At 42.7% G+C, this 126,868-nt stretch overlaps 1 protein-coding gene across 2 annotated transcripts; it reads right to left on the minus strand.

The window, feature by feature from the left end:
- Window positions 1-7,472: 7,472 nt before the first annotated feature.
- On the minus strand, window positions 7,473-97,658 carry NIPAL2 (NIPA like domain containing 2). 2 transcript variants are annotated; one of them, XM_088844685.1, is made up of 11 exons: window positions 97,404-97,658; window positions 72,862-72,930; window positions 71,643-71,811; window positions 56,731-56,790; window positions 44,370-44,491; window positions 31,593-31,689; window positions 25,884-26,019; window positions 23,870-23,958; window positions 19,171-19,234; window positions 17,954-18,048; window positions 7,473-16,085 (listed from the first exon to the last, which is right to left on the minus strand). In XM_088844685.1, exons 1-11 carry the CDS (start codon window positions 97,536-97,538, stop codon window positions 15,973-15,975), a joined length of 1,149 nt encoding a protein of 382 aa, XP_088700811.1. In that variant the 5' UTR covers window positions 97,539-97,658; the 3' UTR covers window positions 7,473-15,972. The 2 variants fall into 2 exon arrangements, with proteins under 2 accessions (XP_088700811.1, XP_055287610.2); XM_055431635.2 differs by having other exon boundaries at window positions 71,643-71,814; window positions 97,404-97,656.
- Window positions 97,659-126,868: the final 29,210 nt, after the last annotated feature.

Here is a 126,868-nt window from a genome sequence, read left to right on the forward strand (position 1 = left end):
AGAGCTCAGGCTCCAGGGTACGTGGGTTCAGTAGTCTTGACGTACGGGTTTAGTTGCTCAGCAGCATGTGGAATCTTCTCGGACCAGGGATTGAATGTGTGTCCCCTGCACTGTCAGGCTGATTCTATCCACTGTGCCGCCAGGGAAGTCCTACTGGTGTTTGCCTAAGTTTTAGAGTGATTTGTTACACAGCATTAACGAACCAATACAGACAGGATTGGGCTTCCATTGTGGCTCAGCTGGTAAAGCGTCCGCCTGCAATGCAGGAGACCTGGGTTCAACCCCTGGGTTGGGAAGATCCCCCTGGAGAAGGGAAAGGCTACCCACTCCAGTATGCTGGCCTGGAGAGTTCCATGAACTGTATAGTCCATGGGGTCACAAAGAGTCAGACACAACTGAGTGACTTTCACTTTCAAGGACAGGACTCAAAGGGTAGGATTTCAGACATGAAGACCCTTTCTAGAACTGAGTTGCCTACTCCTGGAGCGAGGCTGTTGCCACGTGGCCTGGAAGCATTTTAAATTCGCCCTGCGGCCATGTGTGCCCCACATCGTCGCCCCGCCACCAGCCCTCCCCTTCAGAGCCTCGCTGTTGCCCTGGGGTCCCCCCGCCTGGGTGTCGCCAACATTCCTCAGCGGCTGCCCCAGCGCTCAGCACCACTGGCACGTCGGCTCTGCCTGCTGTCAGCCTTCTACCCCGGCCCCAGGCTGGCTGGTTTGGGCAAAAAACACAAGACAGCAGATGACTTTCCTCCTGAGTCCTTCAGCGTTTCCGTCATGGGCCACAACTGTTTTGGAATAAAGGGCTGAGATCAATGGGATTTTCTGCTTGGAATCTGGAGGCCAGGGCTGCAAATGCTGATACATTTTTAAACATCTTACGAGAGAAATGAGCTTATGTTGCTCCTGGAAGGTGGCTCCTGGGTCCTGTTCTCCCCTGTAGGTCCTTCTTGTTTCTTAGCTCCTACAACAGACCTGGTGGACCTTCAGTTTAATGTTTAATTTAGTGTTTAATCTGGGAGTCACATAATAGGTGCTTGGTCGCTTTTGACATAGCCCGAGACAAATTTGTCGGATCATCATACACACACTGGGTGTTCTCTTTGTGTGTCTGTGGTTTGCACATTATCCACGGATCCCGATGACAACCCTTTCCTGAGCAATTTTCAGGCTGGGCTGTTATCTTTGCGGCTCTGGTCTTATTGCCATTGTTTTCTTCTTTATTCCTCGGCCCTCATCTGAGATAAATCTTCAAGCTTTCCACCCCTCCCTGAGCTGGTTTATGACTCACCAAGTCCCATCGTTGGGAACAAACTGCCTGTCCCCACTCACCCGCCCCCACCCTCCGAGACCTAGCGCTCTCTCCAGCGATCACGGACCTTTACTGGAGCGATGGGTCAGGGTTTGGTCCTGGGTTGACGACATTATTAAAAACAGATTTAGTAATGTTCCAAGAAGTGAGTCCCCCTGTCCAGTAACGGTTCATCATAGTCATAAAGCTAAACGGGACGATTAGGGGTCAACTAATCTCTGCTTTTAAAAGGCATGACCACACCTACGTCATTCCAGAGAGAAGGCATTATCTTTTATTTGTTGTTAGTTTTTAAAGACCTCCAGAGAGAGCTCAGCCTCCTTCGGAAACCTCTCGGGTGATCCAATGTTCCCTAGGCCATGTTGAGCCGAGTGTGTGTGTGTGATGTGCTCGTGCCAGGGTTTTGGTGACCATTCTGTTCCTAGCACTCCCCCTCTGCCCCCTTCCGTAGGCACAGGGTCTTAGATGAGGTGGCCATGGAGCACAGAGAACAGAAAAGGTGGGAGCAGCTGGGTGTGTGAAAAGTCTTCAGAGTTTGGTGCCTGGATTCAATTCCACCTACCTCTGATTTGCTCTGTGACATAAGTAAGGCGAGGCTGGTTAGAATCCCTGAGCTTCAGCCCTGCCATCTGTGATGGGAGAGGAATCACAGGTCCTTTGCAAAGCTGTGAGGCTTGGAAGTAATATATACATCAAGTGCCTCATCCATAGTAGCTGCTTCATAAATGCCTGCTGGTATTGGGATAGAGACAAAAGATGCCTGGGCAAGGCAGTGGGGACATCTGGAATGTGTGGTCTGCATGGGCACACTTTAGGCACGGGGGAATCCTCCCCGGAGTCTCCATTGCTCATAGCATGGGGCTCCCCCCACCCCCCAGGTTAAATCCCGAGACCACCCACTGAGCGGGGTTGGGTGCTGGTCCCAGGGGCCATCCTGGCTGCTTCCAGCTGACCGGCCACGACAGCTGAGGCCCTGGTTGTGGAGGGCATGGGCACACATCTGTGGGTTCTTTAGGGGGTGATACACATTGCCTGACTTGATGAGAAGCAACCTGTCCCTGGCCTATTGGTTTCCATGGCAGCGCAGGGAAGAGCAGCCAAGCAACCAGGCGGTTATGCTTAAAAAAAAAGGTAGCACGATTTGGGATCCTAGTGACTGTCATAGCTCTGTGTGTGCAAAATACAAAGATTCATTTTTTTTTTCAAAGATTCATTTATGAAACAAATATTTATTCAGCATCTACCACGTACCAGGCACATGGGGTGTATCGGTGAGTACAACAGACATCCTGTTCCAGAGGCGCTCACCACGTGGCAGGTGGGGTGGAGAAGCAAACAATGAAGATTAGGTGTGATCAGCACATACATTGTACAGTGTTTTAGGAGGCGAGCCACGGTATGAAGAGAAAGAGGTCATGGGAACTATGAGAGCAGGGTGGAGGTGGGTGGGTTACAACGTGAAACATGGGGTCAGAGGAGGCCTCCTTGTGGAGGGAAGACTTGAGCAGGACTTAGGGAAGTTTCCGGAACTAGCCTGGCAGAGAGAGAACAGCATGTGCAAAGGCCCTGAGGCAAGAGTGTGCATGGTGTGTTCGAGGAGCAGGGAGGAGGCCGCGAGGCTGGGGAGATGAGAGAAGAAGGCAGGAGGGGCCCTCGGGACATCAGACCACATCTGGTCATCTGACTTGGGCTCTCCTATGGGCTTCCCTGGTGGCTCAGTTGGTAAAGAATCCACCTGCACTGTAGTAGATGAGGGTTCGATCCCTGGGTGGGGAAGATCGCCTGGAGAAGGGAATGGCAAACCATTCCAGTAGCCTTGCCTGGGAAATCCTATGGACAGAGGAGCCCGGTGGCCTGCAGTCCATGGGGTCACACGATTCGCGTACGACTTAGCGACTAAACCACCACCATCGCGTGACCAGTTACAAGTCTGTGGCGCTCATCCAGTGGGAGATGATGGTGGTGGCGTTGGAGACGAGTCCAGGGCAAGTCACGTTCCACAAAAAGCTGACGGTGAATAGCAGAAGTCAGATGAGCACAAAAATGACCGTGAGTCAAAGTGGAACAACCCAAATCGCACGCACACACACACGCACACACACGCACATGCACACACACACACACACACGCACACACACACACACAAAATGAAATGTAGAAGGGTGGGAAGGAGCACATTTTGCTGATGAAATCATTGAAGTCTTCAAGTGTTTAGGACGGGCTTTGGAGGATGGATAGATTCCAACCAGGAGCAGGGCTAGGAGGGCGATGAGGGCAGTGTGGCATCTGGGCAAAGCATGAGGGTGGGAAAGGTAGGGACAGAATCAGGCCTTTTCCATCTATCCCTCCTCTCAGGCTTCTCCCAGCCCACAGTGTGCACAAAGAGTGCAGAAAGAGTGGAGACAGCTGGGCCGGGCTGACTAGCGGGGAAGCTGGGGCGTGTGGTACTTCAGGTGGGAGGTCGGGGAGGACATGGCACAAAGTCTGCGGCTGGTGGTCCTGGGGAGATGGGGAAGGTGGGATGCTGGCTGTCAGCCAAGGTTGGAGTTAGAGACTGCCCTGAGGCCCAGCCAGGGGTGGGGAGCACAGAGGTACCACTAAAACGGGTAGTTGGCAAAAAACAGGAGAGGAAAGAGGCAATGGCTTTGCCTTTGAACACACTGAGAGCAAGATGTCACGAGGCAGCAGCCAGTCAGGAATTGAAATGCCAGTCAAGGAGTTGTGCCCACACTTGGCTCTTGGTTGCTTTGCACTAATCTGTTGGGGGCTCCCAGGGTCAGTGGAGAGCCTTCAGGTTCAGGATGGAAAAAGACAGGATCCAAATGAAACCAAGTGGCCAAGGTCAGGACTCCGGCAAATGCTGGGTAGCATCGCTGGCACCTTCACAACTGGACGTTGGATGCCACTCCTGCTGGTGGCAAAAAAAGACATTTTTAATGGGCTCTTGTTTAACAGAATGTTCTGGAGGCAGTGTCAACTGCCAGAGGTGTGGGACAGGGGGTCTTGCCTTTCAGCTTCCACGGTGGAATGGGGGAGGGGTCTGATCCCCAGCAAGATTCTCTCCATGGTCGATTCCCCAGTCTCAGGGCACAGGGTATGTTCTGGGAGCTGAAGGAGATGAAAGTCCCCGTGTTGGTTCACCAGGGCTGCTGTAACGAAGGACCGCAGGCCAGAGGCATACAACCAGAAATGCATCATCTCATAGTCCTGGAGTCTAGGAGTCTGAGGTCACGGCGTGGGGAGAGTTGGCTGCTTCTGAGGGCCCCGAGGAAGGCTCTGGTCTTCACGTCTCTCCCAGCTCCTGCTGGCTTCAGGCTTTCACTCCTAGGCATGTAGATGGCTATCTCCTCCCATCTGAGTCTTCAAGTCTTCCTCTGTGTGTCTTCCCTCTTTGTGTCTGAATTCCCTGTTTTTCTAAGGACACCAGTCATATCAGACCAGTGAAAGAAACGTGAAAGTTTAATCGCTCAGTCGCATCCAATTCTTTGGGACCCCATGGACTGTAGCCCATCAGGCTCCTCTGTCCATGGGATTTTCCAGGCAAGAGTACTGGAATGGACTGCCATTTCCTTCTCCAGGGGATCTTCCCCACGTAGGGATCAAACCTGGGTTTCCCACACTGTAGGCAGACACTTTACCGTCTGGGCCACCAGGGAAGTCTATATCAGATCAGGGCCCACCCTAATGACCTCATTTTTAACTTGACTGGCAACCCACTCCAGTGTTCTTGCCTGGAGAATCCCAGGGACAGTGGAGCCTGGTGGGCTGCCGTTTATGGGGTTGCACAGAGTCGGACATGACTGAAGTGACTTAGCAGCAGTAGCAGTAGCCTCTGTCCAGACCCTATTTCTGGGACTTCCCTGGTGGTCCAGGGGTTAAGACTCTGTGCTCCCAATGCAGGGGGCCTGGTTTCGATCCCTGGTCAGGGAACTAGATCCCTCATGCCACATCTAAGAGCGGGCACAGCCAAATAAATTAAAAAATAGACCCTATTTCTAAATACAGTTCCATTCTGAGGTAGTGGGGTATAGGACTCGAGTGTATTTTCCAGGGGTGACTAGTGTTAGTTGCTCAGTCCTGTCCGACTCTTTGCCACCCCATGGACTGTAGCCCGCCAGGCTTCTCTGTCCATGGGGATTCTCCAGGCAAGAATACTAGAGTGGGTTTCCATGCCCTCCTCCAGGGGATCTTCCCAGCCCAGGGATCGAACTCAGGTCTCCCGGTAGATTCCTTCCCATCTGAGCCACGGGGAATCCCTGGTGGGACGGTAGAAGGATTCAGCTCACGACAATAGGATGTTGGTTTAGCTTTTTGTAACTTCAATTCACTTCTCCAGAAGCAGATGATTTTCATCCTGATGTTTTTAGGAAGATAAATATGTAATTGTCAATTTTTAAATTATGGAAATGAAATAAATCTGCTCTGCTGTTTCAATCATTCACGAAAGTCGGTTAACAAGCTCAGGTTTGCCCGCAGCAATTTCTGTTGATAGGTTGGAGCACCAAGGTACTGCTTGCGGAAAGTCTCTGGCCGTGGGATAAATATTTTCCCGTGATTTTTATTGTGGTGGTGCAGAAATGAAGGAAGTGGAGCTGTTCTCGTTGCTTTTGGACTGAGAAAACACGTTCAGCATGTGGGCTGTGTCTCGGGGCCAAACACCAGTCTGCAGCAGAGACCCGTCACCCCGGCCCACCCGGGGCGGCCGCCTCGCCAGTCAGACCTTCTCCCCACACGTACTTGACGTCCCCGTGGTTTCCAGAAAGGACTCAAGTCACACATGTGTTAGACCCGACGTCTGGGTGCTTCTGCTCAGTCCGTCTGGAAAAGCTTCTCCCATCTTGTCACCTGAGGCTTTGCCATCCACTCCACTCTCTCTCAGGAGCATTTTCCTGAAGGAAGATATGAGGCCTTGGTGGTGGCAGGCCTCAAGTCCCCTCTTTCTGCCATCCCTTTAGTGTCCTTGCTGGTTAAGACAGTAAAGAATCCACCTGCAATTCAGGAGACTCGGGTTCAATCCCTGGAGAAGGGGAGACCCCCTGGAGAAGGGAACGGAGGCCCACCCTTGCCAGGAGAATCCCATGGACAGAGGAGCCTGGTGGGCTACAGACCATGGGGTGGCAAAGAGTCGGACACGATTGAGTGACTAACACGTTCACTTTCTCTGCCATCTGTTTACGTGTGTCACCTGCTTTTCCTTCCACATCTTCCCTCTAGGCCCTGCAGGCCAGGGAACACGAGCTCTGCTCTATAAACAGGAAAACGGGGTGTCAGAGGCAGGCAAGCACCCAGCAGCTTGTTGTTGTCCAGCCGCTCAGTCATGTCCTATTCTTTGCGACCCCATGGGCTGCAGCATGCCAGGCTCCCCTGTCCTTCACTGTCCTTCAGCAAGTTTGCTTAAACGCATGTCCACTGAGTTGGTGATGCCCTCCCACCACCTCGTCCCAGCAACCGGCATGCCTCTCAACATGGAGAGAAATGGGAGGTTTCGGACTTAAGCCAGCAGCGCCCCCCCAAAAAAACGAACCCACCTGCCACCAGAGGAAGGCGAATAGAAACACGGGAGGAAAGTTCTCCTCTTTGCAGTGCTTTCTGGAGGGGGCCGCCGGGCCCAGTGGTCCCAGCGGGCCTCCTGGCCCGGGGCCCAGAGCAGTGGTGCTGAGTAAACAGGAAACACCAGGAATCTGGTTTTATTTGGGGCAGTCTTTACTTTCCCTCCTTTCAGTGGAAAATGAGTCTGCATTCCACAGACTCCTGAGTGAACAGCAAATAGACGCGGAGGCCCGCCAAGGCTGCGGCCCCTCCGCGGTGGTTTGGGGCCGGTTCTCCCATGTGGGGAGACCTTGGCCAGGCGGGCGGGCGGGAAGCAGGTGGCTTGCTTTAGAGGAGACTGAGGCGGGCAGACGTTCGTGCTCTGCAGCCGCCTGCTTCCCGTCAGCCAGCCGCTGACAGGGGGTCAGCTCCGCTCCTGGTCCCACACCAGTCAACTGCGTGGGGGGCGAGGTGGGGACACCACGGGGAAAGGATGGCCATGGCCGCCTGGTCTGTAAGGACACCCACGCCTTCCTAGAGGCCGCAAACTCGGCCTAAGGATGCGGCCAGAGGCTGGGCCGGGGAGGGCTGGGGTGTGTGTGATGCGTGGCCGTGTTTGCCCTAAGGCCCACCTGCTCAGATCCGCGCGCCCTGGTGACAGAGTTGAGGGATGAGATAGTTACAGGGCTCTTCTGTGGTCAAGCGCCTCAGTCTTTTCCGGCCTGTGTGACTTCTCTCTACACCGAGAAGCCTCCACCTGCGCCCCCTCAGCTCCTTTCTTCTTCCCCTCTGTCACTCAGTAGACGCCTTGGCCATCCTTCAGTCACCATCTTTCAGGATTACTACACTTGAAAAAAGAACAACGTTATGATGGAGAAGACTCTTGAGAGTCCCTTGGACTGGAAGGAGATCCAGCCAGTCCATCCTAAAGGAAATCAGTCCTGAATATTCATTGGAAGGACCGATGCTGAAGCTAAAACTCCAATACTGTGGCCACCTGATGCGAAGAGCTGACTCATTGGAAAAGACCCTGATGCTGGGAAAGACTGAAGGCAGGAGGAGAAGGGGACGACAGAGGATGAGATGGCTGGATGGCATCACAGACGTGATGGACACGAGTTTGAGTGAACTCTGGGAGTTGGTGATGGACAGGGAGGCCTGGCGTGCTCCGGTTCATGGGGTTGCAAAGAGTCGGACACAACTGAGCGACTGAACTGAACTGAAGATGTCATCAAGCCTGGTCGTTTTCTTGGGCCCACCTTCTTCCACCTCCTGTTTGAAGACTGCCCTGCCTGCCATGGACTCCCGCTGAACAGGTCAGCATTGTCATTTGAATACTTGAAAGAGTGTCCTCTGGCTTTTCATGAAGTTCCTCTCCAGTGGCCTCGCCTTTTCCCTTTCTGTGCTGCAGCCGCCTCCAATGCGTGTCCAGAGGAAGCCCAACGAGCCCTGGGAAGTCAGGCTCTGGGAGCGGCCGGCACACGTGTTCTCTGCAGCCAGCTGTGAAGGGCTTGGCCGGTGTTGTAAGTTTGCCCATGAGCACAGGTGATGAGCCTCACACACCCGGGCCTTCCCGACACAGGTCTGGGCCTTGGCTCTCTCCTGGTCGGCCTCTCAGCCTCTGAGTCTTTCTTCTCTCGTCAGACCTGCTTGATTGCCCTTCCTCTGCGAACAGATTTGCCTCTTAGTTCTGTTACTCTCCCGATCCCTTCTCTGCTATAATTTTAATTTGCTAACAAGCATGGCTTGCTCATGGCCCTTAGCTGTCTTTTTACCTTTATACCTTTCGAGGAAGTCTTTCCTTTTTTTAAATGTATGTATTTTTCACTGAAGGATAACTGCTTCATGGTACTGTGTTGCTTTCTGCCATACTCTAGGAAGCCTTCCAGATTCAGCTCCCACTCCTAACTCCTCAGCTCTCTCTTCAGTGCAGCTTCTGGAGTGCCTGCTCTGGTTGGCCCAGTTCGCCCTCCTCTGGGTACAGCTTTCTTTGCCCCCAGGCCCTCTCAGTGGCCACTGTCCAGTCTACAGTCCCGATTCACTTGGTCATTTCTCATAAGACCAGAGTCAGTGAAAGTCGCTCAGTCGTGTCCAACTCTTTGCGACCCCATGGACTATACAGCCCATGGAATTCTCCAGGCCAGAATGCTAGAGTGGGCAGCCTTTCCCTACTCCAGGGGATCTTCCTAACTCAAGGATCGAACCCAGGTCTCCCGTATTGCAGGCGGATTCTTTACCAGCTGAGCCACAAGGGAATAAGACCTGGTGTACCACAATTATACCATCTGATATTGCTCACGAATGACTAAGAAAGATACGGGGAAGATGTCCTTAAATTCTGACAGGTGAGTTTTTGAAGAGACACCAGTGACGTCCACAGGTTCACCCCACACCTCTGGGAATGAAGTTTAATGCCATCGGGTATCTCCCAAATCAAGTCCAGGTTCTCAAGTCTCTGTCAGAACTGGCCACCAAAGGCTCTCTTAGCTGCCTTTTGAGTCCTGTGGAGCCACCTTCCTCTTCACGTGACCCACGTTCCAGACGTTTCCCATGATTGCTTTGAGTTAATCAGCTTCTTTTATAGGGCTTCTTGTAACGTCCACTTTCTGCCTGTGCGTCAAAAGCTAGGTCAATACCTTTGTTCCCTTCCTATGGCTGCTACAACAAACTGCCATGAACTTGACGGCTAAAAGCAACAGAAATTTCTTCTCTTGCAGTTCTGGAGGCCTGAGCTGAAATCAAGGTGTTGGCAGGGCTGTGCTCCCTCCAAAGACTTCAGGGGAGAACAATTCCTGGGTTTTTGGAGGCTCTATGCATTTCTCTGTCTCCATCTTCCTGTGGCCTTCTCTTCTGTGTGTTTGTGTCTTTTCTGTTTCTTTTGAGGATCTATGTCATTAGATTTAGGGACTATCCAGGAAATCCAGAATGACCGCATCTCAAGAGTAATTTAATTCCATCTGCAAAGGCTCCTTTTTCCAAATAAGGTCATATTCATAGGTTCTAGGAGTTAGGAGGTGGACATATTTCTTTAGGGTGTGGGGGCACCATTTAATCTACTATAGTCCCCTGTTCCCTTGAAGACTGTCGCCTAGCCATAAGTGACCCTTTTCGCTTCTGGGTTCCAAAGCCCTTTAATTCAAGAATCTTAAAGGCCCTTTGACACTCTACTATGCAATTTAGATACTTTGGTACTAGTGGTAAGAGTGTGGGTTGCAGAGTTGTCCTGGGTTCAAATCCCAGCTGGGCCACCTGCCAGCTGAATGGCTCTTGTCAAGTCATTTAACTTCCCCCAGCCAGGGCCAGGACACAGAGAGGCACCCGGGGCACACGGCCTGCACGTGCATTCAGCCCTCTCTCCTGGGCGGGAGATGCCCATAAGCCTCCTTACACATTGTGCCCAGGCGTCCCTCTTGTCTTCCCTTGCCCCTGCCCTGCCTCTTGCCCTGGTCTTTTAGTCTGTAAACTAGGGATAGTGACCTCCCTGAGAGAGAGACGGTAAGACCTAAATGAAGGGCCAAAGTCAAAGACTTACACAGTAAGGGCTCCAGAGATGACAGCTGTTCGTTCTCTGACCTAAGCTCCCCAAGTCCTCATGTCTAATTCGTTTTTGTTTCTAATAAACACATTACATTGAGAGGAGCATGTGATCAATTATGTGTGAGTACATTAATGCGGGTTTGCTGTCTGAGGCATGTAATTTGGGTTAGCGTCTATCACCAGGCAGACAAGTCAAGCTCCGAGGGCCTGGATCAAGACTTCTTGAACTGATTCATTTCCTTGTTCGTGTTCAGTGTTTAGCAGATTTAGGTGAGGTGCTCTGGACAGCGGGAATAGAGCCCAAAGCCTCAGAAAATCGCTGAGGCTGGTTTCCAAATTAGAGCCATGAAGGAAGAGGCTTCCAGAGTGGGATGCGTGTGCCCTGGGAGGATTAGCTCGTGTCTGGAGAGCAGTGGCTCAAACGTGCGAAGTGGCCTGGGTCCATGCGTGCCGGCTGGTCAGGGACGGATGGGCTCCTGCCCCGCTACACGCACTTGCCAGCTCCCTGGGAAGCAGATTCTTTCCTGGAACTCAAAGCCTATCTTGCATCTTGCCTGGAACCCCATGAAACTCTTGGCGGCATCTGCCCCAGCTGCGTGCCCCCCACGCCCCCGAAGCATCACATTTATTTGATATTGGGATTGATATTCATCTTTTTACATTGCGGTTGGGACTCATTAACTCTCAATAAGGACCAAAGTGGAAGGTGGAGTTTCCTCCTCTTCTAGGGAAAGAAAAAAGTTTCCTTGGACCGGCCACAGCTCCTGTAACTGACTTGGTCTGCTGGCATGAGACAGCATGTTGTGTGGCACCCTGAGGCTGGTGAGAAAGGGGACAGACTCAAGAATTCCTGGGTGGAAGGCTCTACCCTGTATTTACCACAATTACTAAAACACCACATTTAATAGCCCAAGACTGGTCTGTATTTGCATGGAAACCACATATATGTGGAATTCTATTTTATTTTTTTAACTTCAAGATGGCCATAATAGGAGCCAGACTGTTGATGAGTCTAACAATTAGAAGCAGCTTCTAAATTTCCCAACACAGTCATCTTGGGTTCAATTCTGAGATCTTGTTCTAAGAGTTCAAGCTGTGTGGTGTTTATCTAGCAACCTCGCTAAAGCACTCACATTGGTCGGTGCCAGACATGTGCATTCGGTTTGCTATCGCCCAGTTCAAGGACGGCTCTATAACCAGCCCTGGAATTTAAATCAAGCAGTCTGGAAGGGTGTTGGGAAGTTTCGTTTTAATAACTGGTTGTATTTATGTCCATAATATCACTATTAAATTGGCAAGTAGGAGGCAGCCTTCGGTGTGGGCGAGCCATCACCACCCCTGGATGATCTGTGTGCTTTGAAACAGGGAGTTTATAAAGAGGGTTCTTGGCTTCAGGAATTTGGCTCAATGGATTTATCCATCTGAGCCATGTCCACCACTGCACCTGCTTCTTCTGGAGCCAGACGTACACATTATCACCATCACTCATTCAATAGTACTGAAATGACATCAATCTACGAAATCTGTCTGTTTCCTTTCTTTCTCTGCCACAAAACAGAATCTCCAGGAGCTTGCGGGGATGGGTTGAGGGATTGAAAACTACATTCTCAAGTCACTGCTTGAGACATGTTTTTATTTTTTCAAGTGACTCTGGTGATGAAAGTAGTTCAGTCACAGGGCAAGCAGACATTTAAACTGAAAACAATCAGATGGTAAGGATCTCTGCTTTAATCCACGAGATGAGAGGTGACTGCTACTCGTTTATGAAGCAATTATCCACTGGGAGTGTGGGGCTGGAGAGGTTCGTCCACTACAGTTAGTGGTGCTCACAGAACCACTGCCTTCGAGAGAGAAAAACTCGGGCACCAGTGATGAACTCATTACTTCTGTTTGTATCTTACACAAGCAACAAGATCCTAATGTAAATATCAACACATGGCTAACACTCCCATTGTATCCAATTTGTTTTTCAAACTCTTGAATTCTCAAGGAGTAAGAAAGAAGCTACACAGCAAGGGCAGAGCAGTCTATACTAAGGGCTGGAAAACAATAGTGCATGAACTGGCCACCTGCTTTTGTCAATAAAGTTTTACTGACACCAGCCACACCCATTTGTTTATGTCTTGTCTAAGGCTGTTTCCGTGCTACTATGGGAGAGCTGAGTGGTTGCGACAGACACCGTATGGCCAACAAAACTCCCAAATATTTACTCTCTGTGTTGCTACAGGAAGAGTTCACAGACCCCTGGTCTAGACAGTCAGTTGAGCCAAGTGTTGGCTAAAGGTCCCCAACTCACAATGCCAAGAGAAGGACTGGATTGGCTTTGGTTGTTGTCACGCAGTGTGTAATTTAAAAAATCTTTACAAGCTGGTACAAGTAAAACTCCTATTCACCTTACTTTGGAGAAGCGATATGGAAAGTAAAATTAAGTCTGACTATATTTTATGCTTAACCTAACTATATTTTATATGTTACCTAAACTTCTACAGCATTTCTGGGTTGCCCAACTGTGCATAAGTCAATGTCATTTCTTACAACTTTTAAAAGATACAAATGTTGGCGACCACTAAGTATTGGCATTACGCTTGTCTCTGTGGAAAATTCTACAATGTGCAAAACCACGTGCTGTAGCTATAAATACAGTCCCACTTCAAGTCAAACTCTTCTAATTATTTTCCAAATCTTTGAAACCAGTCGTAAGAGTCACCAGAAAGCTGTAGTTTAAGACACCAGACACATTTCTTAGCTGAGACTTCCAATGCCGACATGCTGGACCAATTCAGTGAAGCATGCCATAAATTATATGACTATGTTATTTGAATTAATGGGACACTTTCTACAATGGCAGGAATTGTTACCAGGAGTTCAAAAGCCAGACATGGGCTCTCGGTTATTATTCATACTTCAGTGATAGATTTGAATCTCACCTTTTTGGCCAGGTTTGGTTGGTCTGGTCAGGAGTGCAGGTCATGACAGAGAACAAAGATTAAAGACCTAAAGCAGCTGAGACTACGGTTTCAATAGTCCCGAGTTAAACAACCAAACAAACGCAAGACCACTGTCTGAAACAGTATTGGACTGGTGTGTGACCTGAAGGTTTGGAAATGTCATTAAAGATGGGGCTTATTATTTGATGTTGCTTACAATGAAGGCGAGCTCTTTTCAGCTCATTTCAATATTCAGTTCAGTTCAGTCGCTCAGTCGTGTCCGACTCTCTGCGACCCCATGAATCACAGCACAGATATGATTATGGACTCTACCTGCAAATGTGTCTTAGTAGACCTGTGTCTATGGCAGCAGACGAGCCATTCAGGGTACAGAAGAACCTGGACTAGACTCAGGCTGGACCACCTGGCTGTGTGCTATGTCTGCAGACTGAAAACGGCTGAAATCCAGTTCTCTAATCATAATGTCTGTGGATTGAAAACGGCTGAAATCCAGTTCTCTAATCATAACAGTTCTTTTACCTAGAAGGATTTTATTTTAAAACTTGAAGTAATGACTTGAGGAAAAGATGGAGTGTTCGTGAAAATATCTCTAAAAATTTCAATATGATTTTTGAGACTTAATGTTGAAAATTAAAAACATTAAAAACCCACTTGATGAATTATAAGATCTAAACAAATAAAGGCATAGGATATGAAGTTTCTCTTAAGTTTCAAGTATATTAGGATCATATGCTGAAGAAAATATCACTGCTCTACACTCTTACTTTAAAAAATTGATACTGATTCATTTTTTGGTAGTAATTCTTAAGTTTTTCTATTCTTAAGCTTAAAAAGTTCACCAGCCAAGGTCTTCTGGTTTTGATATACCCCACCATCAAATGGGGTATAAACTGGATCTTGAATCTGTCATACAGAGTGAAGTAAGTCAGAAAAAGGAAAAGAAGTATTGTGTATTAATGCATATATGTGGAATCTAGAAAATGGTACTGCTACTGGCTAGTCACTTCAGTTGTGTCCGACTCTGTGCGACCCCATAGACGGCAGCCCACCAGGCTCCGCCATCCCTGGGATTCTCCAGGCAAGAACACTGGAGTGGGTTGCCATTTCCTTCTCCAATGTATTAAAGTGAAAAGTGAAAGTGAAGTTGCTCAGTTGTGTCTGACTAGTAGCGACCCCATGGACTGTAGCCCACCAGGCTACTCTGTACATGAGATTTTCTAGGCAAGAGTACTGGAGTGGCTTGCCATTGCCTTCTCTGAGAAAATGGTACAGATGAACCTATTTCCAGGATAGGAATAAAGATGCAGATGCAGAGAACAGACATATGGACACGGGGCAGGATGGAGGGGAAGAGAAAAGTGGGCTGAATTGGGAGGTCGGGATTGACACATATACACTACACCTTGTGTAAAATAGATAGCTAGCGTGAACATGCTATAAAGCACGGGAAGCTCAGCTTGGTGCTCCATGATGACCCAGAGGGGTGGGATGGGAGGGCAGGAGTGAGGCTCAGGAGGGAGGGGATATATGTATACATATAGTTTGTAAAGGTTCTGCCTGCAAAGCAGGAGACCCCGATTCGATTCCTGGGTTAGGAAGATCCACTGGAGAAGGGATAGGCTACCCATTCCAGTATTCTTGGGCTTCTCCTATGGCTCAGCTGGTAAAGAATCCGCGGGAGACCTGGGTTTGAGTCCTGGGTTGGGAAGATCCCCTGGAGAAGGGAAAGGCTACCCACTCCAGTATTCTTCGGCTTCCCCTATGGCTCAGCTGGTAAAGAATCTGCGGGAGACCTGGGTTTGAGTCCTGGGTTGGGAAGATCCCCTGGAGAAGGGAAAGGCTACCCACTCCAGTATCCTGGCCTGGAGAATTCCAAGGACTCCATAGTCCATGGGGTCACAGAGAGTTGGACACGACTGACCGACCTTCACTTTTATAGCTGATTCACTTCATGGTACAGCAGAAAAACACAACACTGTATAAAAAAGGAAAGATGAAATAAAAAAAGGAATACATGAAAGGAAAGATAAAAAGGAAAGAGTGACCTAAGTGCAGTCAAAACACAGATGCTTAATTATGAAAAAAAAAAAGACACCTTTACATCTCAAAGGATAAATATGATAGGGCTAGTTTTCAGAAAAGATGATTCACCACGCTCATTTGGCAACAGAAAGGTGAAATCTTTATGGGAAGGTTCCTAAAAGATGTCTAAGGAAAATGAATGCTTTCAAACTTTTGCTTTAGGGAGGAGGTTGTGGGACTAAAGTGTCTTTTTAAAGTAAAGCAAATGACCTTGCGAGCTGTATGGGAAAAGCAACCTACGCGTTCTACAGCCAAATTGTGAACGCACATTTTTGTGTGACAGTCCTGCCTAGGCAGCCAGACTCTAATTAAGATCTAGCCAGTTAGATGATCACCCGGGAGAGAGGTCCAGGGTCTGGGGAACACTTCAAATTACATTCCGTGAAAACCTTAGACTGTCAAAGCTCAGGAAGGCCCTGATCGTCCACAGACAAGGAGGTGGGGTCAGGCACTGAAAAGAAGGTGAGCAGGTCAGCATAAAATAGCTGCTGACGTAAACTGAACATGTGCAACTTTTTAAAAGGCGGTATTGAATAACAGGCCCACAGCCATCCCTCTCGGCGTCTCAGACCCCTTTCTTCTCTCCACGCGGGCTCTTTATGGAGTCACTTCCATCAGGTAGAGTTCCATAGGATAAGCCGCTTGAATCTGGCTGTATTTTATCCAACATTTGTTTCCCTGTGGAGATAATAATCACAGAGAATCTTTTGAGCTCTTGTAGAATAATAAGTCTTAATAATTTCTCCTCTATCTAGGCCACATTTTATTCCTTTTTAAAAAAGGACAGTGTGGTCGCCCTCTAAATAGATGAAATAAACGTCAGGGAAGAAAGGCCCACAGAGCTCCGTGCCCCTGATGTAAGATCGTGGCTGTCCGCATGCGCAAACCGCCTTTCCACCTGGGGAGCACATGCTGTCTCCATGACCGTGCTGGGGACAGAAATCAGGCTGGGTCTGTCAGGAGACCAACATGAAGCGTGTGCACATCTCCAAACGTCTCTCCCCTTGTTCTGTCTCCTGGTCCACGTTTAGTCTAATGCGTGTAACAACAGAGGAAAACAGCCTTCCAGAATGGCTTCTAAAGCTCTTACTGATTCTACATATAGAACTGTGTGAAATGAAAAAGAGTTAAAAGTAAACTTCATTTCCTACCAAAGAACCCCTAACCATAGAAGGCATCTCTAAGGCACACCCATGCTCAGTGGCTTCAGTTGTGTCTGACTCTTTGTGACCCCATGGACTGTAGCACACCAGGCTCCTCTGTCCATGGGGTTTTCCAGGCAAGGGTACTGGAGTGGGTTGCTATTTCCTTCTCCAGAGGATCTTCCCAACCCAGGGATCGAACCCGGGTCTCCCACATTGCAGGTAGACGCTTTACTGTCTGAGCCACCAGGGAAGCCTTCTAGAAGCCTATAGGTCACCCTAAACCCCTAGCAAAACCAGAGATTGTTGTCGGTGGTGAGCAGGGGAGGAGCCCGTTTCCTTTGATCTGGACATCGTTTCTGTTGGGTCTACATGAAACTGAAAGTGTTAGTCGCTCAGTTTTATCTGACTCTTTGTGACCCTATGCACTGTAGCCCACCTGTCCATGGGAGTGGAGGATCCTCTGTCCATGGGAGTCTCCAGGCAAGAATACTAGAGTGGGTTGCCATGCCCTCCTCCAGGGGACCTTCCCAACCGAGGGATCAAACCCAGGTCTCCTGCATTGCAGCTGGATTCTTTACCATCTGAGACACCAGGGAAGCCCAAGAATACTGGAGTGGGCAGCCTATCCATTCTCCAGGGGATCTTCCCAATCCAGGAATCAAACAGGGGTCTCCTGCATTGCAGGTGGATTTTTTTTACCAGATGAGCTACCATGGAAAACCCCCCCAGAGTGAGTAGCCTTTCTCGTCTCCAGAGGGTCTTCCCAACCCAGAGATCGAACCCAGGTCTCCTGAATTGCAGGCAGATTCTTTACCATCTGAGACACCAGGGAAGCCCCAAGTCTGCATCACGGAGGAGTTACTCTCAGTGGGAGTGGAAAGCTGGGATGACAATGCATGTTAAACCCCTCTGGATGAATGAGGTAAGGAACAGGGGAAGAAGCTCTTCATGTTCAGGTGACCAAGAAGAATGTCATTCTTGGACCCAGTAAAAGGGCCACCTCATGCTTCCCAAGGGATGATGTTCCTAAGCTTCTGGTCTTAGATGTAGAATCCCCCTCAAAGTGTCTCCAAGCCACAAGGGTCTGTTCCTGCCATTCCCACTCCTTTCCCTACCCTTCTCCAATTTAAAGAAATCTAAAATGGAAATTCTTACTAACACCCAAATCAAGAAAACAAGGTCGGTTCTCTTCTATCCCCAGTGTTCTGTGCAAAACCGATAATCAAATAAATGATTATTAATATTTACAATTAAACTATCACCTCTGCTTTCATCATTAAGTGTACATTTTCTGAGGGTAAGAATTATGTTTTATATTAATTTAACTCCAGAAACCATACCAGCAATAATTCATTTGTAGGATAAAATTTTCTATTATAAATTAAGGAATATACATCTTACCAGGAACATTTCCAAAATCAACGTAAGACTGTGGCAGATGATCCTTTTCTCTATTTCTTGTGACCAAAACCACACCAAGGAATGACAGAAAACACCTGTAAGAATAATGTTAATAAAGAACACAAGGTCACTGTATTAAATAACTGAACGCATGGTATTAAGTAACTGAGCTCCACTTCTACATGATGACATACATTCCATTAGTTTTGTTCTTTCTGTTTCTCATGGTAAGCTGCCAGAAATTGTCTTAATTGCTGCAGCCAATAATATTTGTCCCCAGAACCAAGACCTGGGCAGCTTCCAGTAAGTCTCTGCCCCAGGTTTTCACCATCTGGAGGTTAATTCAGGCTCTAAACCCTTTGGGTAGACACTAAGTCTCATTTTCTATCCATGCATGCTCAGACCCATTACTGGCATGCAACATGAGCAAAAAAATAATTTATTCTTTAATTTTCTAAGAAATTTCGTTGTCCTTGGCCATAAGCATAGTCATAGTTTCCAGACCCCAGAAGTTTAGCTTCGCCCAAAAATCTCACAAAAATGAATTTTCAAGATAGATAGCTTTCTATGTTGAAAATAGTCTGGGCTCAAGTTTGCATAACAATGGTTCTGCAGAATACCACATCAAGAAGCAACGAAGCATTCAGAGAGTTCCAGGTGGGAACCAATGGAAGAATCAATACATAGGTGATATTCTGTCAAGGTTCTACTCTATCTGCCAGAACACCAGCAGTGATTGTCCAGCAAATTCCTAGGCAGGGTTAAAGCTGGGCACCTAGACTCAGGAGAGGGATGGCATCAATCTGATGTTATTAGGTCTCGAGGCAGAGATCTGCCCCAGTCTCGGCTTTGCATCCTAGGTGATCCTAGAGGCATCTGTGGTTCCCCGATTGAGATCTAACCGAAGGGTTCCTAAGGCTGGGATAGGTCTGATTGAGTATAAAAAGGTGGAGTAGCTACAAGTGCCTTTGATTTACCTGGACTTCGGCTGGAACTGAAAGCTTCCAGTGTTTCAGATCCCTCACAGAGATATTTAAATCACAAAGACACTGAGCTCTGGATAGGGTGTTAAGTTGAAAAATATGCTTCTTTTAAGAGCTCGGGAAACTGATGTTTCTTATATTATTTTCCAATTTTCCTGCCTCAGGTCCAATGCCAAAAGTCTCACGTAAAAGTAATATGATTTCACATACCTTACCTCTGAGACATTTACTCACCCAAAAAGATATATAAATACAGTGAGAAAAGCTGCACCAAGGAACTCCTGATAAAATATGATACCTACAATAGTGACAGAAGATAAAATTAATTTCAGGGTAAGAATATTTACAATAGCTACATATTGTTTTTCAAATTACTCTATTATTTTTTTCAAAGTAAATAGTTACCCTTAAAATGCACATCCACTTGTTGCTGTTTAGTCGCTAAGTTGTGTCCTACTCTTTGCGACCCCATGGACTGTAGCCTGCCAGGCTCCTCTGTCCATAGAATTCTCCCAGGCAAGAATACTGGAGTGGGTTGCTATTTCCTTCTCTAGGGGACTTTCCTGACCCAGGGATCAAACCCACATCTCTTGCGTTGGCAGGTGGGTTCTTTACCACTGAGCTACCAGGGAAGCCCTAAAAAGGCACATTCAATAGCTTACTTTAAAAAATAGTTGCATGTGATACTAACATTTTCAATGACTCCAAAGAACACAGATTTGTAGACTTTACATAATGTAAGTATCATTATTATAAAATTGGCACCAGTAACATAGCTTTTGCCAACAGAAATTTTTTTATCCAGTCCAAGATTTGTCCCACTGGATCATGCAAGAAGAGTGACATTTCCCACCTCCAGTTGTTTAAGCCAGAGGTCAGCAAGCCTGACCGGAGTGTCTGGGTGGACGCTGGGCCTTTCACATAGCACCTGCACTTCAGGCCAGCTACTCCCCACGCTGTCGGCGGGTCTGGTCACAGGCTCACGTGTGCACTGGAGGATGCTAACGTGCTGCCTGAGCTCCATTCTTACTGCCAACCCCTCTCCCATCTCCCTCTGCTGGTCCTTCCTTCTGGGTGAAGGGAAATGTGCATCTGTCCTTCATGCCAATGAGCACTCCTTCTCTCCTTCTTAGTATCAATGATTCCCTTTTGGCCTCTGGTCCCAAAGCCTTCACAGACCTTTTTTTTTTTTTTTTTTTACTAAATAAGTTACCTTTTTTAAATTTTATGTATTTATTTATGGTTGCGTGTGGGCTTTCTCTAGTTGCAGTGCATGGGCTTCTCGCTCGGTGGCTTCTCTTGTCACCGGGCACAGGCTCTAGAGCATGTGGGCTCCAGGAGTTGGGGTGCCTGCGCTCAGCAGCTACGGCATGTGGGCCTTGTTGCCCTGTGGAATCTTCCCTGACCAGGGATCGAACCTGTGTCCTCTGGATTGGCAGGTGGATTCTTAATCACTAGTCCACTAGGGAAGTCCTAAATAAGTTATCTTTTAATCATCTACTACCTGGAATCACATTTGTGTGTGTGTGTGTGTGGTGTTAGCCTTGTCGACAAGGATTCACTGAGGGTCGTGAGTGCCGGCTGCTGCTTAGGTGCTGCCGTTTCCACGAAGACCAAGATGGGGGTTCCCCAGTCTGAAGTCTGTCTCCTCACTTCCTGCGGGAACAAGCCATGTCCCATTCTGGTGAATATTTGTTGAGTGAATAACGTTGCTGAAGCATTTTCCCTTGTGATTACACACGTCCTTGGAGTCATTCGAATGTTTGCTTGTTATTCTAAGCTCGTGCCCCATAATATTCATTTCTTGAAGGACATTTTAAATTGCTTCAAACGCTTTGCTTTTGTGATGTTAATAAACTTCTTTGCACATGTTTCTTCCCAGTATTTTAGGATTTTTTTTGTTGTCGCTTAAAGAGGAATTTCTGTCTTCAAGAGTAAAAGTTTTTCAAAAATTGTAGTAAAATACACATAATACACACAATAATAGTGGCTTCCCAGGTCGTGCAGTAGTAAAGAATCCACCTGCCAATGTAGGAGATGCAAAAGACGCAGGTTTGATCCCTGGGTCACGAAGATCCCTTGGAGAAGTAAATGGCCACCCACTCCAGTATTCTTGCTGGAAAACTCCATGGACAGAGAAGCCTGGCAGGGTAGAGTCCATGGAGTCGCAAAGAGTTGGACACGACTGAGCATGCAAGCATGCATGTATACATAAAATTTACCATCCTAAACATTTTAAAGTATACGTTCAGTTAAGTATACAGTCATCACTCAATATACACAAAATTTGGTTGTAGGACCCCCCAGTGGATACTAAAATCTGAGGATGCCCAAGTCCCTTATATAAAGTGGCACAATATTTGCATATAACTTATATACATCCTCCACAAATATTTTAAGTCATCTCTAGATTACTTATAATACCTAATACAATATAAATGCTATGTGAATAGCTGCTATCACTTGGCAAATTAAATTTTTGCTTTCTGGAATATTCTGGAATTTGGTGGGGAGGGGATATAGTCTATCTACTATTGGTGGTATCCATAGATGCAGAAATGTGGATATAGAGGGCCAACGGTATACACATTGGAGAGCAGCCAGTTTTCAGAACTTTTTTATCTTGTAAAACAAACTCTATACTCATTAAACAGATCCCCATTTCCACCATCCCCCAGCCCTCAGCAATCACCACTCAACTTTCCATTTCTATAAGTTTGACTACTCTGGATACCTCATATAAGTGGAATCATACAGCACTTGTCATTTTATGACTGGCTTGTTTCAGTTAGATAATGTCCTTCTCAAGGTTCACCTATATTGTAGCATGTATCAAAAGGTCCTTCCTTTTTGATGGCTGGATAATATTCCTCTGTATGTATATACCACATTTTCTATAGCCATTCATTTGTCAATTTAGGTTGCTTCTGCCATCTGGCTACTGTGAATAATGCTGTTATGAACCTCGGTGGACAAATATCTGCTTGAGTCCCTGCTTTCAGTTCTTCTGGACATACACCCAGAAGGAGCCTTGTTGGACCACGTGGTAATTCTGTATTTAATTTTTTGAGGAGCTGCCACAGTGTTTCCCATAGTGGCAACACCATGTTCCGTTCCTACTAACAGTGCACAAGGGTTCCAATTTCTTCATGTGCTTGCCAACACTTGCTATTTTATGTTTTTGTTTTGTTTTTGCTAGTAGCCATCCTAATGGATGTGTGGTGATTTGTGGTTTCCATTTGAATTTCCCTAATGATTAGGGATGTTGAGCATTTTTCCATGTACTTGTTGGCCAGTTGGACATCTCTGAAGAAATGTCTCAAGTCCTTTGCCCATTTTTTAATTGGGTTGTTTTTTGTTTTTGAGTTGCAGGATCAAAGAGGAGAGATGTTTTTAAGGCTCTTGATAAAACTATGAAACTCAATTCTAGGAAGGTGGTACCCTGGTACCTGACTCCACAAGAGTGCCTGCGACACTTTTAGCTGTGTCAGCACTGCTTATTGTAATAAAAAGAACAAAACAAAAGCTTTACTAATTTAGCAGACAAAATATGGCATCTCATTTTAATTTTAAGCTATACTTTGTGACGGGGGCAAAGAGGAGAAGTCAGTCAAGAAGCTTCACCTCCCTTCCATACTTCAGTAACATCAGATGAACTGTTATCACTCCTGGAAAGTTCCAGCTTCCCTGACTCATCGATTGTGTGAGTGTGTGCTAAGTACTCATCGGTGTGCTAAGTATTCAGATTCTGCCTGGTTGATCCTCTCACAAAACTTACCTTTCAGGGGAACTATATGTTTTACTCATCTTTAGCACAGTAATTTTAACTATTATGCTGTATGTCATGCCTCTAACTGTTTTTGGTCTTGCTTTTTTCCTTTATCAATAATTCTAGGGCACATAAATATACAGACTTTTGTTACTTTCTTTTGTCAAAAATGCAAACAAAATTAGATGTCTTCAGATATAATCTTTCTTTTTAAAAGTAAGGTTCAATGTGGGGAAATGAAAAGTTAATTAATTACATTTAAAAATTTCCCACTGGCAGGAACACTGTTTGCTATGAAATAAAAAGGACATATCCACTAGGTAAAAATAATCCCTCATTACCTCCAAACTCCATTAATTTTGCATGGGGAAATGAAGTCCCAATACAACCAGGTAGAAAATACAGCCAATAAGCTAAAGAACTAGGGTATACCAGTACCAAACTTAGGAGTGACATACCTGAATCTACTGTATTTTTGTTTGGACCAAGTTTTGGACTTATGTTTTTGTAATAGTATTGTGTCTGACATATTTAGACATCTCTATGGACATTCTTGTCCATAGAAAGAAAAGAACTGCAATAGTAGAAAACCAGAGGCCATAACTGCAAAGGCAGTAGTTCCTTTTCTCATCTGTCTGGCTTTCTGTACAACACTGGATTTACTTTAGGACCCCACTCTTTGATTCAGGTGTTGAGGGCCAGCAAGAGAAGAGTCATGGAACTGGGGACGTCTGACCCAGAGACAGGACACAAGAGGACCATTCCGCTGCTCTGATTATCAGAAGGACTGACAGAGAAGACTCCAGAAAGCAAGACTAAGATGAGCATCTTTAATTCAGAGGGATGCTAATTTCAGCCCCAGTACAAGGTCATACTTCTAATGATTAGAGCTCTCCAAATAATTCGAGTGATTCGAACTGGGACTGAGCTGCCTCCGGGGGCGGGGGGGCGCAGAGAGCTCTGGGGAACATTCACGCAAAGTAGGATAACCTCTCCTAGAGGATGCTGTGGAAGAAAGTTGGACACTGGGTGGTGGCTAGGAGGATTTGGGCTATTTATCCCTTCTAACCAAAGATTCTTTGATTTCCTTATTACTCTGAGCGAGACTTCATTTACCCTTGTTGTAGGGGCGGAGTCACCTAAGTGGAGAAAGCCCAAACTCACCGGCGATAATGGCACTGATGGTAAAGAAAATGTGGCTAACAGGCACCACCGTCGCTGTGCTGTAGAGTTTTGTGGCTTGATTCAGGAGCCTAGGGCAGAAGACACGTACTGAGCCTCTGTCTTTACCAGACGCTCAACAATAAGTTAACAGGAACAATGAGAAATGCGTGTTCTTTAGCTGCGACTACAAAGGGCAAGGAAGTGCAGCGAAAGGGCATTTCCAATCAGCAGTCATAGCTTACATGCATCTGATGTATGAGATCAGATGTCAGGTTTTACGGTCTGTTTAAACCAACAACAGTAACAATGAAAAGCAATTAATCATCTTTGGAGGCCACAGAAGTTTGAGTTGGAAGCGATTCAAGCTGCTGGACTGGTATCACACTGGGGCTGATTCATTAGGATAGACCCTAGAATCTGTTAAATATCATATCTGGGGAATGGCCTAGCTATCCCTTGACATGCCACGTGCCAAGAGAGAAGATGGAGAAGCAAAGGAATGTTTAAGGTTTCAAAAACAATGCTCAGCCCTCCAGCTGCAGAGCACATGTGGGAGCTTGGCTTCCCACTCTGGTTGCCAACAGGGTTCAGGTTCCCACAACGGCACGCTGTGCCCTTGCCAGGGACTAGAGCTTTTCCGAAGCAGTGCACCAGACTGGCATCACCTGGACACTCAAAACAGCACTAATGCTTTAGGTCGTATTCTAGAGCAATTGGGAGATAAAATTTGTGGGCAGAACCCAAGTGCTTCTTTGTGTATGTGTGTATACATGCATGCAGGAACACACACATATGCATGTATACAGGCATGTAAGTATATACATACACGAACAAACAAACCTCCTTGGGTGATATAATTGTAATGGGCAGGCAGGGCTGAGAACCACAGCTGCACAGTTCTACTGTGGTCACAGAGTAGAAAAAGTGTGGGGCCTGAAACTAGGGAGACAGGAACGTAGTTTACCTTCAGTTGTATCTGGCTTTTAAATTCATGAAGCAAGAGTTTCAAGCTAAGGATGCTAATCACTCAATTCTGAAAGCGATTATAACAGTACTGATTAATTCAGAAGAAGGGAGATGAAGCAAAATAGCAAGACGCAAGTATTAGAAACACACTTGATCTTATAAACAAACGAAAGAAACAATTTGTTTATGACACACAAAACAGTGACAGGACATTGGATTTCTCCAGTAACACACTCCTTGTAACAGGGCCCATAGTCAACCCGTAACAATTAGACTTGACTTCCAGCACCTAAGGCAGGAACCACTCTCTTCGAGGTCTGGGCTCTGATTTCCCGGCTGGTGCGCTTGCACAGCACTTTAGAGTAAACAAAAATCTTAGGGGGTAGACTCAGGAGACTGGAGCAGCTGAAGGCAAAATCACAATGTGAAATGGATGGGAAGTAATTGGAGCCGATGGAGGTGAGGGAAGAGAAGAGCAGAAATTAGAAATGTTCCATGTTGCCACTGTGAGGCCCCAAGAGAAACATAAAACAATCATTCTGCAATCCCATGGGTGCAAAGAAAATTCTGGCTAAAGATGCAAAGTTTTGGAGAAAGGATTTCCCTACTAGCCAAATGTCTGCTTTTGTCCATCTCTGGGCAATTAATGAGTATGAGCTAAGAGATGAAGGTGAAGGGTTCATGTATTTTCCATATTTAGAATGAAATCCTCGATGTGGACCTGCCCCTTTGATTTATTGCTAATGACAACCTGTGTACGATGGATATTAATTACAAGCAGAAGAGCATCAGGAAAGTATCAAAGTGCACTTAGCTGGATTATGGCCACACTTCAGAACTCACAAAATGTGGAGGCAATGCTTCGCAAAAACTTATTATTGGATGTGAAGGATAAAGCCAGGCATCTTGGCTGAGGATAAGCTTAGACCCCTCACCCTTAGAAATCAGTTGCAGCTAATTTTAATTATCATCTGAAGCCAATACGAATTACTGCTCAGAGAAGCACAGGAATGCTGCAAGATCAGTGAGTGTGCAGGAGCTAACTTACTTGACTTGGAAAACACAGGATGCTATCATGATGATACACATGATATAGAAGATGGGGTAAGTTAGTTGCATTTTATCCGTCACAGAAAAAGTGATCATGCCTGAGACGGCTTTTACAGAAATAACAGTCACCGAGGCTGAAAAAGAAAACACAAAACACAAATGAAATTCATAGTTGAGACAGAAGTGCAAATAAATATCTTACATTCACATGGTAGAGTAGTAAATACTCCTGGTATGCTTTAAGAATGAAGACTGCTATGAGAGGTGTAGGGAGGGACGAGACGCAGGCCAAGCAGTAGCCTTGTTGCTCAAGCTCCGCTGGGCTTTCCATTTGCTTAAATCAACGTGCTTCTTATCTTTGGAGCAAGATGCTTATTTTCCAGCTCTCACTGTTGAAAGGATGCTGCGGAGGTTATAATTACTAGTACATACAAAGGAGAAAAACAATGAAGGGAGGAGATAAGAAAAGGCAGACTGCCCATGTGACATTAATGGGAAAATAACCACTAAACTATACTGAAAAGACTTAAAGCCAAAGAGATGAGAAGAATGGAAAGTGAAAAGCAACTCACTCTGAGTTTATTAAGAGTTGTACTAAAGTCTACACGTGAGCCCTTTTATTAAACTTTCTCTTAATTTTTAATTGGAAGATAATTGCTTTACAATGTTGTATTGTATTCTACTGTACAGCAATGCTTGTTGAGCCCTTTTGTTAGTAAAGGCTTAGAAGTTTCACTAAAAATATTTTGTTGACAAAGACAGACACACAGTACAGCACAGAGCTGAGTATTCATTTCTCAGAGTCAACCAGAAGTCTAAGATTTACATAAGCAATGTCTATTTATTTTCTATGCTGAAGAGGAACCTATCTCTATGAGACCATAGGTTCCAAATATCAATAAAGAAAAAGTGACTTGATAAGGTGCTGTCAATATGATAGCAAGGAAGCATTTTCTGGAAACATAGTTTTTCTGCAGGAAGAAGAAAGTGTTCTCTTTTTTTCTTAGGTCCCTTGAAATTACTGTTACATATAATTCTATAATTCATTTGGAACCCACAGAAAGTTGAAAAATAATTTTTAACCTGATATCAAATATCTGTAAGTCAATGGCAATGTGATGAAGAAATACTACTTTTGATCTACTTGGTTATAATATATCTGAGCTTTATTCCTTTTAGCTCTTGAAAAGTATATGTGTGTGTGTGTCTGTGTCTGTGTGTCTGTGTGTAGTGTTGAAAATAACAGGTGATGGAGAAAAAGCCTAATTTTCCAAAAACTAAAAATATACTTTGACTTGAAGGGTACCAGGGCATACTTCCAAATCAGGCATTTTCTCTGTTAAAAGTCATAATTAACAGAAGAGACCAGGTGATAAATTCTAAAAATAAACCCTCTACCTAAACAAAGAGGCCCTTACAGCTGGGCCCATCTTCACCTTAAACATTTTTGACCCAATCATTTTACATATTTTCTATAGATTATGAAAATAGTCATACTTTAGCTAATCCAGAAATTTACAATATCTCTAGACATGTACGCCACTTGATGGTTTCAGTTTATAAGGTTAGCTCTTTTTTTTTTTTTTTTTTAAGGTTAGCTCTTGAGGGACCTAGATTTCCTCTTAAACACTAGGCTTGAAACTAGAGCGTGATGTGGTGAGGAGCTTGTGGTCCGAAGAGCCAGGTTTCCCAAACAGATCATTAACCGAGAAAGAGTTGAACACACTGTACCTTCCTCTCAGAACCTCAGAATTGTAAAGGCCACCTAATTCAATCACCATCTGATGTTAAATTATACTTGAATACAAAACGAAAACAAAACTAGAATTCTTTAGCAAAACCAACTATCAGTTGCCAGAGTTAATCATTATATTTTCAAAGCATGCACCATCACCACCTGATTAATCACTGTTTATTGTAACTCTCCAAGTTATTTCTAGGCTGGTGTTGAGTTCTAAATGAGAGAGGGGGGTTACTGGGGAGCATGGTTAATGAGGATGGGTGGGAATACCGAATTGTAATGCAGTATCATTCTAATGCTGTAGATATAAAAATAGAAAGTACTTACATATGCACAGAAAAAATAAAAATCGAAGAAACTACATCAAGATACTATCAGTGGTTATCTCTAGGCACTAGGATTATGAATAAACTTTAAACTCATTTTTTCAAACTATAAAAGTATACATGCTCATTCAAAAAAAAAATTGGATAACACAGAGAAGTCTAGGAAGAAAAAGAAAAATCACCCGCCATCTCAACAGTCATCTTCAAATCATTTTTAACATTTGAGACTTGTAGTTACTTTTCTATTGCTAAGCACAAATATATCATAACATGTGAATCACACAATATATACTACTTAGGAACCTGTTTTCCACTGCCATTAAGTATTTTCTATGCCAGTAAGTGTTCTTCTAAAACATGATTTTTATTGGCTGGAGAGTATGTCTTTGTATAAATGTATACTATATTTTAGTAATTCCATGTTCTTGGATATTTAGATTGTATCCATTTTTTTTTGGTATTAAAAATGAAGCTGTGATGAATATCCTTGAATACAAATCTTTGTATATCATTCTTCCTGTATCTGTAGGAAAACACTTAAAGGGCAACAATTACTGCTCTTCTGAAATCTACTGGCAAACTATCGTTTACAGGGGAACAGAAACACTTCCATCATGTCATGCTGCAGTGCTCAACCACATGGATCTTTATGTTTTACATGAAAACATTTTATCTTTTCTTGGTATCTTTCTCTGTTTTCTTAATTCTCAACAATAGATGCGCATTACTTCCATCATTACAACAGTACCATTTCTCGCCAGACATTATACCAAGCCATGTTTGAAAGTCATCCTTCTCAGTTGATTCCTAGTTTTTCACCAGAACTGACTCTTGGGCTTATTTACCTGTCCGTTGCTTTCCTATTTTCTATTTCATTATCTTTTGCCTTTACCTTTACTAACTGATCTTTTCTGCTGGCCTCAGCTTTATTTCGGGGCTTTCTCCCTGACTTCTTACTAATTTATTTATTTAATTATTGGCTGCGCTGGCTCTTCATTGCTGTTCTCAGGCGTTCTCTAGTTGTGGCCAATGGCAGCTACTGTAGTTGCATCATACTGCAGTGCCTTCTCTTGTTGTAGGGCTCTAGGCACGCGGGCTTCAGTAGTTGTACACGTGGGTTCAGCAGTTGTGACTTGATGGCTCTAGCGTGGGCTTAATATTTGTGGTTCACAGGTTTAGTTGCCCCACGACATGTGGGATCTTCCCCGACCAGGGATTGAACCAGTACTCCCTGCTTTGCAAGGAGAATTCCAAACCACTGGGCCACCAGGGAAGCCCTCCCCTGACTTCTTGAGTTGAGTGCTTAACTGACTTATATTTGAAGCAATGGATTTCCTTCTGAATACAGCATTAGTCATAAACTACAGGTTTAATATTGTTTTCATAATAATTTAAGAAATAAATGTTGTAATGAAATTGAGGTTTCTGCTTCAGCCCAGCTGCAGTTTAAGTGTAGTGGTTAACATTCCCAGGTGGTATGGCTTTACTGGTTTCTATTTTTGTTATTATTTTTGGTTTTTCTTTCACTGTGATCTGAAAATGTGGTCTGTACTATTTCAACTTCCTGGAATTTATCAAAAATTTCTTTGTGGCCAATTATAAGATCAGGTTTTGTAAATGTTACTCAGGCACTTGAAAAAAGGTGTATTCTCTGCTTTCTGGATTTAGAGTTCAACAATAGAACTGTCAGATCAAAATTAAGCATTCAGTTTCTCTAATTTCACATATTTTTCTGTCTACTTATTTCCATGAGCTAAGAGCAATATTCTACTTATATTTCTGTTAATGTTCTTTCTGAAATAGCTCCTGCCCAGTCCACTGAAGGTCTCAGTCCCCTAGGGCCTCCCCTCCTAAGTTCCAGTTCAACCTAGAGTGGGCTTCCCAGGCAGCTCAGACGGTAAAGATCCTCCTGCCATTCAGGAGACGTGGATTTGATCCCTGGGTTGGGAAGATCCCCTAGAGGAGGACATGGCAACCCACTCCAGTATTCTTGCCTGGAGAATCCCATGGACAGAGGAGCCTGGCGGGCTGCAGTCCACAGGGTCGCAAAGAGTCAGACACGACTGAGCACACATGCGCCGAGGGGTGCCTCCGGGATCCTCCCTTGCACTTAACGCTTCTGCCTTGATCTTCACTTACACGGTAATCTCAGAACGTCTGCTTTCTTTTACTTTCAATCTGAGTTACCTTGCTTTAGATGAAATTATACATGAAGTCAAAATATTTCACAACAAGCAAGGGCCAATCAGAAAGGATGCTATTTCAATAATCCTTGTGGAGCTGAACCAGAGCCAACGGGCTGAATCCAACTTTAGAATCTTTTTCAAAATCAATAGGGGAATTTTTCTGAAGTCCAATTTGGAAATCATTCTTTTTCACTTGGTAAACTTGGCCCATTTATCTTTATGAACAAAGCTGATAATGTATGGTCTTAATTCTGTTATCTTACTTTGTTTTTTCAAGAAAATTTAAGATTCCCTTTATTTTCAATATTTTCTGGGTAATGCACATCTTCTCAGTTTGCCTTTGTTCTCCCTGTCTGGTAATTTGGAAGAAAACAAAGTTTCTTTTCTGTTCTTTTGATCAACGGCATTCTTGAATGTGTTCTGGAGTAAATTTGTTTCTATAAGCAACTACCACAAATGCAAATCTTCCAATTCAAAGTCAGAGCAAACAACACAGGGTGGATGGGTCATCATACTGGCAAAGAAGAGGCAAAGGGAAGATTATAAATAAAAACCTTTAAATAGGGACTTTCCCAAATGATTAGTGAGATTTCCTAGTGTTGAGATATATATATATGAGACAGAAACAGAGAGACAGAGAGACAGACAGAGAGACGGAGGAGTGGGGAAGGAAAATAGGTTTTAAAATATACAGAGGGCTTACGTAGGCATCAGTTTTCAAATCTTATAAGGTATATCTGGAAAAAAGGAAATGGGTAGGTAAATGAGTGAGAGAAATGTTGTATATAAGAAAATCACTGACTTGCCTGGTGGTCCAGTGGTTAAGAATCTGCCTTCCGATGCAGGGGACATGGATTCGATTCCCCGGTTGGGGAATAAGATCCCACACACCATGGGGCAACTAAGCCCGTGTGCCTCAACTGCTGAGCTTGCAGGCATCAGCTAGACAACCCACATGTTCTGAGCCTGCATACCACAGTGAAAAATCCTGCATGTCTCAACTAAGCCCTGACGCAGCTAAAAATAAGTAAATAACAACAACAACAAAAAAGAAAATCATACTGCTCACATTTGTGTTTCATATTAGCCATGTTTTAAATTTTTCTTAAAAAATGTAAACAGGATAGGCTTTGATAGTTCATTTCTGATACAAAAGTTTCAATTGGGTTGATTCAGTTGTTTAATTATTTATTGTGAAAAACCCCTCAAACTGTCAGAGAGCAAAGAGAATTATCAAGAAGTAAAACTGCTTAAATATATATATAAAAAAACACATATCCATTGTAGCAATGGACATGCAAAGTATAATTAGCATAACAGAGTTTCTTTCTATAGGTCAGAATTGAAAAGTAGAAACAATGAGAAAAAACAGAATGCTCAAATATTTCTCCTTTAAACTCCTTTTGACTTAGCATGGTTAGATTAGAGAATTAGAAAATAAAACATATCCTTACCTAAGAGTGCCACCAGGGTTAGCAGAATCACAATGTGTTTCATTCCTTTTCTTTTATGGAAATACAGGAGAATGCAGAAAATTAATATTTCTAAAATCTAGAAAGGGAAATAGGAAAAGTAAAGTTTAAATTATTCTACACAAAGTCTTCAGAATGCCACACTTCTCTTTCTGATTTTGCAATGATTATCCTATGAGGGTTGAGGGTGACTAGAGTTCCCAAGGACAATTCTAAATATATGAGAACAACATAAGGAGCCGCAGCCATCCAGACTCAGAGTTCTACCACCACCTACAGGGCAATGACACCCAGCTCTAGATCTCTAGTTCTCCCTGCAACTCCAGTCTCATTTACCCAGGTGTCAGCCAGGCATTCCCACATGCATGTTCAACAGCCATATCACATGAATATGGGCAACACTTAACTTTTTTTGAGGGGGAGGGGCTGTACCATGGGGCATGTAGGATCTTAGTTCCCTGACCATGGATGGAACCCATATACCGTGCAGTACAAGTGTGGAGTCTTAACCACTGGACTGCCAGAGAAGTCCTAACACTTAACTCTTTTTTCCTCCCCTCTCCATCAACAAGGTTGAATTGTTATGGCTCATTCCAGTGCTAACAAAAATTAAGAATCAATGGTACAACATTTAGAAGACTATTTTTTTTGTGGTTCTGGAAACAAGTTTGGTTTTTTTTTTTTTCTTTTAAAATATATTTAATTTATTTATTTGGCTGTGTGCGGTCTTAGTTGCAGCATGCTGGATCTTTCATTGCAGCAAGTGGGGTCTAGATCCCTGATCAGGGATTGAACTCCACCCCCTGCACTAAGCACAGAGTCTCAGCCACTGGACCACCGGGGAAGCCCCTGGAAACACAGTTTGACTCTTGCTATAAAAATAATACACTACTATCTATAATACTTTACTTATGCCCAAGGGGTAGCTGATAGAATGGAAACCAGGACTCAATACACATTTTCTTTACTGGTTTGGCCGATACTTAATTCATGATTGCCGAGCTTCTCTGCCTGTTCCTCCTGGGCCCCCACCCGCTCAGGAGGTGCCCTGATGCACAAGCTGAAAAGTCCTCTCTTTCCCTCCCTCCCCCCACCCTCTCTGACTATTGCAACAGCTTCTACTTCGTCTTTAACTTGACTCCTGTCTCTTAATCATCCAGCTTTGAGCAACAAGAGGAGTCATTTAAAAATGAAATTTGGATAATGAACTATTTCATTCATAGAGACTCATTACTTGTATAATACACATATTAGCTACTTACAGTACTATGACAAGTACCACTGTGCCCTCTACCCAACCTGAGAACTAGAACCCATCAATCTCTGTGAAGTCTTCCCTTCACAGTTGCTCTCCCCTCCTTCTGTGACCTCCTCAAGAACCACTACATTGAATTTTGTGTTTACCATTCATTTCTTTAATTACGTTTCTATGTATTCCCAAATGATGCCATTTATTTTTGCACATTTGTTCTTTATACAAGTGGAGTCATATCCTTGCCTTCACTCATTTGCTTTTTTTCACTGTGTATTATAAGATTCATCCAGGATGATACATGTAGTAAAAATATAAATTAGACCTAGTCATTCCTTTGCTTAAGAGTCCTGGGACCTCATCATCGTGTATGGCTGGTTCATGGATGGTCTACCTGGAGTAGCTACAGCGACTTCCCCACCGCCCCACTTTGGTTCTTTGTGGTTCTCAGGCTGCTCCTGCCCTTGGGCTTTTGCACTGACAGTTTGCCCTGCCTGGAATGCGCTTTCCCTGAGCTTTTGTTTGCACAATGACTCCTAGTCACTCAGCCCCTTGGAGAGGTCTTCCTAGATCATTCTGTTCTAACAGAGTCACCTAGTCATCCTGTCACAACCTCAACTTCAGGTGGCAACTGTAGAGTGTCTTAACCATGACCTGTCCAAGTGTTTATGTGTTCCCTGTCTGTCTCCACCAGCACATCAGCTCTGTAAGAACAGGAACCTTTCCTGCCTCCAGTGCCTGGCACTCATGAGTCAATTACACATCAACTTTATTATCAACAGTTTGCCAAAAAACAGACCTAATGTCAAATAAACTGAGTATTCAATAAGTATTAACTGACTGAATGTCTAAAATTTTCCTTCCTTTTGTAATTTTGAACCCTCAGTTTTATTGTTTAGTATTTTTTTTCTTTTTTGAGGTCCTTAAGAGAACCCAAAAGTTGTCTGAGAAGACCTTACAAACACGAGAAAAGAAGAGAAGGGAAAGGCAAAGGAGAAATGGAAAGATATACCCAACTGAATGCAGAGTTCCAGAGAGTAGCAAGGAGAGATAAGAAAGCCTTCTTAAGTGAACAGTGCAAAGAAATAGAGGAAAACAATAGAATAGGGAGGACTAGAGAGCTCTTCAAGAAGATTAGAGATACCAAGGGAACAATGCAAGGATGGCACAATAAAAGACAGCCAATGGCAAAGACCTAACAGAAGCAGAAGAGATTACAAAGAGGGGGAAAGAATACATAGAACTGTACAAAAAAGGTCTTAATGACCCAGACAGTCATGATGGTGTGGTCACTCACCTAGAGCCAGACATCCTGGAGCATGAAGGCAAATGGGCCTTAGGAAGCATTACTATGAACAAAGCTAGTGGAGGTGATGGAATTCCAGCTGAACTATTCCTAAAAGATGATGCTGTTAAATTGCTGCACTCAATATGTCAGGAAATTTGGAAAACTCAGCAGTGGTCATGGGACTAGAAAAGGTCAGCTTTCATTCTAATCCCAAAGAAGGCCAATGCCAAAGAATGTTCAAATTACCGTACAATTGCACTCATTTCACATGCTAGAAAGGTAATGGTCAAAATCCTTCAAGTTAAGTTTTAGCAATAAGTGAATCAAGAACTTCCAGATGTACAAGCTGGATTGAGAAAAGGCAGAGGAACCAGAAATTAAATTACCATCATCCATTGGGTCATAAAGAAAGCAAGGGAATTCTAGAAAAACATCTACCTTCACTGACTATGCTAAAGCCTTTGACTGTGTGGATCACAACAAACTGGAAAATTTTTAGAGAGATGGGACTACCAGACCACCTTACCTGTCTTCTTAGAAACCTGTATGTACATCAAGAAGTAACAGTTAGAACCAGACATGGAACAATTGACTGGTTTAAAATCAGGAAAGAAGTTCATCAACGCTATATATTGTCATCCTGCTTATTTAACTTATATGCAGAGTACATCATGCAAAATGCCAGGATGGGTGAATCACAAGCTGGAATCAAGACTGCCAGGAGAAATATCAATGATCTCAGATATGCAGATGATACCACTCTAATGGGATAAACTGAAGAGGAACTAAATAGCCTCTTGAGAAGGTTGAAAGAAGAGAGTGAAAAAACTGGCTTAAAACTCAACATTCAAAAAACTAAGATCATGGCATCCTGTCCCATCACTTCATGGCAAATAGATGGGGAAAAAGTAGAAACAGTGACAGACTTTTATTTACTTGGGCTCCAAAATCACTGCGAATGGTGACTGCTCCTTGGAAGCAAAGCTATGACAAAACTAGCAGTTCAGTTCAGTTCAGTCGCTCAGTCGTGTCCGACTCTCCGCGACCCCATGAATCACAGCACGCCAGGCCTCCCTGTCCATCACCAACTCCCGGAGTTCACTCAAACTCATGTCCATCGAGTCGGTGATACCATCCAGCCATCTCATTCTCCGTCGTCCCCTTCTCCTCCCGCCCCCAACCTTTCCCAGCATCAGAGTCTTTTCCAGTGAGTCAACTCGTCGCATGAGGTGGCCAAAGTATTGCAGTTTCAGCTTTAGCATCAGTCCCTCCAATGAACATCCAGGATTGATCTCCTCTAGAATGGACTGGTTGGATCTCCTTGCAGTATAAGGGACTCTCAAGAGTCTTCTCCAACACCACAGTTCAAAAGCATCGATTCTTCGGCGGTCAGCCTTCTTCACAGTCCAACTCTCACATCCATACATGACCACGGGAAAAACCATTGCCTTGACTAGACAGACCTTGGTTGGCAAAGTAATGTCTCTGCTTTTTAATATACTATCAAGGTTGGTCATAACTTTCCTTCCAAGGAGTAAGCGTCTTTTAATTTCATGGCTGCAATCAGCATCTGCAGTGATTTTGGAGCCCAAAAAAACAAAGTCTGACACTGTTTCCACTGTTTTTCCATCTATTTCCCATGAAGTGATGGGACCAGATGCCATGATCTTTGTTTTCTGAATGTTGAGCTTAGACAGCATATTAAAAAGCAGAGACAAAGGTGCTTATATTCAAAGCTATGGTTTTTTCAGTAGTCATGTACAAGTATGAGAGTCCGATCATAAAAACGGCTGAATACCGAAGAATTGATGCTTTTGAACTGTGGTGTTGGAGAATACTCTTGGGAGTCCCGTGGACAACAAGGAGATCAAACCAGTCAATCCTAAAGGAAATCAATCCTGAATACACATTAGAACGATTGATGCTGAAGCTCCAAAAGTTTGGCCACCTGATGCAAAGAGCTGACTCATTGAAAAGATCCTGAGGCTGGGAAAGATTGAGAGCAGGAGGAGAAGGGGGAGGAGATCAGATGGTTGGATAGCATCATTGACACAATTTGAGCAAACTCAGGGAGATAGTGAAGGACAGGGAAACCTGGTGTGCTGTAGTCCACGAGGTCATGAAGAGTCAGATGTGACTTAGCGACTGATCAACAACAACAAAGCTCTTTTCTTTCCCCCAAAGAGACAATATCTCTGGACTGAAATTATAAATATGAATGTTTACACTGGACAAGTAACAATATCAGCACTAGTTTTTTTTTTTTTAAATGACAAGAGTTGGGGGAACTTCACTACTTTCAGGATTGCATTTTACTCATGGAGCCTTTTCTAAATAAACACAAGTGTCTCCTGTTCCAACTCAAGGTTTCACCCACTGCTTTGTTTCTCCCTTTAATCCCCTGTGGGTACGGAAAGCAGCAGGACCATATCTTTCTCACTTAAAACCTTTTCATCTAATACAGAAGATTAACTCATCCCTTAGTCTTGTATTTTCCTGGCAAATGAAACCAATTATTTTAACTCTTTCTTATAGGACTTATTTGCCAGACCTTTAATTTAATCAGGTTGTGCTACAAAATCTTTTCAACTATCTCTTCACCTTCCTGAAAGCTGCCATCAAAACTGAAACATCACTCTCAGTTTGGTCTCCCCTCAACCAGAGGAGTCCATTTCTCACATGAGGCGGTTACAGACAGCTCCCAGCAGCCTTTGGGATCATGGTATTTGTGGCTGGAGGGAAGGAAGCCATTCCTGCACCAAGGCATAGAGCATGTTAGCTCAACCTGTTAGCACATCGATTATTTTTTTGCGGGGGATGGTGGTAGCTATCAGTTTAAAAAATTATATTTGACTTTTTTTTTGCAAACTTCATCTCTATGATTTCAGATCAATAAAATATGAGTTTCTGTTATTCACAGAATGACTGTTATTTGCCCTGGGTTCTGTCCTGTGGCAAGAGACCACAGAGCTCCCAGGAGTAAGATATCCAAGCCACATGAGTTAATGTTAATTTTTTCCCTAGTAACATTTTCCCTCCTCTCTGAACAAAAATTCAGTATTAAAGAAACTGTGACTTCTGCAGGTTGCTGCAACCCAGAAGAAGCAGCTTTGCTGACTGCTATCTCAGAGGCCAGAAGTAATAACAGCACAGGGTGCATGCTCTCTACATGCTTTAATTGTACTAATTCATTTAATTCTCACAACCATCTCAGGAGGTGGGTGCTATTATAATCCTCATTTTACAGATAAGGAAACCAAGGCTCAGAGGGGTTTCCACTGGTAGGCAAAATAATGCCCCACCCCACCTCAAGATGTCTTCGTCCTAGTCTCTGGAACTTGTCTATGTTACTTTACACAGCAAAGGGGCGTCCCAGACATGATTAAGGCTATGGACCTTGAGATGCAGAGATTATCCTGGATTGTCCAAGTGGGCCCAGTGTAGTCACAAGGGTCCTTAAAGGCAGAGAAGCTTCCCAGCTGTGGTCAGAGAGAGATGTAACATGAGAAAGACCCAAGTCAAGGAATGCTGGCCGCCTCTAGAAGTTGGAAAAGGCAAGGAAACAGATTCTCCCCCAGGGGCGCTAGCAAGGAATACAGCGCTGCCAATATCTTGATTTTAGTCCATGAGACCCATGTAGAATCTCTGACTTTCAAAACTGTTAAGAAAATAAAATCGCGTTGTTTTAAGCCACTAAGTTTGTGACAGTTGGTTATAGGAAAAATAGGAAACTAATTCAGGTTTGGGTACTTGAAGTCTTCAGGATGAGTTTTCTGGATTCATTCTCTAATTGAATTTAAAGGCACTCCTCACCCTGTTTTTGCCAGCGGATGAGGTGCTTAGCTAACATCACTGACTCAATGGACATGAATTTGAGCAAACTCTGGGAGGATAGTGAAGGACAGAGGAGTTTGGTGTCCTGCAATCCATGGGGTTGCAAAGAGTCAGACACAACTTAACTAAACAACAACAACAACAATCACTTCGTTTTCAGTGGCAGTCCATGGGATGATGTAACAAGAGAGATATACAAAATTTCACCACTGGAAACCCCACCCCCAGTACCAAATTCCAAGCCTGCAGTCATCTCATTTTCTCTCGTCAAGTTCTCTCTGAAAGTGTAGCTTTTGATATAGTGTCCTTGTCCGAAAGAAATGGGCTCTGCAAAGATTCTCTCTAAAGCCAAGTCTGGACAAAGATCTGATACTTGGAGGTCAGCCTGTATTGAGTCTGCGTGGAGAGGTGGGTGGGGAAATGAATTGGAGCGTGTACCCCAGAAGTGGTCCACCTGGTTTTGAATTCTGGGTCTTTCACTTAGTATTTACGTGACCTCAGACAAGTTACTGAACCTCGGTTTCCCTATCTGCCAATATCTAGGACTGCTGCCTGGGTGAAGGACAGAACGTGGTCAGACCGGGCCCAGGGCTCAACCTGCTCAGTGAGGTTGGTGGCCTCGGTTGCAGAGGTGGGTCGGGTGCAGACCTGTGAGGGCTACTCACATTCAGACAACCAAGCAGATGAACCTCACACACCAGACACAGAGGACTTACACAGAGTTTTCTCCTTTCAGGTTTTAACACCTGCTGGTGAGTATTGAAGCAGCTTTTACCAGAAAGGCTGACTTAATAATGGGTGCTGGGGTAGAGAATCACACCAAATGACAGGCTGGGCCCCTGCTTCCACTTATTTAATTTTTTTTCTGGTAGAGAGAAAATGAGCACCATGCAGATTATTTTTGTGAAGGAGAATAGTCTGTGGGGAAATCTGGGTATGCAAAAAAAAAAAAAAACAATAAGCCACAATCAAGCCTGCCAAAGAACACAGAGTAACTGAGACTCAGAGCCACAGCCCCTCATGCGGGTTCTGCAGAGGTATTTATTGCTATTCAACAAAAGGCCCTTCAAGAAAAGGGCCTCATGGTCAAGTAAGTCTGGGCAGGGCAGGATTAACAAGGTTAAGCCTAACTCTTCCCTAAAGGACTTCTAGTTTTTAACATGCTAACGGAAATGATGAATTTCTCAGGGGGCCATCTATGTTTCACAGCATCTCTCCAAGCTAGTTTGACCTTGAAAACCTGACTGTTTTTTGCTTTTTGGCAAGCACCAGGTGGGAAAGTGTTTTAGTGGATGAGCAAAGGACACTTCATTCCTCTCTAACTAGTAGACACCAGGCTTCTCAAATCCTCTTCCTTCCCCAAAGAGTCCCAGCTCAGAGGTTGGGCCTTGTTTCTGAGGTTTCCACTTCATGTAATCCTTAAAGGGAAGATGGATATTGACCTGAGACAGCTAAACACATGATAAAAGGAGATGCTCTTAGCTAGTCTATAATATGATTTTACAATCCCCTTTTGAGATATGTAAAATTTATCTAGATTTTAAAATATTCTTATTCGTTTTACTGCTTATTCGATCAGTCTCAAAAGGCAGTTCAGGTGTTGTATTTATACTTGGTGTAATATACAAATACAAGATATAGTACAAATATTGTATAAATCGGAGAAGGCAATGGCAAGCCACTCCAGTACTCTTGCCTGGAAAATCCCATGGATGGAGGAGCCTGGTAGGCTGCAGTCCATGGGGTCGCTATAGGTTGGACACGACTGAGCGACTTCACTTTCACTTTTCACTTTCACACATTGGAGAAGGAAATGGCAACCCACTCCAGTGTTCTTGCCTGGAGAATCCCAGGGAAGGGGGAGCCTGGTGGGCTTCCGTCTATGGGGTCACACAGAGTCAAACACAACTGAAGTGACTTAGCAGCAGCAGCAGCATTGTATAAATAATATGCAATATAAAAACAGATGAACGATTCTTCAAAGAATTGCTTTAATTACTATAATTATGATCTCTGCAATCACGGTTTGCAGAAAAAGTACAGAACCTGGCACAATGAAAGATTAAATATTAATTATGTACATGTTGCTGCTGCTAAGTCACTTCAGTCGTGTCCGACTCTGTGTGACCCCATGTACATGTTAACAGACTTAAAACCACACTTCAAGTCAAGATCTTAGTATATAATTGATAACTTCTAGAGTCTTTAGAGATGTAACATATAATGGATTAAATTCCAAACTGAGATAAACTAAGATAATCTCGATCTACTCCCCTAAGAGTCTAATGCCAAGAGTGTTACACAAAGGTGACTCTACTAAAGGTTCATTTTATGCTGTCTTATAAATATCTGGAATTATTTGCATTTTGGTGACATTTATTTTCAAATATACTTTCATTGTTTTACAGGAATATGAGTCTCTCCCGGGACTGTAAAGTTCCTGCTTCAGGAATTCTCAATATTCTAGGTGACTAAATTAGTCAGATGAATTTGTGAATAAATTAACTTAAGATTTACCTTTGGAAAAGAGAAAAATGCAATTATTTCAGCGTACATTTTTGTGGAATTATAAGGCTTAAAAAAGTAGTTTTGTTCTTTTAAAATGTTTTCTCTGGTATTAAAACAATATAAAATACATCATCATCAAACAATGCTGTTTATTCCAGGAAATAAGTCTTGATGTATCTTTAATCTCCAAAGGATTCAGTGCAGGCTTTTAATTTTCTGGTTATAGACTCTGTGACCCTTTTCTTACCGGATGAAGAATTTGTTTTGCCTGTAGGCAAAGAATAATAGTGTGTTGGGAGGACTTCAAGTCTAGACTATCACGAAACGCTCAAAGAGTCCTTCTAGTGCTTAGATGTGATTGATGAAAGCTTTAACAGTTAAAGCACTGGGTACAGTGGACACGTAGGAAGATAACAGAGGGAGGCGGGGACGAAGGATGACAGACCTGAGGAAGCCTACTCTGCACTGGGAAGCCCACTCCTAAAGTCTGTTGGAGGACAAGGGGAAGGGGAACCTTCCAATTTCAGAGAGGAGGGAGTTTAGGGGAGAAGATATTGAGTTCAGTTTTTGAGATGCTAGTCCTGCGGACTCTATGGAATATCCAAGCAGGAATGAGGAATAAGTTGCTGTCATTGTTGTTCAGCCCCTCAGCCGTGTCTGACTCTTTGAGACCCCTTGGGCTGTAGCATGCCAGGCTTCCCTGTCCTTCACTTTCTTCCAGAATTTGCTCAAACTCATTGAGTCGGCGGTAATAAGCAGACAGATGAAAACACAGCTTTGGGGTCTGGAGAGATCTGGGAAGAAGATGCAAGTCTGGATTTGAAAGTCTTTCTAAAGAATGATGGTGGTGGAGTAGGCAATGAGATCACTCCAGAAAACCCTGGAAGAGTTGTGCAGGGAAAGATAAGAGTGGATGCAGAAGAGGAAGAGGTGCCCACCAAGAGCCTGGGAGGGACTGATCAGACAGGAGGAAGAGAAACAGGGACGAGAGGCTGCCAGAAGAGAGTGGCTGAAGAAAACGCCGCAAGAGAGGCAGGAAGAATCAGGACCAACGCAGCACCTCCATCTGGCAATTCTTGGGGAGGGATGTGCTGCATTATGATGAGTGAGGAGTGACTGGGAGCTGAGCGAGTGGAGGGGAATGTGGTGTTTAGAGGCGAAATCGGTTAGTTTATTAAAGGGTGTGTAGTATATGAGGAATTTTTTTTTTAACAGATCTTAGGTGAGTAAGAGACAGAAGAGTGGGAGATATAATCAGAAAAGCCCTGTAAACACTTATGTCCCAGTTGTTCAGAATTATACATCAGAGATGGTAAGATATACAGACTTCTGGTCACCTGACTAGGAATGGCCACACAATAGCGTAACACTGTACGCTTCCTGCTGTAACATCCTCAGTCACATCACACTGAGAGCACAGTTTGCCATGTCCCTGAAAACGCCAGGTACAAATAATAGGTATAAAGCAGGATTAAACTATTTCACAAAGGCAATGCCAAAGAATGCTCAAACTACTGCACAATTGCACTCATCTCACACTCTAGTAAAGTAATGCTCAAAATTCTCCAAGCCAGGCTTCAGCAATACGTGAACCATGAACTTCCAGATGTTCAAGCTGGTTTTAGAAAAGGCAGAGGCACCAGAGATCAAATTGCCCAAATCCGCCGGATCATGGAAAAATCAAGAGAGTTCCACAAAAACATCTATTTCTGCTTCATTGACTATGTCAAAGCCTTTGACTGTGTGGATCACAATAAACTGTAGAAAATTCTGAAAGAGATGGGAATACCAGACCACCTGACCTGCCTCTTGAGAAACCTGTATGCAGGTCAGGAAGCTACAGTCAGAACTGGACATGGAACAACAGACTGGTTCCAAACAGGAAAAGGAGTACGTCAAGGCTATATATTGTCACCCTGCTTATTTAACTTATATGCAGAATACATCATGAGGAACGCTGGGCTGGAAGAAGCACAAGCTGGAATCAAGATTGCCGGGAGAAATATCAATAACCTCAGATATGCAGATGACACCACCCTTATGGCAGAAAGTGAAGAACTAAAGAGCCTCTCGATGAAAGTGAAGGAGAGTGAAAAAGTTGGCTTGAAGCTCAACATTCAAAAAACTAAGATCATGGCATCTGGTCCCATCACTTCATGGGAAATAGATGGGGAAACAGTGGAAACAGTGTCAGACTTTATTTTGGGGGGCTCCAAAACCACTGCAGATGGTAACTGCAGCCATGAAATTAAAAGACACTTACTCCTTGGAAGGTAAGTTATGACCAACCTAGACAGCATATTAAAAAGCAGAGACATTATTTTGCCAACAAAGGTCCATCTAGTCAAGGCTACAGTTTTTCCAGTACCCATGTATGGATGTGAGAGTTGGCCTATAAAGAAAGCTGAGCGCCCAAGAATTGATGCTTTTGAAATGTGGTGTTGTAGAAGACTCTTCGGAGAAGGCAATGGCAAGCCACCCCAGTACTCTTGCCTAGAAAATCCCATGGATGGAGGAGCCTGGTAGGCTGCAGTCTGTGGGGTCGCTAAGGGTCGGACACGACTGAGTGACTTCACTTTCACTTTTCACTTTCACACATTGGAGAAGGAAATGGCAACCCACTCCAGTGTTCTTGCCTGGAGAATCCCAGGGAAGGGGGAGCCTGGTGGGCTTCCGTCTATGGGGTCACACAGAGTCGGACATGACTGAAGTGACTTAGCAGCAGCAGCAGAAGACTCTTGAGAGTCCCTTGGACTGCAAGGAGATCCAACCAGGCCATCCTAAAGGAGATCAGTCCTGAGTGTTCATTGAAAGGACTAATGCTGAAGCTGAAACTTCAATACTTTGGCCACCTGATGTGAACAGCTGACTCATTTGAAAGATCCTGATTCTGGGAAAGATTGAAGGCAGGAGAAGCAGATGACAGAGGATGAGATGGCTGTATGGCATCACCGACTCAATGGACGTGAGTTTGTGTAAAGTCATCATCTGGTAGTTGATGATGAACAGTGAGGCCTGGCGTGCTGCAGTCCATGGGGTTGCAGAGTCAGACACGACTGAGCGACTGAACTGAACTGAACTGAACCTGTTTTAAAAGCAGAGCACTGGGTCCAATAGCTTTTTGAGGTCACTTCTAACCCTAAAAATGTATGACTCTGTGTGCCTTGATTCTTTTTATTGAATTCACAACTATTTTACCAGTTCAGTTTTTGGTTAAATGCTGATCTATACAACCCCATTTTTCTTCTTCCAGCCTGCCTTTCCTAGAATATTCTTATCTTCCAATCTAAACTGACTTCCATAACAAGTTATATGCCAACTATTTCAATCACATTTTTTCTTAATACCCACCAGACACAGTCATTGCATCAAATTTTAAAAAATCGCAATTAGTGGCTTCCAATTTCTACATCAGCTCTTTCTGTTTTTCTTTTCCCCATTTCTCAGTATTGTCCTGTTTCTCATCAGACAGGCTATTGCATGGGTCTCTATGAGTGCTTTTTTAAGAGAATACTTACCTTAAACAAAATTCAGTGAGTATAATATGTCTTCAGGTACTTTCCTTTGACTTGGGAAGAGAGGTTTTTACTTTGCTTCTGAGTTGTCCTAAAACACGTGACTCTGGAATTTGCTGGATTAAGTTCCATTAAACTGTGGAAACTGTTCCAGTGATAAGTTATCCCCAAGGACAGAATGCCCAGGGAACAGGGGTACTTCTATTGTTGATTTAGTGTTTCAAATATTGGTCAAATATATTTACACTTTAATGAGTTATTAACACTGAGAAGAAAAGATTATACTAGCTCTCCAACATCTCCATGTATCAGTGGTCTAGACAATATTGCTTCTGGGATAGTAAAATTTTTAGAATTCTTACCATGTAGATCATGAACTGCCAGCCAACAAAGTAATACTGTACTGTTCTTGCGGAGATAGCCTGAGTTATATTTGGAGCAAAGTTCACCAACAGATATGTTCCTGCCAATGCCAACGTCATACCTTTTAAATTGAAAAGACAAACCATGTTGAAAAGGGCCATTCAAGATGTTTTGTTTATGTAAACATTTCCTATACACTGAGCATTACTTGTAAAAGTCATGAAAGTGAAAATCACTCAGTCATGTCCAACTCTTTGCGACCCCATGGACTATAGTCCATGGAATTCTCCAGGCCAGGATACTGGAGTGGTAGCCTTTCCCTTCTCCAAGGGATGCCTATGAAAATACAATCTATCAAACCATCCCAAGAACATCACGCATTTACCTGACAATATTACCTTTAGAAGGGGATAAGATAAGGACCATGGGATGGATGGAATAGCACATAACTTCTGATTTTTCTCTGTCGTTCAAGATGAATCCTGACCTCAACAGAGAAGCTTTCCTCAGAGATGGGGACGATCAAAACACGTGCAAATGGAGACATGGAAACACATCCAACCTGGCTGTTTGTTTCCATGTGGACCAGGAAGTGCATGATGAATCTAGATCCACCTAGATCTAGATGGCAGGGTCCAGAGAATGGGGAAATCCATCACCTGATGGTCCACTCCGCACTTATTCACCCTGGATCCTTTACATACACATACTTGGGTATTTTACACTTTGAAACTCTTGTAAATGAATACCATAATCATTGTCATTTTTTAGGAGAAATAACAAAGTGAATGCTGACTCTGAGTCAGACTGACTTGATCTAATTTAAAATCTAGAATTCCAGGGATAGCTTGGTAAAATATTACATTATAAACCTATGTAGGAATGTGTTACTGTCATCACTTTAACATTACTTATCATAATGGAGGAATAGAAAATACGGGGGAGAAGTGGCCACAGAGAAGCGGACTTGGCTTTCCAAATAACACTGGAAACTGCTTATTTATTAAAAATTAGCAGCCTGAGAAACACTGATTTATGTAGCAGTTTTTGGGTAGCACAACTTGAAAACATAAGTCAACCTGTTTCACCACCGAGGTCAGCATTGTTGTGTATATAATCTACAACCAGCATACACTCCAACCTGAAACAATTTGGTTTGTCTATACAATCTCATAATTTGAAGACATCAATTTCCTATTGTTCTCAACCTAATGATTTAGAGTTTTGAACTCTAGTTTCTGAGAATCCATTTGATTTTTTATACAAGCTAGATAATAGCTATTCATGGTATAGTAGGAGCTATAAAATAAGCTTACTCTAATGTAACAATTTATTCAGTACTACTTTGCGAAGACAGAAATTATACACACAATTTTAAAAGCTATTTTCTAATGAGAATTGTAAAAAAGAAAACAAGATGCATTATTAAGCATTGTAATAAAAGGAAATAATAAAAACCATATATAAGAACTTGGGCAAAATTATTGGTCAGGTCTGTCCTTTCTTTGACCAAAAAAATTAAAAAAACAAAGAAACCAAAGATCTTATAATTGTTCAATATTATATTCCTAGGAAGAAGCAATATTTTAAAAACCCAGCTTTCTAAACTTGCTTCTGCTGCTGCTGCTAAGTCACTTCAGTTGTGTCCGACTCTGTGCGACCCCATAGATGTCAGCCCACCAGGTTCCCCCGCCCCTGGGATTCTCCAGGCAAGAACACTGGAGTGGGTTGCTATTTCCTTCTCCAATGCAAGAAAGTGAAGTCCCTCAGTCATGTCCGACTCTTAATGACCCCATGGACCGCAGACTACCAGGCCCTCCATCCATGGGATTTTCCAGGCAAGAGTACTGGAGTGGGGTGCCATTGCCTTCTCCATTTCTAAACTTAGTAAAGCAGAATAAATGCATTGAATACAATTTCAAAATCTCAGAGACTTCCAACCTGTTCTTGTGAAATCTAAATTTCTTATTTATATTGAGTTCCTCTGCCAGTTGTTTATCTCATTTAACTGTTCAGTTCAGTTCAGTCGCTCAGTCGTGTCCGACTCTTTGCGACCCCATGAATCACAGCACGCCAGGCCTCCCTGTCCATCACCAACTCCCGGAGTTCACTCAAACTCATGTCCATCGAGTCGGTGATGCCATCCAGCCATCTCATTCTCTGTCGTCCCTGTCTCCTCCCGCCCCCAATCCTTCCCAGCATCAGAGTCTTTTCCAGTGAGTCAACTCGTCGCATGAGGTGGCCAAAGTATTGCAGTTTCAGCTTTAGCATCAGTCCTTCCAATGAACACCCAGGATTGAGCTCCTTTAGAATGGACTGGTTGGATCTCCTCACAGTCCAAGGGACTCTCAAGAGTCTTCTCCAGCACCACAGTTCAAAAGCATCAATTCTTAGGCAATCAGCTTTCTTCACAGTCCAACTCTCACATCCATACATGACCACAGGAAAAACCATAGCCTTGACTAGACGGACCTTTGTTGGCAAAGTAATGTCTCTGCTTTTTAATATACTATCTAGGTTGGTCATAACTTTCCTTCCAAGGAGTAAGCGTCTTTTAATTTCCTGGCTGCAATCAGCATCTGCAGTGATTTTGGAGCCCCCCAAAATAAAGTCTGACACTGTTTCCACTGTTTTTCCATCTATTTCCCATGAAGTGATGGGACCAGATGCCATGATCTTTGTTTTCTGAATGTTGAGCTTCAAGCCAACCTTTTCACTCTCCTCTTTCACTTTCACCAAGAGGCTTTTGAGTTCCTCTTCACTTTCTGCCATAAGGGTGGTGTCATCTGCATATCTGAGGTTAATGATATTTCTCCTGGCAATCTTGATTCCAGCTTGTGCTTCTTCCAGCCCAGCGTTCCTCATGATGTACTCTGCATATAAGTTAAATAAGCAGGGTGACAATATACAGCCTTGACGTACTCCTTTACCTATTTGGAACCAGTCTGTTGTTCCATGTACAGTTCTGACTGTTGCTTCCCGACCTGCATACAGGTGTCTCAAGAGGCAAGTCAGGTGGTCTGGTATTCCCATCTCTTTCAGAATGTTCCACAGTTTATTGTGATCCACACAGTCAAAGGCTTTGGCATAGTCAATGAAGCAGAAATAGATGTTTTTCTGGAACTCTCTTGCTTTCTCCATGATCCAGAGGATGTTGGCAATCTAACTGTATCTAGTGTCCTCACTAGCCTCAACTAAAGAAAAGCCCACACAGCTGTGAAGACCCAGCACAAAGATAAATAAAAACCAAATTCTTGAAAAATCATTTTTCAAGAATTTGGTTTTTATTTATCTTTGTGCTGGGTCTTCACAGCTGTGTGGGCTTTTCTTTAGTTGAGGCTAGTGAGGGCTACTCTTTAGTTGCAGTGCCTGAGTTTCTCATTGTGGTGACATCTCTTGCTGCAGGAGCAGGGGCCCTAGGGCACGCGGGCTTCAATAGTTGTAGCCAGTGGCTCAGTAGTTGTGGCTCCCAGGCTCTAGAGCATGGACTCAATAGTTGTGGCACGGCTTGTGGGATCTTCCCTGATCAGGGATCGAACCCGTGTCTCCTGCATTGGCAGGTGGATTCTTTACCGCTGAGCCAGCAGGGAAGACCTTAACAATTTAGTTTTGAATGGATAACACATGCGTACAGTAAAAAACTCAAAAGCCATACAAGAGGGACAGTGAAAGGAAACTCTCTCTCACATCCTCGTGGCCCACGAGGTCCCCTCCTCAAAGTGAGCTGCTGTTGCTGGTGCTTGAGATTTTCCTCCCAGAGATGCTTTAGGCAGGTGTGGGTGAGAGGGCATGTGTTTTGATTTTTTTACACAGAATGATGTGAGCATATTATACACACTTTTCTGTATCTTGCTTTTTTCCTGCTTAACAGAACATCTTTTTCTACTCCGAGAACATCTCGGAAAACGTTTCACATCATTATATGTCGGGCAGCCTCATTCTTTCAGAGTCTGCAGAGCGTTCCATTTATGGAGGCGGCGTTATTTCCAATACGGACCCCGTTTCACATCCTGACACACCCCTCCCTGTTCCACCTCTGCTCTCTCGTGTGTGGCCTGTGCCCATTTCCACCAGGGCAGATCTTTACTGCCTTCCAAATCTTGTTAAAAACAAATATGACGACTGATGGTTTTGCGAGTACCCTTTCAGAGTAATTTTTCACACGTATTATCTCACGTGAACCTCACATCACTGCGAGTCTAGTGAGTAACTCTATGGCAGCTCAGGAGGTCACACGTTCTTTCTTGCTAATAGTTTAATTTCAGCAACGTCCTGCATTTACGAAGGCAGTTCTGGATAGCTGCTCTTCTTTGCTTGTTTCTTTGGTGTCGTTTCTATTTTCCTCTGTGATTTATGGTCTCCTTCATGAGTCCTGTACACATTTTTCATAAGTGTTTGAAAGGGTTGCAGACAGCCACTAGCAGTTGCTTCAATAAATTTCTGCAAAATATTTTTATATTCCACCTTTTCCTAAAAGTGGCATGAAACATCACGTTGTTGTTTAGTCGCTAAATCGTGTCTGACTCTTTGTGACCCCCATAGACTGTAGCCCACTAGGCTCCTCTGTCCATGGGATTTCCCAGAGTGGGTTGCCATTTCCTTCTCCAGGGGATCTCCCAAACCCAGGGACTGAATCTGCGTCTCCAGCCTGGTAGGCAGATTCTTTACCCCTCCACCTGGGACACTAATATGAAACATCCAGTTCCCTCTGTTTTTATTTCAGTAAAGCCACAAATCTTTGGAAAGGCACAAATTTCTGACTTAGAAAACTTGCTAGTTTACTCTCTGTTGTCCCATTTGCCCAAAGGAGTGCTCTGGAAGCGTAAGACACTAAAAGAAGGAAAGCAGCACTTGACATGCCCTTGGCCCAGGGACACGGTTAAATTTCAAGTCCAGACTTGGACAGTGGAAGTCTAATCTGAACTGAGACTGGCTGCCCAGCATTAAAGTCTCACTGCTACTGCCAGTGGCACGGGCCAGCTGTTTGTCCCCCTGTGACACCGTCTCCTCATTTCTAGGCACAAATCAACTGACCATACCTGCTAGCCTCCAGGAATTTGGCTCTGCAAGAGGCCATCCTGGGGAGCAGAATATCTCTGAAAGTTCATCTGGAGGCCTGTGACAAAGGACCCTGGGACAAATGCAACTTAGGATGCTGACTGCCAAGGGTCAAAGGCCATCTGAGTCAAACTTCAAAGTTAATCCAAACTTGTATCTCTAATATTGGTCTAGAGATGACTAGGGACTGTCCCTGGGGCTGTCTGTACAGGGATAACAACTCAATTTGAAAATGAAAGGACAGGGCAGGAAGGACTCAGCACTTTCTGATTATCTAGTGAAGACCTCTCTCCACTGGTCTTAAAAAGACAGAGAAGAAAGGAAATGATGTAGCTGACAGAACACAGAGGAAGAAACACTAGCAGCATGACGTTTGCTCCCCACTGCTGACCTCAGGGGGCGAAGCCGCTCAGTCATGTCAGACTTTTCGCGACCCCGTGGACTTAGCCCACCAGGCTCCTCCATCCATGGGACTTTCTAGGCAAGAGTACTGGAGTGGCTTGCCATTTCCTTCTCCAGGGGATCTTCCCGACCCAGGGATCGAACCCAGGTCTTCTGCAGTGCAGGCAGGCGCTTTACCGTCTGAGCCACCAGGGAAGCCCTAACCGTCTGTTCAGTACACAAAGCTCTGAGAGCTGACTATTGGCGGGGACCAAAGGTGGAGCAGCCAGGGAGCAGTGGAGTAAGCTGCAGGTGGTCGTCAACCACAGTCTGCTGGATACAACCCATGCTACAGGGATGTGTGCTCATCTGCCACCCTTATGCCCAGACCTACACCAAATACATTTTCTCATCAAATACAACTGAAGTCACACAAAAATCTACAATGATCTGGTGGGCGTTTCAGATTCAGCTTGATACAAGTATTAATAAAATCTCTTCCTATAAACTTGTCATATGTACAAAACAGGGAAACAGGCTCATCCTTGCTCTTTGGAGCAAGATGTACTAGATGTACGGGGAGGGCATATGCCAAGGGAAGGTAATCATTCTTTTTAAGCGATGTGCCCAAAGCTATAGATTTCATAGACAATTGTGGCTGACATGAGAGTTACATTATGATCACCCCACACAAAAATATGATGATAATAAGAACTATAATAGTAATAGCTAATACTTAGCATAATCTAAATGCTTTATACAAACTAATATTTCTTACAAAAAGCCTGCAAAAGTAACTATACTGCATGTTACTATACTAAGTATAATGTATAATATATAACATTGGATACTATTAAACTATTACTTGCCGTACTTGATATATGAGAAAACCGAGTTACAGAGGGAATAATTATCTTGTCTGGGCTAAGTGAAGAGCTTGAATTGGAACCTAGGTAACCTACTCTTTATATATGTATATATTTATTTATTCATTTATCTACTTGGCTGTGCTGGGTCTTAATTGTGGCATGTGGGATCCAGTTCCCTGACCAGGGATCAAACCCAGGTACCCTGCATTGGGAGTGTGACGTCTTAACCACTGGGCCACCAGGGAAGTCCCTAGGTAACCTGTTCTTAATGATGATACTCTTCTGCCTCTTGCATGCATAATGGACCGGGGCTGATAAATGGACTACGCAAGTCTGTCATTCACCTTGTAGTCTCAGTGAGTGGCAGCCCAGGAGTTGTACTGAACACAGCGTGAGGCTGGATGAAGCATCTCCACAGGGGACACAAAGGATGGGCTCCTTCTGGCAGCGGTTCCTGAAGGGCCCAACTGGCCCTGAAGTTCCTTAAGAAGAGCATCTCCAAACTGGTTTTCCCTAGAACCCAGTTTCATAAGAGGGACACACCACCAAAAAAAAGTTTCAACTCAAATCTATTTGGAAAGAGGTGAGTTAAACAAATTTAAATCGCTATTTTACTGGAAGACCCCTGAGAGCCTGAATGTGTTAGCGTTCATTGTGAATCTCCTTGGGGAGGATATGGTTGTAATATTTTCTAAACATATTTGACCATTTATATCATCCTGAAGTAGTGTTTGGAGGAATATTTTATACTCTGAGAAATGCCTGACATTTAACTGGATCCAGCTGTGAGAATACAGCCTCTGTTTCAAGAGGCTACTGAAGCTCTGTCGCAAAAGTCTCCTATAGATGCTTGTGGACGGAGGCTGACATATAAAGATGGAGGAAGGGAAACAGCCTATAGGCAGGCTCCTTCTGATGCATCTGTTCACTGGCATCTATAGCCTGCTGAGTTCCTCACCTGCGCAAGCCTTGGATTCTAGAATCCATTTGCACAGTTCTTCCTCAAAAGACATCCAGTTTCCCAGCCCACCCTTTTCCTTAAGTAAAACCTGAAATCGCTTTTAATTTTGTCCCCACTCTCCAGCTCAATGCCAGCTAGTGTTAACCGTTGTTTAGCTAGCTTCTGGAATCTGGCTTGACCTGATTACTGATAGCCTCAAGAGTTGAAAAATTCAGCTAACCTGACCTTACCCTACACTGCTGTCTGGTTCTCTTAGAGTCTGCAATATACCGCCTGATCAATGGCGGTCCAGCTATTGCTTTAGTGGTACACAACTAAATACCACAGCATAAACTAGATTCCTTCAAACCAAAGGGTGCCTTATCCTCAGTATAGTCTCTCCAGATTCCTCAGGCTTAAAGCAGCCAAGTCCTGAAGAAGCCCTCGACTGGAAAGTCTCAAAAGTGTTGTTGTTCAGTCGTTAAGTCATGTCTGACTCTTTGTCACCCCGTGGACTGCAGCATGCCAGGCTTCTCTGTCCTTCACCATTTCTTGGAGTTTGCTCAAACTCATGTCCATTGAGTCAGTGATGCTATCTAACCACCTCATCCTCTGTCATCCCCTTCTCCTTTTGCCTTCAATCTTTCCCAGAATCAGGGTCTTTTCCAATGAGTTGGCTCTTCACGTCAGGTGGCCAAAGTATTGGAGCTTCAGCTTCAGCATCAGTCCTTCCAATAAGTTAACTAAGTAGGGTGTATATTGTCACCCTGCTTATTTAACTTATCTAAATAACACAGTGAAATTAAATAGTCCTGAATCTACCATCATAAAGTCTCCCATTCTTGAGGCAATTTTAAAACCGAATAGCCAATCTATCCTCTCAACCAGAAATGATTTTTTGTTTGGCTAGATTAGTATTCTAGGTCCTGGCTTCAAACCAAGCTGACCTCTGGTGTGGGAGAAGGAAGGAAGGAAGGAAGTGGTCTTTGTTTCACTATTACTCTCTTGACATTCTATCAATGGGGAAACCATGTATAGGTGACTTGAAATAATCAAGTTACTGGTCTCAGGACAGTGCTGATGTAATTTTTATTTTTATGATGACAATATCTGGACTTAAGTCAACTAGGATCTCACAGACTATTAGATTCAGTATTTTTGATGACTAAGGGAGGAGAGGGGGAAATACTATAGTTTTGGCTGATTGAAGGGGAGAGAATTTTGGTGCATTTTAGAGGAAAAATAATCATTAAAATAATTTAAAGTTATTAATCCACTAAGAATCAGAGCACAGTCCAAAGCCTGTCATTGAATTAATAATAGTTGGCGATTTCTTTCAGACATAGCTTTTGTGAGGTCATTTTTTGAGGTTAGTGGTGAAAAGCTTCATAGCCACAGATCAACATTTGGCAATAAATTAGTTCAGCTTGTTTCCACATGGTCCAAAAAAATCTTCATTTGTTCCATCATGAAAAACAAACTTTCGTTTGCTTGAAGCAAGGAAAAATAAATGATTTTCTTTTATACATTTTGACAATTTAATTTTTAGCATGCTTATATGTTAATCTTGTACAAAATGCCACTAACTACTCTTTTCCCTGTTTGGTTTTAGTCCCTGTAAAGAAAAAACAATTCATTTTTAGCTTTTAACAGAAAGAGCCAAGTTTTCTGAAGGCAACAGCAATATAGGTCTCAAGAAAATACATGTGACCTAACACACTGCTGAGGATGGTTAGGGAAGAGTCCTTCCCTAAGCCTGAAAAGGGTTATTACATCTCAGATCATGATAATCATATGGTATTGCTGTTGGAGGCATGGGTATGGAATCGGTGACTACATCCTAATTCCTGTGACATTAATCAAGAATTGATCACTTTTAACTACAGTATGATACAAATATGATAACAGATAAATCCCTGCTCAATAAGCCTTCAGTTCAGTTCAGTCGCTCAGTCATGTCCGACTCTTTGCAACCCCATGAACCTCAGCACACCAGGCCTCCCTGTCCATCACTAGTTCCTGGAGTCCACCCAAACCCATGTCCATCGAATCGGTGGTGCCATCCAACCATCTCATCCTCTGTTGTCCCCTTCTCCTCCTGCCCTCAATCTTTCCCAAGCATTCAGGTAAAAGGCAAAAAAAAAAAAAAAACCTCAATCAGAGTTGTGGGAAATGTTAACTTTAATGTTATTAAAGTTTGCTAAAATATCCTAATCAAGGTTTTCTCTCATGAAGAAACAGCACAAAGTGGTGGGTGGTGATATGAATAGCCATGATAATAATAGCGGCCATTATTGAGGACTTACTGCATGACAGACCCTCTTCCAAGAGTCTTAATGCACAAGTTTTATATACTTGTTTAATCCTAAGACATAGGTAATATTATCTTCATTTTAAGGATGAGGAAATTTGGGGCTTAAACGGATTAAGTAATTTAGCAATGGCAACCCATTCCAGTATTCTCACCTGGGAAATCCCATGGACAGAGGAGCCTAGTGGGCTACAGTCCATGGGGTTGCAAAAGAGTTGGACACGACTTAGCAACTAAACAACAACAAGCAAGCAGATCTATAAATGAATGCTCCTACATTTAAATGAGACGGTTCATGCAAAACACTTATAGTACACAAAAGAAGTAGATATTTAATGAATCTTGGCTATTTTTAAAGTAAGCAAAATTAGCAAAGAATCAAAGAATTAATAGAGGTTTTTTTTTTTTGTTACATGTGTATGTGAGTGTATTTCTTATTTCTTATGTTTTAGTATTACCTCTTAGGAATGAAGTTAATCATAGAAATAATAATTTTATTATTAATAACAGGGCTTTCCATGTCTCAAAGTGCTTGTATCAATTATCCAATTTGACCCTTAAAATAGTCTTCTATATTTGTCAGCACATTGGCTTAGAGAAGTTAAGTAATACGTTGGCCACACAGTTGATAGCAGAAGTTGAATCCAGCTTTCAGCCCCTGAGAGTGAGTTTATTTTATATCCTTTGATGTTGAACTAGTTTACCGCTTTTAGTAATGTTCAGTTGATCTTGGGTTTTCTAAGAATATAATCAAATCACTGGCACATATTGATACTTCTATTTCTTTCTTTCCTATAGCTGTGACTTTCATTGATTTTTCTCCTAATCCTCACTGGCAGTGCTTGTAGCACAGTACTACAGAGAAACTTGTCTTACCTTTTCGTACATTTGTCAGCAGTGCTCATGTTATTCCCTCTGTTTGCTATCCTCCAAATGCTTGGAAGTGGTCCATGCCTGTCCTATTCAGCTGTCACAACTAATTCAAATGGTATTTGTGCTACAGAAAATCCTCTCTAAGCTTTCTAACTAGAGTAATCTCTCTTTATTCTAAACCAGTGGTTCTCAACCAAAGGCAATTTTGTCTGCCCTCCGCCCCCCAAGGGAGATTCAACAATGTCTGAAGTTATTTTTGGTTGTCATAACTGGGGCAGAGTGTGCTACTGGCAGCTAATGGGTAAAGGCCAAAAGGGATGCTGCTAAACACACTACAATGCACAGGACATCCCCCTACGATGAATTATCCAACCTGAAATGTTAGCAGTGCTGAGGGTGAGAAACTCTGTTCTAAACTAACAGTTCAGGCATTATAATACATATTATTTTCTGCTTTTAAAAATGCATTTTTGTATACATTTGATCATTGACCATATTACTTGAAGGCAGGGGTTCTGTCTTAATCATCGTTTTATCACAAGGGTTCATAATAATTGGCAAGACTTCCTCTATATCCATCTGTATTACTTCATTAAATACTTTATATTTATTTAAACATTAATCAGCCATTAATTACAAAAGATGACATACCTAAGATTAAACGACTTAAAGTTTCCATAAGACTTTTGATAAATGAGAAACATAACGTAGGGCCTAATTGCTTTAATCTATAAAACTCAGGAATCGCTCATTCTTATTTCTCATTCCATACAACATCCCCAAATGAGGCCATAACCATAGTACAAAAAAAGAGTATAGAAAAATAATGTATTTGAAAAGCCACAATTCACATATGAATGCATTTGGAAAAACATTTTAACCATGAAAATTTGACAGTGTTGACTAAAAAACTCTACTAGTAGAATCAAATCAAGGGGGAAAAAGAAAAAGTGAAAACTCCTTCAAGACACTAGGCTCAAGGGAAACATGATCAGGGAAACAAATGTTCAACATACCAACACTGGTGTCACATTTAAACTCAAACAGCTTTTTTTTTAAATATGATCTCCTTGGAACTGAGTAGACATGGCTTTATTTAAAGTGCCTAAAGTCTCATACTCATTATCATATGTCGGCAGTAATTCAGACAGGATTTTGTCAAGGAAGAAAATATGAATTTTTATAATTCTTCTCACCAGTGATATTTCCAACAAGAGGTAGAAGATACAATCAATATGTGATGGCTTTGCCGTGCAGCAGAAACATTTTTTACAGCCAGTAAGGTTACTGTGATTTTTCATTAATAGCTGTATTTCCAAATTAAAAAAAATTTTTTTTTGGCTATACTGCACGGCTTGTGAGATCTTAAGTTTCCTGACCAGGGATTGAACCCATAACCTTAGCAGTGAGTACATGGAGTCCTCACCACTGGATTGCCAGGGAATTCCCTCTAAATAAAAATCTGAAGATCAATATTCTATGTTACTTTTGGAAAAGGCTAACGAAAAATTAGGTAGTTAATTGGTACATCTAATTTTTGGATATGGTTTTCATTTTCATGCAGTCCCTTCATGCAACAATCTATCAAATATGTCCTTTGAAGTGGAATACTCTATTAGGTAACACAGATGTTTTCTTGGATTTTATTACATTCATAAAATTTTCATAACATTCACAATAGTAATAATACTGTACAATAATGATCTGCTGTGGTCAATAGCTTGGGCAGCGGCCACAAAGAAGATACACATATTTCATGTCAAAGAGCAGATGGCAATTCCAAGGCAGAATAATGTTCGCCTCTAGATGACACTATATCCATTTAAGTAATTTGTTCCTTGCTTTTAAAGCACATATCTTTAATGGATAGGATTAGTTATTTCCTCATCAAACAGAGCTTTAATTATCTGAATTAAATAATTACTTACCTAGTAAATCCGAGGCTCTCAAATTTTCTCTCAGAAACATAACAGAAATAATAGCACTACCTAGAAAGAAAATGGCCATTAGAGGTGCTTCCAAATATAAAACCACGTATTATCCACACCATTTGAAAGGAGTTAAGTAGTCTCAGGTCTGACTAGCTGTGTCCTGGTCAGAGACACCCGGTGACTGGCCGTGGAAACGGCCTCTGTCCCCCTCATGGCTGAGGATTCACGGAAATGGGCCTGCTTTATAACGAGCCTACAGCAGCGACCGGGATGGTGCAGGTATACAATGAGGGCTTAATAAAGGTTGACTGAATGACTAAATGCCTGAGTGAAAAGAAAAGAAAGAAAGAGGGAGGAAGGAAGGAGGAATGTAGAGACAGAAGGGAAGGAAAAAAGAAAGGACAAAAAAAACATAACCCTTAACTTCATATCTCAAACTGACACAGGCTTCCCCTCATCTCCTCCCACAATCCCTCTTCCCAGGATACCTCCATTGAGCACCAGGACCCCAGGGCTCCTCCTGGTCTCCCCTCTCCTTCACACGACACATCCAACAGCCTACTGGGTCAGTTAGGTTGGGATTTCAGTCTCTCAAGTCCACCCCTGCCTCTTCATTCCCTCTGTCCCAATTCCGGCCAGCTTCACCTCAGGCTCAGACGGTGGTAACAGCTCCCCTCTGGAGCCTCCCATTTCACCACCCCTTCCCCACAGCACTAGAGGCATCTTTCTAAAAGGCAAATCAAATGCAAATCCACAGCTTAAAACCTCTTAATGGCTTCCTGTCAGAGGACAAAGGCCAAACTACTAAGCATAACGCTCAAAGACAGCCACGATTTTACTCCTGACAACTTCCTTGCCGTGTTTGCTCTTCATCTCTTCCACTGTCACTAAATTAATCATAATCCCCAGAAGCACCCCTGAGTTTCATGCTAAAGGACTTTTCTACAAGCGGTTCCCTGTGCATCTCTGCCTCCATCTTTTAACCCAACTCTAGACTCAAGCATCACCTCTGGATTCTCCCAGACTGAGCTGACCTCTCCACCCGTATGTGTCATTACCCCTCATATAGCTTTCTCACTACATAAGACTTTTTTTTTGGCCTGTTTTCTGCAAAAGATATTTAGGCTCTTTTATTCTAAGATATGTCTTTTAAAAAACTATTTATTCGGCTGTGTTGGGTCTTGCCCTGTAGTGAGTGCGATCTTAGTTCCCTGACCAGGGATTGAACTCACAACCCCTGCATTGGAAAGCAGATTCTTAACTACTGGGCCTGAGATATGTCTTATGAGATAGGACCTGGAAGTCCTGAGATATGTCTTACTTTTTGAAGATCTCTTGTATGTAGTTAGAGTGTGTGTGTTAGTTGCTCAGTCGTGTCCAACTCTTTGGGACCCCATGGACTATAGCCCACCAGGCTCCTCCTTCCGTGGAATTCTCCAGGCATGAATATTGGAGTGGGTTGCCATTCCCTTCTCCAGGGGATCTTCCTTACCCAGGGATTGAACCCAGGGCTCCTAAATTAAAGGCGGATTCTTAACCATCTGAGCCACCAGGAAAGCCCCAGGAGTTAGTACCCAGCACATAAATAAAAGGGTTGGTGGGATCTCCTGCATTTGTCGACCCTTGTGATGTTTAGAACCCTCTTTCCCATTACTGATGCTAATGAACCCTCAACCTTACACCTGAACCATGACCTACTAAGATGTATGGGGTAAGTTGAATCTGAGTTGTTCCTCCTCTGGAATCATGAGAAAATGGGAACATCCAAATTTGCAATAATAGAAACACAAAAAACAAAACTTCACAACATTTAAAATTTTTTAAAAACCATTGGCTGAACTTTTTGTTTTCTTAAAAATACAGAAAGAAAAATCACCATAAAATAATATTATCATATAGAAAAAAAACCACAGTTAATATACTTGTGTGTTTACTTCCCTTTTGTTGATATCAAATCATAATGCAAAATTTATTTTCTCAGTTACTGTACTAAAAACAATTTGCCATATCATTAAAAATTCTTCATAGATGTAATTTTAATGAGTCTGAATTATAATCCACCAAATCAGTTACATTTGAATGTAACTCTGTCTGGTGTTGGGGTTTCCCTAGTGGCTCAGATGGTAAAGAATCTGCTTGCGATACAGGAGACCTGGGTTCAGTCCCTGGGTCAGGATGACCCTCTGGAGAAGTGAATGGCAACCCACTCCAGTATTCTTGCCTAGAGAATTCTATGGGCAAAGGAGCCTGGAAGGCTACAGTCCATGGCATCACAAAGAGTTGGAAATGACTGAGCGACTAACACACACACGTATCTGGTATTCTGGCAACTGATTTAAAATAAAAGCACAAATCCACACCAGAAACCTTCATTCAAGATGAGCTGGGATCCCATATGCTTCCTCCATCTTTTTCTCAACCTAGCTCTCTCTCATCCGAGGGAGACACATTCTTGCAGAGCTTTCCTGGGCAGGTTATTTATAGAAACAGAGGTTTCACACAAAATAAACAGAGCATGGGAAACATCCACCAAGCATGAGTTTGATTGTGTGGCATGGCCGCTCTCGGAAGAAAAGTTATGACAAACCTAGACAGCATATTAAAAAGCAGAGACATCACTTTCCCGACAAAGGTCTGTATAGTCAAAGCTGTGGTTTTTCCAGTAGTCATGTATGGATGTGAGAGCTGGACCATAAAGAAGGCTGAGTGCTGAGGAATCAATGCTTTTGAACTGTTGTGCTGGAGAAGACTCTTGTGAGTCCCTTGGGCAGTAAGGAGATCAAACCCGTCCATCCTAAAGGAAATCAACCCTGAATGTTCATTGGAAGACCTGATGCTGAAGCTGAAGCTCCACTACTTTGGCCACATGATGCAAAGAGCTGACTCACTGGAAAAGACCCTGAAATTGGAAAAGACTGAGGGCAGGAGGAGAAGGGGATGACAGAGGATGAGATGGCTGAGTGGCATCACTGACTCAATGGACATGAGTTTGAGCAAACTCCTGGAGATAATGAAGGACAGGGAAGCCTGGTGTGCTGCAGTCCATGGGATCGCAAAGAGTTGGACACAACTTAGCAGGAACAACAACATTGGCTTTAGAACATTAAAGCAATATTTTCTACAGAGAAATTAATGTATAGATACATAGCTCATTGCATTAAGAACTGAGTTTGGGACTAGCATAAAAATGTATGAAAATTTTCTATTTCAGATTTGGACCAAATAATTCAGGGAAACTAATTTCATATTTTAGAGCATTAGAAAAGGTATAAAAAAAATCAAGATCTCACTCCCAACTCCCATTACTGAAGTCCTGTGTATATATACACAAGCAGCCCTTTCCAAGCAGCCCTTCTCCAGGGGATCTTCTCAACCCAAAATCAAACCAGGGTCTCCTGCATTGCCTGTGGATTCTTTACCAGCTAAGCTACCAGGAAAGCCCTTCCAAGCAGAGGGAGATGGATTAACAATAGGTAACAATAAAAAAATAATAGGTAAAGTATCATTACACTAACACATACTAAATGCATTCCATTATAACAATCCTTGAGAAGTCTGTTTCACAGTGAAGGATTCCATCAAGAAGGGAGACACTGCTTACATGGAATAAGGAGATTTTAGATCTAGCAGGAGATACAGAGATAATCTACTCTAGGTTCTAACCTTTACAGTTGGGAAACTGAGGTCCAAAGGTCTCATATTTATTGATCTGTTCATTTAACAAACATTTATATTATAGCACAGCTGGAACCAGCACCCATATTTCCTTGTCCCACTTCAGAGCACTTTCTAGCATATTACACTCCAATTCCTTCCTTAGAGTAAGAAAGGCATCGTTTTCCTTCTCATTGCTAAGCCACAGTTTGAGAAATAATGTCACTTTCAGAAGGAAGACAGAAGAACACTATGTAGTAGACAATTTCATTGCTAAAAGCAAAAAGGACATGATTGGTAACAATAAACTTGAAATATCCTATATATATCAAATTATATCAATTGCCATAAAATAGTTATCAGAGTCTCATGAAACACAAATACACTACTTTTACTTTCTGAAAGAATTTATGTGCCTGATGTATTTTCCGTAAGTTTTGAGAGAACATGTAATTTGCTACAAAATTTTAGCTAAGATAAGGGAATGAGATTTTTAAAAATTTATCTAGCAAAGAAAGTAATGAAAAAGAACATTCTATTAAGATACATCTACTTATAACTAATTTATCTTGCAAAACATGATTAAAATGAGATCTGTGTTGAGCAAAAAGACAGTTTCTGAGCAACAGCTAATAACATGATTTCTAAGAACAGCAGTAAATTTTAATTTTATTTATTTTTAATTGGAGGATGATTGCTTTATAATGTTATGTTGGTTTCTGCCATACAACAAGAATCAGTCATAATTATATATACACACCCTCCCCTCTTGAGTCACCCTCCCCACTCCCATCCCACCCCTTCAGGTTGTCAAGAACAGTAGTAAATTTTTTAAATGAGAAAAAAATTAGCAAACTGAACTGTTCCCATATACATCTGCAGTCAGAGATCTGTCAAACTCAGCCCTGTCTAGTTGTGGCTATAACAATAACCTTGCCTTCTAAATATGTACAAGGAGGAGGAAGCTAGTATGCTTTTATTTCTACAGTAAAAATTAATATTTAAAAATAGAGCATCTTAAGATTAATAGTTTAAAAAGCATTGAAACAGATAATACTGGTAACTGAACAGATTTTTAGTAAGTATGATTAAACTAAAGTTACTATGGAGCCCTAACTTCAGCACTGACAGTTTTATGTACATTTTTGACTAAAGGCATCGTTGAGCAGAGGCTCATAAATCCTTTTCCATGCTGGCTTTCACAGGTCATGCTTCTACACAGAGAATGCTCCCAGACACAGGCCTACACAGAGTGCTCCTGGGCATAGGAGTTAATTCATGGCATGGTGAATACAGTGACTCCAGAGGCACTGTGGACCACAATGATTAAATGCATTAAAAAAAAAAGGAAGCCTATGAAAGATAACACACCCAAATTCAAATAGTGGTTACGTACGAATCATGGGAAAAAATACAGTGGGAATACTAGGTAAGAGAAGAGGACAAAAAAGTGTCTTCTAGTATTTTCTTTGGTGCAAAAGAGTGCTCCCATGGTGCCATTTATTAACGTATTCACACAGCCTTGATCATAATACTTCATGGTCCGGAGAATCAATGACAGTTATAATGGACTGACTGCTATTGGGAAGTCATCTGTACGCTTTTTGGTGATGAAACGTCACCTGGCTTGCAGGCAGAATGGAAATGATCTCCTGTCAGGGCTGTGTACAAGGGTGAGATACATGGACATTCTGACTTGGATTTCCAGATGAAAACAGACAGAGGCCAAGCCAAGATCCCCGTGGCTTCAGATGCACCAGGTGTAAGTATGAGGAGCTGTCTCCCAAGTGTAGACATGTTTCAGTTTGTAGCATGATGATAAACATGCACATTTTACTTAAATTCTCTCCTCCAACACAAACGATAATTTTTTTTTTTATTAAGGGTTTAAAAACACAAACGAGGCTTCAGTAACTATTCAAATGTGTTATGGTATGGCTGTTTTTTCCTTCACATTTATTTACTTTTCTCCACTTTTTTACCCTTTTATGACCACTGCTATAAAGATAGATTTAACCCAAAGTTTTAAAAAATCAATTACACTTTATTTAAATGTGAGTATGTATATGACATTCTTATCTGATTCAGCTGGAAAGGAAAAATCTTTGGTTCCAGGTTCGTAAACCCAAATGCCTACAGGGGCCAGTTGGGTAATCCTCTAAAAAAGAAGGAACAATGAGGGCGGTGGGCTGTGTTGATTGGGGGCTGTGGGCCTGTGGTGACCTAGTGTACACAAGATCAATGAAAGGTGGTAGCCAGAACTCAGTCCTACCCAACTTCAAGTCCAGTGTTACCAGATCTGATTCTTTAAGACAAAAATCCAGTTTTTGTGCATCACTGTCCAATTTTTAAACATGGGAAATTAATTTGTATTCTTAAAAAGCATTCTTTGAGCCAAACAAACTTAGCAGAAGCCAGATCTGGTCTACAGGCCACCCATTTGTAAACTCTGATCTAGTCCGCAAATGAAAATTCCATCAGCTCTCCTGCCTAGATATTCAATTTATTGTTTAACCTCTATAATCCGAAGAGAAACCAGGGTATATGTTTATAATACAGGAAAGAAGAACACAAAGTACTAAAGAAAACACTCTTTTATAAAAAAAGATTCCATGACATGAAAAGAACATATTTATACAATAATGCTACAAACAGTTCCTCACATGTAAATATCTGGCTTGTGGTTTCTGACCACTTAAAATAGCAACTTTATTGTACTGCTAAAAAGCAAACCACAAAAGCACTTTCATGTCAGTCACAATCAAAATACTTGGGCATGTTGAGGGCACTCACAGGCTCAAGCAACTCTAACCGTTTTGAGGTACTGACTTCTCCAAAAGGATCACTCCTCTTTAGTTGCAGAATTGGAGGAGAAAAGTATGTCAATTACAACGAATTCCAAGGAATTAGGATTCAAAAATCTGAGGATGTGACACTCTGAAAAATGTTTCTTGACAGAGAAAAAAGTTGTCCCAGCACCTATATTGGCAGGAATGAAAGTATCCAATAATTCATGTTAGTAAAAAAAATTGCTAGAGGGTGTGGGGAAAAAGGAACCTTCCTACACCATTGGTGGGAAGGTAAATTGGTACAGCCACTATGGAGAACAGTATGGAAGTTCCTTAAAAAACTAAAAATAGAATTACCATATGATCTGGAATTCCACTCCTGAGCATACATCCAGACAAAACTGTAATTCAAAGAGATACACGCACCCCTAAATTCATAGCAGCACTATTTACCACAGTCAAGACACACAAGCAACCTAAATGTCCACTGACAGACGAGTTGAGAGGTGAGTGGATAAAGAAGGTGTGGTGCATATAGACGATGGAATATTACTCCGCCATGAAAAGAATGACATAATGCCACTTGCAGCAACAGAGGCGGACCTAGAGATTTTCATATTAAGTGACGCAAGGCAGACAAATATTGTGTTATCACTTATTTGTGGAATCTAAGAAAATGATACAAATGAATTTATTCACAACACAGGAAGAAACTCACAGACAGAAAATAAACTTATGGTTACCCTCTAGATGTAAATATAAAATAGGTAAACAATAAGGACCTTCTGTATAGTACAGGGAGATACACTCAATATTTTTATAACACTCTATGATGGGAAAGAGTCTGAAAAACACGCACACATCTATAACTAAATCACTTTGCTGTATACATGAAACTGACACAATATTGTAAGTTAACTACACCTCGATTTTTAAAAAAAGAGAAAAAATTGCTCTTGTCCTTTATTGAAGATAATGAAATTATAAGTAACATGCATAATTTCAAATGAGGAAAGTCACCTGGATTAAGAACAAACATCTTTTCCACATTTTTCTTGATATACATTAGTGATTAAATTGAATGAAAGGACTCCAAAAATATAAAAAATACTATCACTGACAGGATTAACTCTGTATTATACATGTAATAGCGCAATATATCATCATCAGCAATTTCTTTAGAACTACTCTGTGGTGTTTTCAAAAAGTAAGGATGGGTGGAAAAGATGTTTCAAATAAAGGTTTTTGGGGTTTTAGGAATGCTTTCAGCTGAGAGTGCATGAGCAGACATAAAATGAGGACTTCGGGGATTTATTCCACACATTTTATTTAGGCAGGTTTTTGGGACAAATATGCTAAGGCAGACAACCCAGCAAGCCACCGAGAAAAGGGATATTTTCCGCATATTTTCAGTGTAAAAACAAGCATCCGTGTAAAGTGCCACCATCACCGGCAGCCCATGAGCCCTGACAACCTCACTCAGGCTGGCACCAAGCACAGGCCATTAAAGGACAGAGAATCCACCGCATCGAGCTTTGTGGGATACTACAGGTCACTCGCTCATGGGCCTGTTTGTGTTTTCCTTCATTTGTTTCTAATAAAAATCTTGGAGACCAAAGTTACTGCTTGAGATGACTTCTCTGGAATTCCAAAAGGCCTCACCAGGGTTTTCTGGCTGCGCTATGACCATTGTTTAATGGAATACAGACACATTGCAGCTTACAGCTTCATAACGGCACACAGAAATACATGAAACAACGTACATTTCCACATCATGAATTTCAATTTGAACAAAAGCCAGCATGTTAGGGAAAATGCGCGATGGAAAAGACTTACCAGTCATCTGCTTCATTCTCGCCTCATTTTCTCAGTGCAGTTCAGATCTCCAGCCTTAATTCAAATTAGCCGAGTCACAGGGTGACTATTTCTCTTAGGAAATGATCCCAGGGCCAAGGAGACCTCACTGCTATTAATTTTATCATTCCATATAAAATTCCAAGTGTTTGATCTCATATAATTCATCGTGAATTTAATCTACTTAGTACTCACTTCTATTCATCAGGGCAGTAATTAAGTAAAATAACAAGGTTGTATGTCTCATATAGTACCCGACATGGTGGATGCTCATTCAGCATTAGTTTCCTACCTTTAACTATTTCTAAACTGTTACCTGAAATTAATTTGGAAAAAGGTGATCTATTTTCTGAACTCTAATTACTTTCAATCAATACACTCAGAGGTATAGAACTGAAAAATGTCCACCATGTTTTACTTCTCCCACCCTTCCTGCCTCCGCAACAACATCCATTCATATCCCACTCCCTAGCTACTCCTAGACAAGTCAATTTTACACTGAGAGAAGTCTACCATGAACCTCCTTCATCTTCTGTGGCTTCAACTCTTCAGTTTATTGATAACTTTATTATTTTCACTCATCTCTTAATGTTTATGCATAGCATAGATCACCATCAGGGGATAAACAGAAAAAAGAAAACATGAAATGTAAGGGCACACTTTGTATTAATAGATGCACAAATAATCTAACTCAATCCCCCACAGGACAGGCTTATAAACCTGTATTTACAGAAGTGAGTATTCACAAGTTCTTTGCAATAAATGTTTAACCATTGCACTTCATCAGGAATTGAAAACTTTTAAATAACACCTTGGAGAAGGAAATGGCAACCCACTCCAGTATTCTTGCCTGGAGAATCCCATGGACAGAGGAGCCTGGTGGGCTACAGTTTATGGGATTGCAAAGAGTCGGACATGGCTGAAGTGAGAGCACACACAAACACCACCCTAGAACAGAACAGAGCACTTCTCTTTCAATATTCTAGAACAGGACATCCTAGAACACTCCATCCTCACTTTATCAAAATTCAAATTCAAACCAAGTCTGTGAGGCTGTATTGTATGATCTCTTGTATCATGCTGTCCTGAAAAATCAGACAGCTGGCAACATGACACATAGTCCCAATCTCCCGGTCTCAGCTGAATGGCCAAGATGAACATCAAACAGGTCATTCTGAGCATGATGAGAGCTGCCAAAGGGGAAGCAAGGGTCAGAGCTTCTTCATGCAGTTGAACAGGCTGTGCACTGCACAAAGACACTACATTTGAGGGAGCACCACCCACATCTCAGATCATGGTGCTTCGTATGCTTCTCAGGACAATTTTCTGACAGATGGCATGACAGTATCCTGCTCCAATCACATTATTGTATCAAGATAATCTGCAGACCAAAACAAAGTATCATGAGAAAGGCTGCCTTTTTCTAATTCACAAAAGGGCACCAAATAGATGAGAGGAGGGCCCATGCAGGGTGCTAAGGGAGCAGAGAAGAAGCTGGTTTAATTTAGTACAGAAGCAAAAAAAGGCCTCCTGGGGAAGAGGGACAGGAAAGATTAGCAGCAGTTTAAAATTTTATTATAAACTGCACAGAATATCCAACTTATTTCTCTTTATTGGATTTCTGGTGTAATAAATAGTTTCTCAGAAAAACACTTTCTCAAATTGCAGTTAGATCTGAATGTCTCTCTGAAGTTAATTAGCAAGTGAACAAAAGTGCTCTGAAGCCAGAGCAAGAAGACAGAAAGCTGCACGCACATTTCAGACTGTTTTCCCTTAGACAAAATTCTGTGTCTGTTTTTTATATGTATTTTGTTTTGCTAGGTTATTTGGAAATTCTGGTATTTTCCAACACATTTTGGTGGGGAATATGTGGAGGAGTCAAAAGATAATTGCTGCTTAATGGCTGAACAAATGAGCTGTGAGGAGCCTACCCTTCTTTTCCCTGAGAATTAATTAATCACTGGAGGACTGATGCTGAAGCTGAAGCTCCAATACTTCGGTCACCTGACGTGAACAACTGACTCATTGGAAAAGACTCTGATGCTGGGAAAGATTGAGGGGAGGAGGTGTAGGGGGCAAAGGAGGATGAGATGGTTGGATGGCATCGCTGGCTCAGTAAACATGAGTTTGAGCAAACTCTGGGAGATAGTGAAGGACAGGGAAGCCTGGTGTGCTTCAGTCCATGGGGTTGCAAAGAGTCGGACACGACTTTAAAGACTGAACAATGAACAACAACAGTGGTAAGGACAATAAAAGGCATTTCTTGAAGTGGTTCATTCACTTTTGAGAATTTAACAACCGGCCATCTTCAGAAGCATGGAAGTAAACTCCCTTATAAAGAATAATGTACAGGGTTTCTAGTTAATTAAAAATATAAATCACAGTGACAATGGCTAGAGTTGTCACCATGTCAAACACTGCACTATGTGTCCAACACTGTTCTTAACTACCTGTGTTTACTCAGTTCTTCCCCATGACAACTTCTGAGGGAAGAACTGTTTTTATTCCCATTTTACAGATGATGGAACTGAGGCATAAACCCATCTAAGTAACTTGCCTAAGGTCACAGAGCTTTCCAGGCGCAGGTCCTAGAGCTTGTACTCTTCACCATTCTACCGTCCTGTCTTATTGGGAAGAGTATCCAGCCAAGGCTTTAGATGAAATTGAAACACCAACTCTTAAGATTTCTTAATTAATGGAAAAACAAACTCCTAGAATTAACCATGAAAAAAAGTGAAACTGGTAGTCACTCAGTCATGTCTGACTCTTTGTGGTCCCATGAATTGTAGCCCACCAGACTCCTCTGTCCATGGGATTCTCCAGGCAAGAATACTGGAGTGGGTTGCCATTTCCTTCTCCCGACTCAGAGATCGAACCCAGGTCTCCTGCATTGTGGGCAGATTCTTGACTGTCTGGGCCACCAGGGAAGCCTGCCAGCATATAATCAGCGTTTTAGCCAGAATAAGCTTTTGTACTTATTATTCACTGAGAAAGCCCTCCAGTGAGAAAAAGAAGGTAAAAGTATAAGGGGATACAAGAATATGAGGGCTCTGAGCCTCTTCTCCAAAAGAGGATCCAGGCCTGGGCATTCAGATCTGCCTGTGGATCAGGATTACTCCCATTATCCACCTCCCCACCCCGCTGTAGGTACCGGCCAGGCATCTATCCTGTCTGGGTCTCTAGAACGCTCTGACTGCTTGTGAGCGCTGCCGTAAGGACTCTCTAGAGGGTTTTCTGCAGAACTGTTGTCCCTTGAGATGCTTCTTATAAAGGCAGCTTGTGGACAACAGATTTGGAAAGCTGGCTTACTACATTTGCTTCTGAAAAACTGACAGCATGCCTGGGCCTATCCCAGAGCCTCAAGAAACCCTCTACCCAGGAAGCCTGTGTACTGTTTCAAACCCAACATTGCAGAAAACTGCTTGATTATAGAATTCTTTGTTTCTTAGAACACCTATGAAACCGTCAGTAAAACTGGCGCCTGAGAAAATGCCACCTCCAGGTAAGCATGTCAGTGCAGAGCAGCAGGACACACAGAGAGGAGGAAAGAAAGACTAGAGAGGAAGACGGTTCAAGGCGGGACCGGGGATACAATACAGACTGAAATATCCATGGCGGTTACCGTAGCGCTTCTTACGTGCTAGTCCAGAAAAAAAAATCTGTTTCATTGCAGTGTATAAAGGGAGGAGGAATTTTGATTATGTAAGACAAAGCAGTGGGACTGACATATTAGCAGCCTGGGCGTAGTGACCCACACAGTATCGCCTTACTTCTGGAGAGGAGAAAAAGGAACACAGTGTGTTGGTATGAACCAGGCTACCCAAGGAGAATGAAGGAGATGGAAGAAAGTTCCTTCACTTGGACTTAAGAGCTAAAACTTAAAAAAAAAAAACAAAAACAACAACAACTGTTTGGACTTCAGTTTAAGTTTTTTTTCTTTTCAAACTTTGAAAGCCACAAAAGACAGCAGAAAAGCCAGAAAAGAATATGTACTCTCTCATGCAACATTGCAACAAATATTACCTTTTAAAAAAAAAATCATAGGAAGGTTTGATTTCCTTCTTGAAGCTCCCAAGAAATAATAGGGAAAATGAAATTAGTAAAGCGTAGACACTTTTCTGCCTCAGCTGTAGACACAGCCATAGCATAACATATTTATTAAAAAATACTGTCCCCTTTGCTTCACGTTTTCCAGAGTTTCTAGAACCTTTACAAAGAATTATAAAAGCGGTAGGGGGTTGTTCTTGGGAAAATCCTCCATCCCCAGCCTCCCTTACCCACCCACAACACTGCACAGTGACCTGAATTCAACGCAGGAGCGCTGTGGGGATATTATTTATGAGCATGTATTACCGTGTGCAAAGACTGTAAAGCAAGAAACAATTTGTGTTTGAGGCTATAGTTTTACTTCTTGGAATCATTTTAAATGGATAGAGAAGGAGGTTGCTAAAAATGTTCTAAAGTTGAAGCATTAATCCAGGCTAGGGGTAGACAAAGAAAAACAAACGATAGCATGGAGAAGAGCCCATCTCCAAGTGTGAAGGTGGGTGCACTGCCCCGCCCCCTCCAGGAAACTTGGGAGGACGCTGTCGGAGGGGAAGGCGGTTAACTTAAAACCTCCCGTTATTAATGAGAGCTTCGAGCAAGTCATGCCAAGATGAGCAGCTTCACAGGCGGCTTCACTGAAGGTCTGTGAGGAGTTTATCGGGGCTGGCCCTTCATCTCTGATAATTTCCGAATTCTCACTTCGGGTCCCAAGAGGCCTGGCTTATCTTCATTTCTGTGAGATCTCTTGTCTTTATAATAAATCCAGCACATTCCCCTTCCTTTGTGCTAGTTGGAATGGCTCTTTTCTTGTTCCCAGAAAAAAGCTTCCCAGGACCGGGGGAATTCAAGATAAACAGAGAATTTTAGTGCAATGTGTTGTGCTCAACCCTCCCCCAGGCCTGTTTGATCTGCCTGGACACTTCTGTTTTAGGCTATTGCACGGAAACAGCATGAAGCCGAATAAGAAACAAAACTAGAGATGAGCTCTAAACAGACAGTCGCTATGAAAAATAATACATTTTCAGAACAATGGGGGCCTATAGAAGTCTCAAGGTATATAACTATGCGTGCATGCTAAGGTCACTTCAGTCACGTGCAACTCCTTGCGACCCTATAGACCACAGTCCTCCAGGCTCCTATGTCCATGGGATTCTCCAGACAAGAATACTGGAGTGGGTTGCCATGCCTTCCTCCAGGAGATCTTCCCGACCTAGGGATCGAACCTGCATCTCTTCTGTCTCCCGCATTGGCGGGCAGGTCTTTACCATTAGTGCCAGTGGGGAAGCACAATATAACTATATCTTTTTATCTATTATTTCTCAGATTTTGAGAAGAAAAAAATATAAAGAATGTCCCTGTACACAGTATGCTGCTGCTGCTGCTAAGTTGCTTCAGTTGTGTCCGACTCTGTGCGACCCCATAGATGGCAGCCCACCAGGCTCCGCTGTCCCTGGGATTCTCCAGGCAAGAACACTGGAGTGGGTTGCCATTTCCTTCTCCATGTACACTGAATATGCAGTAGTTAATAGAAGATAAGATACCTTCAAATTGCTGATTTTATCTGAATGTTAAAAATGTCAAATGATTAAATAAATTGTGTGCCTATTCAGAGTAGGGTGATTTAAACTGAACAATTTCTAGAAAGCCAAAAAAGCATGCTTTGCTAACCATTCTTATTGTACATTATGAAATCACTTTAAATAAGATATTTAAAATGATTAAGAAGGGGAAACTGCTTTCAAAATGAAACAAACTTCCCTTTGAATATACATTATTTCAGTTTAAATTATGTATAATTTTTTGGAAAATATTACACTTGGGATAATATGCTTGATCTAGTTGCTACCAGACAATAACCATCAACTTGTTTCTATTTCAATGAAGATTCCAAGCTCACAGAAACTTAGAAACATGCTGTTTCCATAGCAGCAGATAAAGGGTGAAACTCAAAAGATTTTATTGATTTTAACACAGCTTAGAAAATTTGCTCTCTTTTTCAGCAGTAATTTTTGCTTTTTCTTTAGTCTTTAGCAACATCTCATATTCTCTTGTCTAAATGTATCTAGCAAGTCATAAAAAATTTTGAAAGTAGGTTAATTATGACATTACTATAAAATTACACATTCTTATAGATAGTAATATATCTAATTCTTAATGTAAAAGAGATGCTAAACTATGGATCAGGCATCAAGGACTCTACATGTCATGTCAGTTTAACATATGAATAAAATATGTCATTCTATTACAAATGTTTTAAGATAATTCATTAATGATTAAAAAGCATGTATGACATTTGCTGTGGCTATTGATTTATTGACTCAGACACTGGGAATCAGGCTTTTAAACATCAACGTTACAGCTACAAAATACCAGTTTCTTCACGGTTAATGGGGCACCATGACAATAAATAACTGAAATTAGGAATATAATTGTTCCAGGTGAGCATGCTAAGAAAACAGGAAACAGACATTTTTCTTTTGGGCCTGTGTTCAGTTGTATGTTTTTTCACCGATTATTCTGATCTCTTAAAATTTCTATTGGTCAAACCCCAGCAAAATGGCCCACCTGTAACAGACATACAGCCTAAGGGAGCGATGAGAGTAATGGGGGCGAATCCATAGGCCGCGAAGTTCCCCGTCTCCCCCAGGGCCATCAGTATGACTCCGCCCCACCACAACACGCTCCTGAAGTACGGCCTTGGGGGTTCTTGCTGTGTCGACCGAAGATGTGAATACTTCTAGAAGTCAAGCAGAATGTAAACAAGAAAACGTTTCCACACAACTTAAAACTGCCTTGAAAATTTTGGTCCTATAAAATTGCTTCACGGCTCTTAAATTTATTTGCAGGTTATAATAGAGCAATTATTATGATTTTCTGTTTTGTTCCAAACATACTAAAAGTGACTCATACTGACACAGCATTTTATAGTTCAAAGGGCCTTCTTCATATTAATTAATTCTCATAACTCTGTGAAATAAATATCATTATTACTATATAAAGGTGGGATGTATGTTAAGGAGTTAAGTGACTTTTTATTCTACCACACCAAAATACTTCTTTTATTGGATTGTCAAAAAAAAAATCAGGTTCCCAAAATAAACATCATTGAAATAAATATAATAAATTATTAAAGAAACACCTTTGGAAAAGGGATTTAAAGAAAGCATATCTTAGGATGAGTCAAAGTAGCTACCACAATAAATGTAACAGGGCAGAAAACTCTGGTAGCAGAGGGTTGGGATGGAGGAACTCATTTATATCTGGTTTGAGTATATTCTTTTATTGCAAACATGTGAATTCCTGAAAAACTGGCTATTAAATAAAGCCCTATTTCCCTCTTGATTTTTATAACTGAACTCACTTCTTTAAGAAGTATGTATAATTCTAGATAACTTTAAAATTTGTTCTTTAAAATTTTTTTTAAAGCTTCAGAAGTTATTCAGAAAATAATACAAGTAGTATAAGAAAATGTAGAACATTAAAATAAATCTCGGTTTATGCCAACATTATGAACATGTTTTCTCAGTGTGATACAAATTCACATGAAGTTTGACTGGGGTATACAATATTAATAAGAGGTTCACAAAAACATTTAACTTCTTTTAAAATCAGAAGAAAAAACATGAATACAATCCAGTCAGCACTATATCTATCTTTATATCAATAAGGATATAAGATACACTTTCTTTAATGGAGGAAGAAGGCAAGAGTGTCTGAGGCTTATTAAAGTCATAATGTGTCCCCGGATCAAACCACAGAGTTAGAAAAATAAGCTTCTTCTCACCTGAATATTTAGGGAAATGCTGATTACCAGGTTTCCTAAAATGGCCAGCAAAACTCCAAAAAGGTGAATCTATAAAAGAAAATGCTTTCTTTAAATAGCACGTGTAAAGTATTTACCAGAAAAAACAAACCTACAAAAATTTAAGTTGATACATCCATTTCTTTGTTCATTCATTCTTCAAATATTTCCATAGCACCCATTTGCCAGGGTCATTTGGAATATGGATAACAGTTTTATTAGGATTAATTTCTCACTTTAGTCAAATAATTTTTAGAACTAGTTCAGTCTATATTTAATTCTCTAGGTACTTGCTCCATTTACTAAAATAAATACTCATCAGGTTCTCACTTTTTCCCACTAAGATGTTTCTACTTATCCTGTTTTCAGTTTTCCTCAGCAACCCCTCTGATTGGGGTGTTCATTGCCTCAAGTATGTGAGTGCTTTTTTCCCTCTTTGCTTTCTCTTAAGACATTCTTGTAGATGGGAAGATATTCTGGAAAACTGTGGTATGAAAGAAAGATCATTGGCTTTGGAGTTAAAGGATGAATCTGAGATTCAGATGGGCTATTTTCTGATAGGCAACTTTGAGCAAGCTATTTCAGCTCCCTGGATCCAGTAGACAGGGGTTGTTGGATAAGATGTTTCCAAAATCCCTTTATCTCTAAAGTGTTATGAACTCTACCAGAGACAGACTAAATTTTCCACTGCTCCCCTTCAAGAACGCACAATTCCTCTCTACAGTCAACTACATGGAATATAAAACTACTATTCCAGCTCCCCCTAATCCATCCTCATCCTGAACACCCGCTGTCCACAGCACCTGCTGTCCACCTGGTTCTCGTCTTCTCCAGTCGGATGTCATATCCTGCTCACATCATTCCTCTCACCCAGGCAGCATCGCCTTCCCTCAGCCCCTTCCAAACAGACCTCACCCTCCTGGCCACCTGAGCTCCACCTCCTTACAACCGTCTCAGACACCACAGCCCATCTTTAATGTCTCAGAATCTAAATGGTGCACGTCCCTATTTCTTCTTTTATACTGTCATGCGTATCATCAGGCTCTATCAAGAGATGGCAAATTCTCCAAGGGAAGAGGATCGTCTCAGACTTCCACTGAGTCTTCTACATCATCTACTATACACAATGAGGGGCTTAAAAAAACACTTGCTTGAAAAAGTATATAGTGGTTTAAAACAGGAACTACAGAGGTTAATAAAATAAGTTCTGACACATTGCCCAAGATGTTTACTATAGATAGCATATGTATTATTTGATAACTTCAAAAGATGCATTTACTGCTACTATCTACGTACAAAGATGTAATATCTGCTAGTAGTAAAAATTAGTAATGATAGAAGGACTCTTCCCCCTTCTTCTTTAGTACAGAACTTTTAACTAGCTTCAAATTCCAAAGCATTATTTGAATTTCAAATGAACATTACAAGCACAAGGAACCCTTTTCAGAATGCAAAAGTCTTTGAAGTTTTAGAACTTTATTATGCGTACTGAAGTGAAATTCAGTATTTTTAAAAAAATGAAGCAGAAAAGCTGAAAACCCATTTAATAGCTGACATATAATATCCATAGTCTTTAATCAGTTAAGAATTTTCTTTTCCTAATAAAGGCAGTTGGCAACAATTTTGATCACTGTTCCTCATGGGGAACAATTGTATCATAATATAATGTGCTATTTCCATGCTTTCAATTTACAATTGAGTACATTTGGCAGTAATCAGGAAAATAAAAATTCAGAAGAAGTTTGGGATTGAATGAGTAATTATGAAAATCTTCTGTAATTATAAAAGTAAATTGGTGAATAGAAATAACTTACTTCAAAATTCTTTAAATGATTCACTGAGTAGTTTAAACACCACCAGGCCTAGAGTTTAGAAATTGGTTAGCAGGATTTGGCAATGATTTCTTGGATATGACATGAAAAGCACAGGCAACAGAAGAAAAAATAGATAAGTTGGACTTTATCAACAGTGAAATATTTTGTGCATCAAAGAACACTATTAGCACAGTGAAAGGCAACCCACACAATGGGAGGAAATATTTGCAAATCATATATCTGATAAAGGTTGGTATCTAAAATACATAAAGAACTCCCACAACTGAACAACAACAAAAAAATAAACAATGCAGCTGAAAAATGGTCAAAGAACTTGAATAGACTTTTCTCCAAAGAAGACACATAAATACTAACGCATATATATGGAATTTAGAAAGATGGTAACCTGAACCCTGTATACGAGACTGCAAAAGAGACATAGGCATACAGAACAGCCTTTGGGACTCTGTGGGAGAGGGTGAAGGTGGGATGATTGGGGAGAACGGCATTGTAGCATGTATATTATCATAAGTGACCAGTCCAGGTTCGACGCATGATACAGGATGCTTGGGGCTGGTGCACGGGGATGACATGGAGGGAGGATATGGGGAAGAGGGAGGTGGGAGGGGGGTTCAAGAAAGAGAACACATGTACACCCAGGGCGGATTCATGTCAATGTATGGCAAAACCAACCAATATATTAATGTAAGGTAATTTGCCTCCAATAAAATAAATTTAAAAAAAAACTGCAAAAATGTAGAATGGTGTAGAACTGTGTTAACAAGTTGTTCAAGTGGCAAAGATGTTCAATTCCAGATAACATTTTGTCGTGAATGGCAAAGACTAACACAATTTTAGACTGAACAAGAACCAAAATGGTTATAGTTCCCCTGAAACATTCACTGGACAGCCTGTAGCAAGAGTTCACTTACTGAAAAAAAAAAAAAAAAGAAGACACATAAATGGCCAATAGGCATATGAAAAAATGCTCAACAGCACTAATCATGAGCAAAAGGCAAATGAAAAACAATTTAAAAAAATAATAGTAAGCTTTGGTAAGGATGTGGAGAAACTGAAATTCTTATTCACTGCTGGTGGAGATGTAAAATGGTATGGCTGCTGATCTCATACCATATACAAAAAAATCAGCTGAAAATCAACCGAAGACCTAAACGTAAGAGCCAATACTATAAAATTCTCAGAATCAAACACAAGGGTAAATCTTTGTGACCTTAGACTGGCCATGGATTCCCATAGATGAGACATCAAAAGCATAAACAACAAAGAAAAAAATAATTGGACTCATTAATATTAAAAAATTGTGTATTTCAAAGGACATAAGCAAGAAAGTGAAAAGATAATCTACAAAATGGGAGACAATGTTTGGAAATCATACATCTGATCATACATCTTATACCTAGAATCTATAAAGAACTCATACAATGCAGTAATAATGACAAATGACCCAATTAAAAATGGGCAAAGGATATGAATGGACATTTCTCGAAAAAAGACAAATGGCTAATAAGCACATTGAAAAGATGTTCAACATCACTAGTCATTCAGTTCAGTTCAGTCAGTCAGTTCAGTCGCTCAGTCGTGTCCGACTCTTTGCGACCCCATGAATCAGAGCACGCCAGGCCTCCCTGTCCATCACCAACTCCCGGAGTTCACTCAAACTCATGTCCATTGAGTTGGTGATGCCATCCAGCCATCTCATTCTCTCCCGTCCCTGTCTCCTCCCACCCCCAATCCCGCCCAGCATCAGACTCTTTTCCAGTGAGTCAACTCGTCGCATGAGGTGGCCAAAGTATTGCAGTTTCAGCTTCAGCATCAGTCCTTCCAATGAACACCCAGGATTGATCTCCTCTAGAATGGACTGGTTGGGTCTCCTTGCAGTCCAAGGGACTCTCAAGAGTCTTCTCCAACACCACAGTTCAAAAGCATCAATTCTTCAGTCCTCAGCTTTCTTCACAGTCCAACTCTCACATCCATACATGACCACGGGAAAAACCATAGCCTTGATTAGGCGGACCTCGGTTGGCAAAGTAATGTCTCTGCTTTTTAATATGCTATCTAGGTTGGTCATAACTTTCCTTCCAAGGAGTAAGCGTCTTTTAATTTCCTGGCTGCAATCAGCATCTGCAGTGATTTTGGAGCCCCCCAAAATAAAGTCTGACACCGTTTCCACTGTTTCCCCATCTATTTCCACTAGTCATTAGGAATTGCAAATCAAAACCATGGTGATAAACCACTTCATACCAAATGAGATAGTTATAATAAAAAGTCAGATAATAACAAGCATTAGTAAGGAGGTAGATAAATCAGAACTCTCACACACTGCTTATGGAAATATAAAATGGTGCAACCACTTTGGAAAACAGTCCAGCAGTTCTTCAAAAAGTTAAGCACAGAATTTACATTTGACTCAGCAATTCCATTCCTAGGTATAAATCCAATAGAAATGAAAATGTGTCCACACAAACACTTGTACACAAATCTCCATACCACTATTGCTCAGATTAGTCAAAAGTTGAAGTAACTCAATTGTTCATCAACTAATGAACAGACAAGAAAATGTGGTATATTCATACAATGGGATACTATTCACCCATAAAAATGAATGAAGCAATGAAATATGTTACAACCTAAGTGAACCTTGAAAAGTTTATGCTGGGTGAAAGAATTAAGTCACAGAAGACCACATATTTTAAGATTTTGTTTAGATGAAAGGTCCAGATTAGGCAAATCTATAGAGACAGATTTGTGGTTGTTAGGGGTTGGAAGGAAGAGGGGCTTGGGCATGACAGCTAAAGGCTGTGACTTTCTTTTTGAGGTGATAAAAATGTTCTAAAGTTGATCGTGGTGACGTTTGTACAACTCAGTGAACTGTACACTTTAAATGAGTAGGTTATATGATATGTGAATTATATTTCAATAAAGTTGTTACCAAAGAATAAAATAATTTTAAAAACACAGGCATTTACTTTTTTTGCCCAAAGAAATAAAATGCTACAAATGTAACTAGCTCTACTTCAGTCTCTTCTCCCTCCCAGAGATAAATGACTGTTTTTTGAGGCTAACATAAATGTATTTCTTTCTTTTCTTGATTTATTTTTAATATCTTCATTTTGTTTACTCAATTTTTCTTTTTTTTGTCTTCTTCATTTGAACTCTTAACTCATTAGCTTTTTCTGCTTCTTTCTATCCAGTAATATATGCAAATAGGGATACTCATTTCTAAGTATACTTTCTGTTTTAGCTGCCTGCATAGCTTTGGCATCCACAGTTTTCACTAGCATTTAGTTCTAAATATTTTACGATCATCTTATTTTAATCTGAGCCTATATTATTCAAAGGTGTGTTTTTCAATATTTCTAAATGAATGGGGTGTTGATGATTACTTTGTTGCTAATTTCTAATTTTACTGAGTTGTGGGCAGAAAACATGCTGTGTATAAATTAACATTTGCCTTTCAACTATTATACTGTATAAATTAAAATTTGTGACTGGTTGGTGTAGGGTCAACAAGTGCTCCATATATGTGTGAAAAAAAAGTACTTAATAGTTGAGTTAATGTATTTTATATATTTTATCTATTCATCTATCTCCATTAATTCATGGCTCAAATCTTTGCTATTCTTACTAAATGTTGGGTTGTTTATTAATTACCTAGGGAGGTATATTAAACATACACTCAAATGTGTACTTACCCATTTTTCCTTTTATATCTAATGAGCTTTGCTTTATATTTTTAAGACCATAGTGCCAGGTGTATACAGGTTCAGGACTGTTTTATCGTCCCAGCTAATTGTTCCTTTTATCATTAAGTATTAATCTCCATGTTTTTTCTTCAAAATCTATTTTAGTTGATATTAATAGTTACTTTCTTTTGATAGTTGCCATTTTCCACATCACTTTAACATTTCTGTGTCATATTTTAGTCGTCTCTAATACACAGAAAATAACTGGATTAAAAAAAACCCTGACACAGTCTGTAAAAGGGGGAGGTGACTCCATTTTGTTTACTGTGACTATAAACATATTTTCAGTTATTTCGACAACATTTTTGTTTTTGCAGTTATCTTTTTTATTTTGCTTTCTAATTTCTCTTTTCCTGAATCCTGTTGAGATGACTGAGTTTTCTTTATTCTTTTCTTTCCCCTATTCTTCTGGCCAGGGAAGTTACATATCTTATTTATATTCTGTTAGTAACTACTGTTAAATGTTTTTAACTTTCAATTTTGAAATAGTTATGGATTCAAAGTAGGCTACAAAGAAATGTCGAGGTGGGTCTATGCACTCTTCCTCTGCCTTCCCCTCGATGTCAACATTTTACACAATTACAATCCAGTATCTATGGTTCTCTCTATCCTTTCCATGTGGAACTCCTCTTACAAGTATGTTAGACTTTATAATTCTTTTTTCCCTAAAATAGCTCTCATATTTTCCAATTCTTATCTCTTTGTACTGAATTATGGAGAAGTTCCTCAGATCTATCTTCAAGTTCAGCATTGCTGACCTCCCTTTGAGGTCAGAATATACATGCCCATCAGTACATATATTAAACTGTACTATAATCATTATCTTTAAAAAATATTTATTTGGTTGTATTTTTGGACTATTAAGAAAGCTGAGTGCCGAAGAATTGATGCTTTTGAACTGTGGTGTTGGAGAAGACTCTTGAGAGTCCCTTGGACTGAAAGGAGATCCAACCAGTCTGTCCTAAAGAAAATCAGTCCTGAATATTCATTGGAAAGACTGATGCTGAAGCTGAAACTCCAATACTTTGGCCACTTGATGCGAAGAACTGACTCCGATGCTGGGAACGATTGAAGGTGGGAGGAGAAGGGGACGACAGAGGATGAGATGGCTGGATGGCATCACCGACTCAATGGACATGAGTTTGGGTAAACTCCAGGAGTTGGTGATGGACAGGGAGGCCTGGCATGCTGCAGGCCATGGGGTCGCAAAGAGTCAGACAAGACTGAGTGATTGAACTGAACTGATTGGGTATTAGTTGAATCATGTGGGATCTTTTGTTGCAGCACACAGGCTCTCTAAGCTGTGGCATGGGCTTAGTTACTCCGTGGCAGGTGGGATCTTAGTTCCTGACCAAGGATTGAAATCCCCTCCCCTGCACTGCATGGTGGATTCTTAACCACTGGACCAGCAGGGAAGTCCCTATAATTATTCTTTACAGGTATATTTCCCCTCGAGACTATAAGCTCCTTGAGGGCAGAGCTGTGACTTGCCAACTCATCTTTGTAACCCTAATAACTAGCACAGGTCTCTGGCACAGAGAAGTTGATTATTAAATGCTATTTGAACTGAACTACTCTCAGATTGATTAAAAACTGTCTAGAAATAGTAAATTTTGACTTTTGGCCTTAGGAAGATCTCAAACGGAGTACTTTATAATCAGCTGGGGTTGGAATTCAGTAAACAGTTTCATGAGAAAACAAGCTTGTCCCAGAATTCAGATTTCAACAATTAAGGGTCCACTTGTGTGCAATAGAAAGCTGCCGGCTGTCTTCTAAAGTCTAGCTATTTCATATCTACTGAAATACACAGGTACAAGGCAGGTGTCAGAAAGAGTTTCCTGCTAATAGAGACATACTTCATTTACTGCACTTCACTTTACTGTACCTCACAGATAAGCACTTTATACAAGTTGAAGGTTTGTGGCAACCTGCGTTGAGGCCTTTTAGCATCTATTTTCTAACAGTATTTGCTTACTTCATGTCTGTGTATCACATTTTGGTAATTCTTGAAATATTTCAAACTTTTTCATTATCATAGTATTTGTTACGATTATCTGTGATCAGTGATATTTGATGTTACTATTGCAAAAAGATTATGACTGAAGGCTCAGATGATGGCTAGCATTTCTCAGCAATAATATATATATATATATTTTAAATTTAGTTGGCTGTGCCAGGTCTTAGTTATAACATGCAGACATGCAGGATCTAGTTCCTTGACCAGGGATCGAACTCAGGCCCTCTGCATTGGAAGCATGGCATCTTAACCAATGGAACACCAGGGAAGTCCCAGCAATAAATTATTAAGGTACTTAAGCTGTTGTTGTTGTTTTATTTTAAGACACAATACAAAATGCAACATAATTGCACATTTGATAGACTATGCAAGTGTAAACATTACTTTTACATGCTGGGAAACCAAAAATTCATGTGACTTACTTTGTTGCAATACTTGCTTGATTACAGTGGCCTAGAACTGAAAATGCAATATCTCAGAGGTATGCCTGTGCACAGTACAAATTGGTATATCTTATTCTTTGTTTTTATGAAATTTTACCTAGTTATTCAAGGTTAATTGCATACTCATTAAATATATTTGACACATACCTGTAAATAGTAATAATTCAGTAAATCTTCATTAATGTCCCTAATTGGTTGAGATGGGGAAGTTCAAATTTGCAATGTTTTCCCAAAAAAGGTGGTTTAATTACCTTCAAGGACATAGAATAACTTGAGGTAAGAGTCCCTTGGACTGCAAGGAGACCCAACCAGTCCATCCTAAAGGAGATCTGTCCTGGGTGTTCATTGGAAGGACTGATGTTGAAGCTGAAACTCCAATATTTTGGCCACCTGAGGTGAAGAGCTGACTCATCTGAAAAGACCCTGATGTTGGAAAAGATTGAGGGCAGGAGGAGAAGGGGATGACAGAGGATGAGATGGTTGGATGGCATTATTGACTCGATGGACATGGGTTTGGGTAGACTCCAGGAGTTGGTGATGGACAGGGAGGTCTGGCGTGCTGCGGTTCATGGGGTTCCAAAGAGTCAGACTGAGCGACTGAACTGAACTGAACTGAAGCACTACTAAACCCTGTTTCCAATTAGAGGCTCTGGTAAATGTGCTTTAATGATTATAGAATCCTCATCAGAAGTCAGTGGTGTCATTTGCATATAGCGAGCAGCCCTTATAAACTTTCCACTTAAATTAAGAGACATCTAGTCTACCTCATTACTTTATGCAGAGTGCTATGTGCCTTCCAGCACACTAGAATTAATGGAAGCTTAGGTGCCTCTCCTCCCCCTAACCCCTTTTCTCCCCTCCCTATTGATCTGGAGACTGGTGGTCAGGAAAGAGAACCGAAAGCTGGAGAAGAAAAGCGACTTGCGCAGAGTCACACAGCTAGATAGATACCAGACCAATTTTGGCCTTAGGCACCCAGCTCACATCTGAACCACCGTTTCTTCACAGACTGCAATAGGTGACTGTCTGGCTGGACAATGTTCGTTTACCACAATTTTAAACTTAGCAGAATCTGTTTCTTTTCCCCAGTGCACATAAACTAAAGCAAAGATCACAGAAGCAAAGGTGGCTCGACATCTCAACAATGCTATTCGAAGTGCAGACCAGAAACACAGGAAGATGCCCTTTGTTTTTGTAGGGTTCAGACCTGTCACTACTGCAGGTTAAGGTCTGGCTTTTCCAGGATGTCTTGGCAAACAGATGGTGGGAGCCACAGCAAAAATTTCTGGAGAATGAGCTTGAAAATATCAGCACTAATAAGTATTCAGGATGTTTTTGTTTTATTTGGAGCAACAATCTTCTATCCTATCTTTTGGTGCCAGAATGGTCTTTAGATATTTCACATAAAGTAACTGACCTATAGCCATGGGTGGAGTTTGGCCAGTGGTGATGGGATATGGTAATTCAGACGTGTGGAGTTGGTCATAGTCTGTTCCAGCCTCTGGCTCTGCCTTCAAAACATAAATTCGGAAGCAGACCCTGGTGGAGCCAGTATATGGCTCAAAAGAACCATAGATTCAGAGCTAGTTTTGAACACTGTAATAGTCTTACTCAACTCACAGCTAGAATAATGCTATCTCCTGTTCCAGGCAGTAAAATATCCCTAAACATGGAAGTGAAAGATCCAGTTTTTAGTACGGGAAATATCACTGGTTAAGTGATTTAGGTCTACTCATCACTGAAGAAGTGATCTTACAGAACCTAAACCTAAAAGGGGATGATAATGCCTGAGAAATGAGTATTCAGTTCATCTCACCTCATGGGAAACTCTCAGGAATGAGCTGGGGTGGTTTTGCATTTGCACCTAGTAAACAGGGGCAATCTCACTTTCAGAAAGCTGGGAGGGGACAGCAGGACATCCACAGTCTTCGCGATACATTCTTAAATTTGTCGGAGTAAAGATTCGCAATGTGTGCAATTTACTTTCAAACGATACGTGACAATATAAATAAAAAACAGGAAGAGAGAGGGAGAGACAAAGAGAATGAGCACGAACAACCAAACGCGGGAGAGCATTAACAGGAGACTCTCCAGACGAGGACAGCGGTGTTTACTGCATTATTCTTCTGAGTTTTCTACAGGCTGGGAAAATTCCAAACTCAGAAGTTAAAAAATCTGCTTTAGAGGCTCAATGAACTTTTTAAAGAGAATATGGGTTCATTTTAAAAGAGAAGATGATAACAAGGAAAGAAAAAAAAAGCGAGAAATACATAGGAAGCTGGCTGAACTAAGGAAAGAGATTAATGAAAAAATAAGACCACTGCACAATTTAAAACCACATGTAGACACTGGCTGGGAAAAATATGCAAGGTGGAGGAAAAGGACATGAAATGTAAGTGACCACAGAGAAGAAGGTGGATTCGGGAGACAGACAAAGTCCACGTCAGAGGCTGTTCGCTCAGTCATGAACCCGTTTGGTATTTATTTAGCAGCTAATAAATATTAGGTCCTATTTCAGGAACAAAGGATGCAAAGAATCCTCGAGAAGCTCAGAAGAGGTAGAAAAAGTGACCAATAACAGATGGCTGCTGCTGCTAAGTCGCTCCGTTGTGTCCGACCCTTTGCGACCTTGTGGTAGCCCACCAGGCTCCTCTGTCCATGGGATTCTCCAGGCAAGAATACTGGAGTACAGTGCTATGCCCTCCACCAGGGGAATCCTCCCGACCCAGGGATTGAACCCGCATCTCACATCTCCTGCACTGACAGGCGGGTTCTTTACCACTAACGCCAGCTGGGAAGCCCAGGAACAGCCTGGTGGTGGTTTGGTCGTGTCTGACTCTTGAGATCCCATGAACTGTAGGCTGGTAGGCTTCTCTGTCCATGGGATTCTCCAGGTAAGAATACTGGAGTGGGTTGCCATTTCCTTCTCCAGGGAATCTTCCTGACAGAGGAATTGAACCCAGGTCTCCTGCATTGCAGACAGATTCTTTACTGGCTGAGCTACGAGGGAAGCTCCCCACCTGTGAAATCTATAATAGAGGTACGCTCTACAAAACCCACGTGAACAGAAGGGACACAGCACAAGTCTGCCTAGATTGGAGAGTATATTAGCTTCCTGAGGCTGCTGTAACAAATCAGCATAAACCTGGTGGCTTAAAACAACTCTCTCATGGTTCTGGAACCTGGAAGCTTCAAATCAATTTCATTGGGCTGAAATCAAGATGGCAGGGCCACACTCCCTCTCGAGTTTCTAGCAGTGAATCTATTCCTCGCCTCCCCCAGTTTCTGGTGGCTGCTGGCTCATCCTCGGTTTATGGTTGCATCACTCTAACCTCCATCTCTGTGGCCGCACTGCCTTCCTCTTCCATGTGAAATCTCCCTGTGTCTCCCTCTCATAAAAAAAGAAAAAAGGTAACATGTGATGGCATTTAGGGTCCATCCAGATAATCCAGGATAATCTTCTTGTCTCAAGATCTTTATCTTAATTACACTGGCATGACTCCAGTATAGCTGGACTGGAGGGGCAGGCAGCAGCCTTTTTATGCCATGGGTCTGCAGGTGGTGCTACAACACGAAGGATACTAAACCAGAGAAGGATAGGTTCAAGTGAGACATTTAGAAGACATCCTGGTGCAGTGTGGAGGATGGACTGGGAGGGAGCAAGACCAGGGAACAGGAAAACCAGTTAGGAGACACTTTGGGATCTCAGGAGAAGGAGGGTAAATGTGGAGAGTTAACTGCAATAGGGCCACGAAGAAACAATATTCATATTCATTGCAGCAAACGTTGGAAATACGTAATGCTTTTCAGAATGCTGAATGGGTTGGACTATTCTTACCCCTAATCTCCTTTGCCCCTGTAGATAATTGTGTTGTCTGCAATACTAACCCAAACTAAGTTAAAGCTATAATCCCATACGTGAAAATGAAGAAAGAAAAACTTTCATTCCAGAAGAGATTTTTAATTTGTTATCTTGGTTTTTGTATGTATAAAACCTTTCTATCCTGAGAAAGTCTCATAGCATTGGATCCAAATCTGGTGATTTAAAGCCAACAGAAAAAGTCAGGGTTACAAAACACAGTGTATCACTGCTATCCTACAAGCTATTCTGAGCCAATTTTTAATCAACCTTAAAAACCTAGGCAGAAAAGCCCAACACACTGCCTTCCCATACGATTAAGCACTGTTACATTTTGTCTTTTACTTGGGAACAACACACTTACTTACATAATTGTACATTCGTTATCTTAAAAAACTGAACTCCATTAATGATAAGCCTGACTTAGCTTACTAAGCCACCATGTTTGTTGTTTTTGAGAAATTTAAGTTGCAGCAGAACAAATTTATGGGAAAAATTTAATAAGATGTCCTTTGGGGGCTTTTAACACTTTATTAAAAGGAGAACAACAATAGTCAAGAAAAGTGAGAAATCACTTAAGGAAATCTTAAACTTGGGTCTATTACAAAACAAATCAATCCTGTTTAACATTGGAAAGGGGATCTCTGAAGCAAGGACTGACATGCTGAACACAAAGAATGCTATTGTTTGCATCCAGATCGATATGAGGTCCCATAACTTTCAAATTTTGCAAGAACATATTCTTAATAATAATTTAACAAAATCGGTCATTCTTTGTTTTCAAAGAAGCAGGATTGCCGGCTGCCTTTTGCAGGGAAATCCCAGGGTGTGCGAGAGGCTTCCTCCCTTGAGCTGGAAAGCCTGGGAGCTCGCTGAATTACAGCTCTTTCCTCTGTACCTGATTGGGTTTCAAGAGTAAGTGACCCTTTTGAGAGTGATGCCGGCCTTGAACTTGGCTGTATTTTGCCAGCTCCATCCTACTGGAAACTAAACTCCACTGTCTATGTCAGGACCCAGCCCCTGGGTGAGTTTTTGCCTCAATATGGGGGAGGGATCGTGACACTGCCTCTTACTGACACACATCTGCCCAAGACTCCTGCGGCCCCCTCCACCCACCAGGCCAGATCTTTCTGACATCAAGGCAGGAATCAAATACAGATTTTCTCCTCTGGGACACTGTGACCTGGACACTCCATTGCCTCTAAAGGGCCAGTACTCACAACCAAATAAATTCCCCTAACCCCAAGCTCCCCCTTTCCTGGCAAAATTCTCACATCCCACTGGTCCAGCAACCAGGCCCCAACCCACCTTATAGTCAACCCACCTCTGACACCCAAAGAACTCATCAATGGTGACTGTGATTTGGGTCTGCAAGTACAGTTCAGAAGTCTAACAAAACACTGTGCACGTAACTCAGAATCACTCTCCGCTTCATGGCTGTGGCCGCTGCTTGTAACACGAGGTCCACTTGTACCTTGTTCACAAAGAACCACTCGTTTCCCCACGAGTGACTCAGGCAGTCACATCCAGGGCACTTCCCACTGTCTCCTCTTCTGCTTTGGCTCTCTTCACTTCCAATTATGTGGCTGTCCTATGCTAGTCCTGGAAGCACTATGGAAGCAGCCCATCAGATTGAATAAGCAAGGGCAGCGTCATGCCAGTCCTTCAGCTGTGGTTTTTCAAGTATTTCTAACGCACTCTCATTCTTTGTCTGTATCTTTCACACACACACTGTACATTGTATAATGGATGCCTGCGTGTGTGCTAGATTTCTTCAGTCGTGTGCGGCTCTTTGCGACCCTATGGACTGTAACTCTCCAGGCTCCTCTGTCCACAGGATTCTCCTGGCAAGAATACTGGAGTGGGTTGCCATGCCCTCCTCCAGGGGACCTTTCTGCCCAGGGCTCAGACCTGGGCCTCTGTCTCCTGCATTGGCAGGAGGGTTCTTTACCACTAATACCACCTGGGAAGCCCCCGTATAATGTATGTGCTGTGCTGCGCTTAGTTGCCCAGTCACATGCAACTCTTTGTGATCCCATGGACTGCAGCCTGCCAGGCTCCTCTGTCCCTGGGGATTCTCCTGGCAAGAATACTGGAGTGGGTTGCCATGCCCTCCTCCAGGAGATCTTTCTGACCCAGGAATCAGACTGGGGTCTCCCACATTGCAGGCGGATTCTTTACCAGCTGAGCCACCAGGGAAGCCCTGTAAAATGGATGCTGCTGCTGCTGCTAAGACACTTCAGTCGTGTCCGACTCTGTGTGACCCCATAGACGGAAGCCCACCAGGCTCCCCCGTCCCTGGGATTCTCCAGGCAAGAACACTGGAGTGGGTTGCCATTTCCTTCTCCAATGTGTGAAAGTGAAAAGTGAAAAGTGAAAGTGAAGTCGCTCAGTCGTGTCCGACCCTTAGCGACCCCACGGACTGCAGCCTACCAGGCTCCCCCATCCATGGGATTTTCTAGGCAATAGTACTGGAGTGGCTTGCCATTGCCTTCTCCGGTAAAATGGATATGTGATCTAATTTACGTATATCACACCCCACATATGGCTACAGTTTGAGGACAGAGTCCATGTTTCCAATTTCTCTGGTATCACTGCCCAATACTCTTGAGAAGGGTCCTCTACTTGTGATTTTTACTGAGTGGAATGTTGGCTGCATTTCAGCCATCACTGTTGACTAGCTGATCAAACTCAGTGTGGGCTGTAATGAGGGAACAGAGTATCACTGTCTCCCAAACAGCCCCGGAACAATCAGAGCCTAGCAAGTCCAGAGGCTGAAGAAGAAATAAAGACTGCCCAGAATTCATAGGACTGAACTCAACCTTGAATGGCATTATCGGCAATGCTGACATGACTTCTAGGACTCTGTACAGCGTTGCACTCACATATCACACCTATTTCACCTAAATCCACTAAACTTTTAGGAGGCTCCTACCTTTTGAAGAGGTGGTTGTTGATGGTAAAGACATCACTAAGCAGGTACAGGCAAGACTGAGATACTGCTTTTGCAGCGGATACCCTCTGACTTTTCTGTCCGCAGAAAGACAAGAGGCTTTTCTAGAAGTCCCTCTTGGGGGAGAGAGCATGAGTGGGGGTGGCAAGTCTAGAATTTAGAGATAAGTCACAGCTTAGAGTTGACGCTAAGAAAAATATTTCAGAAACTGATCCTATAACTAAGCTTTTAAGGAGATTACTGCTCTGGTTCACCCACAACGACAAGGCAGGCTACACTGGGGTGACTTTTCTGGGGCTGCTCCTCTGAGGCAGGATGTAGAAAGTGAAGGTCTCCGATGAGCTGGGGGGAAGAAGTGGCTGCCCAGGAAGACAGTGAACCAGAGGCGGAGGACTCCGGTCTACCCAGTGGGCACCGCTGTTAGGGCCACGTAGTACCTCTCGTCCTGGCTACAGGACCTCTCTTTCATCCAGCCCTTCCCAAGGGCTCATGTTCTTTGGGCTTGGTGACTGGTTCAGGAAAGGACATGGACCTAACCTCGTCCAGTCAGACTAAAGGCAATGGATTTTCATTGGTGGAGAAAGTCAAGCTTTCCTTCCTGAAAATGAAAAGGGAGGATGAAGGCGATAGGGGTGAGCCCGCAAAAAGTGGGATCAACGGCCCCGAGGAACAGAAGTGGAAGAGGAGAGGGAAAACCTGTGTTTTCCATGCCTGCGGACCACGGCTGGCGTGGACCCGGAGTTCTTCCGGCCATCCACGCCATCCAGGCTGATTAATCTCCGCTATTATTTAAGCCAGTTAAAGTTAGGTTTCCTGGGACTCGCCAACCAAAGCCTCTTAACTTACAAAGAGTTCTTGGTTGGGAAGCCAAGCGAAGCCAGAAGAGAGACGGACCCCTGTTGCAAGCTACAGAGGTCAGGCAGGGGGCCCAAGTCACGGAAAGGGGGAAACCATTTGAGAGGTGCTGAGAAGGTGGGGGGGGGGTGGCTCAGGGAACCACAGTGCTGCGGCTGCTGGCAGACCTTGGAACGACCCGCCAAGACCAGGGTGGGTCTCTGAAGGAGGCACGCCAGGGCAAACACAACATGTGGTGAGGTATGGAGCTCGTGACTAAACATAAGCTAGCCTGTGTCTACACAAGCCTGTTTACTCTGCATCTCCTGACGTGCGCCAAAGACGACAGGAGACGACGCTGGGAGTGACCATGGTCCAGGCCAAGTGACGAGATGAAGGAAATGCACAGGTGTGAACACGCTGAGAACTAGGTGGAGGGGAGAGAGGAGTGTTACCTGCCAGCCTCCGGGCAATTAGGAGACTCCAGTGGGCCAGGACAGTGGGTTGAAGAGTTCTGACTTTATGTAAAGTGCAATTCTCTTGGGTGGAACAGAGAATTACCTCCAAGAGAAAGGGAAAGGTTATAAAAGGTGTCAACTGAGTGGAGGAATACTGGACCTTTAGAAACAAAAAACAAAGCCAAAACAAACAAACAAAAACACCCAAGCTAAAATAAACAGCATTTAAGTCTTAACACTGACACAGCATGAGCTTTCCCAAGCTGGGGTGCTGGTCCTTAGTTGGTTAAACTACAGTCAGCATCTGGAGATGTCATCACACTTCCGACACCAAATCCTGTCAGCTGTTCCCAGGGCCACACACCCATCCTTCCCCAATCCAGAAGTCTGGAAAGAGGCAGAAGACATGGCGGGAATCCTTGCCTTAGTACACTTGCCTTAGATGACAAGCGTTTCAACTAGGAAATTACTGCAATCAAGAAGTGTCCTGTAATGCGACTATGTCTGGAGAGTGAAGGGGAGGCAAACATCAAATGGAGTGAGGAAGGCAGTGGAGGTAAGAGAAATAGTAGGTTCTGGATTAAAGAAGAGAGAGTTATATCAAATAGTGACAGAATTTCTCTTATATCCATTTGCAATGACTTAAATGCTCAAAATTCTCTAATCCAGGCTTCAACAGTACATGAACTGTGACCTTCCAGATGTTCAAGCTAGATTTAGAAAAGGTGGAGGAACCAGAGGTCAAATTGCCAACATCCGTTGGATTGTTGAAAAAACAAGAGAGTTCCTGAAAAACACCTACTTCTGCTTTATTGACTACTCCAAAGTCTTTGACTGTGTGCGTCACAACAAACTGTGGACAATTCTTCAAGAGATGGGAAGACCAGACCATCTGACCTACCTCCTGAGAAATCTGTAAGCAGGTCAAGAAGCAAGAGTTAGAACCAGACAGAACCACAGACTGGTTCCAAACTGGGAAAGGAGTCCGTCAAGGCTGTATATTGTCACCCTGCTTAAGGATCTTACATGCAGAGTACAGCATGTGAAATGCTGGGCTGGATGAAGCACAAGCTGGAATCAAGAATGCTGGGAGAAATATCAATAACCTCAGATACGCAAGTGACACCACCCTTATGGCAGAAAGCAAAGAAGAACTAAAGAGCCTCTTGATGAAAGTGAAAGAGGAGAGTGAAAAAGTTGGCTTAATACTCAACATTCAAAAAATGAAGATCATGGCATCCGGTCCCATCACTTCATGACAAATAGATGGAGAAACAATGGAAACAGTGAGAGACTTTATTTTTGGGGGCTCCAGAATCACTGCAGATGGTGACTGCAGTCATGAAATTATGAAAAGATGCTTGCTCCTTGGAAGAAAAGCTATGACCAACCTAGACAGCATATTAAAAAGCAGAGACATTACTTTTCCAACAAAGGTCCATCTAGTCAAAGCTATGGTTTTTCCAGAAGTCACGTATGAATGTGAAAGATGGACTATAAAGAAAGCTGAGCGCTGAAGAACTGATACTTTTGAACTGTGGTGCTGGAGAAGACTCTTGAGAGTCCCTTGGACTACAAGGAGATCCAATCAGTCCATCCTAAAGGAATCAGTCCTGAATATTCATTGGAAGGACTGATGCGGAAGCTGAAACTCCAATGCTTTGGCCACCTGATGCAAAGAACTGACTCATTCCCTGATGCTGGGAAAGATTGAAGGCAGGAGGAGAAGGGGATGACAGAGGATGAGATGGTTGGATGGCATCACCGACTCAATGGACATGAGTTTGAGTAAACTCCGGGAGTTGGTGATGGACAGGGAGGCCTGGCGTGCTACGGTCCATGGGTCGTGGAGAGTCGGACACGACTGAGCGACTGAACTGACTGAAGTTCAATAATGACTAATCATTCAGTTCAGTTCAGTTCAGTTCAGTCGCTCAGTCGTGTCCGACTCTCCGCGACCCCATGAATCACAGCACGCCAGGCCTCCCTGTCCATCACCAACTCCCGGAGTTCACTCAAACTCATGTCCATCGGGTTGGTGATGCCATCCAGCCATCTCATTCTCTGTCGTCCACGACTGAGCGACTGAACTGACTGAAGTTCAATAATGACTAATCATTAGAAATATATATTTTATGATCCTTCCTGTAACATAGGTTGACTGTAACACTTCTAATAATAGCTAGTTTTAAAAAACACTTTTGCAGATTACCTTTAATTGGTTGTGCCGGGTCTTAGTTGCCTTTGAGCTGTGGCATGTGAGATCTAGTTCCCTGACCAGGGATTGAACACCAGGGATTGAACCTGGGCCTTGGGAGCAAGGAGTCTTAGCCACTGGACTACCAGGGAAGTCCCCAGCTAGTGTTTGTTCTGTGCTTTCTATGTGTCTGGCACTGCTAACTATTTGATATACATTATCTTATTTTATTCCTACATCAACTCTATAAGGTACATAGTGTTATTAGTGTTATTGCTATTATCGTTTTGATAGAGAAAGTCAAGATTTGGAGAAATTAAGAAAATTGCCAATACATCTAGTAAAGAGGCCAAGCTTTTTAAAATACCCTATCCTAGAACAAAAAGGATAGCTTAGGGGAAAGTCATCTTTTCCATAGTAAACTCTCAAATGCCAATTTGAACAATCACCAACACTTTAAAAAGAAATTGTTTAAATAATTCTCCTAAGCAAACAAAATGAATACAGCGTACCATTTCCCACACTATCTGGGTAAAACATGCAAGTTGGACAGTCACAGCATTGATAATATTTAAAAAAAGTTTTAAATTGTAGAATATAATAGATACAGGCAACTGCAAAGAAACTGATATAGACGAGTAAATTACTAAAATGAATTACTACAAGGCAAACACCCTCATAACAGCATCCAGATCATGAAACAGAAACTGGGTGCCCACCCAAAGCCCTCCCTTTGCTTCATCCCATCACAGCCTCTCCCTTCCCCAAGAAAACCCTGGTCTGACTTCATGGCAATCACTTCCTTCCGGTTCCTTACGGTTTCACCACAGAAGTGTGCATCCCTGAAAACTGTGAAGGGAGGGTGTCTTTTTTGTCTAACACATCTTCTAGTTGTATTTTAATCTGCAAGGAGAATCTCTATCCTTGCTCTCCCCTTTTTTTCCCCTGTAAAAGTGATTTGCGAAGATAAACCTGTAAACTGGTGGAGTTTCTGAACTTAGCTGATTGCATAAATGCAACTTTATAACTAGTTAGTAGGAATCGGCTTCCCTGGTGGCTCAGCAGTAGAGAATTCGCCTGCAGTGCAGGAGAAGCAGGAGATACGGGTTCGATCCCTGGGTTGGGAAAATCCTCTGGAGGAGGAAATGGCAACCCACTTTAGCATTCTTGCCTGGAGAATCCCGTGGGCAAAGCAACCTGGTGGGCTACGGCCTTTGTGGTCACAAGGAGTGGGAATGACAGGTAGATTTAAATGCAAACGTGGTGTGACAAATTCAGGACAGCATTAAGAATCTGTTCCTCAATTAAGGACCATGGGATGACTGCAATGATATTAGTTACAAAAGCTTTGATACAGTTGCTGTGAGGTAATTGATTTCTTCTTTCCTCCTTTTTGTTGCCTTATATTGTACATACATCTTTGGTAAAGAGAAAATGCCGCATTGGCTATATAAGGAAGGTTAAAAAAAAAAAGGTCAGTAAGTATAAACAAAATTTTAAAAGAGGCTTTTCTTGGGAAGGAAATGGAAAGGACCAGTAACCTCCACCTCGCCCTTCGGTTATTTCTAAGTTTTGACACTTTTCTGTCTCTAAGAGGCAATCAGATGCAGTGACCAGCAGAAAAGAGATAAATGGTAGCAAAGCAAAATCAATAAAAGGGCACTATAAAACCCAATGTGATTTTTCTTTAGTCCAGCGAGACAAGCCATATTCATTTTCCCTTACCACATTCTTTTCAAGCTTCAGTTTCTAAGCAATGGCCTTCAGGCATGGAATAAAAATAGCTCTGCAGTTAAACCTACTTGCTGTAAGATCTGGGCGCAAGTTATTTAACACACATTTCCTTACGTGAACAGTGAGGATAATATGTATCTTACAAGGTTGTTGGGGGGCTTGAATGAGATAATAGCTATAAAGTGTCACACAGCAAACGCATAACAAATGTCAGTCTCTTCCATTTCCCTCTTCCCTGCCAAGATGTATCAATTTTCCTTTAAATATGTTGACTTTAAAAATGCAAGCCATTGAAAATCAAAAGTTCAAACAAAGGACATTAAAAAATCTGAATTCATTTCACCCTATGCAGAAGAAACCTTTCTGACAGTATCTTTGCGAATTTAGATATTTAGCAACGTGCATAAACTTAAAGAAACAGCCACGAAACCCCTCCTTTACAATATTTCCCACGTTCATCCTTTCCTGTCCATTCCCTCTATAGCCTTGCTGGATTGGCACTTATTTATTCAACCTGATAACATGAAAAAGACTGTGGGTCTTTCATTCTAAGCCTAAGTTTACCAGCAAGGAAAACTGAAGCCCAGTGTGCCTTGCCTACTAGCTGACAGCAGAAACTAGACAACAGCCTCTGACGCTTGTTGCAAATTAAGTGCCTACAGGGGTCAGTAGGTAAAAGAGAAGACAGCAGAGGGGGAGCCCAAGTGGGGAGCACAGATGTTCAGAGCTGTGAACTCCCCCTCACAGTTATTATGTGGGGAAGAGGGCCAAGCTGCTAGCACTTCTGATGTTTAAAAAGATCATGGAAATTTGAAACCTTACATACTCATTTTTAAAATGTTGGCAATGTATTAAACATTTTAAAACCTCTGTGCAGTTTGACACAAGACACATCTACAGGCTGGATTCAGTCCACAGTTGGCCTGTTTGAGGCTCCTTCACACTGCTAACCCTGATTCAAATGTCTTTCATTTGCTTTGGGAGAAGGAAATGGCAACCCACTCCAGTATTCTTGCCTGGAGAACCCCAGGGTCAGAGGAGCCTGATGGGCTGCTGTCTATGGGGTCGCACAGAGTCAGACACGACTGAAGTGGCTTAGCAGCAGCAGCAGCAGCATTTACTTTGATTGCTTCACTCCTTGTTCACCAAAAAACCTTCAATGGCTCCCCACTGTCTACCAGTTAGAGTCCAAACATCTTAACCCGCTGTCCTTCAAGGCAACTCACGCCGATATCTAAGACCTGAAACTGTACTTCCACTTTCCAGTCAGTCAGTTTTCCACTGCAACCAGAATGACCACTGACTTCTACTCTACGTACAAAAATGTTCAGAAGGACACCTGTCCAGACCACGTGGGCTGCTCCTTGGTCTCCAGATTTTCTCCTTTCTTGGAGTGCCTTCCATCTGTGCACTCTCATTAATGAAACTTTGTCTTTAAGTGTCCAGCTCAAATAGCACCTCTCTGGAAAACATCCCTGATGGCCCCTGCTAAAAGCCACCTTGTTCTGAATTCCCAAAGGACTTTATATCCCTCACATGACACTTAAAACATACTACCTTGCTTTAGAGTTACCTACATAGCTCGTTTCCCCAAGCATCTAATAACAAGAAGGAAGGACAAGTTTGCGTCTAAAGACTATGTTGAATATTCCACAGCTTTGTACAAACTGGGGAGTTCGATAATCATCTTAGAAGCATTATCTTTTTATACTGAAAACTTGTGGGTCAAACATAAAGAAAATACCTTTGCAGAACTTAATTACATTTATACTTGTATAGGCAGATGCCTAAGTGATGCAGATTGGGCAAAAGCCTTGCTTCCTTGATTCCCTAGAACACTTTCCCCACTGAACTCCCACCTATTACTTGTTTGGGGATTTCTTCCTCTAAAACCACTCACATCTTTGCCTTAGATGTCACTGATTCTAAGAAGGCACTGTTAAATATTCATCTGTCACCTGAAATGTGTTTCAGGGAAGTTGTTCTTTTTCTGTGAGTAAGGTTAATTTATCAGATCTGATGGTTATCTCTTGAAAACACACAGAGAGCTGAGCTATCACTGAACAGACACTGTCCAAATACTTCAGTAGTGATAAAATTTATTAAACTCTGGCTACCCAGTAATCAGGGCTTCCCTGGTGGCTCACTCAGTAAAGAATCTGCCAGCAATGCAGGAGTACTGCTTGCAATGCAGGAGACCGGAGTTCGATCCCTGGGTTGGGAAGATCCCCCAGAGAAGGAAATGGCAACCCACTCCAGTATTATTGCCTGGGAAATCCCATGGAGGGAGGAGCTTGGTGGGCTATAGTCCATGAGTCAGACATGACTTAGCAACTAAACCACCATCCAGTCATCATGGTTAACTTTGAGTGTGGAAGTCCTAAATTTATATCCCTTACTTTGTTTTCTTGAAGCCACTCCCATTTGCAGCTATCTATAATCAGTTAGGGCTTCCCTCCTGGCTCAGATAGTAAAGAATCCACCTGCAACATGGGAGACCTGGGTTCAGTCCCTGGGTTGGGAAGATCCCCTGGAGGAGGGCATGACAACCCACTCCAGTATTCTTGCCTGGAGAATCCCCATGGACAGAGGAACTTGGTGGCTACAGTCTATGGGGTCACAAAGAGTTGGACACGACTGAGCGACTTAAGCACAGTACATAATCAGTTAATGTCCAAAAAGAAAAGAAAAATTAGATCTCATTTTATTACTACTGGCCTGCTTAGCACAGAGGCGCTCAATAAAATGTTTGCTGAATGAATTTTTAAAAATCAAGTTTTACTTTTGCTTAAAAACAAATGCAATCAATGAAAAGTTAAAATACCACAATCTTCTAAGATAGTCTAAATCTGCATAATAATGGGAAAAGTTGATACAGTCTTACCTCAAACTAGCTATGGTTCAGGTGTCAGCTGAGTAGTTTCAATTAGCATATTTCTGATACACTCTTTCTAGACTGTACAAACCTATACTGTCAAAGGCAAGTTAAGCCTTGCAAACATAAAGTTAAGTTTTCACATTTACGTCACATGATAAGCTATGTTTGGTGTCAGAGAGCCAAGACAATCTTGAATTCCAGGAAGCATTAAAGAAAACTATTGTCTACAGAGGTTTGCGCTCTGAAAACAATGTTTTCTCCTGTTTTGGATGATGCCATCTCAGGTCACATTTACTAACTCTTTAATTCCTTTACCAAAAAAGGCAAAAAATCAGTCAACTTTTATTGCGACTTTCTAGCATTAGCATATTATAATATGCTTTATAACATAAGCTAGCATAAGCATAGTATAACAGATATGCTCGAAGAACTTCCCATGAAAAGCAGTCTTTGTAACTCTTCTTGGTAGAAGGAAGGAGAAATGGAATCTAATAGGCTCAGTGTCCTCTCATTTTTCCTGTTTTAGTATGTTTTGTGGTAAAACACACTCAAAGTGACATTCTCTCCTCTGTTGAAAATTAATAAGGTGGGCACGTTTATTCTGTCTTTATATAAGTAAATTATCTTCTGAGTTAAATTTTTGAAAACAAAATTCTAACATTTCAGAAACTAACATTCAAAACACTTGGCAAGCATAAAGGCTTCCAGGTGTTTGATTATTGGTTAAAGCCCCTGATTTAGACCAACAACAGATATTTTATAATCACACTACTGTTGTTAAATTAAAAGACCTATTGGTTTGTTAAAGAACAAGAACAAAGTAACACATTATGAAAACAGAAGGGAGCCTGGAATCCACCATATCAAGATCAGTTGCTCCTTCGTTCTTGAAAGAATATAAATGTGGCTAGAGGAAGGGCTTTCCGCCCCTCCTCCTGCTCTTAAACCAAGCCTGAAATAAATGGGCAGCTCCAACCCTCTTTGATCTTGTTAAATGTGTGTTTCCAGCGTTCATGGGCGCTGTTGAGGCTGACGACGTTTTCCCACGGGGTCGGTGAGCAACCAGAGAGTCTGGCAACTGCAACCCGACAATGTCAGTGTTTCTCGTGCGGAAATGGAAGAGCTGAGCCGACACACTGGGGACACACACACACACATTCACGCTCGGAGCATCTGCACAGAGGTGCGATCTGGTGGCCTTGAACCAGTTCTCTGATTCTGAGTATACAGTGTCACTCATGTTTTCAACTGTAAAACGATCCTGGGGGCGAATATGGGTGGAGGAGGTTTGCCCCCACACGCCCTCGAGTCCATCTGGGAGAAAAGGGCGGACACAGGCTGGAGAGGCGGGATGTCTGGGGACACAGAGGCCCAGAACCGCTGGCCTGCGTGGCCCACTCCCGGGGGCGGCTGCCCAGGGCATCCCCGCTTTCCCGAACGCGGGCAGTGAGGTCCAGGTGTGGAAACTGCGTGCCCGCTCTGCCCACGTGGGCAGCCCGGTGTCCTCGGGGCCGTCGGCCGGAGGGCGGCCCCAACCCGGTCCCCACCGGGCGGCGGGGCGGCCGGCCCTTACCTGGTTCCGGCGGTACCACGCGCCCGACAGGGAGCCATTGCCGGCGCCCCGCGCCCCGTACGTGAAGTTCCGAGCCAGCTCGTCCAGCACGGCCGAGGCGGCGGCCCCGGGGTCCCCCGGCTCCGGCGCCGCCATGAGCGCTCGCTGCCCGCTCACGGGGACTCGGGCTCCGGCCGCCTCCCGGCCCTGCCGCACCCGCCGGCGCAGCGGAGGAGGCGCGCCCTGCGGAGGCCGCGCCGGAGCCACTTCCTGCTCGGTGTCCGGGCCAGGCGGGCGCGCCCGGGCCACCTGGTTCCCGCCCCCGCGCGGCGCCAGGTGCCCGGGGGCCTCCCCGCGCGGCGGCCTCCCGGGGCGGCTCGGCCCGGCCCGCGGCTCCGCGTGGGCCTGGGCGCGCAGAGGCCTCACGACGGGCCCCTCTCTGCGCGCGGGGTCGGGATGCGCCCAAGGCCGGAGCACTTCCAACTGCAGCGGCGCCGAGTCAACACTTAAAGTGAACAGGAGTGAAAGGAGACACTCAGTTCAGTCGCTCAGTCGTTTCCGACTCTTTGCGACCCCATGGACGCAGCACGCCAGGCCTCCCTGTCCATCACCAACTCTCAGAGTTTATTCAAACTCATGTCCATTGAGTCGGTGATGCCATCCAACCATCTCATCCTCTGTCGTCCCCTTCTCCTCCTGCCTTCAATCTTTCCTAGCATCTGGGTCTTTCCTAATGAGTCAGTTCTTCGCATCAGGTGGTCAAAGTATTGTAGTTTCAGCTTCAGCATCAGTACTTCCAATGAATATTCAGGACTAATTTCCTTTAGGATTGACTGGTTGGATCTCCTTGCAGTCCAAGGGACTCTCAAGAATCTTCTCCAACACCACAGTTCAAAAACATCAATTCTTCGGCGCTCAGCTTTCTTTATAGTCCAACTCTCACATCCATACATGACCACTGGAAAAACCATAGCTTTGACTAGACAGACCTTTGCTGGCGAACCCAAAGCAACCACCTTCTTCGGTAGCTGGAAATCCAGCTCTCTATCTCAGATGCAGTGTTTCTCAGTTATATTTTTAAAACTGTTTGCATATGGAAAATTCAGGAGTTCCCAGCAAATGTTACAAGCAACAGGAAAATAAAGATCCAAGAGATTACATCTCAGGGCCAACACTTGACAGAACCTTATCAAATTTCCTAGAAGGAAAGAAGGACTCTCCAGTGGTAGCTAGAGGACCCTGGTGCATATCTGGGACTGGATGGGCTTCCCTCCGATGGAACCAGAAGGACTTGCTGGAAAGTTGCCAGCCATGGCGTGTAACAATTTAGGTTGGGAGATAATTCGTAATGGGCTTAAGGAACTCTAACCAGATGTTCCGGTTTTATCTGTATTCAAATAATACTGAGTTATTACACGTGATGTTAGGTCCCTCTGGCCTTGGGAACGCCACGATTCTCTATTGTTGCCCTTGAGATTCTTTCATTGGCATGATGCTGAGTCTTCTTATATAAGGTGCTTTGACTGTCCTGACTTCATGAAAGAGAGACCTACAAGAAAGAGAATTGCTGCTTAGCAGGGAACTAGGAGGTTTTCAATGTCCCTTAGGGAAATATGCAAATGAGAGAATAAAATGAGAAAAAAAAATCATTTCAGATAGAGGAAAAACAGGACATCTCTGAAGTTGAAGTTTCCTGCTTGAGCACTCAAAATATTCAGTGAACAGTTAATATGGTAGCTAACTATTTCCAATTTCAAGGCTCATTTATTTCCAATAAGTATCTGAAGGGAACAGTGTCTATTTTTAATATTTCCTATAACGTTATATTACTTTGTACTGGTGATTTTATTAATGTTCCTTTCGGTTGACATGGTTTGGGGTACAAGTAACAGAATATCCAAGTAACAGTGGCTTAAGCAATGACCATCTGTTATCTCCAGTGGGAGGGTGGCTCTGTGCAGTTCTATCACGTTTTCACCTCCATATTTCTGCTCTGCCATCCCTGAGGTATTGGCCTTGTCCCTATTCGTGGCGGCAGCTCCAGACACTGCATGCAAACATGATCACATTTAGAAAAGAAGCGGGGCTTTTCTCCTTAGGCATCTTTTCACTAGACAGGAAAGCTTTTCCAGAATCCCCCCAGCTGCCTCCCCCTCTCCGATCCCATTAGCCAGGACTGGATCACATGCCAGGGAGGCTGGGAAAGTGACTGGTAGGCATTTCCAGGCTTGGGAATGGGAGGTGGGCCCCGCTGGTGAGGAAGAACCGGGATGGGGTGGGAGGGCATCACTAGCAGAGCTTGGCACAACGATTCTATAGTGTATTCTATCAGCTAGGTTGTAACTAGTTATAGGGTCTGTAACGAGCAAACTAATAAATGGATTGTTACTTTCCTAACCTGACCCCTGCCACAATAAAGTTCACACTTCTTTAGTCTACCAGTAGGAGACCCTTTATCATCTGGCCCCCATTCTCTGCTACATTTAGCTCATTCTCATTTTATTTTTGAAATAAAAAATCACTTTCAGTTTCTTGGCATTTTTTTTTTTAAACCTTTACTTTTGGAGGATGATGGCACTTGGTGCAGAATAGGTATGATATATAGCCTGTGATGTGCTCTGCTCTAGATGCCAACATGTCCCTGCAGTTGCTGTGACTGTCCTAGCGTGTGGGGGTGGTTGAAACAAAGGATTCGTGACCAGCGCTCCTTCCCACACAGTTCACAAGGAGGCAGCAGGAATGTCGTGTGAGCTATTTTGGTCCCAGGAGTGTAGGCAGTGCCGGAGGCTGTTCCGGGCATTGTGATGGCCTGTGCCTCTTGCAGGGTTTCTTCGGGGGCTGTTCTGTTCACTTTACAAGATGCTAAAAGCCTTTGATCAACCTCCTGTCCTCAGTGCTGGAACAGTGGAGGTCTGCCTTTCTCAGTTAATTCAAAGGATCCTATTCTGGGGCCATATCATTTGAAGCTGAACTTCATTGTGAACTTGGAGAGCAGGGTTACATTTTGCCCACCTTGCCTAGGATCATTTGCTTATAGCCTCTACGAAATAGTTTTGTTTTTTTTAATTCACCTTTAGCATGAGTCAGTCAATGATAGTTTCACTAATGATGAATGTCTAAGGGGATAAGGTAGATATTAGGGTAAAGGTTAATTCAGGTGTCTTACATCATATACAAACGCCAACCTCAGAGTAAATAATGAGAAAGGTAAATCTCTTAATTCTTTTGGACTAACCAGATGATCTCTACAGCTGACAGTATAAACAGTCTTTGAAGTGCAAATGCTAAAGGCAGATGGTCAGGTTCACATTCTTATCCCACCGCTGTATTTACTGTGTGACCGTGATCAGGTTGCTTAATTTCTCTGTGTCTTGCATTCATCATCCATGAAAGGGAGCTAAGAACGCTGAAACATAGTACTCAGTAAGGAACTTCCCTGGTGGTCCAGTGGTTAAGCTCTCAATGCAAGGGGCCAGGTTCAACCCCTGGTCAGGCAACTAGATCCTGCATGCCACAACTAAGACCCAGCAGAGCCAAATAAATAAATATATGCCACTCTTGAGCATCTGTCCAGTGAAAACATGGTCTGAATGGACACATGCTCCCCAGCGTTCATTGCAGCACTGCTCACAATAGCCAAAACAAGGAAGCAACCTAAATGTACATTGACAGAAGAATGGATAAGACATAGAGAACTAACTTCTGGTTACCGAGGGAAGGCAGAGGGAAGGGATAGTTAGGGAGTTTGGCGTGGACATGTACACACTGCTATGTTTAAAATAGACAGCCAACAAGGACCTACTGTACAGCACGTAGACTTCCGCTCAATGTTATGTGGCAGCTTGGATGGGAGGGGAGTTTGGGGGAGAATGGATACATGCGTACTTATGACTGTGTTGCTTTTCTGTGCACTTGAAACTATCACATTGTTAACCAGCTATACTCCAATATAAAATAAAAAGTTTAAATGAAAAACAAAAACAAACAGTAAAATCAAACCCCCAAAAATCTTATAAAAAAGAAAGGACTCAGTAAGCGCTGGTGTTTACTATTACCTTGGTGGCGGTTTGATCTCTAAGTCATGTCTGACTCTTAAGACTCCATGGACTGTAACCTACAGTGCTCCTCTGTCCATGGGAGTCTTCAGGCAAGAATACTGTAGTGGGTTGACATTTCCTTCTTCAGGGGATCTTCCCGACCCAGGATTCAAACCGAGGTCTCCTGCGTTGCAGGTAGATTCTTTACTGGCTGAACTATTATTACCTTGGGTACTACTATTAACTTAGGATGGGGAAGTATTCCTTAAACAAAGAGAAAAAAATGCAAACCACAGAGGAAAAAATTGATGCATACCATTAAAATAAAATTAAGAGCTTTTATAAATCAATAGACCATAAAGTATAAAAAGATAAGTCACAAGCTGCTGCTGCTGCTGCTGCTAAGTCGCTTCAGTCGTGTCTGACTCTGTGTGACCCCACAGACAACAGCCCACCAGGTTCCGCCATCCCTGGGATTCTCCAGGCAAGAACACTGGAGTGGGTTGCCATTTCCTTCTCCAAAGTCACAAGCTAAGAACGTTTATTTGTTGCACATGTGATTGACAATGATTCACGTCCAGAAAATATAAATAACAGGTAAATAACAAAAAAAGGCAGCCTCGAGGAAAAATGGGCAAAAAATATAAATAGGCATTTTTCATGAGAAGATACAAATGACTCATAAACACATAAAATGCTTCCATCTCATCAATAATCAGGAAAAGCAAGTTAAAATCCCAGTAAGAATCATTTTATAACTGCTGGTTTGGCAAAAGGAAAAAAATTTTTTTTAATTTACAAGTTGTCTCAGTATTTGGGAACACTACTATAGCTTATAAACAACAGAAATTTATTGCTCTTAGTTTTGGAGACTGGAACTCCAAGATCAAGTAGCCAGCAAAGTCATATTCAGGGAGGCCCTCTTACTGGTTCACGGCCAGCACCTTTTTGCTGTGCCCTCATATGGTGAATTGAAAGAGGCTAGGGATCACTCTGGAGTCTTTTTATCAGGCATTAATCCCATTCATGAGGGATTCCCCTCCTAAAGCCTCACCTACTAATACCAGCCCCTTTTGCGGGGGTTGGATTTTAAATAAGAATTCTGGAAGGACACAAGCATTTAGACCAAATGCTGGTGAAGATATGGAGCATCAGAAACTCCTATTCATTGCTGATGCTATCGATATTGGAAATTAGATGCTGTTTGGTAAAGATGAAGGTGCACGTATAAATTTCACTCTTATACCCCAGAGAAACTTCTGTGTGTGGATAGCAGAAATGTACAAGGATAACAGGACTCTGTAATAACAAGCAAGCAAACAAACCTGGAAGCAGCTCAAGTGTCTATCAACAGAATTAGTGGGCAAATGAACTTTGATACATTTATACGATGAAATACAATACATTGAGTACATCCATATGTGGGAAAAGTTGAAGAAAAGCAAGGGAATGAAAAAATTTGGATAATGGTTCAAAGGTATTGGCAATGTTCTATTTTTTGAACTGGGCACAGGCATTCATTTTATTATTAAAGATATACATTTATGTGTAATATGACAAAACTTGCTATGTATGCTTTTATGTTTCTATGTATATTTCTATGTAAAATATACTATGGTATATTTTATAAGTAATTCAGGAAACCACACAGTTCTGTGGTCAAAGTTTCCAAAAGTTCAGGGTCCTTAGACCTAGATTTAAGCTCAGTCTTCTGCTCTTCATCAGTTACATGGTTTTGGACAAATTCTCTGGGATTCAGTTTCTTCATTCATAAAGTGAAAATAATAACATTTATCTCAAAAACTCAGTGGTAGGTAATGCTGGTGAAAAACATCTTTTAGTTCAGTTCAGTTCACCAAGCATTTTGTGCAGGAGCCAAGGACACAAGGATGAATGAAGCGTGGGCCCTGTCCCTTGAGCTTGCACTGTAGTGAGCAGATAGGCAGGTAAGCTGGTAAACTTGAATTAACCTCTGCCTGGAGCTAGGAAAGAGCAAAGAAGATGCACTCAGTTCAGCTCAGAAAGGCAGGTGCAAGCCTGAGATAGCTTCCTAGAGGGGGATGATGTCTGTTGGAATCCTGAAGGACGAGTTAGCCAAATGAATGAGAGAGGTAGGGGGTGAGCAGGGCAGGAACAGCATAAGCAAAGGCCAGAGGCAAGAAACAGCATAGTTTGTACGTTTTCACGTTAGTCTCAGGTGGGATGAGATGTACCCTAAAAGGAGGATAGAGAGACTGGCAGGGCCAGGAGATTCAGAATTTCCCACGTTGGTTTATTGAAGTTGGACTTGATTCTTAATGGGAGCCATGGAGTAACTTTAGATAAGAGAGCTGCAGGACAAGATTGGTGTTGTAAAAGATCCTCTGCTGGAAGGACAGGTGGAAAACGCCAGAGATAAAGAGACAAGTGAGAAGACTGCAATGACTCAAGTGAGGATATATAGAAAGGCTGGAGAGAAGCAGAGAGAGTTTAAGAAAAGTTTAGACATAAAAACCAGAGCAACCTGTTTATGGGGCAGGGGAGGAAGGCAGAAAGAAGAGCCTAGCTTGGGTGCTGGGTGCCAAGCCAACACCATTGCTGATGCAAATTGGAAGGAAGAGCTGATTTGGGGGGGGAAAGGGATGAGTTTGGTTTAAGTCAGAAACTTACTGAATTTGAGGTGCTTGTGGGGCATCCGTGCAGAAGAGGGTGTACAGAGTTATCCCAAGATGCAAGGTGAGGTCAGGGCCAGGGAGATAGATTTGGGACCCACCAGCTTGCAGGTGAACGAGACTGACCAGGAGAGCACATGGCCTCCACTTTTTAGGGTAGGGCTCAGCACTGTTTGTCTGTAAAGGGCCAGGTAGTAACTATTTTAGGTTTTGTGGCCTCTATGGCCACTACCATAGCTGTTTACTTCTGATATAATAGTGTAAAAGCAGACACAGACAATACATAAGTGAGTGCATGGGGATGTGTTGCAATAAAGCTATTCACAGAAACAGTTGGCCGGCCAGATTTGGCCCATGAACCGTAGTTTGCTGATCCTTGTTCTAGAGAGAGAAGAGCTGAGTACAGAACACAAGACCCAGAAGGACCACTTGAGAGGGAAGGGACTATATTTTCCAGGCCTCTTGGCATGTGAACGATAGAATCCCAATTCAAAGGGAAATTCAATAGCTCATAACTAATATCTGGGAAGCGGGGGATGGAGTCAGACCACTGGGTCGAGGAACTTGATTTTTTGGGTGTGTGTTTCATCCTCAAATCTGCTTCACATGAGGCGGGCAGGGCCACAGCAGCTCCAGTCTTTAGAGCCTGGGTTCAGAGAGGTAAAGGGAATGCCGCAGATTGACTATTGTTCCCAGTTCTTCATGTCCCTACACGCAGGGATATTTGTATGACACAACCCCTGCAATTCCTCCCACAAGAGGTATCTTCCCAGGGACTGTGGATGTGGCCACATGACTTGCCTTGGGAGTGTGGTCAGAGTCACAGTGTGACGGTTCTGGCCAAGGCTTGAAGAAATGTCACCTGTTTCTGCTTGCTCGGTGCACTGTCCCGAGAACAGTGTGTCCCAAGTAGCCACTGGTCCAGAGAGAATAAAGACACCTGTGAAACATACCCAAAGGAAACATTTGGCACATCTGACTGCGGACTATTGGCAAGAAAATAAATACTGCGTGCCACAGGCCACTGAGATTTTGAGAGTGTTTGTTTCATAACAAAAGTGATTGGTTGAAAGTATTCCCAACCAGCTTCATTAGCAAATCCTGGCGAAAAACTCTGATTGGCCTGATTTGGGGCACGTGACCCATCTCTGAACCATTCAGGGAGGACAGAGAGATTTCGTATTATGATTGGCCCACCTAGGTCACATGCCCACTCTTCACGGGAGCGGGGCACTTACCCAGCTGAGGAGCAGGCGAACTGAACAGAAAAGAAACCATGCCGAGGAGAACCAGCGGTGCCACGGAAACTCGGGCAGGAGAGAGGGACAAGAACAGGGGCGGGTGAATCATTCCATCAGCAGCGCAGAGAACGCCAAGACAAGAAGCGAAATGTGTTTCTTGGTTTTGGCAACGTGCTCGCGTGCGTCCTCAGCTGCTCAGTCGTGTCCAGCTCTTTGTGGCCTCATGGACTGCAGCCCACCAGGCTCCTCTGTTCGTGGGAGTCTCCAGGCAAGAATGCTAGAGTGGGGTGCCATTTCCTCCTCCAGGGGAATCTTCCTGACCCAGGGAGGGAACCCACATCTCCTGCGTCTCCTGCAGTGGCTAGCGGAGTCTTTGGTTTTGGCAATAACAACCAGTAAAAGTCATTGGTGATCTTTGCTTGAGCAATTTCAATCAAGTATCGGATGACAGCCGGATTATAGCTCACAATAATGTTTCAGTCAACTCCAATCCACTATAGGAATGCTGCTGCTATTGCTAAGTCGCTTCAGTCGTGACCGACTCTGTGTGACCCCACAGACGGCAGCCCACCAGGCTCCCCTGTCCCTGGGATTCTCCAGGCAAGATCACTGGAGTGGGTTGCCATTTCCTTCTCCAAAAGGAATGTTCAGTTTAGTCGCTCAGTCGTGTCCGACTCTCCGCGACCCCATGAATCACAGCACGCCAGGCCTCCCTGTCCATCACCAACTCCCGGAGTTCACTCAAACTCATGTCCATCGAGTTGGTGATGCCATCCAGCCGTCCCCTTCTCCTCCTGCCCACAATCCCTCCCAGCATCAGACTCTTTTCCAGTGAGTCAACTCGACGCACGAGGTGGCCAAAGTATTGGAGTTTCAGCTTTAGCATCAGTCCTTCCAGTGAACACCCAGGATTGAGCTCCTTTAGAATGGACTGGTTGGGTCTCCTTGCAGTCCAAGGGACTCTCAAGAGTCTTCTCCAGCACCACAGTTCAAAAGTATCAATTCTTCAGCGATCAGCTTTCTTCACAGTCCAACTCTCACATCCATACATGACCACTCAAAAAACCATAGCCTTGACTAGGCAGACCTTGGTTGGCAAAGTAATATCTCTGCTTTTTAATATGCTATCTAGGTTGGTCATAACTTTCCTTCCAAGGAGTAAGCCTCTTAATTTCCTGGCTGCAATCAGCAGCTGCAGTGATTTTGGAGCCCCCAAAAATAAAGTCTGACACTGTTTCCACTGTTTCCCCGTCTATTTCCCATGAAGTGATGGGACCAGATGCCATGATCTTTGTTTTCTGAATGTTGAGCTTCAAGCCAACCTTTTCACTCTCCTCTTTCACTTTCATCAAGAGGCTTTTGAGTTCCTCTCACTTTCTGCCATAAGGATGGTGTTATTGATATTTCTCCTGGCAATCTTGATTCCAGCTTGTGCTTCTTCCAGCCCAGCGTTCCTCATGATGTACTCTTCATAGAAGTTAAATAAGCAGGGTGACAATATACAACCTTGACGTACTCCTTTTCGTATTTGGAACCAGTCTGTTGTTCCATGTCCAGTTCTAACTGTTGCTTCCTGATCTGCATACAGGTTTCTCAAGAGGCAGGTCAGGTGGTCTGGTATTCCCATCTCTTTCTGAATGTTCCACAGTTTATTGTGACCCACACAGTCAAAGACTTTGGCATAGTCAATGAAGCAGAAATAGGTGTTTTTCTGGAACTCTCTTGCTTTCTCCATGATCCAGCGGATGTTGGCAATTTGATCTCTGGTTCCTCTGCCTTTTCTAAAACCTGCTTGAACATCTGGCAGTTCATGGTTCACATATTGCTGAAGCCTGGCTTGGAGAATTCTGAGCATGACTTTACTAGCGTGTGAGATGAGTGCAATTGTGTGGTAGTTCGAGTATTCTTTGGCATTCCCTTTCTTTGGGATTGGAATGAAGACTGACCTTTTCCAGTCCTGTGGCCACTGCTGAGTTTTCCAAATTTGCTGGCATATTGAGTGCAGCACTTTGACAGCATCATCTTTCAGGATTTGAAATAGCTCAATTGGAATTCCATCACCTCCACTAGCTTTGTTCATAGTGATGCTCTCTAAGGCCTACTTGACTTCACATTCCAAGATGTCTGGCTCCAGGTGAGTGATCTCACCATCGTGATTTTCTTGGTCATGAAGATCTTTTTTGTACAGTTCTTCTGTGTATTCTTGCCACCTCTTCTTAATATCTTCTGCTTCTGTTAGGTCCATACCATTTCTGTCCTTTATCGAGCCCATCTTTGCATGAAATGTTCCCTTGATACCTCTAATTTTCTTGAAAAGATCTCTTGTTTTTCCTATTCTGTTGTTTTCCTCTATTTCTTTGCATTGATTGCTGAGGAAGGCTTTCTTATCTCTCCTTGCTATATTTTGGAACTCTGCATTCAGATGCTTATATCTTTCCTTTTCTTCTTTGCTGTTCGCTTCTCTTCTTTTCACAGCTATTCATAAGGCCTCCTCAGACAGCCATTTTGCTTTTTTGCATTTCTTTTCCATGGGGATGGTCTTGGTCCCTGTGTCCTGTACAATGTCACGAACCTCCGTCCAGAGTTCATCAGGCACTCTATCTATCAGACCTAGTCCCTTAAATCTATTTCTTACTTCCACTGTAGGCAGTGCAGACGCAAGAGACGCCGGCTCCGGGCAACCATCCATGCGCAGAAGCTGGCCGAGAGGAGCTACCCCACGCCCAAAGTCAGGGCAGTGACCGAGAGGAGCTGTCCCACGTCCAAGAGGCGGTGGCTGCGCGGGCGCAGGAGGGCCGAGAGGAGCTACTCCACGTTCAAGGTCCGGAGGGGCGGCCTTGAGGAGATACCCCTCGTCCAAGGTAAGGTACAGCGGCTGCACTTTGCTGGAGCAGCTGTGAAGAGATTTTCCATGACCAAGGTAAGAGAAACCCAAATAAGACGGTAGGTATTGCGAGGGGGCGTCAGAGGGCAGACACACTGAAATCATAATCACAGAAAACTAGTTGATCCGATCATATGGACCACAGCCCTGTCTAACTCAATGAAACTAAGCCATTCCGTGTGGGGCCACCCAAGACGGGTGGATCATGGTGGAGAGGTCTGACAGAATGTGGTCCACTGGAGAAGGGAATGGCAAACCACTTCAGTATACTTGTCTTGAGAAACCCATGAACAGTATCAAAAGGCAGAATGATAGGATACAGAATGAGGAATTCCCCAGGTCGGTAGGTGCCCAGTATGCTACTGGAGATCAGTGGAGAAATAACTTCAGAAAGAATGAAGGGATGGAGCCAAAACCAAACAGATACCCAGTTGTGGATGTGACTGGTGATAGAAGCAAGGTCCGATGCTGTAAAGAGCAGTATTGCATAGGAACCTGGGATGTTAGGTCCATGAATCAAGGCAAATTGGAAGTGGTCAAACAGGAGATGGCAAGAGTGAATGTTGACGTTCTAGGAATCAGCGAACTAAAATGGACTGGAATGGGTGAATTTAACTCAGATGACCATTATATCTACTACTGTGGGCAGGAATCCCTTAGAAGAAATGGAGTCGCCATCATGGTCAACAAAAGAGTCCGAAATGCAGTACTTGGATGCAATCTCAAAAACGACAGAATGATCTCTGTTCGTTTCCATGGCAAACCATTCAATATTACAGTAATCCAAGTCTATGCCCCAACCAGTAATGCTGAAGAAACCGAAGTTGAACGGTTCTGTGAAGACCTACAAGACCCTTTAGAACTAACACCCAAAAAAGATGTCCTTTTCATTATAGGGGACTGGAATGCAAAAGTAGGAAGTCAAGAAACACCTGGAGTAACGGGCAAATTTGGCCTTGGAGTACGGAATGAAGTAGGGCAAAGGCTAATAGAGTTTTGCCAAGAGAACGCACTGGTCATAGCAAACACCCTCTTCCAACAACACAAGAGAAGACTCTACACGTGGCCATCACCAGACGGTCAACACCGAAATCAGATTGATTATATTCTTTTCAGCCAAAGATGGAGAAGCTCTATACAGTTAGCAAAAACAAGACAAGGAGCTGACTGTGGTTCAGATCATGAACTCCTTATTGCCAAATTCAGACTGAAATTGAAGAAAGTAGGGAAAACCACTAGACCATTCAGATATGACCTAAATCAAATAGGAATGTTAGTTGTAACCAAAAAGGACCTTTGATAGCAGATTAAGAGTCTGTTAAGGGAGAGCCAGAAGTTTTATTTAATTGTGCATCACTTGGAAGCCACAGGAGGCTTAGGACAGGGATCATCCATACTCTACAAGACACAGATTCTCAAGGTGTGAGAGGTCTCTCAAGGGTGGAACCAGGCAGAAAGGTGGAGCCCCGGTCCCGGCATGACCTCAGGGCCTGTGGGCAGAACCAGACGTGAAGACAGGATCCAAGCAACAGGAAATTTAAAACAGCAGAGTTTAGTGAGAGATCACGAGGAGGTGGGAGAGGCCAAGGGAGGGGAGAGCTGATAAGAGTCTCTGGTCCCAGGCCTGGAGAAACAGGAACACAGCCAGCCTTGTAACACAAGTATCCAACTGATGGAATGTTCATCCAGTGCCCACCCCTTCAGAGGAGTCTGACTTATTCTTGACTTCTTTTAAGACCTCTTTCCCGGCCCCGCCTCATGCCGTGTCCTCCATATGGTCCCTGTCCCTCCTGCTTTCACTGATGTCAGCCTCTGTACAACTTCCCAAGGCTGTGTCCCATCGGGGCTGGTCCCCGGCATCTCTGCCTCTGCCTCATTGTAAATGGTAGCATCTCAGGTCCCCTTCCTTTACTCTCTACTTTCATCTGGAGATGAATCCATGCCAAGATATTAAAGTAACAGCTCTTCTCCTTTTGTGCTTATTTGCTTTCTAAATAGAGTCCTGGTAATGTGATGTCTTCATCCAAAAGTATTTCTGTCAAGGGAGTAAGAATTGGGGCTGTTGGAGATGGGGCAGGCAGAATTTTCCCTCAAATCTTACTGCAAGAAGAGCTGATTTTACAGTTCAATTTGAAAACAGGATAAGAACAGCATCCCAGCTCGGCAGTCAGCATCATTCACTCTTCTTCTACTGACAGGATGAGGCCCACCCACATGAGGGAGGGCAGTCTACTCTTCTCAGTTTACCAAATCAAATGCTAATCTCACCCAGAGACACTCAAAGGAATGCTTGACCAAATGCCTGCTTATCCTGTGGCCCAAATTGACACATGAAGTTAGACACCATAGCAGGCTCCACAAGAAAGGGAATAAGAGAGACAGTCCTGTTTGCTTTTAACTGATAAAATGGCCTGCCAGCTGTGTCAAATGTGGCAGGCAGAAGTTTCACAGACAGAAATTAGATTATTTCTACCATTTTCCTCTGGCCTGGAGTTTGATCTCTGTAGTAATCCGATTTGTAGGCCATTCTACCTGGATAGAATTTCTTTCTATCTTTGTCCTCCCCCACTCCTCCTCCAGCAACGTTATCATCATCGTATTGTCCTTGTCATCAACATCCAAGGTTTCTTGAGTGCTTGCTGCTTACAGGGCTCTGTGCTAGGAAGAAATTTGGAATTCACAGGGGAAACTAGATCTGTACCTTGTTTTGAGTGGCTAAATGCCAGTTTAGGAGCCAGAACATGTACATCAGTTCAGTTCAGTTCAGTTCAGTCGCTCAGTCGTGTCCGACTCTTTGCGACCCCATGAATCACAGCACGCCAGGCCTCCCTGGCCATCACCAACTCCTGGAGTTCACTCAAACTCACGTCCATAGAGTCGGTGATGCCATCCAGCCATCTCATTCTCTGTCGTCCCCTTCTCCTCCCACCCCCAATCCTTCCCAGCATCAGACTCTTTTCCAGTGAGTCAACTCGTCGCATGAGGTGGCCCAAGTATTGGAGTTTCAGCTTTAGCATCAGTCCTTCCAGTGAACACCCAGGATTGATCTCCTTTAGAATGGACTGGTTGGATCTCCCTGAACATGTACATAAAAAGTACAAATCAAGTATGAACTGGATAACTAAGTGCAACATGCAGGAGGATATTCATCTTAGACTGGAGGAGGGCATGGCAACCCACTCTAGTCTCCTTGCTTGGAGAATCCCATGGACAGAGGAGCCTGGTGGGCTACAGTCCACAGGGTCGCAAAGAGTCAGACACAACTGAAGCAACTGAGCATGGGTAGGTTCATCTTAGATTCTAGAAAAAGGCGTGCTTAGCAGGCTGACCATGGTCTGGAATAGCTTCAAGGAGGTCATGATCCTTGGGCAGGGCCTGAGGGAAGAGCGTGACCAAAACGGGTGTTGGGAAGGAGAAAGACTATGTCAGGAGTACAGAACACCGGATGCAAGTGGAGAGTGCAGGTGTGGGCGGGGACCGACAGGGCGCGGAGGCTTGGTGGCACCTGCGCCAGGGAACAGCTTGACGCCTGGGGCGCAGCCTCCAGGAACAGCTTTAGGCCCAGCTTGCTCATTAAAATCTTTTGACTGTGTGTGAAGTTTTCCAGGATCAGCACAGAGTGTCGTCTGCATCTCCTGGAGGCGTCTCCTCCCAAACACGCCTTCTGAAACCTGCCCAGCAGGTCAAGCATTGAGGCTGCTCCATGGAGTGATACACACACCCTCTGCAAAGCCCTTCTCCTGGATTTGCACATGATTAAAAGAAAGAAAAGCAATGAAAGCAAAAGTCTCCACTTGTTTTCCCAGGTGCCGTCGTGCTGGTTTTATACTGTTAGTCCAGTGTACCTGGGCCCACGTCACTGTTGGTTCTTAGTGAGTGCTTGGGGGATGGGATAGAAATTGTGTGAGCCAAGAGACAGTGCAAACTGTGCCTTCTGCAGCCAATGAGGCAGCCCCCCCACCCGCCCGCCCCCGAATCTCCCCCAGGTATTCCTCGGTCCTCAGGAGGCAGTGTGGTTTGCAGAGAGTCATGTTCTCTGAGAAACCACACGAGCTCCAGTTCTGCTCTGCCAGGAATCAGCTGCATGACCTTGGGCAAGTCATTTGACTTCCCTCAGCCTCGTTTCTCATCTGTGAAATCAGAGGTTTGGACTAGGTGATCGTGCAGAATGTTTCCAACTCTGAAGGATGAGTCCAGGAGAATTTTATCTTCCTTGGATTATAACAAACAGCTTTTTTTTTTTTTCTCCCCTGTCTACTTAGGGAAAGAGAGAGCCACTTGAGAAGGGACTAATCCATCTCCCTGAGATGTCTTGGGATGTCTGACAGTCGCCAATCAAAGAGGGTTGGCTTTTACCTACCAACCACACTTAAACTAATATCTTTTATGGGTATTTTAGAGAGATGGAATGTTTAGAGAACTTTAAATAATGGAAAACTAAGATTCAAGAATGCTATAATTGAGTAGCTCTGTGATCTTGGACAGGTTACTTCATTTTTCTGAGACTCAGTTTCCCTTTTTGTGGTGGTGCTAGTGGTAAAGAACCTGCCTGCCAATGCAAGAGATGTCAAAGACTCAGGTTTGATCCCTGGGTCAGAGAGATCCCCTGGAGTAGGGCATGGCAACCCACTCCAGTATTCTTGCCTGGAGAATCCCATGGGAGGGAGGAGCCTGGCGGATGACAGTCCATGGGGTTGCAAAGAGTCGCACATGACTGAAGCGACTTAGCACACAATAGGAATAATACGAACAATAAGAACCACACTCCTTAGGGTTATTGTGAGGGTTAAACATGTAAGCTAGGTCCTGAGGACAGTACCTGCACATTGTGAATCTCCACAGACTGAAGCCACGAGGGTGCCTGTCACCTGTGTGTTTGTGAGGAGATGAGGTGTGACGTACAGTGGTAATAAGTGGGTCACCAGAGCAGGGGGATCTGAGTTTCACTCTGGGCTTTGCCCCTTTGGTGTGGCCTTGGGCAAGTTATTTTCCTTCCCCGAGCCTCAGTTTCTTCCTCTTTATGGGAATAATAATAGTTCCTGCTATGTAGGATTATTCATGAAGATTCAGAGAAAAGGCATCGAAAGTGCTTAGCCCGCTTACAGAGTAAACATTCAACTAATTTAATCACAATAACAAATAAAAATAGTAATAATAAGTGTCGTGATTCCCTCCTCCACTGACTCTTCTCCAGGGATGGCAGTAGGGGAAGGAAAATCTCCTGAGTGGGGATAGGGCCGAATCACGTGGCCGGATAGTATGTTTCATGAGCGTAGGGCCGTGCCCATCTGGTTTATCCTGAAGCTCCAGTACCTAGCACAGTATGCTTGCATGTGGCAGTCACTGGAAAGAAAGCCTTTACTTATGGTGGAACCAACACAAACATGCTCATACATCCTACTTTTACAAGACATGACTTAGCTGCCAAGCTTTCAGATCTATTCTATCTGCTGCCTTAACAGCTTCACCCAGGAGGGTGTTCAGAGATGTCTAAATCTCCTCTTAAGTCTAGACCAGCACTGTCCCAAAAAATTATAAGGCAAGACACACATGGGAATTTTAAAAATCTTAGTAGCTGTGTGAAAAAAGTAAAAAGGAACAGGTGAAATTAATTTTAATAACATTTTATTTAGCCCAACAATATTGAGGGCAGGAGAAGAGGGCATCAGAGGATGAGATGGCTGCACGGCATCACTGATGCAATGGATATGAACTTGGGCAAACTTCGGGAGATGGTGAAAGACAGAGAGGCCTGGCATGCTACAGTCCATGGGGTCACAAAGAGACAAGACTGGGTGACTGAACATCAACAACAACTTACAAAATATTATCATTTCAACACAGAGTCAACATGGAAATGTTAATTCAGTATTTAATTTCTTCGTGCCGTGCTTGAAATCTGGTATGGATTTTACACCTGCACGTCTCAGTTCGTACAGCACAGTTCAAGGCACAAAAGCCACATATGTTTAATGAATGGCTGCTGTATTGGAAGGCATAGCTCCAGGTTAAGCTTGAAGAAGCCTAGCCTTCCACCATCCATTCCGTTCCTCACTTCTACATCCTGTTTGAGAACCCAGGTCTTTCCCAGGTGGCTGTCCTGAGAAAGGCTTTGGGCTTCTTTGAAGACACGCCCACCACCCACATGGGCGTGCTTTAGTCTTACATGTCTTACTAGAAAAATCACAGCATGACCCCATAACCGTAGTATCCATTTCACAAGATACATGTATACCATGAGAATAAGTTTTTCTAGGCCCTTCAAGCTTGTTATTTGAAGTATCAACTATCATCAGATGTCAACTATCATCCTCTTTTTCAGACATGCTTTTTGGAGAGCTTGATTTACTGTGATCTTGGCTTACATTCAACCTTCTCTGATAATTCATTTGTTCATTCAATTTATGGAGTGCCTATCATGTGTAATGGAGTTAGAAATGTTATCATATGCAGGAAGGAAGGATTCAAGGCCTGCCCTTGGGAACCTTAAACTCAACTTGGATGAGTATATCAAGAAACAGGATTTTATAACACAGAGTGGTGGGGGAAATACTCAGTACTCTGAAAGTTTGTAGGAGAGCAGCTAACCTAACAGAGGAGTGTGAGTGTGTGTGCGCGCATGCATGCACACGCAAGGGGGCAGTCAGGGAGGCAATATCTAAAGTAAGGCCTGAAGCATAGAGAAAGGGAACCCTCCTACACTGTTGGTGGGAATGGAAATTGATGCAACCTCTATGGAAAACAATATGGAATTTCCTTAAGAAACTAAAAGCAGAATTACCAAATGATCCAGCAATCCCACTCCTGGGCATATATCCAGAAAAGATAAAGACCTGAAGGTTGAGTTGAAGTTGGTGTGTAAATTAGTGGGGCGAGTGGGGCTGGGGAAAGGAGGAGAGCCTTCCAGACAGGCGAGGAATGAGTAGGCACAGTTCCCAGAGGGTCAAGGACAATGTAGGGGTCTGCAAACCACTCCATCTGGCTCGAGGCCAGCAAAAGTGCATCTTTGGCTTGGGTAGATATAGGGAAGACACAGTCAATAGTTTTGACTTTATTTCCATTCTACAGTGAAGATACCGGAAACTTCAACTTTGGTTCTGATTTCTCCACCTACCTTCTTAATCTGTGTTTTCTAGCTGTTTACAGGGTATCTCCCTGTTCCACTTAAGATCAACATTCTCAGAAATCACTCACCACCCTCACTCCTCTACTAAATATTCCAAACTGGTTCTCTGTCCTCATTTTTCTATCCCTCATAATGAGATCAGCATAATTCTAGTCTCCTACCCAGCTAAGACATCTTTCATCCCTTCTATATCTTCGCCCCTGGTACCCAAGCTGTCACTGACTCTCGCTAATTTTTTGATTGAATAGCTGAAAGCTTTTGGTTCAAGCACTTTCTGGCTTCCTTGAATTCATCACTCATCTTTCTATAATAGCTTTAAATTTTCACCAAGGCTATCTGAACTCCAAGTGGTATAACTTGTACTCCTTTGAGATATCATTCTGAAACAAAGCAGCAGTTTTAAAGATCACATCAGATTATAAAGTAGGAAAATAATTTCTGCAGTCCAGAAAAGCCTCAAGTAATTTTTACTGGAAAAAAGACAATTCTTAATGTTTAGTTTTGATTCTACCATCAGCTTATAAAACAACTCATCAGCCTTGCTCTTGGAACCTGAAGCTTTTATTACCTACATAGAGAATTCCGAAGTTGGGATTTTTACTTGTCTAATTGTGTCCCTCCCTTTCTATTCAAGGTCTTTCCTGGATGCATTACCTGAATGCTCACCCACCGTAAAAAAATGTTCAACACTGTTTAAACTTGCCCTGATTACCAAGTATCTTACTTCATACTGGCTCAGCAATTCGTTATAACCACACCCTGAGAACTGGACACGGAAAATTTAAAACACAAGACCCAGATTGCATTTTGTGTCTCAGGAATAGACGAGAAGAGAAATGATAATTTCCCCCAGTTGTATTTTGTCATATTTTAAACAAAATGTCCCCTGGCTGGAAATTCCATTTCAATCTAAGTATTAGGTGAGGTTTAAGTAGTGTGCTCAGTGTGAAACTACTTATTAGAGGTATGGTCATCACGTTTCCCACATCTAAAGTCAGGACACGTGGAGGGACAATGGGACGGAGGGTTTGAAATCAATGTTACCTTGGAAAATGTGGGTTATGTGACTGCCATAGTTACAGCAAATGCAAGGGAAATATTGTCCCTCAAGTTTACAGTGTTATTGGAAATATAAGTCTAACACATTCATTTACTCCACCGCTAAATAGTGAACTTTTAGTATAGGAGGTATTTTCTTAGCCAGTAAGATTACAAACATGAAAAATACAGTCACTTTAAATGTGTTCTTAAGGTAGACCCGTATGAGGCTAATTTCATGTGCCAACTTGGCTAGGCCATGGTGCCCAGGTGTTTGGTCAAACACTATTCTAGATGTTGCTGTTTTCAGTTCAGTTCAGTCACTCAGTTGTGTCCAACTCTTTGCAACCCCATGGACTGCAGCACGCTAGGCTTGCCTGTCCATCACCAACTCCCAGAGCTTGCTCAAACTCATGTCCACTGAGTCAGAGTTGCCATCCAACCATCTCATCCTTTGTCATCCCCTTCTCCTCTTGCCTTCACTCTTTCCCAGGATCGGGGTCTTTTCTAATGAGTCATTTCTTCTCATCAGGTGGCCGGAGTATTGGTGCTTCAGCTTCAGCATCAGTCCTTAATTTTTTAGATATGATTAACGTTTAAATAAGTAGACTTGAGTAAAGCAGATTATGCTGCATAACATGAATGAGCCTCCTTCAATCATTTGAAGGCCTTAAGAGCAAAGACTGAGATTCCCCTCAAGGAGAGGGCATTCAGCCTTCAAACTTAAGACTACAAAATCAACTCCTAGGGGAATTTCCAGCCTACCGGCCTACCCTGCCGGGTTTGGATTTACCATTCCCCACAGTCATGTGAGTCAACTCCTTAAAAATAAATCTCTCTCTCTTCTCTCTGAAGAATTCTAATACAACCCTCAAAAGACTTATTTATTTCCCACTCCGAGGTGTATATTTAAGCATACTTGTATAACCTTTTTTTTTCCCCCACAAACAGTAACATTCCCCTTCACAATATGTCTTCTAGAAATGTTTTTAAACATATGGCATTCACTTTCAAGGCCCAGCTTGCTGCTGAAGAGAAAATTTAGAAGCTGATATGTAATGAACTGATGGAACAAAGTTGCCTAATTTTAAGCGGAATGGAAAAGAGGGACTGTGGAGAACTTGAGGATACCTGAGAGCTTTCAAGTCGGAGAGGCCATACCAAAAAAAGCACAAAGAAGGCAACTTCCTGATGACAGAATTTGGAGTCAAGAAACTGCGTGGAAGATAGGGCCTGTGTCTATCAGGACACACAGTAGAAAAAGACGGTGTTGGGGGAAAAAGGAGGTTAGTAGAGTGAAGCTGATCAAAGCAATTTGGATAACAATCAAAACTGCTTGCTGGTAAAAAGCAAGCAAAAAATGTCATTTAAGATATAGAACTATGAATTCAAGGCTAGATTAGTGTTTGGGGATTTTGGAGTTTCTATGTGCCTTTCCAGTGGAAAATGGTACAGGTTGAGCTGTCCTAAAAGGAAATGTGGGCGTCTCATAGCAAGAGAATTTTGGAAGGAGTAAGTGATAGCCAACTTCCACATCTGGTTTGAGCACATAGCGAGCCCACTTCTCTGAACTGGAGATAGAACCCACTTGGAAGAGGGAAATCTTAGAAATAATTAGACTTAATTAGGTTGTCAGCTCAGATATCATTATGTCTTGCTGCTCAGGGATGTTTTGCAAATTTAATTAGTTAATGTTTGTAAAATAAGCTACAAGTGCCGTGTATCATTGGCATAGAATTTGATTTTCAGTATGATGAATCTTCAGTGTGATGTAATTAAGTCATACTGATTTCACATGAATTTTCATTGCAGGGTAACGTCTGTTCTGGAGTGTTCTGGGGGCATGGGCACTTGGGCTCTCATACTGGCATTTTATCAGGAAGGGCTCTGACACTGGAGCACGGTGGCAGGCATTTTGCCTGGAATGTGATATGCAGATCAGGTGAGACAAGACATTTAAACTGTCGGATGAGAATTGTGACTTCTGCTGACACATAAATGTGATGTTTGTAACGATACCCAGTTGGACAGTATAGTAAATAAAAACACTTTATCATCAAGATTTGCATGAGAGAAAACACTAAGGATCTTAGCTGAGGCCCTATGTTCTCTTTGCCTGTTATATGACGTGTACATTAAACACTCTTCAACTAGGAAATTAATTTTTTAAATAAAAAAATGACTTCAAGTATTTCTCCATTCATACCTGTTAGTAAGCTCTTCCTGAATGTGTGGGAAAGTCGCTCAGTTGTGTCCGACTCTTTGCGACCCCGTGGACTGGAGCCTGCCAGGCTCCTCTGTCCATGGAGTTCTCCAGGTCAGAATACTGGAATGGGTAGCCATTCCCTTCTGCAGGGAATCTTCCCGACCCAGGGATCAAACCCAGGTCTGCCTCATTACAAGTGGATTCTTTACCATCTGAGCTACCAGGGAAGTCAAGAATACTGGAGTGGGTAGCTCATCCCTTCTCTAGATGATCTTCCTGACCCAGGATTCAAACCAGGGTCTCCTGCATTGCAAGTGGATTCTTTACCAGCTGAGCTACCAGGGAAGCCCAAGCTCTTCTTAAGCAGTGCAATTTGTTGACTCAGAAACTCGAAAGTGTTTTCACAGTTTTGGACTTGAGAGGAATTAAATAAGGTCTAGGATAGGGTTTTTCAACATTTTAGTCTCAGTCTTTATACTCTTAAAAATTGTTAAAGATCCTAAAGAGCTTTTGTTTATGTGTATTATATCTATCAATGTTTATTGTCTTAGAAATTAAAGCTAAGAAAACGTTTTTTTTAAAATTTATACATTCATTGAAAATAATCCCATGATATAATAACATAAATAAGAGACTTTTAAAGAGAAAAGGTGAGAAGAGTGACATTGTTTTACATTTTTATAAATCTTTTAAATGTTTAGCTTAATAGAAGACAGCTGAAGCTCCATATCTGTTTCTGCATCCAATCTGATGTGATACATTGGTTGCAATAGGTGAAAAAAAGTTTCAGTTCAGTTCAGTTCAGTCGCTCAGTCGTGTCCGACTCTCCGCGACCCCATGAATCACAGCACGCCAGGCCTCCCTGTCCATCACCAACTCCCGGAGTACACTCAAACTCATGTCCACAGAGTCGGTGATGCCATCCAGCCATCTCATTCTCCGTCGTCCCCTTCTCCTCCCGCCCCCAACCTTTCCCAGCATCACAGTCTTTTCCAGTGAGTCAACTCGTCGCATGAGGTGGCCAAAGTATTGGAGTTTCAGCTTTAGCATCAGTCCCTCCAATGAACATCCAGGATTGATCTCCTTTAGAATGGACTGGTTGGATCTCCTTGCAGTATAAGGGACTCTCAAGAGTCTTCTCCAACACCACAGTTCAAAAGCATCGATTCTTCGGCGATCAGCCTTCGCCTCACCCAAATATGTAACTGGAAAGGGAGGAGTATTTTAACAGACTTCTTAGATGATTGTGGATATTGCTTTTTGTCTTGATACTATAACACAGCAACTGATAGTCTTTAAAGGTTAGTTTCTTCGAAGTTGATGGATTCTGCAACTATATCAATGACTCTTTTGAAAGATTTTTTTAATGTGGACCATTTAAAAAGTCTTTATTGCATATGTTACAATATTATCTCTGTTTTATGTTTTGGTTTTTCAGCCATGAGGCATGTGAGATCTTATATCCCACACCAGTGATTGAACCCATACCCCCTGCATTAGAAGGTGAAGTCTTAACCACTGGACCACCAGGGAAGTCCCTATATTTCATTACTTAAAAATCCATTGGTCTGTCTTGTACTTGTATCATGCACTGGTCGTCTGGAAAATATTGATTCACTGAGTTGTGTAAATCTTCCAAATGTTGACACATTTTGTTATACAATATCAAACAATCACTTTGTTCAATATCACCACCGATTTCATCTTAAAATTCTTTAGATACTGGTATACTGCCAAGTTTTCTAAAATTTTCATTTTTGCTATAAAGTTGGAATTTTGTTATTGGCAATAAATACTTTCAGTTGTTTTCCTTGAAGTGATAGTCTCACTTTGTTCTTTTTAGTAAAAAGATGTCTGCCAAATACCCACATCTGAATAAGCATAGTTTGTTTTCAAGTAAAAATGATATTCCATTAAAAAAGCAGCCAGCTTAGCTCACACCCATTGTAACCGATACACACGGAGGTCTCGTTGGAACATCCCATTTTTCACACAGAATATTAAAATGATATGTGCTCAAGGGTTGACATTTAATAAAGTGAATGCTTTTTATTGCCTTATCAAGGTCATTGTTAAGTGAAATTGGTACTTTAAGAAAAATCCAGGACTACACAGCAGTGCCATATATACTGGTTGTTATAATTTGGTAGCATTGCCTCGGCTGGTGCTAAGGCCCACCCAGGTATTGTATTCACTTTGCCTTTGCTCCACCAATGCAAATGTAAGCACAGTGAAAATACAAATAACATCCTCATCTTACAGTGAACTTGTAGATCTATTCAGAGACCTCCGGGGTCTGTGGACAGCACTCTGAGAATCACCCGTACAAGAAGTGCACTGAAGGGGGAACGGAGAAGAGTCGGGGTATTTTTTTAAGCAGCTACTTCAGGAGTACATAGGATGACGCAGGGCAGTATAACCTGATGGAAGTTGTTGCTGCTGCTGTTTGCTTTTTAAGCAGCAGGAAGCATAATATACTGCCCTAAATCAGTTTCTCCAACTTCTGGGACTATAATACACAAAAGAAATATTTTCTACATTGTAACAGTGCGTGCATACATACGCATTTACTGAAATAAAACTTTCATGAGATATCCTTACAATTTTTAATGAACTCTACAACATTTTTATTTTGTTCTGTTTCACCTTTTTCAAAAAATGTTAGTAATGACCCACTAAATTGATTTTAGCAACTCACTAATGGGAAATTACTGTTGGCAAAAACCTGCATTAGATAAACATGCTTTCATTTTGTAATATTTAAACATGGAACAACGGACTGGTTCCAAATTGGGAAAGGAGTACGTCAAGGCTATATATTGTCACCCTGCTTATTTAACTTATATGCAGAGTACATTATGCGAAATGCCAGGCTGGATGAAGCACAAGCTGGAATCAAGCTTCCCAGGAGAAATAGCAATAACCTCAAATATGCAGATGACACCACCCTTATGGCAAAAAGGGAAGAGGAACTAAAGAGCCTGTTGATGAAGGTGAAAGAGGAGAGTGAAAAAACTAGCTGAAAACTCAATGTTCAAAAAATGAAGAGCACGGCATCTAGTCCCATCACCTCATGGCAAATAGACGGGGGAACAATGGAAACAGTGAGAGACTTTATTTTCTTGGGCTCCAAAATCACTGCAGATGGTGACTGCAGCCATGAAATTAAAAGACGCTTACTCCTTGGAAGAAAAGCCATGACCAACCTAGATAGCATATTAAAAAGCAGAGACATTACTTTGCCAACAAAGGTTCATCTAGTCAAGGCTATGGTTTTTCCAGTATTCATGTATGGATGTGAGAGTTGGACCATAAAGAAAGCTGAGCACCAAAGAATTGATGCTTTTGAACTGTGGTGTTGGAGAAGACTCTTTTTTTTATGTTTATTTATTTTTTTATTTTTATTGGAGGCTAATTATTTTACAATATTGTATTGGTTGGTTTTGCCATACATTGACATGAATCCACCCCAGGTGTACATGAGTTTCCCTTCCTGCACCCCCCTCCCACCTCCCTCCTCCCCTTATCCTCCCTCTGGGTAATCCCCGCACACCAGCCCCGAGCATCCTGTAACATGCATCGACCCTGGACTGGTGATTCGTTTCATATATGATAATATACATGTTTCAATGCCATTCTCCCAAATCATCCCACCCTCACCCTCTCCCACAGAGTCCCAAAGACTGTTCTATAGGAGAAGACTCGAGAGTGCCTTGGACAAGAGATCAAACCAGTCAATCCTAAGGGAAATCAATCTGGAATATTCATTGGAAGGACTGATGCTGAAGCTGAAGCTCCAATATTTTGGCCACCTAATGCTAAGAACTGACTCATTAGAAAAGGCCCTGATGCTGGGAAAGATTGAAGGCAAGAGAAAGGGATGACAGAGGATGAGATGGTTGGATGGTATCACTGATTCAATGGACATGAGTTTGAGCAAGCTCTGGGAGTTGGTGATGGACAGGGAAGCTTGGCGTGCTGCAGTCCATGGTGTCACAAAGAGTTGGGTATGACTGAACAAATGAACTGAACAGAAGGGTTGATTACCTTTGGTTGGAGACTAAATGTATCCAGGAGTTTTTAATAGCTGCTTATTCTGCTATTTCTTGGCTTAGTTTAAATGATTTTAATGTGTAATCAAATGAGAAATTATCTGTTTTAAGGATGCAACATGTATAGTATTACTTTTTCTGTGAAGTTGATGAAACCTAACACTTTCCCTCCAGCATTGGTGGATAAATATATGCACTATGCTGTGTTTAGTCACTCAGTTGTGCCAACTCTTTGGGATCCTGTGGACTGTGGCCTACCAAGATCCTCTGTCCATGAGATTCTCCAGGCAAGAATACTGGAATGGGTGGCCATGCCCTCCTCCAGGGGATCTTCCCAGGGATTGAACCCAGAACTCCCACATTGCAGGCTGATTCTTTACACTCTGAGCCACCAGGGAAGCCAAAATATACACATTACAACCTTATAAAAGATATTGTGTTAAGACTGGTACAGTAATAACTATTACTCTCATAAAAAGAACACTTTAGTACATTCCCAAGATTTAGGTTTATATTCCAAGATTTAATACTGCTCTGATTTACTATTCCAGTTTTTTTAAAGCATTACTTTGATGGGTGCAACTAATTGTAAAAACCAAAATGAAGTGGCTATCAATTGGGGATTTTATGCTTTAACAGAATTATTTTTTGCTAGTGATAAGACTATAGATGGTAAGCAAGTAGAATGTATCAGAGATAAAGAAGTAGCTTCTTTGACCCTTTCCTGCTTCTCCTCCTTGGCTTTCAAGATATCCTTTCAGAATCTCTCTCTCTTCCTATATTTTTCAATATTTTAAAAATACTGACTTATTGTTCTATTCTGCTTCAATCTTTAAAGTCAGTTTTTTTAAAAAAGTTTAATCGGAATATAATTGTTGTGTTAGTTATATATGTTGTGTTAGTTTCAGGTGTACAGCAAAGCGGATCAATTATACATATATTCACTCTTTTATAGATTCTTTTCTGATAGAGCCAATGCAGAGTATTGAGTAGAGTTGTCTGTGCTATACAGTGGGTCCTTATTCATTATCTAATTTACATATGGTAGTATGTATGTGTCAGTCTCAATCTTCCAATATATCCCTAACTCCCCCTATCCCCTGGTAACCATAGGTTTGTTTTCTATATCTGTAACTCTATTTCTGTTTTGTGGATAAGTTCATTTGTACCCTTGTTCAAGATTCCAATGTAAGCAATATCATATGGTATTTGTCCCAGTCTGACTTCACTAAGTGTGACAGTGTCTAGGTCCATGCCTGTTGCTGCAAATGGGCATTATTTCATTCTTTTTCTATGGATGATATTCCGTTGTATATACGTACACATTTTCTTTATCCGTTCGTTGATGGACATTTCGGTTGCTTCCATGTCCTGGCTATTGTAAATACTGCTGCAATGAACAGTGGGATTCATGAGTCTTTTTGAAGTATGGTTTTCTCCGAATGTATGCCCAGGAGTGGGATTACAAGATCATATGGTAGTTCTATTTTTAGTTTTTTAAAAGAAACTCCACATTGTTCTCTATAGTGGCTGCACCAGTTTATATCCCAGCCAACAGTGTAGGAGGGTTTCCTTTTCTCCACATGCTCTCTAGCATTCATCGTCCGTAGATTTTTCGATGATGGCTATTCTGACTGGCATGAAGTGATACTTCACTGTATTTTAATTTGCATTTCTCTAGTAATTAGTGATATTGAGCATCTTTTCATGTGCTTTTTAGTCATCTATATGGCTTCTTTGCAGAAATGTCTATTTAGATATTCTGTCCATTTTTGGGGTGGGGTTTGTTTGTTTCCTGATATTGAGCTGTATGAGCTGTTTATATATTCTGGAGATTAATCCCTTGTCAATTGCTTTAGTTGCAAATATTTTCTCCCATTCTGAGGGTTGTCTTTTCATTTTATTTATGATTTCCTTTGCTGTGCAAAAGCTCTTAAGTTTAATTAGGTCTATTTTCTCTCTGTTCAAGGACAAGGTACTTACTTAGACTTGCCTCCTCTGCTTTGGCATCAATCTGGTGATGTATAGGAACAATTGGGCAAGGGGACGGGAAGTGAGGGTTAGCTATTTATTGCAATTGTTCAGAAGAGAGATGAGGAGGCCCCGAATCAGGGAGGTGCCTCTGCAAATGGAAAAGCAGGAAGAGGCCCAGAAGATTTGTCTGCTGATCGGAGAGTGGGGATGTAGAAGAAAAGACTAGAGATTCTCAATTAGAGAAACCTGATAAGGTAGGAAGAGGAGCTGAAACAGGAAAATAATTCAGTTCAGTTCAGTTCAGTCGCTCAGTCGTGTCCGACTCTCCGCGACCCCATGAATCACAGCACGCCAGGCCTCCCTGTCCATCACCAACATAATTAGGTAATTTTAAAAAACATATTGCAGATATTAAACAGGCATCACAAAATATAATAGTGGAACCAGAGAGAGTGCAGGCCTAGGGCCTTGAGCTAAATTATCTACACAGGAGCAATTGTTGAGCTCATGGGTGTAAATGAAGTCGATGATGTAGAGAACACAATAGAAGAAGGTGACAAGATAAACTTTGGGGAATTTTGAAACTGGAGAGAGCAATGAGAGATGAGGAGCCCCTGCAGGAGAACTTCAAGGAGCAGGGAACCAGTTAGAAGAAAGGAACTTTGACAGCACATAAAATACCAACTTATAGTCCTTTGCGGGAAAGGACAACTTCTTTCTTTTTTTCTGAGCAAGAAATAACACAAATTTTCAAGGAGATGCGTGATGTGGAGAGAAAGATCCTAGAATCTGGAGCCAGCAGCCATGGGTTTTCATTTCCTTATAAGAGCTTACTAGTTATGTGACTTTGGGTAAGCCCCAGAACACAGATATGAAGCCTTTGGAGAACAGCTGCAGGAAAATCTGTGTGCAATATATTGTCAGAAATACGTCAAATCAGAGGGAGGAGAGCTTTCTGGTCGGAGGAAGGCAGAGCACATCACTGAATATGTAGAACTTGAGTGAAGTGTCAGAAGATGAAAAGGATTTTGGCAGATATAATAATGAAGGGAGAATACATGACTTGGAAAAATGAGGGTTTGTCATCTGTAGAAGAGAGAACTGAAGACAAAAATTCTCCTAAAAGAGAATCTTTGTGCTTTCCTTTTCTTTGTTTTGGAACTTATGTGGCTTGTTTATTTGAAATGTTGATGTGCCATAGTATATACAGAAGAAAAAGGAAAGTATGCACTTATAGGAAAAGCCTTCTTTTAGGATGAATGGGTTAATCTATGTTTTATTTTATTCACTTTCATTTTAGAAATGTACCATGAAAAATTTCCATAAGATGCTTCTTACGTTAGTGTTATGGAGAAGGGAATGTCAACCCACTCCTGTATTCCTTTCTGGAGAATCCCATGGGCAGAGGAGCCTGGCAGACTATAGTCCGTAAGGTCCCAAAGAGTCAGACATGACTGAAGTGACTTAGCACCATGTTTTTGTTAAGGAGATTAGCAGTACTTTATGTAGAAAGTTCAGCAACCACTTAAAGATCCCTTCACTTTTCAAGTTGGAGGTACAAATAAGCAACTTATTTAACTTCGAGATCAAAAGTGAAAGTCACACAATGGAGGTCTGGGAAATGCCTATTAGATGTGATATGAAACTGTGTCTTCTTGGATCACAAAAATAGAGAAAACCAGGAGTTGACTGCAAACTGAAGAGAGACACAGAGGGAATACAATCCAGAGGAATAAACTGTTTAAGAGTATTGTGACTTTAAGATAAAATATCAGTTTGGTAGTTAACCAACATTCTTGGGCCATGATGCTGGTTCTTTGGGGGAAAAATTAAATCAAGCAAACATAAAGGCATTTTATTCCACTATCTTTGGGGAAAATACAATTACACATTTGACCTCTCAGAATCCGTTCCAGAATCCGATGGGCTTTATGGACCACGCACTAGATCAGCAGTAGGGTGTGTGACAGGCATCATGTCTGTGGCTGGGAATTGTTCATTAGGCATTACCAGAGGCTTCAGAAATGATCTCAGTGTGGTTCACCTTGCTTTGAATGAAACCAGTGAGATCACTAGCACTCACTTTAGTTGAGGACAAGCTGAGGATTAGCAGCTTTTCAAAATGAAAACCAGAGAGTACTAAATGTGTCATCATTGGGAGGGGGTGCTCTGGGTTTAAGAGGATTTGGACACATACAGAGATCATTACTACGTTATTAAGCAGTTATAAGTTAGTTTATATTTGCCAAACGCAAATATAAAAAATCATTTCTTAAT

This window comes from Moschus berezovskii, chromosome 16, assembly GCF_049115385.1.
Source record: "Moschus berezovskii isolate FMDL1 chromosome 16, NW_MosBer_1.0, whole genome shotgun sequence".
NCBI lineage: Eukaryota > Metazoa > Chordata > Mammalia > Artiodactyla > Moschidae > Moschus > Moschus berezovskii.

What these genes read in the sequence shown, in the direction of transcription:
- NIPAL2 (XM_055431635.2), bottom strand. Translation starts at nt 97,538, where the DNA reads ATGGCGGCGCCGGAGCCGGGGGACCCCGGGGCCGCCGCCTCGGCCGTG. An exon ending in CATCAGTGCCATTATCGCCG is followed by an intron (nt 19,235 to 23,869) that starts GTGAGTTTGGGC and finishes TCACTATTGTAG; the next exon opens with GTATCATATTTTATCAGGAG. An exon ending in TGATTTTGGAAATGTTCCTG is followed by an intron (nt 16,086 to 17,953) that starts GTAAGATGTATA and finishes TTATCTCCACAG; the next exon opens with GGAAACAAATGTTGGATAAA.